Here is a 144,179-nt window from a genome sequence, read left to right on the forward strand (position 1 = left end):
CAAACGTAGAAACTAAAGTAGAATTAGGCCATTAGAGCTTCATTTCCTGTGGCAGGCACAAAGCCCTGATAAAACAACTTCTTTTATTTCTTTTTAGTTATTGTGTGGAGTTTTTTTTGTCAGGGCCAATAGTGCAATGGTGGGCACCCGTATTATAAAGGGTAGAGGCCTAAGGCCTACAACACATCCAATGGGCTTAGTGTAGCCCAGTGTGACCAGCCAGCATTAAAGGAGCTGGGAGCCTGCACACAAACTTTGCACAAGGGTTCATTAGGGCCACAAAAAATATTAAATGAGAGGCCCGGACAAATGATTCTATGGACAGGATGGACCATTGTATCCTTGAACTTAATTGATTGACAGCACTTTATTCAAACACCTTTTGGACTGGAATTATAAATTTTGGGTGAGACATTAAATTTACATCTTTTGGATAAGCCATTTCATAGAATCTACAGCACAAGCACAGGCTATTCGGCCCAACTGGTCTGTGCTAGGAGCTTCCTCCTACGCTGATTACCTCTTCCCACCCTGCCCTGATATCCTTCTATTCCCTTTTCCCTCATGTATGCATCAAGCTTCCCCTTAAATGCATCAGTGCAATCTGTTTCAACCACTCCATGTGGTAGCAAGTTCCACATTCTCGCCACTCTCTGCAGAAAGAAATTCCTCCTAAATTCTTTATTTGATCTGTTAGTAGCTATCTTATATTTATGCCCTCATGTTCTGCACTCACACACAAGTGGAAACATTTCTCCACATCTATCCTAACAAACCCCTTCATAATTTTAAAGTTCTCGGTCAGATCTTTTCCAGAGAAAAGAGCCCCAGCCTCCTTTAAAAATAACTGGTTCATTTGGAACATAAAAAGGGAAAGCCCTTCATATCATCATAGCCAGCACATGTACTTTTGAGATTAAAAATAAAATAATATAATTTATTGCCCCCATTGTGATCATGGTTCAACTTTATCTGAATAAGAAATGTTTAATTACCTACATCTGTCGTCAGTAAATGTATCCCTACTGATTTAAAGTGCTCAGGAGAAGAAATGAATAGACATATGTTAAACATGTGGGCGATAGGACCAAGATAATATTGCGCTAAACCCTAAAAAGGAAGCACAGCCACAACCTGTATCTGACAATTGAGCAGTTTCTGGTAGATTGAAGGTTATCAACCAATTCAAAATTAACACTGAACCCAAGGGACCAAAACAAAACTAATTAAAATGAACTTCAGAGCAAATCAACACTTGTGCAAAACAGTGCTCTCTGTTTAATCAGAAATATTTGATATATTATTGTAGCAAGCTGAGGACACTCAAAGGAGTGTCCTCAGATATTCTCATACTCAAGAGACTAACAGGGTTTATGAGGGTGGATATAAGTTATACATAATATGATATTAATAAAAAAGCAGAAATGGTCTATTGGGGTGCATATAGAGTGAAAGTTGAGTGGGTGCATGCTAGAAAAATAGGATTACAAGTATGACCTAAAAATCAAGGCCTGAAAGTGGATAAATAGTGCTGATGTTCTGCACTGCAGTCAGTGACACAGCAATACACTTGATTCTTGCTCTCATCTCAACATATTTTCCATCTTGCAGCTTGGGAAGAATTCCACAATTTAGTTTCCTGAAAAAGTGCTGTTGGTCATTTGGAATTATTTTCCCCTCTGGTTCCAGCTCAGGCAGAATCATCAGAATAAAAAAAGAATGGTGTTGTTTGGGTGATTTAAATGGAATTGGTTCTGTGTCATGTTGCTTCATAGCCTTCATACTGTTATAGCTGCCTCATTATCTAGTGACATTGTTTATCCATAATAAGATACTAGTGGATTATGGATTCAGCAATCCGAAGGGACCATCCCTCCGAGACACCCTGGTCCACTCTTCCATCACCCCCAACACCCGCTCTGCTCCCCACGCCACCTTCCTGTGCGAGCGCAGGAGATGCAACACCTGCCCTTTCACCTCCTCCCTTCCCACCGTCCAGCGCCCCAAACACTCCTTCCAGGTGAAACAGTGGTTTACTTGTACTTCTTTCAATTTAATATACTGTGTTTGCTGCTCACAATGCGGTCTCCTCTACACTGGGGGTCAAACGCAGATTGGGTGATCGCTTTGCTGAACACCTCCGCTCAGTCCACAAGCGTGACCCTGACCTGCCGGTCGCTTGCCATTTTAATTCCCTGTCCCACTCCCACTCTGACCTCACTGTCCTCAGCCTCTTACACTGTTCCAATGAAGCTCAACGGAAGTTCAAGGAACAGTAGCTCATCTTTCGTTTAGGCACTTTACAACCTTCTGGACTCAACATTGATTTCAATAACTTCAGACCATAACCATTGCTCCCATTTTTTCGGACAGCAAGTGCTGGTAATGGTTCAGCTGTTGCCATTCACAGCTACTCTAGATCGATCTTTTGTTTCTTGACTTATCCCATTACCACCCTCCTCGCCTTGCACCATCATCCCTTTTGCCATTTAATCAAGGCATATGGAATACTTTCCTTTATTAGCTGAGGCATAGAATATAAGAGCAAGGAGGTTATGCTGGAACTGTATAAAACACTAGTAAGGCCACAGCTAGAGTACTGCATACAGTTCTGGTCACCACATTACAGGAAAGATGTGATTGCACTAGAGAGGGTGCAGAGGAGATTTACGAGGATGTTGCCAGGACTGGAGAATTTTAGCTATGAGGAAAGATTGAATAGGCTGGGGTTGTTTTCCTTGGAATAGAGGAGGCTGAGGGGTGATTTAATTGAGGTGTACAAAATTATGAGAGGCCTAAATAGAGTGGATAGGAAGGACCTATTTCCCGTAGCAGAGAGGTCAATAACCAGGGGGCATAGATTTAAAGTGATTGGTAGAAGGATTAGAGGGGAGCTGAGGAAAAATGTTTTCACCCAGAGGATGGTGGGGGTCTGGAACTCACTGCATGAAAGGGTGGTAGAGGCAGAAACCCTCAACTCATTTAAAAAGTACCTGGATGTGCACTTGAAGTGCCGTAACCACTACGGACCAAGTGCTGGAAAGTGGGATTAGGCTGGGTGGCTCACTTTCGGCCAGCGCAGACACGATGGGCCAAATGGCCTCCTTCTGTGCTGTAATTTTTCTATGATTCTATGAATCACTCTTCTCCTCTACCCTATCACAGACCTTCCATTTGTTCTTTCCTTCCCTCCCCTTCCCCCATTCTCTGCCTCCATACTTGCTTAAAAACTTTAACTCTTTAACATCTTCCAGTTCTGACGAAAGGTCTTCGTCCTGAAACGTTAACTCTGTTTCTTTCTCCACAGATGCTACCTCACTTGCTGAGCTTTTCCAGCATTTTCTGTTTTTATTTCAGATTTCCAGCATCCGCAGTATTTTGCTTTTGATTGTTGAGAATGTTGACTCGTACATCAAGTTGCACCAGACCTGCCCCTGCTCTCCATTCAGAACGCGATTGGATGCTGCGAGGACATAACCTGTTGGAGCTGCTCGTTATTGATTGGGCTTGCTTCCTCCTGCTGGCCTGCAGTGGTTATTCTGGTTGGTCAAGCTGACCATGATGACAGCTCCCCTCTCCATCCAATGTTGCATGGTGCTGAAGTCTGGCGTTCACACCCATTTTAGCCGATCACCAATGAGCAGTAACCAAGGAAGTAAAGCACACACAATGATCAAAAAACACTCACACACTCTGTTTCTCGTCTTACCATTTTACCAATAAATGCTCAGGAAGGTTAAATTACACATGCATACTCCGTGCGAATATGAATATTGAGATCACATGCCCAATGACGATGACTATTACTCATTTTTTAATATATTAATTGAAAATGCAATCAGCGACATCTGGATTCCCAATTAGCCACATGTGGCTAATGGTTAACGCATTGGACAACACTGCTGTAAATCATGTATGGCACAATGTATTATTCTAATGCTAAAGTGCAGTTGTGTGTAAATTAGTCTTTTTAAGGTCACAAGGTGTAAGTGTTGTGCTTTACTGGGTGAATTGGAGGCTGATCATCAAGTCAGATAGCAATCAGACTGTCTTTCTCTTTTTAAGTGTTACTCATGAAGCCACTGATAAAGGTATTTTCTGCGGATAGGAAAATGTTTCTGTACATTTCAACTGAATGGCTTTGTTTATATTTTTTAAATACTTTTTTCGAGTGTGACTATAAATTTACTTTTGACGGTGTGGCTCCTGAATGTGAGACACGTCTCTTGACATTGCTCGTGGTGAATCAGAGGATATGCTGTTTTAAAACAGTAGAGATATGTTAAATATTTTGGATTTTCCTTAGTTATTCTCAGTTATTCTAGTTATTCCAGTGGTGCTGGTCACTCCCATAAGCGGCCTGTTTGTCTTATGCCCATGCTGTCCAATATCGAATTATATAATAGCCTAACCCAAGGGTGTAACTATAGGACCCGATTGTGATTTGAACTGAATATTGTGTCTTTTGCACGTGCCCTCATGTGCGCTTCTCCAATCTTGCCAAAGGTGGACTGAAACATTTGGTGAGATGAGGTCAGATACAAATCATTAAACTACTTTATTTCACAGAGTAACAGTTAAAGCAAATTCCATTTATTTCACTCAGCCTCTCTTTTTTTCTCAACAAATGGGAAAAAATAATGAACCACAAACCTTGTCCCTTTCATGCGCTGACCGACTTGTTTTTTTGGCACTACTGTTCTTTCTAGATTAATTCTAATTGCAAAAACTGACCTCTGCCATTTTAGCTTCCAGCTGTAGGCGTTAGGCCTAAACCTTGCACTCTCTTGTTTAAACCTTAACTGCCCATGTATCTTTTTTACTTCTCTGTGTTCCCAGCTAGGTGAAGGGCTGTGATACTGACTTCTTCCCCAGTCAGTGATTCATCAGTAGGCCTTTTAATAAAAAATGGTTATCTCACCTTCCCCTGCCCTCTCCTCAATCCCATATTGTGAGTTTGAAGAGAATATCTCTGCTGTTTTCAATCTGGGATCAGACAATTTACCCACCATCTATCAGTTGTGACATTGCACAAACTAGCTCATCTGGCTCTAATACATAACTTCAATGTCTTTAATCTGTGTCATTTTTAAAAGTCTATACAAATTCACTGTATTAAAACACAACACTTAAACAAAACTCAATCCCAAAATTATTTCTGTGAAGACATTAAATGATGAAAAATCCTGAAATATTTTCTGGATTGTTATCAACAAAGTGCAGTAGCAAAAGTATTAGATGAAGCAAATGTTATTTCCAGGAAGCTGTATAAAAGACTTTTAATAAATACTTGGTGAAAGGAATCACATATAAGCAGGAAGTAGTGTTAAACAAATGGTATATCGTAAATTTTGCATTCAATTGTTGGCCTCTCATTGAGAGGGGAAGCAGGAAAGAAGAAGGATGAAGGAAAAAGTAAAGAGAAGCAAAGTAGGGGATGATACAAAAAGAAATAAGTGTTTTGCCAGAAGTTTCGAAGTGCAGGCTTGAGGATTCATGCGGTGGGGAAAGAAAGTGACACAATGGGAAATTCAGGAATAATATTGCAGTTGAAAGCAGTGTTGTATAGAATGGGGATAAATTACAGGAAATTAATTTATTGAATAAAGTCAGCAATTTGTTGCAAAGTTATGGAAATTAAATTAATAAATACGTGGGCGTCATGAACAGAAAGGAGCCTTAAACAGAGTGGGGAGAAAGGGCAGGAAATAAATTAATTAAAGTCAACAATAGGGTGCAAAGTCAGGAAATGAATTAAAAAAACAATGTAGCATATTAATTAATTACATCAAGTCAGCAATTTGGCAGTAGCTCGGGGAAATAATGAAATAAATATGTGGGTTTCATGATGGAAAGCAGCCTTAGAAAGATGGGGAGAAATGGCAAGAAATCAATTATTTAAATACACTGAAACGAGAGAAATGAAGTAAATAAATATGCGGACGGCATGAATTGAAAGAGACCTTATGCAGATAAAGTCAGCAATGGGGCACAAAGTTGGGAAAATGAATCAAATAAAAATTGGCAGCAAAACAAATTATTGAATGAAGTCAGTAGTTTGGCATCAATTGGGGAAATTAATTAAATAAGTATGTAGTCCTCATGAAGTGAAGAACAGACCCACCAGAGGTGGAGGACAGTGATATACAGTCAGGAGGGAGTGGCCCTGGGAGTCCTCAACATTGACTCCGGACCCCATGAAGTCTCATGGCATCAGGTCAAACATGGCCAAGGAAATCTCCTGCTGATTACCACCTACCGGCCTCCCTCAGCTGATGAATCAGTCCTCCTCCATGTTGAACACCACTTGGAAGAAGCACTGAGAGTAGCAAGGGCACAGAATGTACTCTGGGTGGGGGACTTCAACTTCCATCACCAAGAGTGGCTCAGTAGCACCACTACTGACTGAGCTGGCTGAGTCCTAAAGGATATAGCTGCTAGACTGGGCCTGCGGCAGGTGATGAAAGAACCGACACAAGGGAAAAACTGACTTGACTTCGTCCTCGCCAAATCTACCTGTCGCAGATGAATCGGTCCATGACAGTAGTGGCAGGAGTGCCCAGGTATGTCCTGTCCACAAAAAGCAGGACAAATACAATCTGGCCAATTACCACCCCATCAGTCTACACTCAATCATCGGCAAAGTGATGGAAGGTGTCATCGACAGTGCTATCAAGCGGCACTTACTCACCAATAACCTGCTCACCGATGCTCAGTTTGGGTTCCGCCAGGACCACTCGGCTCCAGACCTCATTACAGCCTTGGTCCAAACACGGACAAAAGAGTTGAATTCCAGAGATGAGGCGAGAGTGACTGCCCTTGACATCAAGGAGCATTTGATCGAGTGTGGCATCAAGGAGTCCAAGCAAAATTTAAGTCAATGGGAATTAGAGGGAAAACTCTCCAGTGGCTGGAGTCATAACTATCACAAAGGAAGATGGTAGTGGTTGTTGGAGGCCAATCATTTCAGCCCCAGGACATTGCTGCAGGAGTTCCTCAGGGCAGTGTCCTAGGCCCAACCATCATCAGCTGCTTCATCAATGACCTTCCCTCCATCAAAAGGTCAGAAACGGGGATGTTTGCTGATGATTGCACAGTGTTCAGTTCCATTCACGACCCCTCAGATAATGCAGCAGTCCGTGCCCGCATGCAGCAAGACCTGGACAATATCCAGACTTGGGCTGATAAGTGGCAAATAATATTCGCGCCAGATAAGTGCCAGGCAATGACCATCTCCAACAAGAGAAAGTCTAACCACCTCCCCATGACATTCAACGGCATTATCATCGCCAAATCCCCCACCGTCAACATCCTGGGGGTCATCAATGACCAGAAACGTTGCTGGACCAGCCATATAAATACTGTGGCTACAAGAGCAGGTCAGAGGCTGGGTATTCTGCGGTAAGTGACTCACCTCCTGAATCCCCAAAGCTTTTCTACCATCCACAAGGAGTGCAATGGAATATTCTCCACTTGCCTGGAGGAGTTCAGCTCTAACAACACTCACGAAGCTTGACACCGTCCAGGACAAAGCAGCTCGCTTGATTGGCACCCCACCCACCACCCTAAACATTCACTCCCTCCACCACCGGCGCACCGTGGCTGCAGTGTGTGCCATCTAAGAACATAAGAACATAAGAAATAGGAGTAGGAGTAGGCCAATCGGCCCGTCGAGCCTGCTCCGCCATTCAATAAGATCATGGCTCATCTGATCCTAACCTCAAATCTAAATTCATGTCCAATTTCCTGCCCGCTCCCCGTAATCCCTAATTCCCTTTACTTCTAGGAAACTGTCTATTTCTGTTTTAAATTTAATTAATGATGTAGCTTCCACAGCTTCCTGGGGCAGCAAATTCCACAGACCTACTACCCTCTGAGTGAAGAAGTTTCTCCTCATCTCAGTTTTGAAAGAGCAGCCCCTTATTCTAAGATTATGCCCCCTCGTTCTAGTTTCACCCATCCTTGGGAACATCCTTACCGCATCCACCCGATCAAGCCCCTTCACAATCTTATGTGTTTCAATAAGATCGCCTCTCATTCTTCTGAACGCCAATGAGTAGAGTCCCAATCTACTCAACCTCTCCTCATATGTCCGCCCCCTCATCCCCGGGATTAACCGAGTGAACCTTCTTTGTACTGCCTCGAGAGCAGGTATGTCTTTTCTTAAGTATGGACACCAAAACTGTATGCAATATTCCAGGTGCGGTCTCACCAATACCTTATATAACTGCAGCAATACCTCCCTGTTTTTATATTCTATCCCCCTAGCAATAAAAGCCAACATTCCGTTGGCCTTCTTGATCACCTGCTGCACCTGCATACTAACTTTTTGATTTTCTTGCACTAGGACCCCCTTTGTACTGCAGTACTTTCCAGTTTCTTGCCATTAAGATAATAACTTGCTCTCTGATTTTTCCTGCCGAAGTGCATAACCTCACATTTTCCAATATTGTATTGCATCTGCCAAATCTCCGCCCACTCACCCAGCCTGTCTATATCCCCCTGTAGGTTTTTTATGTCCTCCTTACTCTCTACTTTCCCTCCCACCTTTGTATCATCTGCAAACTTTGATATGTTACACTCGGTCCCCTCCTCCAAATCGTTAATATAGATTGTAAAGAGTTGGGGACCCAGCACCGACCCCTGCGGAACACCACTGGCTACTGGTTGCCAGTCCGAGAATGAACCATTTATCCCAACTCTCTGCTTCCTGTTAGATAACCAATCCTCCACCCATGCCAGAATATTACCCCCAATCCAGTGATTCTTTATCTTGAGCAATAATCTTTTATGTGGCACTTTGTTGAATGCCTTCTGGAAGTCTAAATACACTCCGTCCACTGGTGCCCCTTTATCCACCCTGTACGTTATGTCCTCAAAGAACTCAAGCAAATTTGTCAGACATGACTTCCCCTTCGTAAAGCCATGCTGACTTTGTCCTATTAAATTATGTTTATCCAAATGTTCCACTACTGTCTCCTTAATAATAGACTCCAAACTTTTACCCACCACAGATGTTAGGCTAACTGGTCTATAATTTCCAGCCTTCTGCCTACTACCCTTTTTAAATAAGGGTGTTACATTAGCAGTTTTCCAATCTGCCGGGACCTTTGCCAAGTCCAGAGAATGTTGGAAAATTATTACCAAAGCATCCACAATCCCCACTGCCGCTTCCCTCAAGACCCTAGGATGTACGCCATCAGGTCCAGGGGATTTATCCACCTTGAGTCCCACTAATTTACTGAGTACCAATTCCTTAGTGATTTTAATCGTATTTAGCTCCTCCCCCCCTAGAGCCCCCTGTTTGTCCAGTGTTGGGATATTCTTAGTGTCCTCTACCGTAAAGACTGAAACAAAATATTTGTTCAGCATTTTTGCCATCTCCATGTTTCCCACCATTAATTTCCCAGTCTCATCCTCTAAGGGACCTACGTTTGCCTTAGCCACCCTTTTTCTTTTTATATAATGATAGAAACTCTTGCTATCTGTTTTTATATTTTTTGCCAATTTATTTTCATAATCTATCTTCCCTTTCTTAATAAATCCTTTAGTTACTTTTTGCTGTCTTTTGAAGACTTCCCAATCTTCTATCCTCCCACTAAATTTGGCTACCTTATATGTCCTTGTTTTTAGTCGGATACTATCCTTAATTTCTTTACTTAGCCACGGATGGCTGTCATTTCTTTTACACCCTTTTTTCCTCAGTGGAATATATATTTTTTGAAAGTTGTAAAATAACTCCTTAAATGAACACCACTGCTCATGTACCGTCTTACCCTTTAATCTATTTTCCCAGTCCACTTTAATCAATTCCGCTCTCATACCATCATAGTCTCCTTTACTCAAGCTCAGTACGCTTGTTTGAGAACCAACCTTCTCACCCTCTAATTGGATATGGAATGTAACCATGTTATGGTCACTCATTCCAAGGGGATCCTTAACTAGGACATTATTAATTAATCCTGGCTCATTACACAGGACCAGGTCCAAGGTTGCTTGTCCCCTTGTAGGATCAGTTAAATACTGCTCAAGAAATCCATCCCTAATACACTCAATAAACTCTTCCTCAAGGCTGCCCTGCCCAATTTGATTTGTCCAGTTAATATGATAGTTAAAATCCCCCATAATTATAGCTGTTCCCTTATTACATGCCCCGACTATTTCCTGATTAATACTTCTTCCAGCAGAGTTGCAACTATTAGGAGGCCTATATACTACGCCCACGAGTGTTTTTTTCCCCTTATTATTCCTTATCTCTACCCAAACAGTTTCATTATCTTGATCCTTTGTCCCAATATCATTTCTCTGTATTACAGTGATTCCTTCCTTTATTAACATAGCCACCCACCTCCCCTTCCTTCCCGCCTGTCCTTCCTGATTGTTAAATACCCTGGCATATTTAATTCCCAGTCGTTGTCACCCTGCAGCCATGTTTCTGTAATGGCCACAAGATCATACCCATACGTAGCTATTTGTGCCGTTAACTCGTCCATTTTGTTACGAATGCTACGTGCATTCAGATAAAGAACTTTCAAATATGTTTTGTGACACTTAGTTCCTGCTTTTTCCTTTTTTAACACTTTACCTTTTACTCCATACCTTCTGTCCCTTCCTGACACGCTTTCCTCTGTCTCCCTGCTCAGGTTCCCAACCCCCTGCCACAGCTTTGATGCTGGGTTAATCGCCTTACGCCTTCTAGTTTTTATTTTATCTGTCGTGTCTAAAGTACACTTTCTTTCCGCTGCTCTACGCTTTTCTCTTTCACTTGTTCCTGAACAACTGTTTGTACTATTTGTATTGTAGATTTCCCCTGGGTCTTCACCTCTCTTGCTGCTCTCAACTTTATTCCCTTCTGACTCCCCGCTCAGGTTCCCATCCCCCTGCCACTCTAGTTTAAACCTTCCCCAACAGCACTAGCAAACACCCCCATCTACAAGATGCACTGCAGCAACTCACCAAGGCTTTTTCGACAGCACTTCCCATACCCGCGACCTCTACCACCTAGAAGGACAAGGGCAGTAGGTGCAAAGGAACACCACCTCCTGCACATTCCCCTCCAAGTCGCACATGATCCTGACTTGGAAATATATCGCTGTTCCTTCATCGTCGCTGGGTCAAAATCCTGGAACTCCCTTCCTAACAGCACTGTGGGAGAACCTTCACCACACGGACTGCAGCGGTTCAAGAAGGCGATTCACCACCACCTTCTCAAGGGTAATTAGGGATGGGCAATAAATGCTGGCCTTGCCAGCGATGCCCGCATCCTATGAATGAACTAAAAAAAAGGTCTATGCCGGTGTTTATGCTCCACACGAACCTTCTCCCACCTTACTTCATCTAACCTCGTCATCATATCCTTCTATTCCTTTCTCCTTCATGTACTTAACTAGCTTCCCCTTAAATGCATATTGTGCTATTTGCTTCAACTACTCCATGTGGTAGCAAGTTCCACATTCAAACCACTTGTTTAGTGTTGTTTTCATGTTGCTGTTTTTCTCTTTGTCCCTTCTCTTCTTCTTTTATTTGTCTCTTTTTCTCCTCTTCTGATTCTCTCTTCAGCTCTTCTTTTTGTTTCTTTTTATCCACTTCTGCTTCTTTCCCTGCTGTTACCTCTTTGCTTCTTTCTGGGTGCCATTGCGTGGCATTGCGTGGTGTGGTGAACCCACTGAACGGTGCAGACTGCATTTTCCAGTGGTGCTTGTGGGGAAAGTGTGGCCTGCACTCATGCTTCCCTTCACCCACTGGCTTCCATTGCATACCCTACCCTTTGCCTTCTTACTATCCTCTCTCCTTCCTACCATCTCTTCACTCCCATCACTATCCTTACTCACTCCCATCACTACTCTTAACTCTTCCTCTCAGTACTACACTGGAGTGTCAGCTCAGATTATGAATCCTTTGATCCAAAGGCGAGAGCCAAAGTGACATTTCTACACCATTTTTTGGGGGAAGTAATTCTTCTAATCTCTAGACTGAATTGTGACAAGAGGATATCATGAAGCTGATCTTGTGTGGTGCTAAAATCATACTTATCTTATAAATCTTCTAATAAAACTAAGATAAAAATATAAACATTAATTCAGCAAATACAATATATGCTAAGGGACGAGCAGACCATGTCATCTAACATGACTGCAGCTAAACACTTTCAGCAGGCTGTTCCTGGCTCTTCTGCAAGGTTACAAATTAAAATTCTCTTATCACAGCAACACTGAGGTGATTTCAATTATTCATATTTGTTCAATCTATCGTTATAATCATCATGTGAAAAAGAACCTAAGGAAGCCTTTAAAGATGAAGACTCTGTGGGTACTTACTTTAATTGTCATGCTTACTTAGAAACCATGCCAACTTCTAGATTTAAAAAAATAATAATTTTCTTTAAATCAAAAATGCACTTGCAGGAATCCTCTGTGAAAGTCTGCATGACATTTCATTTCATTCAGCAAAGGGTAAAGTGAGTGTTTTGTGCTGCCGTAACCTGAGGTAATCTCTATCACTGATCCAATGAGAATGTAGAAGGTATGTGAACGTAGCAAAATAAGGGTTAAAAAAAAGACCATCAGGCTTATCAACCTGCTCCATCCAGACATAATGTAACTGATCCATCTCCTAACCACACAATCTCCTGGGAAAGGCAAAACAAAACTTGCAGCCAATTCAGGAAAAACTCTGGGAACTTCCTCTCCAACCTCCTAAGACAATCAAGCAAGGCTGCAAAAGATTATACTGGCCCGTAACTTCTCATTATCCCAGCTAACTAGCAACTTACCCTCTACCTAGAAATATCTCCTTCTGTCAGGAACATATCAAGTTCCCAGACTGTAGCAAATCCACGCCTACTGCATATTCGATAGTCTATTCCAGACTCCCTGTGGTGGGGGGCGGGGGGGGGGGGAGGATTCTTTCTGGCATTTAACCTTGCCCTTGGATTTTATAATGCATTTCCTCTAGTCCCAGCATCCTGATTCATCTCAAATGACCTATCCAACCTGATTGTATCCAATCCTTTCATCATTTCAAAAACCTCAATTATATCCCCTCTAAGCTTGTGTTTCTTGAAACTAAATAGCCATAATTCTTGCAGCCTACCCTGATAACTGAGCATCATAAGGCTAGGTATCATTCTGGTCACCCTTCTCTGTAATTTACCATAGACAAGCCATATGTAGAAACCAAAGCTGGACATAATACTCCAAGTGTGGGTGTACCAAAGCTTTGTATAGCCTAAGTATAATGTTTTTAGTTTTATACTGGATGGTCCTCACTATTCAACCTATATACACACTGTTTGTGCACTTTTCATGAGTCCCTAACTATTGCACCAAGGTCCGTCTCTTGATCCGTTACTTTTAACAGGTATATTGCATGTTATAAACAGGCCTAGAGTTTTCCAACTCCAAACGCTTCACACTGTATTTGTCCAAATTGAAAGACATTTGCCACACCCTAACTTATCTAGATCAACTTGCAATCTATTCGTTTGTTCTGAATTACTGAACCCTGTACAAACATTCGTGTCATCTGTGAATTTACAAATGTTTCCATTAATGCCTTCATCCAAATCATTAGTGAAAATGATAAACAGCAATGATTTGAACACAGAGCATTGTGGAACTCCAATTGTGACCAGGCCCCATACAGATTCACCACCATTAATGACTACCCTCTGCCTATGAGATTTCAATCATAGCATAATATGCTGTCACATAGGAGCCCACAAATTCCATGGAGCTGCTCATGCTCCATTGCCAGAAGTGCAGTAAACGGGGTTTCTGCCCGACTTCCGACAAAGTTACGCCGAGAAAATTCCAGAAGATCTGTGATATTTTATTAAAGACTTTTTTTTTGGAAATCAAGGTGTATATCATTAACAGGGCTGCCATCTTTCACTATTCCAATCACCTTCTCAAAGAACTCAATCAGTTTAGTAAAGCAGCAACTACCTTTTGTAAAGCCTAGCTGTTAATCCCTAATAACCACATAAACTCTCCAAGTGATCTTAAGTCACATCTAATACAATGCTTTTCAACAGTTTCCCTACAACTGATGTCAAACTAACAGGTCTATATTTCCCTGGGTCTGATTTCTTCCCCTTTATGTTAAACTTTGTGAGGTACAGGAACTGGGTGGTACATGGGGTTAGTTACTGGCATCACTGCTTAGAATTGGGCTTGAGTTTATTTCAGACTGAAGGGAAAACTGTCTTTTGCCTGTGAGTGCCTTTCTGGAATGAGTTTGGTTCTCCTCAGCTGAATTCCTAGTGGGCACAACACAAACCTATTCATAATTTGGCAGCAATTGTAACTAAATTGGTAACCTCAGTCTAAGAAGTCATAGTGGAGCTGATGTGGCAAATGAAAAAATATATACTATTATGGTACGGGATGCTCTTCTGAGAATGATGCTGGGCTACATTATTGCCCCAGATTGGAGAGGCAGCGTCTAACACAATTGGTAACCTCATTTAAAGCTGCCATAGAATTGGATGGTGTGGAACTGGAAAAATTCAACTGGTCACACCTGTGGGGACGGGTTTGAGATATGTTGTTAAGTAAGAATGGAGGGAGCATCGTTCTACATCTGGTTTATGTTATACCCAGCCTGGGAGTACTTGCACTGGAGAGCAAAAGTGGAAAAATATTTCATTCCCCAGCGCTGACTGCTCTCATTTTGATAAGTGCAGCAATTCATCACATCTAAAAAATAAAGCTTTGTGGGTCAATGTTGATCATAACTGTCCTGGTATTCTGTACATTGATCCATTAATTAAATTAGCTAATATTAGAAGGTACTGTTAGATAATATTAAAAGGCAATGTCAGTATTTCAAGGCAGCAGTTGAGCTCAAAGCTATCAAGGTTAGGTGTGACAGCGAATATAGTATGAGTGAAATGGATTGCAAACTAATTTAAATAGAATTGTCTTTATTTTTAAGAATGGAATATATAAAATAGACCATCTTTGTGAACAAAGTTGAGCGATTTTCACTTTTAATGAATGACTCTAGGAACCAACCATTATGCTTTGTCCATAACCCAACCTTGACCCCTCTGTCCTTTCAAACTACCGCCCCATCTCCAACCTCCCTTTCCTCTCCAAAGTCCTTGAACGTGTTGTTGCCTCCCTAATCCAAGCATCTTTCCCGCAACTCCATATTTGAATCCCTCCAATCATGTTTCTACCACTGCCGCAGTACTGAAACGGCCCTTATCAAAGTCACAAATGATATCCTATGTGACTGTGACCATGGTAAACTATCCCTCCTCATCCTTCTCGACCTGTCTGCAGCCTTTGACATGGTTGATCACACCATCCTCCTCCAAGGCCTCTCCTCCGTCGTCCAGCTGGGTGGGACTGCGCTCGCCTGGTTCCATTCTTATCTATCCAATCGTAGCCAGAGAATCATCTGCCAAGGCTTCTCTTCCCACTCCCGCAGCGTTACCTCTGGAGTCCCCCAAGGATTTACCGTTGGCCCCCTCCCATTTCTCATCTATATGCTGCCCCTCGGCGACATCATCCGAAAACACATCAGATTCCACATGTACGCTGATGACACCCAGCTTTACCTCACCACCACCTCTCTCGACCCCTCCACTGTCTCTCATTTGTCACACTGCTTGTCCGACTAAATGTGCAAAAATTTCCTCCAACTAAATACTGGGAAGACCGAAGCCGTTGTCTTTGGTCCCTGCCACAAACTCCGTTGTCTAGCCACTGATTCCATCCCTCTTCCGGATCACTGCCTGAGGCTGAACCAGACCATTCGCAACCTTAGCGTCCTATTTGACCCTGAGATGAGCTTCCGACCACATATCCGTTCCATCACCAAGCCCGTCTACCTATGTAACATTGCCCGTCTCTGCCTCTGCCTCAGCTTATCTGCTGCTGAAACCCCCATCCATGCCTTTGTTACCTCTAGACTTGACTATTCCAATGCTCTCCTGACTGGCCTCCCATCTTCCACCCATAAACTTGAGCTCATCCAAAACTCTGCTGCCTGTATCCTAACTCGCACCAAGTCCTGTTCTCCCATCACCCCTGTGTGCATAAGAACAAAAGAACATAAGAAATAGGAGCAGGAGAAGGCCATCCGGCCCCTCTAGCCTGCTCCGCCATTCAATAAGATCATGGCTGATCTTCAACCTCAACTCCACGTTCCTGCGTTCCTGCCCGATTCCCATATCCCTTGATTCCCTTAGAGTCCAAAAATCTATCTATCTCAGTCTTGAATATACTCAATGATTCAGCATCAACAGCCCTCTGGGGTAGAGAATTCCAAATGTTCACGACCCTCTGAGTGAAGAAATCCCTCCTCATCTCGGTCCTAAATGTCTGACCCCTTATCCTGAGACTATGTCCCCTAGTTCTAGACTCTCCAGCCATGGGAAACAACTTCTCAGCATCTACCCTGTCATGGCTTCTTAGAATCTTATATGTTTCAATGAGATCACCTCTCGTTCTTCTAAACTTCAGAGAGTATAGACCCATTCTACTCAATCTTTCCTCAAAGGACAACCTTCTCATCCCAGGGATCAATCTAGTGAACCTTCGTTGCACCGTCTCTAAGGCAAGTATATCCTTCCTTAGGTAAGATCAAAACTGCACACAGTACTCCAGCTGTGGTCTCACCAAAGCCCTGTACAATTTCAGCAAGACTTCCTCATACTCTTATACTCCAACCCCATTGCAATTAAGGCCAACATACCATTTGCCTTCCTAATTGCTTGCTGTACCTGTATGTTACATTGATCTACATTGGCTTCCGCTCCGGGAATGCCTCGATTTTAAAATTCTCATCCTTGCTTTCAAATCCCTCCATGGCCTCGTCCCTCCCTATCTTTGCAACTTCCACAGCCCTATAACACTCCTAGATCTCTGCGCTCCTCCAATTCTTGCCTCTTGTGCATCCCCGATTTTAATCGCTCCACCACCGTGCCTTCAGCTCCCTAGAACCTAAGCTCTAGAAACCTCTCTGCCTCTCTACCAGTCTCTTTTCCTTTAAGTCACTCCTTAAAACTTACCTCTTTGACCAAGCTTTTGGCCACCTGTCCTAATACTCCTTATGTGGCTTGGTGTCAAATTTTGTTTGATAACGGTCCTGTGAAGCGCCTTGGGACGTTTTACTACGTTAAAGGCGCCATATAAATGCAAGTTGTTGTTGTAGACGCTTCACGCCCCGTTACAGTTTTACGACGGCTGTTGTTTTGTTGTGATAAGTGGGGCGCTAGGACCTAACGTCAGAGAGCAGCGGCCGAGTCAGTGAGTGGGTCTGTTTGCATCTGCTGCTCAGATCAGAGAGGATACAAGCAGCACTGACAGCCTAGCATCATATACAATCTGCGGGCAAGTGGCAAACATACAAACAAATCCGCAGCCTGTGTTTTATGTTTGTTTCTATTAGCACAAGCATTTTTTTTTTACTTAACAAACAACAAAAAAAATACTTCAGAGCTTCGGACCATCTTCATCATTAAAAACCTCAAGAGTAAAACAATCCCTGGAACTAACGCAACTAAAGATGAGATATACTTGGGGAGATGCCTTTGGATAAGCCGCCCCGGGTGGCGTCTTCTGATCTCTGCTGGCTCAGATTGCTCCCGCAGCATGTGGAGGAAGAGGTGTCGGTGCGGACTGTACCGGCTGCACTTCGCCCTGGTGTGGCTGATGCTGGGCTTGCTGCTGCTCACCGTGACACTGCTGGAGCCGCCGGCTGGCCACTCCAGCAAGGACACAGCCGCTGGGATCGGCGGCCACATGCAAGAGGACAGCCGGGCCAACAGACACTTACCGCAGCAGCAACAGCAGCAGCACTTGCCCCTGGAACTCATGCCCTTCGACTCCTTCAGCGAGGATGAGTTCATTGTGGCGACAGAGAAAACCGCGAAGCCAAAGAAGAAGGAGAGGGGGAGGAGAAGCGCTTACAGACTGGTGAGAACAGGTAAAAGGACGGTGGTGTCGGCCGCTTGGTCCCCAGGGGGTCAGGACGGCAGGCTGGTCCTATTGGACCCACATGGGGAGGACAGGCAACTGGAGCGACACGGGCTGGAGAGGCGCGGTTTCAACGAGGTTGTCAGCGAGAGGATCTCTCTGCACCGGAGACTACCTGAGGTACGCGATCCTTTGTAAGTACAGGAGCACCGAACCTGCTTCTTCTTCTCCTCAAGTCTCCCCGGGGGTCCCTCCTCCCGTCCGCAACTCCCCTCACAGCTGAAGTCCAAATATGTGCTCATTTATGTATGTAATGGAGAAAGTCCAAATAGCCAACAATATATATATATATATATAGACAGATAAATAGATGTATATACAGATGTGCAGAGGATACAAGTACCAGTCTAACCCCATGGTTGAGCAACGCACAGTTTGAGTTGGGAAGCTCTTCCCAATCAGTGGGAGAACAGTTGTATTTTAGCGCTAAGTAATCCAACTATTGTTTTCGGCAAAAATGCATTTAAAGCAATTTAAATTTAGTGGCTGGCAAACAATTGATCCGCATCGGGATATTTTAATATTGCCCACAGTCATGTGAGATGGCTGTTATCTTTCTTCAGAGGTCTTTGTCTACGAGATTGAGGTGGGACATAGGATACTTTCTTAATAGTAGTAGCCACGGAGCTGGGGGAAACTTTTAGCTGTGCTGCAAAATGTAAATTTAAAAAAAAACTCAATTGCTTAGCAGGTAGTGCAGCATTCACTAGGAAACTGTGTCATATAGACCAGAATGATCATAGGTTCCATCCCTGATCAACGTTTCCAGGCTAGGAAGGAGGAAAATTAATCCAGATTTCAGTTCCCAATCACTATCCAATGACCCATGCTGGAAGTGTCTGCACGAGCAAGGGATGAGGAAAAGATTGGACTCAGTTGGGTTGGCTCCTTGGTGGAAGAACCTCATGGTAGAACACACCCTGACAATCAATGTCTAGATTTCCACGTGAAGGATGGCCACTTTGATGATGTAACAGAGGGCTGCCAGTCTCCATAAAACCATCTCTTGCATGAGTCACTACGTTCAGGAGAGGAGGGATTCAGGTGAGAATTGGAAGGGAAAAATAGAAAGTGAATTAAAAACAGGTTGGAGTAAAATGCTGATGCTGTACATGCCACGATCAAAGTCAAAGTTACATTTAGAGTGTTTAGATTTCATCACATAACTCATTTTGAATCTTTTTTAAAAAGCTTCCGTCACAGTAATAAAGATTTTCATGACCTTATAACTAAAAATAAAACTGGCACTTTGGGGAAACATTGATTGAAAATCCTTTCAACTGGAATTTAGGTAAAGTGGCTACAAAGAATAAATTGGTGGGTGTGGGGAAAGGAAGGGCTGAAAATCGATCCATTCATGACACTACTATAGCTGGCTATCAAATACATATTTCTTTTCATTCCTTGTGGTGAAAGGCCGCACAAGTGCTATAAACACATATGAAATGTTCCACATGATGTGCAACACATCCAAATTATTCACACTACAAATAAAAGCATAGTTGGCATCAACCACATTTCTTATTAAATCATAAATAAATATTGTTTTACAATAATTCTAACTTTTCATTCCAACATGATCTAACACCCATTCCTCTGTCTAGTCTTTTACAAATCATATCCTGCTTGAGGTCCAAGTTTTAGATGGAATTGTATTATTTGCATGGATTTTATCCTGATAAGATCATATCCCTGTTAAGCTCTGTTTTCCTGTGGTAAAATTGAGCTGATTTACTCATGACTGCACAATACTGTGCCTGGATGTAGCTTAGGTAGTCCAGTTTGCATAGGGTTTCAACTGAGGGGTAATTGAAATTATGCAAAGTGAGGAATGAGGAGTTAACCTTTCTAGGAATGCCAGAATTTTCCGTGACAACCCAAATGAATTAAATTCATTGTAGTCCTCCAAATTATAGAAGAAAATAATAGTCTGAGCAGATTTTTTTTGTCATTTTAGTTAAACTGTTGTTTCTTACCAGCTTGGAGACTCTTGAGTAGGACCTCCCTCCCCGTTAGGCCACCTTGGTGATATTACCAATGGGGAATGCTCTCATCTGTCCTGGAGTGGTTCCAATGCAAATAAGGTTGGGAGGGGCACAACTTTAGACTGGCCTGAGAACTGTTGAGCAACTGCCCAACCCAGTGAAACCATGTAATAGACTGAGAAATCTGCTTTCCCCAGCCTAGAGTGTGATTCCTGATGTCAAATGCCACCAGTACCAAGCAAATGCTGCTCTAACTGTTAATTTCTTCTATAAAATGAAAAATATTTGGAACATTATTCTCCATAGACTGTCTCTCCCTTCTAATTATTAAAATTGAAAGTATGCAATATATATTAGCTAGGTTTTCCTATTGGACGTGTTCACATTGTCACACTATGTAATGCTTAGGACTTTATATTAATTTTCTCTTTTAGCTTCAGTCATGGAATTTTCCTTTCTCTTTAACCACTTTGAACATTCTTTTGAAGCTAACCACCATTTTGGCAGTACTAAATTGTAACAGATACACAACTATCTATCACACTGGCACAATAAGATGGAAAAGTTCAAAAATCTGATTACTTTGGATACTAAAGGGTTAATGATTTGTTGCAAAATCTTCATGCTACAAAATCCTTGCTTAGTCACAGAGTCTGTCAAAAATCCATGTAACTTAAATAGTTCAGATACAACCTTAAAATTATCCATGACAATGATCAAAAGGAAATACAATACTCTGCTCTAGCACAGTTGTGCTCTGAGTTATCGAAGCTGTTCTCTTCCTCTATTGATGCTCCAAAGTCTACATAACATTCTCTGTAATATGATTACAGCCTCACAAAATCTATTAACTTTATGGTCACAGCCCCTACAGAGTAATGCAGTGGAACTATTTGTTCATGTCGTCACCATTTTCCAACAACCCAAATGAATTAAATGGAATTTGCAGACAGTAAATCAGGTTGGAACTGTTACGTGTGTTTTACCAGAAGGTTGAATGGGCTCACTGCTAAGCTGTTCCTGTCCATCTGTGCATCAATGTCTGCAATGGTTTTTAAGGATTTACAATTTATGTAAGGAATTGCATTGAAAACTAATGGTGGTATAATGGACAATAAAACGTCATTAATTTTAGCAGCTCCTAGTCGTCTAAAACATATCTAAAACTCAGAGTAACAGTGAATATTTATATAAAATAATACTGTAGAAATGGTGGGAGCAGTAGCAGCTGTTATATTATTTAAGTGGTTTATATCTGAGGTATCGAGCTGATATGAGGCCTGTAGACTGCAAGTGCAGTCAGGAGAGAAATAATTAAAAGTGAAATGGTATAAAAGTTAAAAGTAAGGGTACGTATAGTAAAGAAAGATTATTTTATATTGCAAAAGAAGACAAAAATAGTCAATGAAATTTACAGTCAAGCTTTGCTATCCAGTCCAGCTTGTTTTAACTATTCTAAAACTAATTCAACAGGTAGAGAACAAAAGGTCTATTTGTAGCTACTAATCACATATGGTTGCAATATCAGTACCTAGTCACTGACTTGTTGTGCTGTGTTGGTGTATGGTAATTGGGCAGAGCTATGTGTCTCATTACTTTGTATGTAGATGCCTGCAGCAGGAATACAATCAGAACCTGCCAACTGCCAGCATCATCATTTGTTTCCACAATGAAGCCTGGTCCACTCTTCTAAGGACAGTGAACAGCGTTATGGACACAGCCCCAAAGAAATTTCTCAAGGAGATCATCTTAGTGGATGACCTAAGTAACCAAGGTATATCTTTAATAGAAAAACACAATAAATCACAAAATTCTTGAGAGGGAAAAAGAGAGAGCTCATGAGGGGGAAAAATGAGCATTTATTATTTATAGAGAAATAAAGCTAGATAACATAGAGTCATAGAGTTATACAGCACGGATAGAGGCCCTTCGGCCCATCGTGTCCGCGCCGGCCATCAGCCCTGTCCACTCTAATCCCATATTCCAGCATTTGGTCCGTAGCCTTGTATGCTATGGCATTTCAAGTGCTCATCCAAATGCTTCTTGAATGTTGTGAGGGTTCCTGCCTCCACAACCCTTTCAGGCAGTGAGTTCCAGACTCCAACCACCCTCTGGGTGAAAAAGTTCTTTCTCAAATCCCCTCTAAACCTCCCGCCTTTTACCTTGAATCTATGTCCCCTTGTTATAGAACCCTCAACGAAGGGAAAAAGCTCCTTAGTATCCATCCTATCTGTGCCCCTCATAATTTTGTACACCTCAATCATGTCCCCCCTCAGCCTCCTCTGCTCCAAGGAAAACAAACCCAATCTTCCCAGTCTCTCTTCATAGCTGAAGCGCTCCAGCCCTGGTAACATCCTGGTGAATCTCCTCTGCACCCTCTCCAAAGCGATCACATCCTTCCTGTAGTGTGGCGACCAGAACTGCACACAGTACTCCAGCTGTGGCCTAACCAGTGTTTTATACAGCTCCATCATAACCTCCTTGCTCTTATATTCTATGCCTCGGCTAATAAAGGCAAGTATCCCATATGCCTTCTTTACCACCTTATCTACCTGTTCCGCCGCCTTCAGGGATCTGTGAACTTGCACACCAAGATCCCTCTGACCCTCTGTCTTGCCTAGGGTCCTCCCATTCATTGTGTATTCCCTTGCCTTGTTAGTCCCTCCAAAGTGCATCACCTCGCACTTTTCCGGGTTAAATTCCATTTGCCACTGTTCCGCCCATCTGACCAACCCATCTATATCGTCCTGCAGACTGAGGCTATCCTCCTCGCTATTTACCACCCTACCAATTTTTGTATCATCAGCGAACTTACTGATCATACCTTTTACATTCATATCCAAGTCATTAATGTAGACCACAAACAGCAAGGGACCCAGCACCGCACCCCACTGGCCACAGGCTTCCAGTCACAAAAACTGTATTTCATTTGAAAATGGGGAGGGGGGAGACAGGCTCAGTCAGTAGTGCCCTCACCTCCATTTGGCAAGAAAGTTGTTCATTTGAGCCTCAGTCAAATCTAGGTTGACATTCCAGTGCCATACGGAGCAGGGGGCATAGGCAGCAAATTTAAAGTTGTATTCCCTCCAAATGGTGTCCCCCATCCCCTGGTGTGCATTAACACATGTTTCCAGGGGGCTGAGGCCATTTCCCACTCCCCATAAAATTTTGAAATTTATTCTTAAAATGATGTAATCTGGTTACTCTTTGAACACTTTTTTTACTTCACCGTTGTTGGATTTTTAATTTTTTTAAAACTGTCAATTTATGTGAGATTGGTCACTACAGTACATTGAATCAGATTTTAAAATCTGAAGGCATTTTCATCAGCTGACTGAAAATGTGCTAGGACATAACATTTTATAGCCACAAATAGTTAATGTGAATTCAAGGACTGAGTTTAGTGTGCAATTCAAAAATTCAATAATAAATTACAGAAACTGAAGCTACAATTATTTTAACTACATACTTTAAGGACAAAACAAAAAAAAGCTTTTTCTGCTCCCTTTCATTTCCCCTCTCTTCTCGCCTCTCATCCCCTCATGAAATGAAGACTGTTTTATTGTGACTGAATGCATCCTTTGTTATTCAGCATCTCATGACCATTTGAATGTGTGGGTAGGTAGAAACAACCACACATCAGTCACAGGATAGCTGCATGCAGCTCAGGAGATGATGGTTGTTCACCCCTGCCATGAATCTTCAGTCCATATTATAGACTGGAATCATAGTCAGATTTTACTGAGGTCTGCTGGGACCAAACAAAAAAGAATTAAAACTCAAACTGTTCAAAAATGTACACGTTCATACAATGCAGGATACATAGTTGCAGCATGTGCAATCTGTAACTCCATGCCACACAGCCAGAAATTCAGAGAATCAGGTAAATCCACAAATCCTGTTTTAAAGGACTATCTTATTTTGAGAAAACACACTGAAATTCTGTAAGTCTCCCAAAGATCAATTGATAAAATATTTCAAAATTTACATGATAGCCTGAAGTCTTCCATATTTCACTTTTCATCATTTTGCTGCAAGAATTAGTAATATCACTATGCACAGCTGTGCTTGCAATCCTCCTGCCAACTTTTGGCAGGATCTTAAGAATCAGCGCCTTTCCCCCTGCAAAAAAAATACACAGTTACATACACCTGGCAACCTCCCCCACATACTGAGGCAGTAGTGCAATGTTACAGGTGTCATCCTTCAAATTAGCCATTAAACCAGGGTCCAGACTATCAGTTTAGGAGGGCATTTAGGATCCTATTGCATTATTCGAAGAAGAGTGGAAGTTCTTTTGCAATCTTGGCCAACATTCTCTCTTAACCAATAGCACCATAAAACAGATTGGTCATTTATTTAGTCAGACAGCATCTGTGGAGAGAGGAACAGAGTTAAAGTTTCAGGTCGATGATTCAGAACTGGTTTCTCTGTTTCTCTCTTCACAGTGTTTCCAGTATTTTCTGCTTTTCTTTTTTCAGATTTCCAGCATCCGCAGTATTTTGCTTTTTGTCATTTATTTCATGGCTGTTCTTGTGACATTTTTGGCACAGAATGGCTGCCGCATTTGCCTACATAGCTGCAGTCACTGCAAAATATGTCGAAAGTGCCTTGAAACATTTCAACATGAAAAGTTTCACATACATACAAGTATTATTTATTTATTTTATCCTTTTTGGGTAATTGGAAAAGAAAAGGGAACAGAAAATAAAGATAGTATGAAGCAAAACATTGAATTTGTGCTCAGCCAATTTTAGAAACAGTTGTTGTTAATAATGCTGTATCTATATTGAAAATCACACCGTAGAGTACATGAAAATCAAGCACAAACACATTTTTGGCAAAGTGCCAGTATAAACATAGTATTGCTGTGACCAGTCCTGTTATATGGAATTCTGTTAGCACTTAGTTTATTCCATTTTCACCTATTATATTACTTATAATGAGATTAAATTGCGTTTTACAAATGCACATTGTATTTATTTTTGAATAAATGATTTTAATCTCCTGGGTCTTATAATTGTAATATGAACCGGCTTGAATATGTGTAATGTGCCATAGAAGCAGCAAGCATAGGATCCTGCTGACCAAACTCTGCCATGTACTGTTCTGCCTTTGGAAAATTAAATACACATGCTGAGAGGCAATATTTTTGCTTTGTTTTGTTTCTAGAGAGTATGCTATTCTCCAATTTATTTTCCCTGTTTTCCTCTTTGGTTTGCTTGGGTCATGCACCTACTTCGGTTGACAGAGTGAGCTACCACATCCTAGGCTTCTGCCAGTATCACATCTCAGCCAACTGATAGGAGGCACACAAGAACAGCGCAGTGATAGCGCTCCCTCCAGTTTCCCTTCCTTACTATAGAAAGGCACCTGATTGCAGAAATAGGTCAACAAAGCCCATAACAAAGCAGATTGTATATGCTCTGTGGAAAGAATGAGTTTTTGGGAACAAATAGCCTTTTCTCACTCTTTGCTGTCTAACGTTCTGAACACATTCATGACTTCATTACGTGTCTGTTATTCAGTTGGGTCACTGATTGTGAATAAATCACTCCCATCCCAAATAAGTATAAATAACTCCATGTTTAACTCATTAGGGAGTATAAAGTCCAAGCCTGTATTCAGCAATGTTGCTGTCTTGCTGCTTTTAGCAGTTTTATCAGTAATGCTGAGTAAAACTGTGATTCATTTCTCCTTTTCACAGGACACCTGAAGGCAGCTTTGAGTGAGTATATTTCCAAGCTGGCAGGTGTGAAGTTAATTCGAAGCAATAAGAGATTGGGGGTGATCGGAGGTCGCATGCTTGGTGCAGCACGGGCAACAGGGGATGTCTTGGTTTTCATGGACTCACATTGCGAGTGCCACAAGGGCTGGCTTGAACCACTGTTGGATAGAATAGCCTATGACAGGTATGGTTGGAGAACTCTCATTTTCAATATCCAATGAAAAATGATATTTAAAGCTGAAGATAATGTTTTTTTAACAGGACTTGATAAATACCCAGTTGATGTAGGTGGTGCATTGGTTTATTTAGTCTCTATTCACCTGCTTTTACAGTAGGATGCATTTAATATTATTTAGTGTGGCACTGAGCCATTAGTTTCCAAGTCTGATCCTTAATCTGATTTTAGCTTTGTGGTGCTACAATTGGCCTCTGTGTCCCTGAGCTAAGGAGAGGAAAAAATCAAATGGGATTTCCACTCCTGACCACTGTCCAATGCACTCTGTGTGTATTTGCATGTCGGGTGAGGCAAAATTGTGCTCGTTTGAGATACCCCAAGGGGTAATTTAAATTTTCACCGCAATGGAATTAAATTCTACAGTGGGCGGGGGAATCCACTCTGCCAGTTCTCTGCCTAAGTGGTGAAGGTGAAAATAACCCCCCATTGTCTGCTAGGCTCACAGGGAATGGTCACTCGGATGAGGTATCACAGGGCCACAATTACCTGTGCAAACCTTTCTCAGCAAAAGTCACAGGGTAGGAATAAGAATTGGGGGAAAAATTTGTTACACCAGAAATAGCAACTTGGGGCAAAAATTCTGCTTCTGTGCTCCTGATGCCTGCTACGAGCACATATTGCAAAATGTTGCACTTCCTGCATGTGATTTTCCATCCATTACAATTAATGGACAGGAGGTCATGAGCTAGAAGTGCACAGTTTTGCAATATGTGTTCCTGTCATACGCATGAAAAGCAGAAGCTGAATTTTTTCTCCTAAAAGCCATCATTGCGTTAAGTAGAAAATATATTGCCCGTGATTGTCAGCTTATGGGAGTTCTTTATGAATGTAAAAATCCCAACACATCACACAAGTGCTACAAGCACAAGCCAGCTACTAGTGACAGTCTTTAGTATGAGTGAAAGGATACTGGGAACTCACTATCATGGGTGAGTTACTCAACTTAGTCTACAATCCACAGCTCTAGCTACAGTCCAAGCTTCAAGTTCATGTAAATACTGTGTCCACATTGGTGAACTGATACTTTCCATTCTTGCACACGTGAACTAACAGTTTGGCATTTTCACACTTGTGTGAACTGATATTTTTGGATTTTTACAATTGTGAAGTGACAATTTTATGAGTGGAATTCCTATTACACCCATAGATTATATATATTTATCTGTTCTATGTGCATTATACCCAGTGTTCAGGCTCCTTCTAGCTTTCCATTTTTTTCAGGGAATGAACTCTAATGATTTGGAATGTTACTGAACATTGGGCTATCCCAGGCAGTACATCCTTCAGATGTAAAATATCACATTCTTCAAGTACCAGCAGAAGCCACTTCCAGAGCTGACTAACTCTAAAGAATAAAAATAATAAAATCCAACAAATCTCTGCCCAAAAATTTGCACACCCTCCATAAAATAACTAGATGCTTTATGAAAGACATTATTATTACATTGTTCAGCATTTAGGACAAAATGCCAAGACCGTGAGCATGCTTTCTTTTCTTCATACAGTCCCCAAACTGTACGCTGCAGTATCCCATTAATGTAGTTCAATGAAATTTAACCGGATTTATGACATTGCACTGAAGGTAGAATTGACCCAGTTAATGTGCATCTGATGAAAGGCCTGTTTGTACTTTGTAAACCCTGGCGGTCACATTCATTTCAAATCATAATGGCTTGAACGGGACGTGATCCTCCCACCGGGATTACAGGGAAGACTGGCTTGAATCAATTCTTGTGCTGGGAGATACTATACTGAATAAAATTACCTGAACACCACAAGTGCTGTCCATAGGAGATTCCTATCAACAGTTTACTTTAATGGGTACAAATCTCCGGTTCACAGACAAAACCAATAGGAAGAGATGGGAGATTTTACTTAAATGCAAATAATTCCCCACCATTTACACTGAACCAGTAGCTGTGATTGTGCTGCAGATTCACAGGAAATGTAAATTTGCAACATATATATAAACACAGCATGAAAATAGTACAATAAACTGTTGAAAGCCAGCTCACCTGACAATACTGCAACAGATAGACAGTAACAGATGGTAATCACAGTCAGAAATGTCTACGGCCACAGGTGTAGGAATAAATTCCAGGGGGGGACAAAAAGCTGTTCTTAATGTAATACGGTGTTAGGAGGGGGAGTCACAACAACAAGCAGCTATTTGTTTACAGTCATTTAGGGTGAAATATCAACAGTACCTGAACTACTTTCAATTCCCTGTATGGCTAAACAGCCAGGACCACTTATCAGAACTGTTCAAATAACTATATGCCTCTCCAAAATTATCAAATATTATTATACTCTCTCTTTTAAGTAAATCGATAAATAACTTGCATACCTCATAACTGATCAAAGTTAAAGCCACAAAGATGATGAATTAGATTAATTATAAGTCACTATAATCTTTATAAACATTATGTATATGAGTAGCATGAGCTGGTAGACACCAAATCAAAAGTGACTTAAAAGTACCCGGTTCAGGATCTAATTTGTTTTCAAAACAGCAAAAAAAACCTTTTAATGAATAAATTGCCATTTACTGAAAACTTGTGTTCATCGGATCTTAGCTTATTTTAAAAGTAGTGGTTATGCTGATAACCTTCCTCGCAGCTCAACAATTCAGACGTACTTATGCATCCTGGTCTAGGGCTGAGGTATGCAAACTACAGCCCACGGGCCATATATAGCCCAGCCTACTCAGTTTATCTTGCATTTATATCTTTGTAAACTGGTCCTTCCTCTTTGAATTTCACAGAAGTGAAGGTTTGGAAAGGTACATTCTCAGCATTGTCCTCTCATTGATGGATATATCCTAACTATTAGTAGCCACAGTTAGAGATATGTTCAAATTAATAGGAACGTTATTTTAAGCTTTATATGTGGCCTGTGAGGCTCCATATTACAGACCTAAGTGGCCCATGGACATAAAGTGGACACTCCTGGTCTATGGAGCCCTTTTATTTTTTATCACGGGAAACTTTTACACAGCATATTGATCTGTGGTATAAATTATCATATTTATTTGAGGAGAGCAGCAGCTATTATTGGATTAAGGAATTATTCTTTACTTCAGATTGCCACTCAGAACTAAAAATGACACTGATTTCTGTACTTTCAGTGACCACTTGGTGAATCAGCTTTATGCTTAAATAAACTGAATGTGAATCTGTGCCTCTATCTGAGACAAAACATTGAGTCTATACACGATACTACACTGGAATGAAACAAACAGGTGGATATATTGAGGGGGAGGTTGTCAACTGCCAACCGCCCTTTTCTTGCCTGAAAAACAGGCGACTGGCAGAGGAATATTGGATGTGCACCTCGGACACCCCTTTGATGCCCAAAGCATGCCTAATTCAATTTTCAGGCGGCCTTTAAATGGGCGCCCAATACTCCCACCCAAAATAGGCCGTTTGTAGCACCCCTGATTACAATTTTCATGTACATATGGGCAGAGCTTGCGCCATGCACACTAGGCCCAGTCATACCAGACGTTGAGCGACCTATCCATTGATCCATAAAGGGACTACTGCAGGCTGCTAAGGAAAAGGTAAGTTTTTGGGTTTTTTTTACAGATTTTTGTAGGGCCAGGAAGAGTATTCATGCTCCTTTCCTGCTCGTCCTAGCCCTGCAAACATTTTCCGGTCCACTGCCATAAACACAAAGTCATGACTGAAGAAGAGGGCCTGTTTGGCCTGGATAAATACAGTTACAGAGTCATCCAGGTAAAGCTGTGTAATTAGATTCTATTTTAAGGGATGTGTTACCTTCATGCTTTAGCTCAACTTCCACAAGCAATCTCCAAAGACTAATTCAGGATTCAGGAAGACATTCTTCCTCCATCTGGCTTGATAGGAATTGCAGAGCTTCTGGCAGCTTTGGCGGACACCTGTTCAGTTCACTTGGTTTGTCTGTATTATTACAACATCCTGAGAGATCTCTGCACAGAGGACACAGCGTTTTACAACCGGTACTTTTGTCACGCAATCACTAACCTTCCGAGACTGCTTAAAAACGGATTCATTCTGAGAAAGTGGTGGCAGCAGCAGCACAGAATGATGAAAATATCACTTTAACCCGATTAATGCTAAATTCTGGGTAAGTGAAACTTAGGCTTTCAGATACAATTTGAAACAGACGTAAAAACAAACATTTCTAATCCAATAGGGACTTTGGGCTTGATTTTCAAAGAAGGTACAGCCATGTGCAACTATAAGCCTTGCCACTGACATTTTTGTAAGCTTGATAAATTCAGGAGACATTCCTAAGAGTTGGAAAGCAGCTAATATAACTCCATTATTCAAAACAGGATCTGGTAACCTGAAAACTATGGATTAGCAAGTTTACATCCGTTGTAGGGGAAATCTTTGAAACAATCTTGAGATCTGGTGGGTGAACATTTGGAAAAGCAGAATTTGTTAAAGAACGCTCAGCATAGATTCAGGAAAGGGAGATTGGCCTAGAAATCCATTGACGCCGCTCCCGTTTTACAGCTGTAAAATGGGCGCCTAAACATCCAATATGGCAGGCAGCGTGCGCGCTTGCATTCCACACCAGAAGTGCACTACCTGCCTTATTGGTAAAGGCTCCAGTATAGGCGTCCAGGACCCGCACCTGAAACAGGCCTTAAGCCCAAGCATTTGCACGATCACCAAGGGAAAGCACCAGTGTAAAAAATGCTTGAGGACCAATGCACTGAACACAGGTAGGGCAATAAATTGGGTTTACTTTACTAACATTTTGTCTCTCCCAATTTTGATTTCCGTGGAAATGAAATTCGGCAGAGATGTAAAACGGGCTGCCAATTCGCTATCGCCCGTTTTACACTAACGCACAAAGTCAAAATTATCCCCAATAACTCAGCTTCCAGTCTATTATCATATAGCAAGTAAAAGCCCAGCAAGAAACTCGTCAAAATCCAACCAAAAAACCTAATTGAAAAGTCTGTGTCCTTTTGACAGTTGCCTTTAATGCCTGGTGTTAATGTTTATGTGGGTGGAAGTAACCCTTGACATTAATTTGGCTTGAAGTTTGGGAAATACTTTGGGGCACCAAAAGTCCCTCATTTGTATGGACAGTACATGCGAAAGGAAGCTCATAGCTTTTATTTGTTGGATTTTTGCACATGAAAGAAAGCACTTGCAAATTATACAATTGTAAAGTCTAATCAGAAAGCCATGAATGACGGGGCAGTTTTCTAGTGGAGACCAGGCAAGATTACTGGACCCCCCAGTGAACACCCAGTTTCCTGGTTTCCACGTACCTGAATCATGCTGGTGGGGTTCAGTCTGATGACAGGAAAATTGACCGTTCTATTTGTGATATAACTGATGGCTCATCCTTTGACTCTTTCCATTTACTCAGGAGCTCCCCGAGACTCATTTTCTACACACTTCATTCTTCATCTGTAATCTCCTCCATTTATCATCCAATCCTATCTATTCTTTTGTTGATGATTCTATTCTATTCTATTCTATATTCTTCAGATCACACGCCCTCTGTGCTCCTAACCTCTAACCCCTTCACAGTGCAGTTGCTGAATCCTGATCTCCTCCATGCCTGTTGATAGGGCATTAAATATTTTATTTCTTTCAACTCTTCAAAAACAGTTCTTCCTGTTTCTCATAAGTCTATCCAATTTCCAATAACACAATAGTGAATAAATTTATTTAAAGCAAAGTATTGGAAATTTCCAAGACTTTGGGGATATCTGACAGTGAAGTTAATTAGCTCTTCACAGAGGTATAGACTTAAAAGTCAATTTAATTGTCATTAAAGTATTAATTGTCATTAAGGTAAACTAAAAGTATTTGGCCTCTGGTCTGACCAGCTGCTGTTTGAGATTGACAAACATTCCAGGTTGAAAAGTGTTAAAGGGCCATCCTTAGTTCTATTAAAGATGTGTGGTTTTTCTTAAATTCCTGTGTGTGGAATAAGTGGTTCATTGGCAGGACAAGTGGTTAATTTGAAAAGAACATTTGCTGCAGGTGCCACTTTCTTCATTTCAGTTACTTAAGGACAAATATAAAAATACATTCAAACTTTAATTTGCCCTTGAAACATTTGGTACAGAATTGCACACACACTTTGCAGAAAAAAGACCTTTTTTGTGCGTTTGCGCTATAATAAATAAACTGCGGCCCTGAAATTACACAGTGGGATTGCATTTAAGGGGTGAATTTATGAGTCTAAGCTACTGGTGGAAAATGATCAGATAATTGTGGACAATATCCATCCGAGTTTCTGATACGCGCTCTCAGTGGGTGAGGCACCCTGCTGGCAGTGTGGACTCGTAAAATTGTCCCTTTAATGTTCAGCTGAAATATTTTCCTGTGCTATTTTAGTGAAGTGGTTAACCCGTTTAAAATAAATGGGTTAACACCTCTGCTCGAGTAGCAGAGGGATACATTTTGGATGAACGTATTAAACGCTACACATATCTACTTTCACCCAGCATCCTTTCAAAACGCTGCCGCTTAAACCATGTATTTGTACTGAGAGTAAAATCATGCACACTTAGTTAATAATAACAGCATTAGAAGTACAGTTCTACTGCACCAATGTTACATTTTCCATTTCCCCCACCAGCTGTTCTTGTGCTTTGTGTGAGTGAGCTTGCCAATTCTTGTGCCAGTTTTGTGCCTGCTAGAAACTGGGTTGAAATTGTCCAAACTCATTTCACCCTTACAAAGAGAGGAGACTTTTATCCAATCCAGACTCAAAAAAAAATTCCAAACATACCTCCCTGAATCTGTATAACTTTACTGAGGCTGGCATTGCCAGAACAAATTCATCACGGATTGCTTGGAGCTCTTTAAGTGTAAGGGGAGATGGAGGATCTTTTACTCACCGATTTTCATCACAATGTTTACATATCCTGTACCAGAAGAAAGCATTTTTTATGTATTAGCCATTAAGCAGAATCTGGAAATATAAGTAATTGTTTGACTTCAGTACTGATGGTATGAGTCAAGAACTGGAGCACCTAGCTTGATTTGGGGGGGATGACTCCTGTCAATGACTCAATAGCTCATTTTAGAAATGCCTTTCTGGTGTAAGAGCTTAATGATTCACGTTATATCCCACATGGTGCAGCCACGACATTAACAATAATCCCACAAATCCTTTCCTTTATTACAAGATGGAGGTTCAGAAAACTATTTCCTACCTAACACTCCCTTCAACACTAATATAGCCCAAGGTGTCACATATTGCATCTGCATTTCTCTTACCAGTGACTGCAGTGCCACTCTTTACTGTGCCTGTACCAGGCTGAAATTAATGATCGTGCACCCATACAAACCACGCTCAAATAATTGCCACTGTGCTTGCCCTGATGCAGATTAAATCAAGGAGTTATCTCTTCAATAAGAAGTAGGTGGTGCTGGATGTCGCACAGATTCTGCTCAGTGCCTAGTTGCCGTTGGCTGTATAATATATTTATCTTTACTAGAATCAATCATAGAAAACTTACGGCACAGAAGGAGGCCATTCAGCCCATCGTGTACACGCCGGCCAAAAATGAGCCACTCAGCCTAATCCCACTTTCCAGCACTTGGTACGTAGCCTTGTAGGTCACGGCATTTCAGGTGCACATCCAGGTACTTTTTAAATGAGTTGAAGGTTTCTGCCTCTACCACCCTTTCAGACAGTGAGTTCCAGACCCCCACCACCCTCCGGGTGAAAACATTTTTCCTCAGCTCCCCTCTAATCCATCTACCAATCACTTCAAATCCATGCCCCCTGGTTATTGACCTCTCTGCTAATGGAACTAGGTCCTTCCTATCCACTCTATCTATGCCCCTCATAATTTTGTACACCTCAATTAAATCACCCCTCAGCCTCCTCTGTTCCAAAGAGAACAACCCCAGCCTATCTAACCTTTCCTTTTGGCTAAAATTCTCCAGTCCTGGCAACATCCTCGTAAATCTCCTCTGTACCCTCTCTAGGGCATTTACATCCTTCCTGTAATGTCGTGACCAGAACTGTACACAGTACTCAAGCTGTGGCCTAACTAGCGTTTTATACAGTTCCAGCATAACCTCCCTGCTCTTATATTCTATGCCTCAGCTAATAAAGGAAAGTATCCCATATGCTTTCTTAACCACCTTATCTACCTGTCCTGCTACCTTCAGGGATCTATGGACGTGCACTCCAAGGTCCCTCACTTCCTCTACACTTTTCAGTATCCACCCATTTACCGTGTACTCCCTTGCCTTGTTTGCCCTCCCCAAATGCATTATCTCACACTTCTCCAGATTGAATTCCATTTGCCACTTTTCTGTCCAACTGACCAGTCCATTGATATCTTCCTGCAGTCTACAGCTTTCTTCCTCACGATCAACCACACGGCCAATTTTTGTATCATCTGCAAACTTCTTAATCATGCCCCCTACATAATATATATCACAAAAAGCAAGGGACCTAGTACTGAGCCCTGCGGAACCTAATTGGAACCAGTCTTTCAGTCACAAAAACACCATCGACCTTTACCCTTTGCTTCCTGCCACTGAGCCAATTTTGGATCCAACTTGCCACCCTCCCTTGGATCCCATGGGCTTGTACTTTTTTGACCATTCTGCCACGTGGAACCTTGTCAAAAGCTTTGCTAAAATCCACGTAGACTACATCAAACGCACTACCCTCATCGACTCCTTTTTACCTCCTCAAAATATTCAATAAAGTTAGTCAGACACGACCTTCCCTTAACAAATCCATGCTGACTGTCCTTGATTACTCTGTGCCTTTCTAAGTGACGGTTCAGCCTGTCCCTCAGAATTGATTCCAATAATTTGCCCACCACCGAGGTTAGACTGATAGGCCTGTAATTACTCGATCTATCCCTCGCTCCCTTTTTAAACAGTGGTGCAACGTTAGCAGTCCTCCAATCCTCCAGCACCACTCCTGTATCCAGGGAGGATTGGAAAATGATGGTCAGATCCTCTGCTATTTTCTTCCTTGCTTCTTTTAACAGCCTGGGATACATTTCATCTGGGTCTGGCGATTTATCTACTTTCAAATCCCCTTAATACGTCCTCTCTCACTAAGTTTATCCCATCCAATATTTCACACTCCTCCTTAAATACAATGTGTCCATCGTCCCTCTCTTTTGTGAAGACAGATGCAAAGTATTCATTAAGAACCATACCAATATCTTCCGCCTCCACACATAGGTTAACTTTTTGGTCTCTAATAGGCTCTACTCTTTCCTTAGTTATCCTCTTGCTCTTTGTGTATTTATAAAACACTTTTGGGTTTTCCTTGATTTTACTTGCCAATATTTTTTCATGCCCTCTCTTTGCTTTCCTAATTTCCTTTTTAATTTCACCCCTGCACTTTTTGTACTCCTGTAGGCTTTCTGTAGAATTGAGCTTTCGGTGTCTGACATAAGCTTTCCTTTTCTGCCTTATCTTAACCTGTATGCTCCTTGACATCCAGTGGCCTCTAGATTTGGCAGCACCACCCTTTTTTCTTTGTGGGAACATATTTACTCTGCACCTCTTGAATGTTCCCCTTGAATGCCTCCCACTGCTCGCACACCAATTTACCTTCAAGTAGCTGTTTCCAGTGCACTTTCGCTAAATCACTTCTTAGCTTAGTAAAATTGGCCTTTCCCCAATTGAGAACTTGAACTCCTGTTCTATCTTTGACCTTTTCCATAACTATCCTAAAACTAACTGAATTATGATCACTACCATCATGATGCTCTCCCACTGATACTCCTTCCACCCGCACAGCCTCATTTCCTAAAACTAAATCCAGAACTGCCCCCTCTCTTGTTGGGCTTGCTATGTACTGGCTAAAAAAGTTCTCCTGAATGCAATTTAAGAATTTTGCGCATTCTATATCCTTCACACTGTTTGTGTCCCAGTTAATATTAGAGTAGTTGAAACCCCCTACTATTACTGCCCTACTGTTTTTGCAATTCTCAGAAATTTGCCTACATATTTGCTCTTCTATCTCCTTTCCTATTTCAATGTTTGGTTATGTAAAAAACACAGCAACGCTCTGAGAAGTGATGACCCTTCAGATCTTCGGTCAATAGTGATTTTATTCTGGTTATTATTAACCTGGAAGATTCAGTGCTTTGGGTTTGTTAGCATTTGTCTGTCACACTACAACACGCCATTAGATTACCTGAGAAGCCATTGAAAAATGGTGGTTTTGTGTTCAGAACACTAATAATGTAATAACAGTAATAATAACAGTAATAACGGCCCAGAATTTGCTGGAGCAGGGCATTTTGCAGTGAGCACCATGAGTTGAATTTTTTTCCACACCCTTCAGCTCCAATTAATTTTGCGCCACAAATTGCTGGAAGTATGAATTGATAACGGTGAGGTCAGTGAGGAATCTGGGACCTTGGTGAATGACGGGACAAATAATCTATCTCCTTAAACAATGAAATTTATGGATTTCAGTGGTTAGCAAAGTTCTTAATTGGCAACTTGGACATCTGATTATTTAAATGAAGTTTATTAAAATATCACCAAATTACATGCCTATGAAACATGACACATAAACATATAAATAAGACTGCCTCCTGCCCACGATTCAAATTGTTTTTTAATTCATGAAATCCAGGAACCAAAGGCAGCTGCTGCCTGCATGCAAAAGCTATCTATTTTATAGCAATTCATAACAAATCAAATTTGATGATCTTCCTCTCTGCTGGTCAGAAACATTTCTTGCTTTGCCAGCCAGTTACTAGCCTGAGTATTCTTAATCAGTGACATTCGCGTCCAGTAAAGCACGTTCCAATCTGTGCTTTCTTTGTTTCCTTTTAGTTCTATCATTTAGTTGTATACCCTAATGCATTTTTTTTTCTGTGTGATTTTGTTTGATAATGCTCCTGTGAAGCACCTTGGGACATTTTACTACGTTAAAGGTGCTATATAAATGCAAGTTAGAACGTAAGAACATAAGAAATTGGAGCAGGAGTAGGCCATCCAGCCCCTCGAGCCTGCTCCACCATTCAACAAGATCATGGCTGATCTTCTACCCCTACGCCATTTTCCTGCACCATCCACATATCCCTTGATGCCTTTAATATCTAGAAATCTATCACTGTTTTGAATGTACTCAATGACTGAGCCTCCAAAGCCCTCTGGGATAGAGAATTCCAAAGATTCATCACCCTCTGAGTGAAGAAACTTCTCCTCATCTCAGTCCTAAATGGCCTCCCTTTTATTCTGAGACTGTGACCCCTGGTTCTAGCCTCCCCAGCCAGGGGAAACATCCTCCATGCATCTACCCTGTCGAGTCCTATAAGAATTTTGTATGTTTCAATGAGGTCAACTCTCATTCTTCTAAACTCTAGAGAATACAGGCCTAGTCTACTCAATCTTTCCTCATACGACAATCTGGTGAAACAGTCTGGTGAACCTTTGTTGCACTCCCTCTATGGCAAGTATAGCCTTTCTTAGGTAAGGAGACCAAAATTGTACACAATACTCCCAGGTGCAGTCTTTTTTTTATTCGTTCATGGGATGTGGCGTCGCTGGCGAGGCCGGCATTTATTGCCTATCCCTAATTGCCCTTGAGAAGATGGTGGTGAGCCACCGCCTTGAACCGCTGCAGTCCGTGTGGTGACGGTTCTCCCACAGTGCTGTTAGGAAGGGAGTTCTAGGATTTTGACCCAGCGACGATGAAGGAATGGCAATATATTTCCAAGTCGGGATGGTGTGTGACTTGGAGGGGAATGTGCAGGTGTTATTGTTCCCATGTGCCGGCTGCTCTTGTCCTTCTAAGTGGTAGAGGTCGCGGGTTTGGGAGGTGCTGTCGAAGAAGTCCTGACGAGTTGCTGCAGTGCATCCTCTAGATGGTATACACTGCAGCCACGGTGCACTGGTGGTGGAGAGAGTGAATGTTTAGGGTGGTGGATGGGGTGCCAATCAAGCGGGCTGCTTTGTCCTGGATGGTGTTGAGCTTCTTGAGTGTTGTTGGAGCTGCACTCATCCAGGCAAGTGGAAAGTATTCCATCACACTCCTGACTTGTGCCTTGTAGATGGTGGAAAGGCTTTGGGGAGTCAGGAGGTGAGACACTCGCCGCAGAATACCCAGCCTCTGACCTGCTCTCGTAGCCACAGTATTTATATGGCTGGTCCAGTTAAGTTTCTGGTCAATGGTGACCCCCAGGATGTTGATGGTGGGGGATTCGGCGATGGTAATGCCATTGAATGTCAAGGGGAGGTGGTTAGACTCTCTCTTGTTGGAGATGGTCATTGCCTGGCACTTGTCTGGTGCGAATGTTACTTGCCACTTATCAGCCCAAGCCTGGATGTTGTCCAGGTCTTGCTGCATGCGGGCTCGGACTGCTTCATTATCTGAGGGGTTTCGAATGGAACTGAACACTGTGCAATCATCAGCGAACATCCCCATTTCTGACCTTATGATGGAGGGAAGGTCATTGATGAAGCAGCTGAAGATGGTTGGGCCTAGGACACTGTCTCACCAAGGCCCTATATAATTGCAGTAAGACATCTTTACTCCTGTACTCAAATCCTCTTGTAATAAAGGCCAACATACAATTTGCCTTTCTAATTGCTTGCTGCACCTGCATGTTAGCTTTTAGTGACTCATGTACAAGGACACCCAGGCTCCTTTGAACATCAACATTGCCCAATCTCTCACCATTTAAAAAACATTCTGCATGTCTGTTTTTCCTACCAAAGTGGATAACTTCACATTTTTCCACATTATATTCCATCTGCCATGTTCTTGCCCACTCGCTTAGCCTGTCTATATCCCCTTGAAGCTTCCTTGCATCCTCCTCATAACTCACATTCCCAGCTAGTTTTGTGTCATAAGCAAACTTGGAAATATTACATTTGATCCCCTCATCCAAATCATTGATATACATTGTGAATAGCTGGGGCCCAAACACCGATCCCTGCGGTACCCCACTAGTCACAGTCTGCCGACCTGAAAAAGACCTGTTTATTCCTACTCTCTGTTTCTGTCTGTTAACCAATTCTCAATCCATGCCAGTACATTACCCCCAATTCCACAGGCTCTAACTTGGTTCACCAACCTCCTGTGTGGGACCTTATCGAAAGCCTTCTGAAAATCCAAATACCCCACATCCACTGGTTCCCCCTTATCTATTCCACTAGTTATATCCTCAAAGAACTCCAATAGGTTTGTCAAACATGATTTCCCTTTCATAAATCCATGTTAACTGCCAAATCCTATTATTATTTTCTAAGTGTCTTGTTATCACATCCTTTATAATAGATTCTAGCATTTTCCCTACTACTGATGTCAGGCTAACAGGTCTGTAATTCCCTGCTTTCTCTCTCCCTCCTTTCTTAAATAGTGGGGTTGCATTTGCTACCCTCCAATCTGCAGGAACCATTCCAGAATCTATAGAATTTTGGAAGATGATAACCAATGCATCCACTATCTCTATAGCCACCTCTTTTGAAACCCTGGGATGTGGATCATCAGGTCCTTGGGATTTATCGATTTTCAGTCCCATTAGTTTCTCTAGTACTATTTTTTTTACGAATACTAATTTCTTTCAGTTCCCCATTCTCGCCAGGTTCTCTAGTATTTCTGGGAGGTTTTTTGTCTCTTCTTCTGTGAAGACAGATACAAAGTATTTGTTTAATTTCTGTTGTTGTTGTTGTTTTATAATTTCCCCATTTTAACTTGCATCTGGTTGCATGCTTCTGTGGCATGTGCAGAACAATTATCATTAATTGTTAACTGGTTTCAAAGTGGAATCCCATTGGAAACATAAATTACCCCATTAACAGGGTCCTTGAAATAACAGTCCTAATTCTCTGCGGCGAGTATAATTTATTTTCACAGCACAAATGCAACAAATTCTTGACACTCGTAGAGAGGTTGACAGTGAGCTCTGGTTTTCGTGAGACTAATGGCAGAGCAGCGCAAATCGTCGAGCCATTTGTGGCAATTCACAACTCACGGGGTATCTCTTCCTCGCCACAAATTACTGGTTTTTTTACGCATTAATAACGGCGTGCACCGTGAACTCGCTGTTATTTTTGCAGCAACTTCTGGGCCAATGTGTTTTTCATAATGTAATTGAATTTCTAAATGGAAAGTTGACAAAACTACCACTTTAAATGAAGATAAATAACTATTTTATTGCAATATGTGACTCAAGCTATATGCTTTATGTTTCATATTGCTTCCATAAAAGGTATCATACTACTTTAGTTTTCTATGATATTGTATCGCAAGCTAAAAAGTCTAAATATTTAGCAGGATGGAGGATTTAAAATAATTATGCTGTGCTTCAGAATTATAGAATCATAGAAAGCATGGAAGGAGGCCATTCGGCCCATTGAGTCCACGCCGGCTCTATGCAAGAGCAATTCAGCTAGTCCCACTCCCCTGCCCTTTCCCCGTAGCCCTGCAGATTTTTTCCTTTCAAGTACTTTTGAAGGCCATCATTGAATCTGCCTCCACCACCCCCTCGGGCAGTGCATTCCAAATCCTAACCATTCGCTGCGTAAAAAAGATTTTCCTCATGTCACCTTTGGTTCTTTTGCCAATCACCTTAAATCTATGTCCTCTGGCCCTTGACTCTTCCGCCAATGGGAACAGTTTCTCTCTGTCTACTCTGTCTAGACCCTTCATGATTTTGAATACCTCTATCAAATCTCCTCGTAACCGTCTCTGTTCCAAGGAGAACAACCCCAGCTTCTCTAGTCTATCCACGTAACTAAAGTCCCTCATCCCTGGAATCATTCTAGTAAATCTCTTCTGTACCCTCTCTAAGGCCTTCACATCTTTCCTGAAGTGCGGTGCCCAGAACTGGACACAATACTCCAGTTGTGGCCGAACCAGTGTTTTATAAAGGCTCATCATGACTTCCATACTTTTGTACTCAATGCCTCTATATGCTTTTTTAACTGCTTTCTTAACCTGCCCTGCCACCTTCAACAATTTGTGCATATATACCCCCAGATTTCTCTGTTCCTGTACCCCTTTTAGAGTTGTGTCCTCTAGTTTATATCGCCTCTCTTCGTTCTTCCTACCAAAATGTATCACTTCGCATTTTTCTGTGTTAAGTTTCATCTGCCACGTGTCCGCCCATGCCACCAGCCTGTCTATATCCTCTTGAAGTCTATTACTATCCTCTTCACTGTTTACTATCCTTCCAAGTTCTGTGTCATCTGCAGATTTGGAAATTGTGCCCTGTACACCCAAGTCCATGTCATTAATATATATCAAGAAAAGCAGTGGTCCTAATACCAACCCCTGGGGAACACCACTGTACACCTCCCTCCAGTCCAAAAAACAATTGTTCACCACTACTCTCTGTTTCAAATTTTAACTGCACACATCATGCAGACTAATGACTCTTAATTATGTTTTTATATGACTCAAAATATTTTTTGAACTTAAGCCAAACAGCAGGATAGGATACATCAAAGTGAAAAATATTAACAGCACAGCCTGTTTAATTACCACGAGGTTCAAGCCCTGAGCAGTGACTGAAGTCTTATGAAATTGTTCATAGTAGTATCATAATATGTTACAGCACAGAAGGAGGCCATTTGGCCCATCATGCCTGTGCCTGTGCCAGCTTTTTGGAAGAGCCATCCAATTAGTCCCACTCCCCTGCTCTTTCCCCGTAGCCCTCAAGTATTTCCCTTCAAGTATTTATCCAATTCCCTTCTGAAAGTTACTATTGAATCTACTTCCACCACCCTTTCAGGCAGTGCATTCCAGATCATAACAACTCTCTGCGTAAAAAATTGTTTCCTCATGTCGCCTCTGGCTCTTTTGCCAATCACCTTAAATCTGTGTCCTCTGTTTACCAACTCTTCTGCCACTGGAAGCAGTTTTTCCTTATTTGCTCTATCAAAACCATTCATTATTTTGAATACCTCTCTGCTCGAAGGAGACCAGCCCCAGCTTCTCCAGTCTCTCCACACAACTGAAGTCTCTCATCCCTGGTACCATTCTAGTAAATCTCTTCTTCATCCTCTCTAAGGCCTTGACATCCTTCCTAAAGTGTTGTGCCCAAAATTGGCCATAGTACTCCAGCTGGGGCCTAACCAGTGTTTTATAAAGGTTTAACATAACTTCCTTGCTTTTGTACTCTATGCCTCTATTAATAAAGCCCAGGATCCCATATGCTTTTTTAACAGCCTTCTCAACTTGTCCTGCCATCGTCAAAAGATTTGTGTACATGCAACCCCCAGTCTCTCTGTTCCTGTACCCCCTTTAAAATTGTACCATTTAATTTATATTGCCTCCCCTCATTCTTCCGACCAAAGTGCATCAATTCACACTTCTCTGCGTAAATTTAATCTGCCATATGTCTGCCCATTTCACCAGTCTGTCTATGTCCTCCTGAAGTCTGTTACTATCCTCCACATTGTTTACTACATTCCCGAGTTTGTGTCATCTGTAAACTTTGAAATTATACCCTGTATACCCAAGTAAAGGTCATTAATATATATCAAGAAGACCAATGGTCCTAACACTGACCCATGGGGAACACCATTGTATACTTCCCTCCAGTCTGAAAAACAACCATTCACCACTACTCTCTGCTTTCTGTACGGTAGCCAATTTTGTATCTACGCTGCCACTGTCCCTTTAAATCCATGGGCTTTAATTTTGCTTGCAAGTCTATTATGCCTTTTGAAAGTCCATATACACAACATCAACCGCACTACCCTCATCAACCCTCTCCGTTACTTCATTAAATATGTTATGTTGTGCCATAAGCATAAGGAATGTCCATTTGGATTAATTAGGTCGTTGTAGGAAGGGATGATGATGGTTTGTTCATCGTTGTCAATGATGACAATCTATGATTCATCTCCAATTAATACAGATTGTGGGTTCTCAAATGACTGTAAAGTCTGATTTTCACGAGTAATGTTTTCCCACACTTAGGACATCAGATGTCAGATTGACCTAAGGTCTGATCTTTCCTTGATTTCCTTCGGTCTCTCTTTCCTTCGGCTAACTGGATAAGACTCATTTCAAGCTTTGTCGTGCTATCGTGAATCATCTTTTGCCACTTTCTCCTTTCAGAAGCATCATGCTCCCAAGTTTCAGTTGAGTTGCCACATTTTTTTTAGATTGGTCTTTAGGCAATCCTTATATCTTTTGAACTGACCACTACAAAAGTATTTACCAAGCTTCAGCTCACTATAGAATCTCTTCTTGGGTAGTCTAGTATCAGGCATTGGGACTAAGTGACCAGCCCACCTTAGCTGCGCCTTTACTCTCATTGTTTCTATGCCTGACATATTTGCTCTTCTGAGGACCTCAGTGTGCAGAATCTTGGGTCACCATCGAATTTTCATGATCTTTCTGAGGCAACCTAGGTGGGAATGATTGAGTTTTCTGACGTGGTAAGCTATAAGTGGTCCAGCTATCGCACACATACAGTAAGGATGTTATAACTATTGCCTTGTAGGCCTTAGGTTTTGTTGCCTGTTTAATGCCTCTTTTATCCCATAACCTCACACGGAGCCTTCCACAAACTAACTACTCGCTTTAACAATCTGTGGTGCACTTCATCATTTAAAAGCCCATCACGTGACACATGCTGCCTCGGGAGGTGAACCAATCCACTATACACAGTGTGTGCCCTTAGTTGCTAATATTGGGTGGCACGTAAGGCTTTCCAGGGGCAGGCTGGTATATAACTTCCATCTTCTTCAGACTGATAGTGAGGACAAGGGGTAAATTTTAACGAAGAGCCAGGAAGAGGGCGGGGGTAATTCCTGACGGCAAACCCGAAAGTACGGGTTTACCAGACGTCCTTACGATTTTGACGTAAGGATGTCTTTCATTTTTTTTCTGTAGGTTTCCCGCCCGACAGGTCAGCCAGATTGACAGGTTGGCTGTCAGTCGGATGGGAGAGCTGCCAGGGAGCAGATGCCAGCAGGTAAGTCTTAGATCGGGGGTGGGGGGGGGGCGGGGGGCGCAGTCATTGCTTGGGGTGGCGGTGGTCGGGGGTCATCGGGGGGGGGCCAGTCATCGGGGGGTTTGGTCATGGGGGCTTTGTTCATCGGGGTGTTCGGGGGTCATCAGGAGAGTTCAGGGGTCATTGGGGGTCGATCAACGGGGGATCAGTCATCTCTTACTTGGCGTGAAGCAGAGGTCCCAGGTATCCCAGCCCCCTGTCAAAAACACCTGTCAAAATGGAGGCCCGCAGCCTCCTTAAAAGATTTTACTGGTCGACCCACCTCCATTAAAACCGGAAGTGGGTGGGCCAGAGGCAAGTTGGGGTCGGGTTTTAATTTTAAGATTTTTACCTTCCCACTCATCCCTAACCCACCCGCGCCTGGGGTTAAAATTTACCCCCAAATTTCTTATAAGCATCTGATAAATGGTCCATGATGACTTGAAGGTTCTCTTCTGTGTGGGCAACCAGGGTACGGTCATCTGCAAACAAGAACTCCTGAACAAGTTCTTCAGAGGTCTTAGTTTTCGACTGCAGTCGGTAGAGATTGTATAACTTGCCATCTGTTCTGTAGTGAATATACACTACTTTATCCAACTTCCTGAAGGCATAAGTATGCATAGAAGGTACTAAACAAGGTGAGAGCTGGATCACAATCCTGTTTGACTCCATTGGAGATAGAGAACGTTTTTTTTTATTCGTACATGGGATGTGGGCGTCGCTGGCAAGGACAGCATTTATTGCCCAAAACTAATTGCCCTTGAGAAGGTGGTGGTGAGCCGCCTTCTTGAACCGCTGCAGTCCATGTGGTGAAGGTTCTCCCACAGTGCTATTAAGTAGCGGGTTCCAGGATTTTGACCCAGTGACGATGAAGCAATGGCGGTATATTTCCAAGTTGGGATGGTGTGTGACTTGGAGGAGAACGTGCAGGGGTTTTGTTCCCATGTGCCTGCTGCCCTTGTCCTTCTAGATGGCAGAGGTCGCGGGTTTGGGAGGTGCTGTCGAAGAAGCCTTGGCGAGTTGCTGCAGTGCATCCTGTAGATGGTACACACTGCAGCCACGATGCGCCGGTGGTGAAGGGAGTGAATGTTTAGGGTGGTGGATGGAGTGCCAATCAAGCGGGCTGCTTTGTCCTGGATGGTGTTGAGCTTCTTGAGTGTTGTTGGAGCTGCACTCATCCAGGCAAGTGGAGAGTATTCCATCACACTCCTGACTTGTGCCTTGTACATGGTGGAAAAGCTTTGGGGAGTCAGGGGGTGAGTCACTCGCTGCAGAATACCCAACTTCTGACCTGTTCTTGTAGCCACAGTATTTATGTGGCTGGTCCAGTTATGTTTCTGGACAATGGTGACCCCCAGGATGTTGATGGTGGGGGATTCGGCAATGGTAATGCCGTTGAATGTCAAGGGGAGGTAGTTAGACTCTCTTGTTGGAGATGGTCATTGCCTGGCACTTGTCTGGCGTGAATGTTACTTGCCACTTATGAGCCCAAGCCTGGATGTTGTCCAGGTCTTGCTGCATGCGGGCACGGATTGCTTCATTATCTGAGGGGTTGCGATTGGAAATGAACACTGTGCAATCATCAGCGAACATCCCCACTTCTGACCTTATGATGGAGGGAAGGTCATTGATGAAGCAGCTGAAGATGGTTGGGCCGAGGACACTGCCCTGAGGAACTCCTGCAGCAATGTCCTGGGGCTGAGATGATTGGCGTCCAACAACCAGTACCATCTTCCTTTGTGCTAGGTATGACTCCAGCCACTGGAGAGTTTTCCCCCGATTCCCATTGACTTCAATTTTACTAGGGCTCCTTGGTGCCACACTCAGTCAAATGCTGCCTTGATGTCAAGGGCAGTAACTCTCACCGCACCTCTGGAATTCAGCTCTTTTGTCCATGTTTGGACCAAGGCTGTAATGAGGTCTGGAGCCGAGTGATCCTGGCAGAACCCATACTGAGCATTGGTGAGCAGGTTATTGGTGAGTCAGTGCCGCTTGATAGCACTGTCGACAACACCTTCCATCACTTTGCTGATAATTGAGAGTAGACTGATGGGGCGGTAATTGGCCGAATTGGATTTGTTCTGCTTTTTGTGTACAGGACAGAGCTGGGCAATTTTCCACATTGTCGGGTAGATGCCAGTGTTGTAGCTGTACTGGAACAGTTTGGCTAGAGGCGCGGCTAGTTCTGGAGCACAAGTCATCAGCACTACAGCTGGGATGTTGTCGGGGCCCATAGCCTTTGCTGTATCCAGTGCACTCAGCCGTTTCTTGATATCACGTGAAGTGAATCGAATTGGCTGAAGACTGGCTTCTGTGATGGTGGGGATATTGGGGGGAGGCTGAGATGGATCATTCACTCAGCACTTCCATGACTCTGGCCATCATGGAACTGACGGATCATCTGGATAAACTTTTCGGGACGGCCAAAGGAAGGGATAGCATGGATCTATTCTACAACCTGGGAGCAGAACATTTGGGTATATTGCAGCTGCATCATTCTACATAACATCATTAGCAAAGTTAATGATATCATCGATTGTATTTGTATTACTACTAATCACTAGTCATAACAATAACTTTAAAACTTGTTTTTGGTTGCTACACTTTTCATGGTATATGTACTTTAGAAAAACATCGTTTGCTCTGTAAATTGATTTTTGTGGTATTATAATACAGCATATACCTAATAAAGGAAGTCCCAGTAAAACATATTGGGTCGGAAATTGCTTTAAAAAGAATGGTGAGCTCAACAGTGCTCATCGTTGTTAGTGGCCATATGAAAGAGCACATGCACAGTCAAATGCCGAAATCTGGAACTTGCTCATCCTGGTTCAATGGCGATCTGACAGGTTCGCGTTAAAGGGATATCGCCAGCTGCAATCAACAGAATCAATGGACCAGTGCCAACTTGCTCTTCTACCCAGCTGAAAACTAATTAATATCGCCAAAAAACAGGTATGCTTAAATATACCAGGTCTAAACTAAGTTTTAACAGCGCAATAAGTCTTGATGACTGCCAAACAACTAAAAATTAACTTTTAAAAATGTGGAGTCTCATTACTCCTTATTTTAATAAGTTTTGGTCATTAAGAATGCTTTTTTAAATTAAAAATTTTAAAATAATTTTAAAATTTTTTTTCCTTTATTCGATATTTCTTACCCTCGCTTTTTATCGCTGTCTATAGCTGTTTTAACAAATGATTTTTTTGTTGTAGTTTTCACTTCCTGGTTTTTACGTTGCAGCCTGTACTTCAAGGTTTTGACTCTTCGCGGCTTTTCAATGATGCTGCAATCTGATTGGTCGAGGGAAGCGATCGATCCTCTTGCTTCTCCCAGGGGTCCTAGCTTTGCTGGAGCTAACGCTGGCCTCATCTCAGCTTCCTATTAGAGGAAATTCCCGCAGTAAGTTAGAGGGTGAGTATAAATCTATGGAGTGGCGAGCACCGTTCGTTCGCCGCTCGGAGCTATTTACGGGCCATTATTTTCCAGTAAAATCCTTGCTTCCTCTCACATGACATTGATATTAATGTACATTTGTCATAAATAATCTAAAACAAAATCTAGCCTGTTCATTGAACACTACTAAATGCTTTGTGGAACATGATACCTTCTGAGAAACTAAGACCTTGGCGTGCTCACCGATGCTCAGTTTGGATTCCTCCAGGACGACTCGATTCCAGACCTCATTACAGCCTTGGTCCAAACATGGGCATAAGAATTGAATTGCAGAGGTACTTGAGAGCCCTTGACATCAAAGTGGCATTCAACTAAGTGTGCAACAAAGTAAGATGATTGTGGTTGTTGCAAGCCAATCATCTCAGACCTAGGACATCGCTGCAGGAGTTCCTCAGGGCAACATCCTGGGCCCAGCTATCTTCAGCTGCTGCATTAATGACCTTCTTTCCATCATATGGTCAGAAGTGGGGCTGTTCGCTGATGATTGCACAGCCTTCAGCACCATTTGAAATTCCTCAGATAATGAAGTAGTCCGTGCCCGCATGCAGCAAGACTTGGACAACCAGGCTTGGGCTGATAAGTGGCAAGTAACATTCATGCCACACAAGTGCCAGGCAATGACCATCTCCAACAAGGGAGAGCCTAACCACCTGTTCTTGACATTCAATGGCATTACCATCACTGAGTCCCCCATCAACACCATTGACCAGAAATGCAATTGGACCAGCCATGTAAATGTCATGACTACTAGAGCAGATCACAGGCTGGGTATTCTGTGGTGAACAGCTCACCTCCTGACTTCCCAAAGCCTCTCTACCACCGACAAGGCTCAAGTCAGGAGTGTGATAGAATCGTCCACACTTGCCTGGACAGATGCAGCTGCAACAATACTCAAGAAACTCGACATCATCTACGACAAAGCTGTCTAGTTGGTCGTCAGCCCATCCACCATCTTAAACATCCACTCCCTCCATCACTGTTGCACCATTGCTGCAGTGTGTATTATCTACTGGATGCAATGCAGCAACTCACCAAGCCTTCTTCAGCAGCACCTCCCAAACCTGCAACCTCCAACCTAGAAGGACAAGGACAGCAGGTCATACACCATCCTGATTTGGACATAGATCATTGTTCTTTCATTGTCGCTGGTTGAAAATCCTGGAACTCCCTACCTAAGAGCATTGTAGGAGCACCTTCACCACACGGACCACTGCAGTTCAAATAGAAGGCCCACTGCCGCCTTCTCGAGAGCAACTAGGGATGGACAATAAATGCTAGCCTTGCCAGCGACGCATGCATCCTGAGAATGAATATTTAAAAATTGTAATGCTACAGAAGGGAAGTATTTAAGGATGTATAATGTAGGATATAGGGATAGGCAGGTATTCTGGAATTTTACTTGATTTACTTTTGGGTGAAGGAAGAACTTTGCCATAGGTGATTAAATAGGTTGAGAGAGTTCATGACAAAGTGTTGTGGAAAGGATGGACTTGATGGATCAAATGGCCTTTCCCCCGATCGTGCCTTTTTATGTTCTTATAGCTAATGATGAATGCACTGAACTCTGGTCTCTAATAAATTCATGACCTGAAGAGACAGCATTTTGAAGCAAAAGGCTTTCATATTAAGACATCCTGATGTTTACCATCAAGATTTTAGGTGTATAATGTAAAGATTTGCTCTGCAGAGGAGTTCCCAGTTAGAGCAACAGCAGCTATGACATTCACACATCCAGCAGTTGCCCAGTGCTCTTCTAATAGGAACATAGGAACAGGAGTAGGCCATTCAGCCCCTCGTGCCTGCTCTGCCATTTGATAAGATCATGGCTGATCTGTGATCTAACTCCATATACCTGCCTTTGGCCCATATCCCTTAATATCTTTGGTTGCCAAAAAGCTATCTATCTCACATTTAAATTTAGCAATTGAGCTAGTATCAATTGCTGTTTGCGGAAGAGAGTTCCAAACTTCTACAACCCTTTGTGTGTAGAAATGTTTTCTAATCTCACTCCTGAAAGGTTTGGCTCTAATTTTTAGACTGTGCCCCCTACTCCTAGAATCCCCAACCAGCGGAAATAGTTTCTCTCTATCCACCCTTTCTGTTCCCCTTAATATCTTATAAACTTTGATCAGATCACCCCATAACCTTCTAAACTCTAGAGAATACAACCCCAATTTGGTAATCTCTCCTCGTAACTTAATCCTTGAAGTCCGGGTATCATTCTAGTAAACCTACGCTGCACTCCCTCCAAGGCCAATATGTCCTTCCGAAGGTGCGGTGCCCAGAACTGCTCACAGTACTCCAGGTGTGGTCTAACCAGGGTTTTGTATAGCTGCAGCATAACTTCTGCCCCCTTGTACTCCAATCCACTAGATATAAAGGCCAGCATTCCATTTGCCTTCTTGATTATTTTCTGCACCTGTTCATGACACTTCAATGATCTATGTACCTGAACCCCTAAGTCCCTTTGGACATCCACTGTTTTTAACTTTTTACCATTTAGAAAGTACCCTGTTCTATCCTTTTTTGATCCAAAGTGGATGACCTCACATTTGTCTACATTGAATTCCATCTGCCACAGTTGTGCCCATTCACCTAATCTATCAATATCCCTTTGTAATTTTTTGTTTTCATCTACACTGCTTACATTGCCACCAATCTTTGTGTCATCGGCAAACTTAAATATGAGACTTTCTGTGCCTTCATCTAAGTCATTAATAAATATTGTGAATAATTGAGGCCCCAAGACAGATCCCTGCGGGACTCCACTAGTCACATCCTGCCAATGTGAGTACCTACCCATTATCCCTACTCTCTGTCACCTTTCGCTCAGCCAATTTCCTAACCAAGTCCGTACTTTTCCCTCTATTCCATGGGCTTCTATCTTAGCTAACAGTCTCTTATGTGGGACCTTATCAAATGCCTTCTGGAAGTCCATATAAATAAAATCCATTGACAGTCCCCTGTCCACTACTTTAGTCACCTCTTCAAAAAATTGTCAGGCACGACCTACCTTTCACAAATCCATGCTGGCTCTCCCTGATTAACTGAAAATTCTCGAGGTGTTCAGTCACCCTATCCTTAATTATAGACTCCAGCATTTTCCCCACAACAGATGTTAGGCTAATTGGTCTATAATTCCCCGGTTTCCCTCTCTCTTCTTTCTTAAAAAGCGGAGTGACATGTGCAATTTTCCAATCTAGAGGGACAGTTCCTGAATCTAGAGAACTTTGAAAGATTATAGTTAGGGCATCTGCAATGTGCTCACCTACTTCCTTTAAAACCCTGCAAACCTTAAACTGACTGCACCTGACTAATTATTTGAACCTTCAAATAATTACCCACAATCACTCTCCAAGTTATTTTTTAGATCATATGCATCATGTAAACCGTACTACTCAGGAGTCACATAATAAACTAGATAGTAGAAAATTCTACCACATGGACTGCACTCAGGATTCTCAAAGATGCATTTGGCTCTATAAGCAGTTTCGGGTGTTGTCATTTGTGCAATTATCCAAAACGAGCAGAGGTGACATCTAATTTGATGTAAACTGGGAAAAGTTGAATATATCAGTATTGCTTTTGGTCTGCAGGTACAGTTTACCACCAATATACATATCAGGAGATAAAAAACAGAGAATGCTGGAAATGCTCAGTAAGTCAGGCAGTATCTGAGGAGAAAGAAATAGAGTTAATGTTTCAGGTCGATGGCCGTTTATCAGAACCAACAAAAGGTCATCTACCTGAAACGTTAACTCTGTTCTTTCTCCACAGTTGCTGCCTGACTTACTGAGCATTTCCAGCATTCTCTGTTTTTATTTCAGATTTCCAGCATCTTCAGTATTTTGTTTTTGATTTACATACCTGGAGAGCTATTCTCACTGCCATCCAAATGTTATTTAAACTTTTAATATTACTAAATAGCCAGTAGGATCGCTGACTTTTTGCTAACACTAAAACGTTTATAAATGGCGTTGTAAAAGTCCCATCTGCCTCCTGGAAAATGTTTAAAATTTGGTTTCCACGGGTTGCAGTTGTACTACAGTGAATACATAGCCGCAGTAGTGTGAGATGACCACCTCCTGGTGATTTCACAGCACTTCCTAGAATTTGATGCATTGTCAGTTTGGCATATTCGTTCCTTATTTATATTGAGTCTTTCTATTAATGCAACAAGAAAAGCTCATTGCATTGACACAGAACTACTGTATAACTGACCCATAGAATTGGCCCAGTTCTGAGCAATTCCATTTGTAAATGACTTCAGAGCTTATCGTTGATAGTAAATGGCACATAATGACATAATTTGCTTAGTAGGAATACATGCCTCACCATAAACTGGCACATAACCAGCTTGTTAAAATAATTACAGATGTTTGCTCGCCAATTATATGACAGCACTACAATATAAAACATAGGTTAGTGCAAAACAGTCACCTATTAGGTGGAATAATTTGATCTTACCGCATTCTAACAGTAAGATGGAGTTGGCACTGACTTTCAAATTATCAAAGTAAAAAGCTCCCAATGGAATTTACAGTGGAAAATGTTACATATTCCTTGCATGTAGGTTTAATAGTTCATCACAAACATTGATATCCTTCAAATCTTTGTATTTTAGAGCCACTCAAACTTAATCTGCCCATCTTTTTCAAGATATATTTTAAAAGTACTTTTATTTTATTAAGATATTCTCATTTGATTTTTAACAGTTACATGGCAACAGATGAGTGCAACATTTTGCATTAATCAAAAAATGTAATGAAACTATGAAATGCCTTGCAAAATTGATGCAGATTGTTGGAGTTTAGCAGGGGTGGAGCTGGCTTTAGGCACCTGTAACAGCATAGCAGCCTGAGGTAAGGAGCCCCTAACTTGCCGCAATATGCTGTCAGCTGCAAAATGTGAACTTGAACTGATGGAGTTGAATGTTAAGTTTAGGAAGGTTCTGAACTTCACAAGTGACAGGTAGGTTTTGTTACAATTAAATGTGGTAATGATAGTAACAGTACACTTCCACTGAGTAACGTTCTTCAAAATTCATACAGTGATGTCTTTACTCCAATTTTATCAGATGAAAACCTGCAACAAAATGGCATGCAGAAGTGCAAATAAACTTTGGTTAGAGCAATCCCAAAGTCTGCCTGGCTAGAAAACAGAAATATAAATGTAAATATACACAATACAATGGAGGGTTTTGATGTTAATTATTTACATCACTGGGATTATAAGACAAACCTAAAATATCCATTTCCAGACATTTGATTTCTAGTAGGATAGTGGCTTACGGGATTGAAAGAATGAATAGTGAGAGAGGAATTTGACACAACATATCGCCAAAATTAATTTCTAGCCCAGAATTCTTTTTAACTGTGGAACTGGCCAAATGGACCTTAGTGGTTCCTGTGACTTTAGAACCTGGAGAAGTGTGAGAGAAACTTCATAGAGCTTTCATTTCTCAGAGCCTTACCTGCGCTGGTTGCCTTCCTCAGGAGTTTGAGTAAGTTGGGTAGACTGCAGGATAAAGCCAATTGTAAACGGTCTTAAGAGAGAACAGACTTGATGAATTGAAGAGCCTTTTCTCAATCCATACTTATACAAGCTTACAAACATATCCATTTGTAATGTATGTCTCACCGATTTTCCCAGGTAACTTATTCCACTTGACTGCACAGACTGTGAAATGGTCCTGCTTAAATTCTCTATTCACTTTTAATTTCATAATTTTAAAACTATGTTCTCTAGTAAGGCAAAAAAAGACTATCAGGCACATCAAACTCAGCCCATTCATCAGACAATGTAACCTCGCACACCACCCTTTAGCAATACTGTCTTCTGGGAAGCAAAAGAAAATCCGGGCTCTTATCTTTTTACCATCATATCTATAGTGGAGCCAATCCAAAGGCTTCATTGCAATAGTGAGAAAGTTTTCTAGCCTTGAAGACATTTTGAATAACTAATTATTGTGTGCCTTCAATGGGGCAAAAGTAGACCCTGGGCATTCACTGGACGTCTTGATCACTGGAGTGCGAAGGAAAATGAGAAACAGAGAATGTAGAAATTGAAGTGATTTTTTTTACATCGAATTACATCAAAACTACAGCACAGAAACAGGCCGTTTGGCCCATATGGTCTATCCCACAAAACTAGGTGAGAAAGTAAGCTGTGAGGAGGACACAGAGAGTCTGCAAAGGGATATAGACAGGTTAAGTGAGTGGGCAAGAAGGCGGCAGATGGAGTATAATGTGGGGAAATGTGAGTTTATTTACTTTGGTAGGAAGAATAGAAAAACAGAATATTTTTTAAATGGTGAGAAACTATTAAATGTTGGTGTCCATAGAGACTTGGGTGTCCTGGTACAAGCAACACAAAAAATTAGTATGCAGGTACAGCAGGCAATTAGGAAAGCAAATGGCATGGGGGTAATATTCTGGCATGGGTGGAGGATTGGTTATCTAACACGAAGCAGAGAGTTGGGATAAATGGTTCATTCTCGGACTGGCAACCAGTAGCCAGTGGTGTTCCGCAGGGGTCGGTGCTGGGTCCCCAACTCTTTACAATCCAAATTAACGATTTGGAGGAGGGGACCGAGTGTAACATATCAAAGTTTGCAGATGATACAAAGATGGGAGGGAAAGTAGAGCATGAGGAGGACATAAAAACATACAAGGGGATATAGACAGGCTGGGTGAATGGGCGGAGATTTGGCAGATGCAATACAATATTGGAAAATGTGAGGTTATGCACTTTGGCAGGAAAAATCGGAGAGCAAGTTATTATCTTAATGGCGAGAAACTGGAAAGTACTGCAGCACAAAGAGATCTGGGGATCCAGGTGCAAGAAAATCAAAAAGTTAGTATGCAGGTGCAGCAGGTGATCAAGAAGGCCCACGGAATGTTGGCTTTTATTGCTCGGGGGATAGAATATAAAAACAGGGAGGTATTGCTGCAGTTATATAAGGTATTGGTGAGACCGCACCTGGAATACTGCATACAGCTTTGGTGTCCATACTTAAGAAAAGACATACTTGCTCTCGAGGCAGTACAAAGAAGGTTCACTTGGTTAATCCTGGGGATGAGGGGGTGGACATATGAGGAGAGGTTGAGTAGATTGGGACTCTACTCATTGGAGTTCAGAAGAATGAGAGGCGATCTTATTGAAACATATAAGATTGTGAAGGGGCTTGATCGGGTGGATGCGGTAAGGATGTTCCCAAGGATGGGTGAAACTAGAACGAGGGGGCATAATCTTAGAATAAGGGGCTGCTCTTTCAAAACTGAGATGAGGAGAAACTTCTTCACTCAGAGGGTGGTAGGTCTGTGGAATTTGCTGCCCCAGGAAGCTGTGGAAGCGACATCATTAAATAAATTTAAAACAGAAATAGACAGTTTCCTAGAAGTAAAGGGAATTAGGGGTTACGGGGAGCGGGCAGGAAATTGGACATGAATTTAAATTTGAGGTGAGGATCAGATCAGCCATGATCTTATTGAATGGCAGAGCAGGCTCGAGGGGCCGATTGGCCTACTCCTGCTCCTATTTCTTATGTTCTTATGTTCTTATTAGGCCTTTATTGCAAGGGAGTTGGAGTATAAGAGTGAGGAGGTCTTGCTGCAATTATATAGGACTCTGGTGAGACCTCACCTGGAGTACTGCGTACAGTTTTGGTCTCCTTATCCAAGGAAGGATATACTTGCCTTAGAGGCGGTGCAGCAAAGGTTCACTAGATTAATTCCTGGGATGAGAGGGATGTCCTATGAGGCGAGGTTGAGTAGAATGGGCCTATCATCTCTGGAGTTTAGAAGAATAAGAGGTGATCTCATTGAAACATATATAATTCTCAGGGGGCTTGACAGGGTAGATGGTGAGAGGTTGTTTCCCCTGGCTGGAGAGTCTAGAACTAGGGGGCATAGTTGCAGGATAAGGGGTCGGCCATTTAAGATAGATGAGGAGGAATTTCTTCACTCAGAGGGTTGTGAATCTTTGGAATTCTCTACCCCAGAGAGCTGTGGATGCTGAGTCGTTGACTTTATTCAAGGCTGAGATAGATATATTTTTGGACTCTAGGGGAATCAAGGGATATGGGGATTGGGCAGGAAAGTGGAGTTGAGGTTGAAGATCAGCCATGATCTGATTGAATGGCGGAGCAGGCTCGAGGGGCCGTATGGCCTACACCTGTTCCTATTTCTTATGTTCTTATGCCAGACTTTATGCTCCACATAAGCCTCCTCCCCTGCTTACTTCATCTAACCCTATCAGCATACCCTTCTATTTCTTTTTCCCTTATGTGCTTATCTAGCTTCCCCTTAAGTGCATCAATGCTATTTGCCTCAACTACTACTTGTGCTAGTATGTTCCACATTCTTACCACTCTTTGGGTAAAGAAGTTTCTCCTGAATTCCCTAGTGGATTTATTGGCGACTATTTTATATTTATGACCTCTAGTTTTGGACTCCCCACAAGTGGAAACATTTTCTCCACGTCTACCCTATCAAACCCTTTCATTATCTTAAAGACCTCTATCCGGCCACCCCTCAGCCTTCTCTTTTATAGAGAGAAGAGCCCCAGCCTGTTCAGCCTTTCCTGATAAGTATATCCTCTCAGTTCTAGTATCATCCTTGTGAATCTTTTTTGCACCATCTCCAATGCATCTTTATCCTTTCTATAATATGAAGACCAGAACTGTGCACAATACTCCAAGTGTGGTCTAATCAAGGCTCTATACAAGTTTTAAATAACTTCTCTGCTTTTCAATTCTATCCCTCTAGAAATGAACCCCAGTGCTTGATTTGCCGTTTTTATGTCCTTAACAACATGCGTCGCTACTTTCAGTGATTTGTGTATCTGTACCCCTTTGCTCCTCTATCCCATTTAGACTCTTATTATCCAAGCAATATGTGGCCTCCTTATTCTTCCTACCAAAATACACTACCTCACACTTATCTGTATTGAAATTCATTTGCCAATTACATGTCCATTCTGGAAGTTTATTAATTTTGATACAAATGGGCCCTTGGGGTCATTTGCTATCATCAATTGACACTCATGTTTTTCTCCCCGATAAACTAAGTTGTCTGCTATCATAGTAGTGGTTTTTACCTCCTTTACGGTTATATTTCTCCCTTGCAGCAACAATGTCCATCTAGCGATTCTATTTTGGCTAACTGAACCATCCTTAATCCTTCCGTCTAACAGTAGCTGTACGGGGATGTGTTCTGTTAATATTGTAAGTGGGTTTAGTCCCACTATATAGGTAAAATGCTGCACTGCCCAAAAGACAGCTAGCAAGTGTTTTTCGCATACCATATACCCCTGCTCTACTGGTGAGAGCATACGTGAGGCGTACGCTACTGGTCGTAATTTCCCGTGTGTTTCCTGTAATAGAACTGCCGAAAGGGTGGTGTCTGTGGTAGCCACCTCCAATGAAAACGGCTCCGTTGGATTTGGGGTTTTCAGAGCAGGCGCGGCAGCTAGTGCTTGCTTTAGAGCGGTCATGGCCTGGGTGTGTTCTGTTTTCCACTCTCAGGCCACGTTCTTTTTTAATAGTTCCATCAGCGGGGCTGCTTTTGTGGCAAATCCATCAATGTGGTCCCTGCAATATCCCACCAAGCCCAAGAAGGACCTTAACCTTTTTACATCCCGCGGAACAGGGAGTCTGCCAACCGTCTCTACCCTTCGCTTGTCAATGTCCCATTGTCCCGGTGTCAGAATCATTCCCAAGTAAGTAACTTTTTGTTTCATGGTCTGCGCTTTTTTAGGGTTAATCTTTAATCCCAAGTCATGTAACAACTGCAGTAATTCACTTAGCAGTTGATAATGTTCCTTTTTGGTTTCAGTTTGTAGGAGTAAGTCGTCTACATACTGTACTAGACATTCAGGCCTTGAGAATCCTTTTAACCCTTCCCTCAGCCATTGGTGAAATATGGATGGGGAATTGTGAAATCCCTGCAGCAGGGCGGTCCATGTATATTGCTGTCCTTGGAAAGTAAATGCAAATTTATATTGACATTCTTTCCCCAGTGGAATAGACCAAAAACCGTTACTTATGTCCAAAACCGTAAACCACTGCGCATCCTCATTTTGTCGAACTACTGTCTCTGGGCTAGTTGCTACGGTAGGGGCTGTTAATGGGGTGACTTTATTTAATTCTCTGTAGTCTATCGTTAGTCGCCAGCTACCGTCGGGTTTCCTCACCGGCGAAATAGGTGCGTTATTAGTAGAAGCTATTGGTCTTAATATCCCTTGCTGCAGCAGACTCTGTATCACCTTCTCTATCTCTTCTTCTGCTTGTTTTGGGAAACCGTACTGCTTTTGTGGTTTGGGGTCTGGACCTTATATACACACACTCCCGGTTATTTTCCCACAATCATGTTTATGTCAGGCGAATACTATTGAGTTTTGTGCAATAATTTGTTGTACTTCACGATCGTCACTCATTTCTCCTGGTTTTATCCACATTTCCCCGATCGTGCATATCCTATCCTGATATTCCCCCACTGGGACGAGTGTGTGATTTATACTGCCCATGCCCAAAGGCATTTGCCAAATCATACAATTAACGGGGTCAAAGCAAAATCCCGCTTTGGCCATATAGTTTCTCCCTAATATATGTTCTTGTTCTCTGGGTAATTTGATAAGGACCACTGAATGCTCTATCACTATGCCTCCCACACCGACTTCCAACAGTACATATCCCACTTGTGAATGCCCTGTGAATCCGCTTAGAACAATGCAGTTTGGAATAAACTCAGTAGTTTCTGCATTCCCTGGCCAACAATGTCCTTTTGCATTTTGACACATTCTTCCTTTGTATTAACTATACGCCTCGATTTGGTGTTGGCTGCAAATTTTGAAATTGCACTTCCGATTTCTGAATCCAAATCATTGATGTAAATTATGAACAACAGTGGTCCCAGCAACGATCCCTGTGGAACATCACTTCCCACCTTTTGCCAGTCTGAGTGCGTACCCTTATCCCCTACTCTCTGTTTTCTGTTTAGTAGCCAACTTGCTATCCATTCTGCTATGGGTCCCCTGACTCCACATGCTCTGACCTCAGTCATGAATCTACAATGCGGTACCTTTTGTATTGAAGTATCACCCCACTGACAAAGAGTTCAAAAACTAGAGAACATAATTTAAGAATTAGGAAATTGGAAACGAATAGAGAATTTAAGCAGGACTATTTCACAGAAATGGTAGTAGCAAAGTAGAATAAGTTACCTGGGAAGGTCATTGAGACACACAGTAGAATTAGGTTCAAGAGAAAATGAAGCCAAGAGCAATGAAAAATGAGCAAGTTTGTGGGCTAAACAGTCTTTTCTGTTCCTAAAATTTCTCATATTGCAATGTAAAAACACTTTAGGGTGAAACTCCTCTCAATAGACTGACAGTCAATTACATGTGAATAAAAATCTTTGCCCCCTTTTTAACACACTGCAGGACCGTCCAGGTTTGCTCACTGTGCTTTCTGGAAGCTTGGGTACATTAGAATGTACTAAAAACAATCACAAAGCACTGCAAAAATGCTGCTCAACTGACCAAACAGTCACTTAACTGGATAAAAAGCGCGCGTTTTGGGCGTTCGATTTTGGATTGTGGACATTCAGTAACAAAGGGAGGAAAAGCACAAAAGAACAAAAAGTAACATTTAATACTTAAGATCTGCAGAAGATAGTAAACATCAAGAGGTCACAGTGAAGTGCTCTCGACAGAATGGAGAGCAAGCCACCAGTGAACGAAGAGTGGAAGGCTATCACACAGGAGGTCAATATTGCGTCATGTACCAGTAGCATCTGGAAGAAAATCTGGTAGAGGAGGTCAGCATTGAAGAAAAGTGTCAAGATAAGAAATAAGAATGAGTGTGAACAAGCATAGTGACTTTTGTCTGGCCTATATGTGACTCCAGACCCACAGCAATGTGGGTGATTCTTAATCGCCCTCTGCAATGGCCTAGCAAGCCACTCAGTTGTACAATCTCGCTACGAAAAGTCATAATAAGAATAAAACCGGACGGACCACCCGGCATCAGACCACTAGGCATCGGACACGAAAAAGGCAAACCAAGCCCAGTCAACCCTGCAAAGTCCTCCTCACTAACATCTGGGGACTTGTGCCAAAATTGGGAGAGCAGTCCCACGGGCTAGTCAAGCAACAGCCTGACATAGCCATACCAACGGAATCATGCCGTTCAGCCAACGTCCCAGACTATTCCATCACAGTCTCTGGGTATGTCCAGTCCCACCGGCTGGACAGACACACCAGAGGTGGCAGTACAGTGATATACAGTCAGGAGGGAGTGGCCCTGGGAGTCCTCAACATTGACTCTGGACCCCATGAAATCTCATGGCATCAAGTCAAACATGGGCAAGGAAACCTCCTGCTGATTACCACCTACCATCCTCCCTCAGCTGATGAATCAGTCCTCTTCCATGTTGAGCACCACTTGGAGGAAGCACTGAGAGTAGCAAGGGCACAGAATATATTCTGGGTGGGGGACTTCAATGTCCATCACCAAGAGTGGCTTGGTAGCACCACTACTGACCGAGCTGGCCGAGTCCTGAAGGACGCAGCTATCAGACAGGGCTTGCAGCAGGTGATGAGCGAACCAACACGAGGGAAAAACTTACTTGACTAAGTCCTCACTAATCTACCTGTCGCAGATGCATCTGTCCATGACAGTATTGGAAGGAGTGAACTCCGTACGGTCCTTGTGGAGATGAAGTCCCGTCTTCACACTGAGGACACCATCCAACCTGTTGTGTGGCACGTGCTAAATGGGATAGATTCAGAACAGATCTAGCAGCTCAAAACTGGGCATCCATGAGGCGCTGTGGGCCATCAGCAGCATCAGAATTGTATTCCAACACAATCTGTAACCTCATGGCCCGGCTTAGTCCTCACTCTACCATTACCAACAAGCCAGGGGATCAACCCTGGTTCAAGGAGGAGTGTAGAAGAGCATGACAGGAGCAGCACCAGGCGTACCTAAAAATGAGGTGCCAACCTGGCGAAGCTACAACTCAGGACTACATGCATGCTAAACAGCGGAAGCAACATGCTATAGACAGAGCTAAGCAATTCCACAACCATCAGATCAGATCGAAGCTCTGCAGTCCTGCCACAAACAGTCGTGAATAGTGGTGGACAATTAAACAACTAACGGGAGGAGGAGGCTCTGTAAACACCCCCATCCTCCATGATGGCAGAGTCCAGCATGTGAGTACAAAAGACAAGGCTGAAGCGTTTGCAACCATCTTCAGCCAGAAGCGCCGAGTAGATGATCCATCTCGGCCTCCTCCCGATATCCCCACCATCACAGAAGCCAGTCTTCGGCCAATTCGATTCACTCCACATGATATCAAGAAACAGCTGAGTGCACTGGATACAGCAAAGGCTATGGGCCCCGACAACATCCTGGCTGTAGTGCTGATGACTTGTGCTCCAGAACTAGCCGCGCCTCTAGCCAAGCTGTCCCAGTACAGCTACAACACTGGCATCTACCCGACAATGTGGAAAATTGCCCATGCATGACCTGTCCACGAAAATCAGGACAAATCCAATCTGGCCAATTACCGCCCCATCAGTCGACTCTCAATCATCAGCAAAGTGATGGAAGGTGTCGTCGACAGTGCTATCAAGAGGCACTTACTCACCAATAACCTGCTCACCGATGCTCAGTTTGGGTTCCGCCAGAACCACTCGGCTTCAGACCTCATTACAGCCTTGGTCCAAACATGGACAAAAGAGCTGAATTCCAGAGGTGAGGTGAGAGTGACTGCCCTTGACATCAAGGCAGCATTTAACCGTGTATGGCACCAAGAAGCCCTAGTAAAATTGAAGACAATGGGAATCAGGGGGAAAACTCTTCAGTGGCTGGATGCATATACCTAGCACAAAGGAAGATGGTAGCCGTTGTTGGAGGCCAATCACCTCAGCCCCAGGACATTGCTGCAGGAGTTCCTCAGGGCAGTGTCCTCGGCCCAACTATCTTCAGCTGCTTCATCAATGACCTTCCCTCCATCATAAGGTCAGAAATGGGGATATTCGCTGACGTTTGCACAGTGTTCAGTTCCATTCGCAACCCCTCAGATAATGAAGCAGTCTGTGCCCGCATGCAGCAAGACCTGGACAACATCCAGGCTTGGGCTGATAAGTGGCAAGTAACATTCGCACCAGACAAGTACCAGGCAATGACCATCTCCAATAAGAGAGAGTCTAACCACCTCCCCTTAACTTTCAACATCATTACCATCGCCGAATCCCCCACCATCAACATCCTGGGGTCACCATTGACCAGAAACTTAACTGGACCAGCCACATAAATACTATGGCTACAAGAGCAAGTCAGAGGCTGGGTATTCTGTGGCGAGTGACTCACCTCCTGACTCCCCAAAGCATTTCCACCATCTACAAGGGACAAGTCAGGAGTGTGATGAAATACTCTCCACTTGCCTGGATGAGTGCAGCTCCAACAACACTCAAGAAGCTCGATCCGATCCACCACCCTAAACATTCACTCCCTTCACCACCGGCGCACTGTGGCTGCGGTGTGTACCATTCACAGGATGCACTGCAGCAACTCGCCAAGGCTTCTTCGACAGCAGCTCCCAAACCTGCGATTTCTACCACCTAGAAGGACAAGGGCAGCAGGCACATGGGAACAACACCACCTGCACGTTCCCCTCCAAGTCACACACCATTCCGACTTGGAAATATATTGCCATTCCGTCAAAATCCTGGAACTCCCTATCTAACAGCACTGTGGGAGAACCTTCACCACAAGGACTGCAGCGGTTCAAGAAGGCGGCTCATCACCACCTTCTCAAGGGCAATTAGTAATGGGCAATAAATGCTGGCCTCGCCAGCGACGCCCACATCTCATGAACGAATAAAAAAAAATGTGTTGGTAGCCACTGATGCCAATCAAAGTAAGCTACAGATATAAGATGGGTTTGTTTGAATACTTTAGTATACGGAGTCCAAACTGATCCAGTAAACAACTGTAAATGTAACACAAAAGAAAGGATTGAAGCTGGTTGAAAAGTAGCAAAACTAGAGAGAAGCAAGAATGATGCAGCTGAGTGAAATTAAAGACTGACTGTAATTAATCACAGGCACAGAAGACAATTACAATAGACTCAGTTAACTCTCCAATATTCTCCCAAATTTTCTGTTCTGTATAAAGCCTTATCAAATGCTCAGAACATCCCAAGTGCTTACAATACTTATTTGCTCATTCAATTCACGTTTATCTTGTCCTTACAGGAAAAGAGCACTGCCACATTTCAGGATTTTTATCTTTTCCTCCATGGAAGGATCTTGGTGTAATTTATTGTTAAAAATGCTACTATTATGTTAAATATAGTTCTTAAAAAGTTAAATTCACTGAACTGCAGAGCTAGGAAATGTAAATTAGAACTCAAAGTGCCTGAACCAGAGTCCTTTAGGAACATAGTGTAAGTAAAATACTTTTACTGTTCGAGTCCTTAATCAAAAGGTCGCAAGTTGGTGCGTTCCAAAATATAATGCCTTTATTAAGAAGTTATAACAAGTAACAAAGAACTAAAATACAAGATACAATCAAAGATGCTGGTCACTTTGATACAACCTGACACAAAGTTGATCACTTTCCAAGGCTTCGAAGTGCACTTTCAATGGCCTTGATTACTTGGGCGGTCCAGTCCTGCCCCGAGAGTACTCTGAGAATCCTGTGGAAAAGCAGCCAACTTTATACAGGTTTTAAACAATTAGTTCTGTACGTGTCTCCCATCAATCATCCCCTCTGTCCCGTGAGGCTGCTATCAGTCTTCTCCCTTAAGAATGCAACATCTTGATACTAACAACTCCCTAATGATTAGTAGCTTTCAGGATGGTACTAACTCCATCTTTAAGGAAATCATAACAAGGCTAGGGATGACTCCCCTTCTAACTGATAAACATGGGTGACGCCCAAATGTTTAATTGACCAAGGAGGCCTTCTCTTTCACAAGGTCGTAAAAACAGCTTGTTTAGACAGACAGAAAGCCTTTGTTCACAGCAAAGCTGACATATTGGTTTTCCTTAACAAAGTTTACAATATTATAACGAAAGCTTGTATCGTGCTTTTCTTACACTTAGGAACAGGAGTAGGCCACTCATCCCGTCAAGTTTGTTCCGCCATTCAATTAGATCAAGGGTGATCTGTATCTTAACTCCATCTGCCCGCCTATTTCCATATCCCTCAATACCCTTGCCTACCAAAAATCTATCAATCTCAGTTTTTAAATTTTCAATTGACCTAGCCTCAACAGCTTTTTGAGGGAGAGAGTTCCAGATTTCCACTACCCTTTGTGTGAAGAAGTGCTTCCTGACATCACCCCTGAACGACCTAGCTCTAATTTTAAGGTTATGCCCCCTTGTTCTGGACTCCCCCACCAGAGGAAATAGTTTCTCTCTATCCTATCAAATCCTTTAATCATTTTAAACACCTCAATTATATCACCCCTTAATCTTCTATACTCAAGGAAATAACTTTTATAGATGAAAGATAGTTTAAGCATCCTAGTGAACATCCACACAGTTTTTGTTAGGATTTTAATTCATTTGAAGCCATTCTTTGTCATCAGCCAAGAATCCAATCTTCTGCTTTTATTTCCACGCCTACTGGTGAATCACTGAACAGGAAAAAAAAATCAAAGGTATAGTCCATCCACTTAGAATCATAGAATGGTTACAGCACAGAAGGCGGTCATTCGGCCCATCAATCCTGCACCGGCTCTCTGCAAGAGCAATCCAGCTAGTCCCACTCCCCCGCTCTTGCCCCGGAGCGCTGCAATTTTTTCTCCTTCAGGTACCCATCTAATTCCTTTTTGAAAGCCACAATTGACCCTGCTTTCACCATCCTTTTAGGCAGTGCCTTCCAGATCCTAACCACTAACTGCGTAAAAAGGTGTTTCCTCATGTTGCCTTTGGTTCTTTTGCCAATCACCTTAAACCTGTGTCCTCTGGTTCGCCAACCTTCTGCCAGTGGGAACAGTTTTTCTTTATTTACTTTGTCTAGACCTTTCATGATTTTGAACATCTCTATCAAATCTCCTCTCAATCTTCTCTGCTCTAAGGAAAACAATCCCAGCTTTTCCAGTCTATCCACGTAACTGAGGTCCCTCATCCCTGGAACCATTCTAGTAAACCTTTTCTGGACCCTCTCTAAGGCCTTCATAGCCTTCCTAAAGTGCAGTGTCCAGAATTGGACACAATACTCCAATTATGGCCGAACCAGTGTTTTATAAAAGTTCATCATAACATCCTTGCTTTTCTACTCTATGCCTCTATTTATAAAACCTAGGATCTCGTATGCTTTCTTAGCTGCTTTCTCAACCTGCCCTGCCACCTTCAATGAGCTGCGTACATATAGCCCCTGGTCTCTCTGTTCCTGCACCCACTTTAGAGTTGTACCCTTTAGTTTATATATTGCCTATCCTCGTTCTTCCTACCAAAATGTATCACTTCACACTTCTGAGTGTTAAATTTCATCTGCCACATGTCCGCCCATTCCACCAGCCTCTCTATGTCCTCTTGAAGTCTATCACTGTCCTCCTCACTGTGTACTATACTTCCAAGATTTGTGTCATCTGCAAATTTTGAAATTGTGCCCAAGTCCAAGTCTTTAATATATATCAAGAAAAGCAGTGGTCCTGATAGCAAACCGTGGGGAACACTACTGCATACATTCCTTCACTCCAAAAAACAACCGTTCACCACTACTCTCTGTTTCCTGTCACTTAGCCAATTTCGTATCCATGTTGCCACTGCCCCTTTTATTCCATGGGCTTCAATTTTATTGACAAGCCTATTATGTGGCACTTTATCAAACGCCTTTTGGAAGTCCATATATATAATATCAACCGCATTGCCCTCATCAACCCCCTCTGTTACCTCATCAAAAAACTCAAACAAGTTGGTCAAACATGATTTGCCTTTAACAAATCCGTGTTGGTTTTCCCTTATTGATGCACACTTGTCCAAGTGACTATTAATTTTGTCCTGGATTATCATTTCTAAAAGCTTCCCCACCACCGAGGTTAAACTGACTGGCCTGTAGTTGCTGGGTTTAACTTTACATCCTTTTTTGAACAAGGGTGTAACATTTGCAATTCTCCAATCCTCCGGCACCATTCCCATGTCTAAGGAGGATTGGAAGATTGTGGCCAGTACTTCCGCAATTTCCACCTTTACTTCCCTCAGCAACCTAGGATGCATCCCATCCAGACCTGGTTACATCTATTTTATGTACAACCAGCCTTTCTGGTACCTCCTCTTTATCAATTTTTATCCCATACAGTGTCTCAGCTACCTCTTTTATTGTGGCTTTGGCCGTATCTTCTTCCTTGGTAAAGACAGACATAAAGTATTCATTTAGTCCCTCTGCTATGTCCTCTGCCTCCATGCGTGGATCTCCTTTTTGGACTCTAATCGGCCCCACCCCTCATCTTACTACCCGTTTACTATTTATATGCCTATAGATCACTTTTGGATTCCCTTTTATGTAAGCTGCCAGTCTATTCTTATACTCTCTCTTTTCCCCTCTTATTTCCTTTTTTTACTTCCCCTTTAAACTTTCTATACTCAGCCTGGTTCTCACTTGTATTAGCAACCTGACATCTTTTTTTGCTTCATCTTACTCTCTATCTCTTTCGTCATCCAGGGAGGTCTGGGATCTTCTGGGATCAGAAGAAACAAAGAGGGAGAGAAAACCTATGTTGTTGTTCAGTCAGTCCAGTTAGGTCTGGCAAGTGAGGGAAATCCTGATTATCTTAAGCTCAGAACCAGAGGTCTGACCAGAAGAAGTTAAATTAGCCCCCTATCATGAGATAGTGTGATGTGATTATTATTTTTTTTCTTACTCACAAGGAGGGATTTGAAGTTAAGTGAAGTAAGTGAGATTTGATTATACCTGTCACTGGGGTAGATTTGGACTTTGTACAATAGTGTGAAACGTGTGATAGCAAATCGGCAGATCATTTTACATCACTCCCAATTTTTATTTCCATTGAAGTGTTTTTAGTCTGCCTATTGAAAGATTGGAGAAACGCATGTGAGGACACATATGAAAGACAAAATATCCAGTTTAGATCACAAGGGGTACTATTGTTAATCCCTCATTTTATGCTATCACTTAGCTAGATATTGGGCACTGTGGGTGCACTCCTGAATATCAGACACAGAGACCACTTATGGGAATGACCAAAGAAACAATCTGAGCAGACTCAAAATGTGTAACTATCATGTTCAACAGAAAGTGTAGAGTACAATGGGTAACAGGATTAAGGACCTCTTTGAAATCATTATCATGGAGTTTATCAGCTGGGAAGCTGTATACAGCATAAGTGACAGCAAGATGAGAGAAATAGTTTCCAGGTTTGTACAATTAAAATTACATACACAGTTGTTTCAGCAGTTGAAATGTGGCGACTGTGCTGTATCGTGAAATGTGCACAATACAGCAGACTGCAGAGCATCAACATGCCAAGTGTATTGACTTATGTGAACTCTTCTTCTTGTTACGATACATCAACATCGCAGGAACATCAACATGGGCCCTCTCACCATAGCATTCAGTGTAATTTTCACTTCAAACACAGAGATACACCTCACTGGTTTTGGTGATTTAGATTCACTTCTCACAGGTGTGGAAAGGGCAGCATGATGGGTGAATAAGGGCCAGCTGCTGAGTGGAGGGAAAAAGTGTGCCGGCCCTGCTGAGTCATTTTGAGATTCTGACCTCATGTGCTGCGAAATAAAGGATACTTCAACAACAACTTGCACTTATATAGCACTACTAATGTAATAAAACGTTCCAAGGCGCTTCACAGGAATATTATCAGGCAGAATTTGACACTGAGCCAAATGAGATATTAGAGTCATAGAGTCATACAGCACGGATAGAGGCCCTTCGGCCCATCGTGTCCGCGCCGGCCATCAAGCCCTGTCTACTCTAATCCCATATTCCAGCATTTGGTCCGTAGCCTTGTATGCTATGGCATTTCAAGTGCTCATCCAAATGCTTCTTGAATGTTGTGAGGGTTCCTGCCTCCGCAACCCTTTCAGGCAGTGAGTTCCAGACTCCAACCACCCTCTGGGTGAAAAAGTTCTTTCTCAAATCCCCTCTAAACCTCCCGCCTTTTACCTTGAATCTATGTCCCCTTGTTATAGAACCCTCAACTAAGGGAAAAAGCTCCTTAGTATCTATCCTATCTGTGCCCCTCATAATTTTGTACACCTCAATCATGTCCCCCCTCAGCCTCCTCTGCTCCAAGGAAAACAAACCCAATCTTCCCAGTCTCTCTTCATAGCTGAAGCGCTCCAGCCCTGGTAACATATTAGGACATGTGACCAAAAGTTTGGTCAAAGAGGTAGGATTTAAGGCATGTCTTAAAGGAGGAGAGATAGGTGGAGAGGCAGATAGGTTTAGGGAGGGAATTCCAGAGCATAGGGCCTAGACAGCCGCAAGCACGGCCGCCAATGGTAGGGCAAAGAAAATGGGATGCATAAGAGGCCAGAATTGAAGGAATGCAGAGTTCCCTGAGGGTTGTACGGCTGGGGGAGGTTACAGAGATAGGGAGAGGCGAGGCCATGGAGAGATTTGAACACAAGGATGAGAATTTTAAATTTGAAGCATTGCTGGACCGGGAGCCAATGGAGTCAGCAAACACAGGGTTGATAGGTTGGTGCGAGTTAGGATATGGGCAGCAGAGTTTTGGATGAGCTTAAGTTTCCAGAGGGTGGATGATGGGAGGCTGGCTAGGAGAGCATTGGAATAGTCAAGTCTGGAGGTAACAAAAGCATTGACTTCAGGAACAAAAATGGGTCCACCAATCACTATCTCCTTGCAAAGCACAATGTAAGCAACTGGTACACAGCTGGTTGTGCAGCAAAAGTCCTGAGCTCTGCAGGCTGTCATTGATCAGTGTGCAGCCTCTGCAGGGGAAGCTGCAACACACAGGTCATTCTCATTGAAACATACAAAATTCTTACAGGGCTCGATGGTAGATGCAAGGAGGATGTTTCCCCTGGCTGGGGAATCTAGAACCAGGGGTCACAGTCTCAGAATAAAGGGCAGGCCATTTAGGACTGAGATGAGGAGAAATTTCTTCACTCAGAGAGTGGTGAATCTTTGGAACTCTCTACCCCAGAGGGCTGTGGAGGCTCAATCATTGTGTACATTCAAAACAGAGATCGATTGATTTCTAGATATTAAAGGCATCACGGGATATGGGGATAGTGCAGGAAAATGGCGTTGAGGTAGAAGATCAGCCATGATCTCGTTGAATGGCAGAGCAGGTGCGAGGGGCCAGATGGCCTACTCCTGCTCCTATTTCTTATGTTCTTAGATGTTCAGCATCTAACATAAACGATCCAACTGATGCTGTTGTGGTATCGGGGTCCAAGATCCAAGACATGACAATGATCAGCTCCAGTACACAGGTTCCAGAGACTATAGCCTGCAGTTATTAACATGTAATGGTACACACAACTGGCAATTGTCCAGTCGGGAGCCGTGATTTTGTGAGTTATTGAACTTGCATGCTTCCTCCCTACTTAGCGCACTCCTCAAAATTACTGCAGAGCTTGTCACTAGGTGATAACCAATGTATACCTGCTCAGGGATACTACTTAAAGATAGAACCTGCAATATTGCTGTCTTCATGCAACATATATACAGGGCACTGATCTCGTCCATTTAAAGTGGGTGTTAATGGTTAACCGAGATCTCACATTTCATTCACCAAAACAGAAACAGAGTTAATTTGCTTTTGCTGGCAGATACTTCTCAGCTATGAGAATTAATTTGAGTGATGCCAACTTGATTTTATGGAGGAGAAGGAACAGGAACAAAGAAGGGTTGCCAGAGATGTCAGGTGGCATCAAAGGCATTCGATTTGCAGCCACCTATATGCTGCCCACCATTTCTATAGGCCTATGCATAGCTACCTGAAAAAGACTGAGGAGCCCTACATCAACATGTTCAGGTTCATCAGGAAGGCAGTTACAGACTGTGCCATCTACTTCAAGTATACCTGCAGCTAACTTCTACCGTAGCACGGCACTGCCAGTGGCAGTCAAGGTTACCAAGTTTCGGTAGATAGACAGTGACAGATATTAGCCCAACTGTAACCCATGCTGTCTGATAGTAAATAAATATGCATCATGCAGCTAGGTTGTGTTGCAAGGATTTGCTGTTTGAAGGTCCTTTAACTTTCAATTCTAAGTTGCAGTTTCTGTTTGTGCCCTGCTGCAGCAGTCTCATGCATGGGAAGCATTCAGTGAGCTGTTTATCTCATGGCAACACTGCACAGGATAGATTGTTTGAATGCTTTGATGGGGTAGTAGTGCATGAGTGATAGGCATCAGGGATCACTGTGGCATGCAAACTTGAGGCTGCTACTTGGTTAAAAAAAAGCTGTTCTATAGCCTTAACTTGGCAGCTTTCTTCAGGTCAGCCATCTCCTTGCAGATTCCCGGACCAGTGAGTTATGCAAGCAGCAAAATTTTACTGGGGCTCCCCCTGACATCATTGGGTGGGCAGAGCGGACACCCTGCCCTTCATGTCAAATAGTGGAGGAATTTTGGGTTTTCAAAAAACTTCCTTTTGAACTAATATGAGGAATATTTCCATTGATATGAATTAAGAGTTAAATCATAAACTTGGTGTATAATATCAAATTTAGCAAAGAGCGGAAATATTCTATTTATATAAGTAAAGGATAGATTGATTGCTTGTTTGTTGCAAGAAATTTTCCCAAGTAATTTGGATTGCGCTGGAAGATGAATTAGTCAAGTTCTGATAGTTGTTGCTGGCACTTCAGGAATGGCATATTTACTCCAGAAGACGCTTTCTACTTGGCTGATGAGGTGCTTCCTAAGTTGTCATGGATACCTCAAGAAACAGAAACAATGTTGATTGGATTCCATTACAGCCTTTAGTCTAAGTGGGCTATTCTTTGGTGGGAAGGTCAGACTTTATCCAACAGTAACATTCTGTAACCATGCACTTATTACATCTGCGCCACTTAAGTCACAACTGGAAGGCAGTATCCATAGGAACCAAAGATGCAAGGCCAGATGAAAAGATATGCTGGTTTCTTCAACTGATCTACATATAAATACTATAATTAAGTTGATTCATTTTCTCAGATAGAGACCTTCTCTGATAAGTAGAAGGTGGAAAAAACTCAAATATTTTCCAAATGTTACATCATTGACAGTTGCTATAATAACAGCACCAAATGAAGCTTTCATTTCAACTAAGATATGATACGGCTAATGGAGTGCACACTCAAAAGTAATAAAAAGCTCAGTTTCTGATGTGAACCACATCAGTGTGTCAATATTGTGTGCAGCAAAAGCTATTTCAGTCACTTTTGTCTTCCAAATATCAATATAATTCTTTTCATTGTGGCCTTAACTTCAGAAGTTGTTGCAAATTGTGACAAAAACTATGGGCACGATTTTAAAATGCCGACAGGATGGCAGCGCGGGGGGGGGGGGGGGGTGGAGGAATGGGTGAGTGGGTAACCCATAAAAATAATCTTACCGTTCCCCACGCGATCACAACTTAATTGATGGCCCTTAGCATTGTTTCCCGATTTGCCGTCTGAAAGCTGCGCAGCAGGCGGACTGCGCACCTGCAATGACCTGCTGTCAGCTGGAGTGTCTGGATTTAAAGGGCCATTCCACCAATGGCTTTTGCTGGAGCAAGGAGCAAGCACGCAGAATGGAGCAGCAGAGGGGCAAGGCAGCTCCAAGATTCAGTGATGCCTCACTTGAGGTGCTGCTGGCCAGGGTGAGGAGGAGGAAGGAACTATTTTATCCGGCGGACGGGAGGAAGTGGCCTGCCTCTATCACCAAGAAGGCCTGGCTCAAGGTGGCAGAGGAAGTCACCAGCAGGAGCAACATCTGCCGCACTTCAGTCCAATGCAGGAAGCGTTTCAATGACCTAACTAGGTCAGCAAAAGTGAGTACAATTACTGATTCTCCTGCATTCCGTGTTGCACATCACCACCCCACCCTCGCATCATTCTGCACTGCCAAGACTAATCCATCACATCACTCCTCACACCTACTTAAGGCTCATCGTCAACTTACCTTCACTTCCTGAGCAATTCCTCACCTCCCCATTTGTGAACCCACCACTACCACTCACCCCAATCCTGATCCTATGTGGTCTCTGACTGATAGTCACCCTCTGATGCACCTCTTTCACGGTCAGCCTCGCCCAAAGCAATGCATTAATTGGCTGACCACTTCACCCTCACTCACTCACACGTCGATACTTTCTCCCCTTCTAGGGGAAGAGAGCACAAAATGCACGGGAGAGGGCAAGGACTGGAGGGGGGCCACAACAAATAGTGGTCCTCACAGAGGCGGAGGAGGAGGCCCTGGAGATCTGCCGCACCCTTGAGTGCCTGTCCGTCGGGGACGCCAAGACTGGCATCCCACAAATGTCGAGTGACACAACTTTAACATTCATCACACACAACATGAATTGATGGCATGTTGAACACCTCAGTATGCTCATTGCAACATGACACATCTGTGATGATGCTTAATATCTCCTTCTGTTCTATTCCAGGGCCTTCAGCGACCGCAGTGGCGGGAGAGGGCGATTCCTCAAAGGAGCTCCCGGCCTCCGAGGGCACGCCGTCATATCTTAGTGAGCCATCCACCAGCGCAGATACTCACACCTCGGTGGTCCCTAGTAGTCAGTTAGTTGGGTTGGCACCTGGTGTGTCACTACACACAAGTGAGCACAAGCAGACATTGGTGGCAGGGGCAGCTGTGGAGACTCTGTGTCGCTGGACGCACTCCTCTCCAGGCTCTGCTCAGCTGGAGGTGGATGCTGAATCCCGGGGGCAACCCTTTGAAAGGAAAATGATCGAGGGACAGCAGCACATTTGTGAGGTACTAGAACAGGTGCCACGCGCACTCTCCACAATAGCGGCGAGGATGGAGGAGTCCATCTCCTGCATTAGTGGAATGGTGGCACACGTACGTGCGGGAATGTCTGAGATAGTCACGTAGGTAAGTGTGGGAATGTCTGCGATGGAAAGAAGACTAGCCTCCGTTGAGCTTCAAGCATTCCTCACAAGTGAGTCCATTCAGGTACTGACAACGACTGTGCAGACTCAGGGTGAACAACATTCTGCCACCGTAAACAGGCAGACAGAAACTATACAACTGGGCTTCCAAAGCATCACACATAGCCTTCAAATTGTTGTCCAGCAGGGTGGTAGGAGTGATGTGGGCCTGGCCCAAGAGAGGGATGATGGCAAAACAGGACATGGAAGTGGGGATGCCACTCAAAGCGCTCCCACGTCTCATCCGTTGCCCCTCCCTCAACCAGTACCCGCAATGCTGCCTCCTCTCCAGGTGGCCAAGTCTGCCTCTGCACAGGTGCAGGTGGAGCAGTCTTTGGAGGGGCCCTCACAGGCTCCAAAACCCAAAGGCCGTAGGCCCAAAGCATCTCAACGGTCAGGGCATGTACATGAGGAACCTGCCACTACCTCTGCTGCAGCCACAGAGAATGCACCACGTAGAAGTAGTCGGAAGCGAAAGGCTAATGATTTGTGATCATGAAGGGTATGCACAAGGGTGTCTGACAGACTGTCATGTTTTTCATTTATATTTGGTTTTTGTTAAATTCACATTAAATGTTAGCATTCTCACCACTAATGCCACGTCTTGCCCATTTTTTGATTCCCTTTTGTGATAGCGCCCTTTCATGTGTTTCATTGTGAACGGTGAGACTTGATGCCACCCAGTGGGTGCGTTTACAGTGGGTGTATGTGTGGTTGTAAGACTGTTTTGTGCAGTGGGGTGGGGGAGGGGTGCTGGTGTTGGCATTGCTCTTTCCAGGTGGTCTGAGGACTGGAGTATTCTCACTTTGCAGATGTCCTTATGAGAATCATTCAAATATTAGTGACTCCCTGGCCTCACGAGCAGCCAGGTGAGCCGCAGCTCTGCCGATGGGTTCCTCCTCGGTGGTCGCAAACGAGCTGTGCGTTGATGGAGTGATATCCCTTTGTGTTGGTGAATAGTCCTGGCTCGTGTGGAGGTGCTCGGATTGCTGCATGTGTGCAATCATTTGCATCCTGTACCCATGGGAAGCCAGCCACAAAGTGGAAACTCACTGCCCTCTCCGTCTGGCTGAGGTCGTCCATGGGGAAGTTGACATAGTGGGACGCCTGCGAAACAAACCATCAGTGACTTGTCTTATGCACTTGTGGGCAGACGACTGAGAGACCTCGGCAATGTCACCGGTGGCACTCTGAAATGATCTGGAGGTGAAGAAGTTGAAGCCAGTGGTCACTTTAACTGAAACGGGCAACGTGATGCCACCAGGCCCAACCAGGAGCAGCTCGGCATGAAGGAGGTTGCAGATGTCTGTGACCACCTGGCGACTCACTCTGAGCCTTCGTATGCACTGCTCCTCAGAGAGGTCCAGGAAGCTCAGCCTCGGTCTGTACATCCTCTCACGAGGGTAGTGCCTCCTGCGACGTCGGTCCCTCTGTATTTGCCCTCTCTGCTCTTGTGCAGGTCCCTGTGGCACACCTCTGTATTGTGGAGCTGCAAGTGGCAGAAATGCATGCTATGCCTGGTGAGGATGGTGATGTTCCTTCTCCTTGGATGTACTGGTGAATGCAGCCATTGCGTGCCCCATCCTGATGTTATCAGTATGAGGGGTCCAAAAGGTAGGTAAATATGTGTAAACAGAACAATTCTGAGTGTGAACCAAGAATTTTCAGTCTAAACACAAAAAACTCCCAGTCAAAAGTTTGTCTGAGAGAACTGAGTGCCTTGCTGCAATAACTCACCTTTTATCCCCATCTGTCAAACAGGGATTTAAATGGCCAAATGGCTGTCAGTTGCAATCCCCCGCCTAGTTTCACAAGGTGAGCTTCACACAGCATGGGAAAGACGTTGAGGCAGCGTTGAAATCACTTCCCAGCATGATTAACTGCATTAATGAAGATTTCAAGTAATTTAAGTAGTTTAATTCCTGGTTTAAATATTGTCCTGTTGGCTTTAATTGCCCCTACCCCCAACGCACCCGGACTTCAAAGTTAAAATCGTGCCCTATATGTTGGCAGGTTAGCAGGTTGTAAGTAATAGGGTGACGCAAGGATCGGTGCTTGGGCCTCAGCTATTTACAATATATATCAATGACTTAGATGAGGGGACCGAGTGTAATGTATCCAAGTTTGCTGATGATACAAAGGTAGGTGGGAAAGTGAGGAGGACACAAAGAGGCTGCAAAGGGATACAGACAGATTAAGTGAGTGGGCGAGAAGGTGGCAGATGGAGTATAATGTGGGGAAATGTGACATTATCCACTTTGGTAGGGAGAATAGAAAAGCAGAATATTTTTAAAAGGTGAGAGACTAAGAAATGTTGGTAGTCAGAGGAATTTGGGTGTCCTTGTACATGAATCACAGAAAGTTAAAATGCAGGTACAGCAAGCAATTAGGAAGGCAAATGGTATGTTAGCCTTTATTGCAAGAGTGATGTGGAGATGCCGGTGATGGACTGGGGTTGACAATTGTAAACAATTTTACAACACCAAGTTATAGTCCAGCAATTTTATTTTAAATTCACAAGCTTTCGGAGACTTCCTCCTTCCTCAAGAGGGTTGGAGTATAAGAGTAAGGAGGTCTTACTGCAATTATATAGGGCTCTGATGAGAGCACACCTAGAGTACTGTGTACAATTTTGGTCTCCTTACCTAAGGAAGGATATACTTGCCTTAGAGGGGGTGCAACAAAGGTTCACTAGATTGATTCCTGGGATGATGGGGTTGTCCTATGAGGAGAGATTGAGTAGAATGAACCTACAGTCTCTGGAGTTTAGAAGAATGAGAAGTGATCTCATTGAAACATATAAAATTCTTAGAGAGCTTGACAGGACAGATGCTGAGAGGCTGTTTTCCCTGGCAGGAGAGTTTAGAACCAGGAGTCAGCCATCAAGATGAGGAAAAATTGCTTCGCTCAGAGGGTTGTGAATCTTTGGAATTCTCTACCCCAGAGGGCTGTGGATGCTCAGTCATTGAGAATATTCAAGACTGAGATTGATAGATTTTTGGACACTAAGGGAATCAAGGGATATGGGGATAAGGCGGGAAAGTGGAGTTGAGGTAGAAGATCAGCCATGATCTTATTGAATTGCGGGGCAGGCTTGAGGGGCCGTATGGCCTACTCCTGCTCCTATTTCTTATGTACTTATGTTCTTATATCACCACAAATCAACCTACATCAGTATTTTTCATGATCAGATGTTAGGATAGAAAAGATTACGCTGATGTACAAACAGATTTGTAACTGTATTCCAATTTCATTCATAGGTATAATCTTTCCTGAAGGGCGAGAATTTGTTTTAAAATGAGCTAAGGTGCTTTACTGTTGCAAAATACAATGGAAGAACTAATTATTAATGGGAAAGAAATCAGGAACAAGATTTGTAGGTAATTTAGGGTGGTAGCAACAGAATTGTAATAATGGGAGACTTTAACTATCGTAAGGTAGATTAGGATGAGACAGACGTATGGTCACATTGAAGAGGACTTCTTTGAATGCATCCAGCACTGTTTCCTAATCAATTTGTTGTATGTCTAACAAAGAAAGATGCAGCACTAGAACTGGTTCTGGGCAATGAAGCAGGATAAATAAGCAACCTATTAATTTCATATTGAAACTAGAGCAAAAGAGGAGATGATAAAGGTGTTTTATTGGAAATTAGCGAATTTCAGTGGGATGAAAGAGAGCCTAGCCCAGCTAATTTGGGTGGAACAAAATGTCAGATTAAACAGCAGAACAGCAGTGGGAGATCTGCATCACCAAGGCACACTCAGATACAGCCTGCTCTCTGGCACTGTCTTGTGCTGGGATCTGGACATGTGGCAACAGGAGTGAAGTTGCAGGTTTGAGAGGAGCAGCCAGAGGCCCTGAGACCTGAAGAATTCCTGGTTGGGGAGGGGGGTGGGGGGGCAGTGGGGAGGAGGTAAAGGAAAATTTTCAGAAACTGGAAATACTTTTTTTTTGTTCAGCAATCTTTGGGCTACCCTGGGACCCCCTTCCCCTGGACCATCGGCATGCAGAGTGTCCTGACACTGGCTCCACTGGCAACTTTCTTCAGATGCTCCCCAATTGAGTACCCAAAGGGTGAAGTGAGAGTAATGCCAAGTTTGGAAAGTCCCTGAAATCCCAGGACAGCATGGTGGGGCAGAATCTTGATATAATTGATTACCACTGCCATTTCCTGTTTGCTTCACCTGGGAACTGAGCATTCCCTAGGCACAATGAAGAGGAAAATCTGCCTTCTATAGTGCAGAATACGAAAAGAAATTAGTGAACACTTAGAAAAGCATGGGGTAATCAATTAATTTATTTGAACTGTTTGAGGAAATCACAATGTGGTGGATGTTATATAAATCGATTTTTAGAAAGCAATAAGGTGGCAAAAAAAGATTTGTTATGAGAATTAAGGCACATGATATTAAAGGGAATGGAACCACATGGATCAGAGATGGCTAGGGGACAGAAAGCAAAGAGTAGGGGGTCAATGGATATGTTTCAGATTAGTGGGATATGGGTTGTGATGTGTCCCAGGGATCAATACTGGGATCTCTTTTGTTTTCCCTTTATATAAATGATTTGGAAATTGGCACAAGAGGAATAATATTGAAGTTACATTGAGTTATATCGAGTCTACAGCACAGAAACAGGCCATTCAGCTCAACAAGTCTATGCTGGAATTTATGCTCCACATGAGCCTTCTCCCTCCTTACTTCATCTACCCCTTTCAGCCTATCCTTCTATTCCGTTCTCCCTCATGTGCTTATCTAGCTTCTCCTTAAATGCATTTATGCTATTTGCCTCAACTACTCTTTGTGATAGCGCGTTCCACATTCTTACCACTCTTTGCATAAAGAAGTTTTTCCTGAATTCCCTATTGGATTTATTTATATTTATGGCCTCTAGTTTTGGACTCCCCCACATCTACCCTATCAAACTCTTCCATTATCTTAAAGACCTCTATCAGGTCACCCCTCAGCCTTCTCTTTTTCTAGAGAAAAGAACATCAGCCTGTTCAGCCTTTCCTAATAAATATATCCTCTCAGTTCTGGTATCATCCTTGTGAATCTTTTTTGCATCTTTTCCAATGCCTCTATATCCTTTTTATAATATGGAGACCAGAACTGTTCACAATACTCCAAGTGTGGTCTAACCAAGGTTCTATACAAGTTTAACATAACTCCTCTGCTTTTCAATTCTATCCCTCTAGAAATGAACCCCGGTGCTTGGTTTTCCTTTTTTATGGCCTTATTATCCTGCATCTCTACTTTTAGTGATTTGTGTATCTGTACCCCTAGATCCCTTTGCTCAACTGTTAAACTGCTAAATTGTTAGATTTGTAACAGAGTGGAGCAACAAGGAGATCAACAGGTGTAGATACATAGGGGTTGATTTTCCGAATATGCACTGTCAGCAGGGAACCTGCCAACCACCAGAGCAGCAGGTGAGGTTCACCGCTTAAAGTGTATACTCAGAAAATTACCCCCTTTCTCCCCCATAGATCTTTAAAAGTGAAGTGCAGGTAGAAAACACCACAAAAAGACAAATAGGATTTTAGGTTTAATACCTATGGACACTGAATATAAAACTAAGGAAGTGACATAGAATTTGTACAAGACATTAGTTAGGCCACAGCTGCAGTACTGCATGCAGTTCTGAGCACTTTATTATAAGAGCTATGGAAAAATTAGAGTTAAGATTCATTGGAACGACATCAGGAGTAAGAGGTCATGGTTATGAAGAATGGCTCAAAAATTGTTTTTTTTTAAATTACTGGAATAGAAAAAAATAAACAGGGGAATCTAATAGAGGCATTAAAAATTACTAAATATTTTGCAAGAGGAAATACTGAAAGATTGTTGACTGGTTGTTGATTCGTTAACAATGGTGTAGAATCCAGATTATCACTAAAAGAATGAAGCAGGAAGTTTGAAGATTTCTTCTGACATAGAGAGTTATTAGTACATGGAATGAGTTTTTCATAAATGGCTCTTGAAGCAAAGACTACAACATTGTTTAAAAAAGTCAGATAAATGTTTGAAAGTGAAGAATAGGAAATGATGTGGGAAAAGGGCAGGGAAATTGCCTCGTTTTGTGCTGTAATTTTAATGATTCTTTAAGACTGAATTAAGTGCATACAATTGCTCCATCAGTAGAAAGCTGTTATTGTACTGAAAGTACAACTTTAGGACCTGAATGTATACCATGCAATGTTCACTATATTCTGTTGATTTTCATAATATGTGAATTGAGAACAAACCTTCCATTTAAATTTGGAGCTCCAAGTATGAGTTGTTGAAGTCCTGATGTTGTCATATTCCATACAAATAATTTTATGAGTTCACACTCCTGGTGCAAAGCTTCATAAAGTTAAAACTAAAGCATGGAAAATCTGGTGGGGCCCGCTGACCTTCATGCCCATATTCCCACTATGCATTTCCCAAAATGTGTTGCCGTGTGCAAGTTCATAAAATTACTCCTAAAAATCTAATGCTATCTACCCATTTTACTCATTGGTGCTAAAATCCTCAGAAAATTAATATTAAAGATATTTCTCAGGATAAGGGTCTTCCGCAAAAAAAAAGACAATGAATATACTATTTCATTTTTATTTTGAAGAGCAGAAATGGGTTTTCAAGCAGCCTCACATATACGGTAATGATATACTCAAGAAGGAAACTAAACCTCACATTCAGTACAAAAATATTGTTAATAAGTCTAAAAACAACAAAAATGAATATCAGTGTTTTATTCATTGAAAAAAGACACAAAAGGAAAACTATAATCAAAATTTCCTTATGTTCTTTATCTAAAATGTTCTTATTTTACTATCTCAATTGCGAAAGAGTGAACTGACAAAAACAGTTTGATTATCAACTAAGCTTTTGTATTCTGCCTTTGTGGCTTTAACATTTTCATTTTCGATTTTAAGCTTGAACTTGAAATGTTTATTATTAGAGATATTCTGGGGTGGGGAGTGTTGGGACAGAGAGTAACTCCCTATCCCCAGGCAAGACAATTCAGAGTCCTAGACATTTGTTACATTATTACGGTTACCAGTCCCTCTCAGATATCTTTTTTGTCCCGTTCTTCAAGCCCTGACTCCACAATGGCTGTTAACTAGTTTATTCCTGTAGAATACTGAACATTTTTTAATTGGGTAAGGATGACCACTTGTGTCACTTGTGGCGATTAAAGATAGCACATCGATCCAAAGGATGCCTCGAGGCAGTTCAATTGACCTGCTTCCCTCAACTGCTCAGAATAATTGTAAACAATTTTACAACACCAAGTTATAGTCCAACAAATTTATTTTAAATTAAATTCCACAAGCTTTCGGAGGCTTCCTCCTTCGTCAGGCAGATGGTGGAAATGATATTTGTTTGATATTTGTTTGATGGTGGAAATGATAAATATCATTTCCACCATCCGCCCGACGAAGGAGGAAGCCTCCGAAAGCTTGTGGAATTTAATTTAAAATAAATTTGTTGGACGATAACTTGGTGTTGTAAAATTGTTTACAATTGTCAACCCCAGTCCATCACCGGCATCTCCACATCATGGCTGCTCAGAATAGCACAGGCTGAATAGATAATTGAGGCCAGCAAGCTAACCGAAGGACAGTCTCATCCTTAGGATTGATTTCCTTATCCGTAACTCCCCCATATAGCGTTATGACAATGCTTACTTAATTTAGTAATGCTCCAGAGGAGTAAATGTTTCTATTATTGTTATTTGATTAGAGTCTCTGCTACTGTTTGAGCCACTTGTGTTTCTGATACTTTGCAGCTTCCAAAATAGTTGTGTGTGCTCAAACAATAGTGGAGAGTTCTTCATTGGCACTCATGGGAATAATTGGTTGATACCTCGTCATGGCCATGAAGATATTCTCAATCATGGCTGACTGATTAGATCACCGATTGAATACTGATTGTTGACAAATACTAGAAAACTTTAGATGTTTCGCATTTGTTAATGCTTCTTACTGAAGTGAAATGCAAGCTGAAAGCAATGCTGATAAATTTAGGGAGGCGTAGTTAAGATCAGTTCTTATAAAATGAAATTGCATTGAAGAGAAAGTGAAGATAGGTTTTATACCCCTTTTTTTTCCATTACAGAACTCGTGTTGTTTCTCCTGTAATAGATGTTATTGACTGGAAGACATTTCAGTATTATCACTCAGTTGATCCACAGCGAGGAGTTTTCAACTGGAAGCTGGACTTTCATTGGGAACCAATACCAGAGTATGAGCAGAAATGGCGGAAGTCTCCCATCAGCCCTATACAGTAGGTGATAGGACAAGTGTCCACTTAAATGTCTGTTTGATTATATTTGAAACCCATAAGGCAAAAAAATACACTGAAGGAAGTATTTAGTTGAGATGGACAGTCGCTAATACAGCTGAAAAACAAAGGGCATAAGTGGAAAAGTAGTATAAAAATTAAGTGCTGAAAATTAGGCGCTATGGCTGGCTTCAGAGAGGGAAATATCAGCTGGGTTCCTGCTCCCATTTTGCAGGACTATGGGGAAAGAGCAGGGGAATTGGATAGACTAATTGGATAGCTCTTTCAAAGAGATGGCACAGGCAGAATGGGCCGAATGGCCTCCTCCCATGCTGTACCTACTATGATAAAGATTGATCTCACCCTTTTAGAGTGTTGAGCACTAGAAATTAATTTTGTAAAAATAAGAATGAATAATAAATCATTGCTATAAATAACAAATAAGTCACAGTCACTGATTAAGGGAGATGTTGACCATGTTACACCACTAGTTATGACATGTTCTCTATTCATAACATATCTTCAACTGAAAATATTTTTGATGGGAATAGACAAGGAGAATTTAGAAATCAAAGTTTTCGGTTATGAGAAGAGACTCATATCATTGAACTTAATCTCATTATGGAAAAGAAGATTGAGAGGATATGTGGTCCTGATCTTTGAAATACTCAACAATAGCGATAATACAGATCTAAGCAGGATATTTTACTTCAACTCTGTTAAAAACTAAAGGATACAAGCACAACATGGTCAAAGCTCAAATTAAGAGTTTAGCGGACCGAAGTTCCTCAGGATCCGGTGGTCACGCCAGGATGGCGTCGTCTGATGCCCTCCAGATCTGACCTTGCCGGAGTTTGCAGGGTCAGCGGGAGAGCATCTCATTAGGATGGGGCAGGCAGCTACAAGCATCATTATGGGCGCACCGCCTTTCCCACATTTGTCTTGTAGGGGGTTGCCGGAGAGTTTATAGTCGGAAACTTCTGGAAACAACACAACCGGGCCTCCACCATGCTGCTGGAATTATGGCCGAAGACCAATGAGGAATTTTGGCCCCTGGATTTTTTTGTTCCTCCAGAGCTAAGTAGCCATGTAGGATAGACTCCCATCAATATATTTAAATCTGTATCTGTTGTTCTAAATAGAAAGTAGCATGCAAAACAAAATTAACTTATTAGGAGTCTATCAAATGTTTATTCCTTAAATAAGGGACCATAACCTCGGAGTAATAGTAAGTGTACCACAAATAAACATTTTATAGACTGCTAAACTAGTTAAGACTGTTTCCATACAGCTCCTACTGAATCCACAGCACCAAACAGCCCTTACTTTTCCTCCAATTAGCAATTCCCCTCTGGCCGTTAGGATAACTTTTGTGGGAAGTGTAAAAATTTATACTGCTGCAATAAGGATACTGTTCTAAAACTGGGGCTAAGGCACATTAAGAGGACAGAGTAAAGGGAGAGTTGCTCTGAATCAGGCTGTGTTGTATCTGGATTAATGCTGAAACGGGACAACGAATATTTAAATAGGCAACATTGACCTCCTACAGGTTGATGAGCCCAAAATTCACCTGAGAAATGTAAAGGAAAGTCATCTCTGGAAGTCTCTTTTATTCATTGCCTTAATTCAGCGTGACTCCACTGTTCTTGTTTCAGGAGTCCGGCAGTATCTGGAGGAGTGCTGGGGATAAATCGGCATTACTTCCAAAATATCGGTGCATATGATCCTGGAATGCTGATGTGGGGAACAGAAAATGTGGAATTGTCTCTCAGGGTAAGGTTCCAACTATGTCAGATCCCTCAAATCCGACTGATACTCGGTCCCTACATCTAAGTTATTAATATAGATTATAAATAGCTGAGGCCCAAACACCGATCCTTGCGACACCCCATTAGTTACAGCCTGCCCACCTGAGAATGACCCGTTTATCCCTACTTTCTTTTCTGTCCTTTAACCAATCTTCTATCCATGCTAATATATTACCCCAACCCCATGAGTCCTTACCTTGTGTAACAATCTTTTATGTGGCACCTTATTGAATGCCTTTTGAAAATCTAAATATACTACATCCACTGGTTTCCCTTTATCTACCCTGCTAGTTACATTCTCAAAAAACTCTTAGTAAATTTGTCAAACACGATTCCCCTTTCATAAAACCATGTTGACTCTGCCTAATCATATTATGATGTTCTAAGTGCCCTGTTACCACTTCCTTAATAATGGATTCCAGCATTTTCCCGACCACCGATATCAGGCTAACTGGCCTGTAATTCCCTGTTTTCTCTCTCCCTCCCTTCTTGAATAGCGGAGTAACATTTGCTACCTTCCAGTCCACTGGGACCGTTCCAGAATCTATAGAATTTTGGAAGATCATAACCAATGCATCCACTATCTCTGCAGCTACCTCTTTTAGAACCCTAGGACGTAGGCCATCAGATCCAGGGGATTTATCGGCATTTAGTCCCATTAGTTTGTCCAGTATTTTTTCTCTAGTGACATTGTTTTATGTTCCTTACTCTCATTTACCCTTTGGTTCCCCACTATTTCTGGTATGCTTGTTGTATCTTCTACTGTAAAGACAGATACAAAATATTTGTTTAACGCATCTGCCATTTCCTGACTTCCTCTTTACAATTTCTCTGTCTCAGACTCTAAGGGACCAATGTTTACTTTTGCTACTGAATATGGAAATGAGGCCCAGAGAGATTTTAACTCCCGAGTTGAACATGGGAATTTGTTGCTCATCCCGGCCCCCGCATAAACTGATCCTGTCCTACACTAAAAACGAAGCAAAGGAATCAGCATCCACGTGTACTGACAAAACACAGCTGTACCTTTCCACCACCTCTCTCGGTCCTCCATTGCCTCTGTGCTGTCAGACTGCTTGTCTGACATCCAGTCCTGAATGAGCCGTAATTTCCTCCAGTTAAACATTGGGAAGACCAAAGCCATTGTCTTAGGCCTCAACCACTGCCACTGCCACTGATTCAATCACCCTCCCTGTCCACTGTCTCAGCTTGAACCAGACTGTTCACAACCTTGGCATCGTATGCCACCCCCAGTTTCGGATCCCATATCTTCTCCATCACCAAGAAAGCCTACTTCCACCTCCATAACCTCACCTGCTCTGCCCCAGCCTCAGCATATCTGCTACTGAAACCCTGTCCCATGTCTTTGTCACCTCCAGCCTTGATTATTCCAATGCCCTCCTGGCCAGTCTTCAATCCTTCATGCTCTGTAATCTTCAGCTCATCCAAAACTCTGCTATCCCATATCAAGCCCCGCTCATCCATCGCCCCAGTTCTTGGTGGACCAGAAGTCAATGTAGGTCAACAACAAAATTCTCATCCCTTCTTGACCTCACCCATTCCTTATTTCTGTAATCTCCTTCAGCCCTACACCAAACCGCCCCCCCCCCCAAACTCTCCATTCCTCCCACTCTGGTGCCTTGTGCAGCCCTCCTTCCCTTCGCCCTACCATTGGCAGCTGGAACTCATTCCCTAAACCCCTCCGTCTCTCCACCTCCCTCTCCTCCTATAAGACCGTCCTTAACACTAACTTCTTTGACCAAGCTTTTGGTCACTCTCCCCCAACTTTCTTTTTCTTGGCTTGGTGTCAATTTTTGTCTGATTAACCTCTGCGAAGTATTTTCAGACATTTTTCCAGGTTAAAAGTGTTATACAAATGCATGTTGTTGCAAAGAGCTTTCCCTTCAAAATATAGTTGAAAATTCTGTTTGTGTGTAATGCTCATATACTATTATATCAAATTATATTTTATATTTCACCAACATTGAATTATTTGGCGTTGCATTCCACAAGCACATGGTGTAACACTAGCCTGTTATTCATGAGGTAAATACAAACACTAATTACTTTCCTACATAGCGAATTAAATCAGATTATTTGTTGACTTTTCAGCTTTTGACAACATTGACACAGATTTATTGCCATCAGCTTTAATTAACAGTACGTAAGCTCCAAGAATTCTTTTGTTAAAAGCATCTGATCATTTGTAGAACATCTGCCATCATATATCATTAGATATCACATTACCTGCTAGGCTTTATTGCTTCATTTCCAAGGGCAATTAAATTATAGGATGAAACTAGCAAAAATGACCTGAAAGAGAAAAATTCAACTAATAAACCACTCATCTGAAAAATGTGATTGACTGAGAAAGTTCAATTGGACTGCTTTGCTGCAGGCAATATGTGCTGTAATTTGCCAATTTGCAGTTTGCAAGCCTACACTGGTCTAATGGTGTTTTATTTAGCTGAATCAGTTTTATGGCAGCTGACCCAATATTTATGTGCTTCCTTCAAGTGATTTGATTAATGAAATCAAACTTATTTAACTCTTTTAAGACTGCAGTTGATTTCTGGCCCAATATCCAAAAATGTATGGGTGAATTTTTTATATGAAAAATAAATCTTCCTAAGTTGTGCAACAACTTTGTTCTAGTTTATAATAATTAGGATTGGAAATATGTACATCAAATATTTTACAGCATAAAGGGTGCCTGTTTTGAAAAGTGTAAAGGTTTTACTTTAAGGGATGACCAAATGGAGAAGATGAGATGCAGCACAAGAAGCATCACGACTGTGGATGCCTTACCTACATATATATAGCACATCACTTTTGGCTCAAAAATCTGTGGGCCAGCGAACCTGGCTTAAATTCAGGGATTGACTCAATGGTGACCTCCAGTACTGATCCTGTCAAAGTTTGAGGGGTTACCCCATTTAAATAATTCAGGCAGTATATGTACTTGGGGTGTATCTTGAGTGTCTGCCTGCCTGAGAAGGCCAGAAATTCTGGCGTGGGTACCTCTTCTGGGTGAGGCGGTGCAGACAGCCTTCCCGGAAAGATGGGTACTGGCCATAACCAGGCCTGACCCCCAGGTGCGCCCTACTTCTGTCGGATGGTGAGCTAGTACACCAGCTTTCACTTGGCATACTGGACACCCCCCGCAACCCCGCTGTTCCTACAGGTCAGGGATATGGAATATTCCAGCCATGCTCCTCTGATGCAAGAGACTATATTTGGAGTGGACGGAGGTTCTACCCAGAAATTGAGAGTAGGCTGAAACCTGATGTATCCGGGTGCCAGCCAGTTTCTAGCCCTTCCACTACACTCTCATCAGACTTATGGTGGGAGTGCACAGGAAGGGCTGTAGATTTTCAGGTCCTGTGAAAGTTATGGAATGCTTTTGGTATTTTGAGTACTCAGTATCACCACTGAGCACTTCCAGATCAGATACTGTATGGTTAGATGCAGAGTGAAGTTCCCATTGCTCTGTCCCAACAAAATGCCTTTCACTTCAGAAATACACCCTGTAAAACATCAACATGAAATTTATGTTTTCCATGTTAAGGGAACTTTGGGTTGCCAACTTTGGGTGCACTTATGTGACGTTTCATCACATGACCTCCTGTCTCCAATCACCCCACCCCCAAACAAACTCCACGATCAAGAGTTGCACCCGACCCCACAGAGGCCCAGGTCCCAATGCAGAGGCAGGGTATGATGGTGGGGGCAGGAAGAGTTGGCGCCAGAAGCTGTTGTGTGGGAACCAGGAGGCCCACGAGCAGGCAGAGAAAGTCCACAGCAAACCAAGAGCAGCGGTAACACACGGTGAGGTGTGGATGTAGACAGATTACTTTCGACACCCGGAGGACTAGAAGAACCAGTATGAGAGTTGGGATTCCAGCTGGAGAGTGCTATTTTTAATATGTCACAGCATATTCTCACCCTCTGCAAATCTGGGACTGCAAGCAATGATATTGTCAGGAGAGTTTTAGGCAACAGCTTCAAAGTGGAACAAATTATTAGATTACACAGCACACTTATCACCCAGCCTCAGAATCTCACATAAACCTTCAGGAAAGTGTTTTATTTAATCTTTCATATTTTAAATACGCCGATTACAGCTGAAAGGCAGGCATACTGCCAATTCCATATGATTTTTCTCCCGGTTCGCTTACAGCCATCAGAGAGAGAGTAAAAACGTTCATGCCGTCAGTCTGGGCTGGATTCAAGATTAGATTGCAGAGGTGAAAGGACAATATGCTAACCATGGCATATATATTTTTTATAGAAATGAAAAATCCACATAGAAATCTGAGTTGCTCAATAATAAATTCTTAACAATAAAAACTGTGGCATATTAGAAACCTTTCTATGAATCCCATTATCATAGAATCATAGGTTACAGCACGGAAGGAGGCCATTCGGCCCATCGAGTCCGTGCCGGCTCTATGCAAGAGCAATCCAGCTAGTCCCACTCCCCCGCTCTATCCCCGTAGCCCTGCAAATTTTTTCCTTTCAAGTACTTATCCAGTTCCCTTTTGAAGGCCATGATTGAATTTGCCTCCACCACCCCCTCGGGCAGCGCATTCCAGATCCTAACCACTCGCTGTGTATAGAATCATAGAATCATAGAAGTTACAACATGGAAACAGGCCCTTTGGCCCAACATGTCCATGTCGCCCAGTTTATACCACTAAGCTAGTCCCAATTTCCTGCACTTGGCCCATATCCCTCTATACCCATCTTACCCATGTAACTGTCCAAATGCTTTTTAAAAGACAAAATTGTACCCGCCTCTACTACTGCCTCTGGCAGCTCGTTCCAGACACTCACCACCCTTTGAGTGAAAAAATTGCCCCTCTGGACCCTTTTGTATCTCTCCCCTCTCACCTTAAATCTATGCCCCCTCATTATAGGCTCCCCTACCTTTGGGAAAAGATTTTGACTATCTACCTTATCTATGCCCCTCATTATTTTATAGACTTCTATAAGATCACCCCTTAACCTCCTACTCTCCAGGGAAAAAAGTCCCAGTCTGTCTAACCTCTCCCTATAAGTCAAACCATCAATTCTCGGTAGCATCCTAGTAGATCTTTTCTGCACTCTTTCTAGTTTAATAATATCCTTTCTATAATAGGGTGACCAGAACTGTACACAGTACTCCAAGTGTGGCCTCACCAATGCCCTGTACAACTTCAACAAGACATCCCAACTCCTGCATTCAATGTTCTGACCAATGAAACCAAGCATGCCGAATGCCTTCTTCACCACCCTATCCACCTGTGACTCCACTTTCAAGGAGCTATGAACCTGTACTCCTAGATCTCTTTGTTCTATAACTCTCCCCAACGCCCTACCATTAACGGAGTAGGTCCTGGCCCGATTCGATCTACCAAAATGCACCACCTCACATTTATCTAAATTAAACTCCATCTGCCATTCATCGGCCCACTGGCCCAATTTATCAAGATCCCGTTGCAATCCTAGATAACCTTCTTCACTGTCCACAATGCCACCAATCTTGGTGTCATCTGCAAACTTACTAACCATGCCTCCTAAATTCTCATCCAAATCATTAATATAAATAACAAATAACAGCGGACCCAGCACCGATCCCTGAGGCACACCGCTGGACACAGGCATCCAGTTTGAAAAACAACCCTCTACAACCACCCTCTGTCTTCTGTCGTCAAGCCAATTTTGTATCCAATTGGCTACCTCACCTTGGATCCCATGAGATTTAACCTTATGCAACAACCTACCATGCGGTACCTTGTCAAAGGCTTTGCTGAAGTCCATGTAGACCACGTCCACCGCACAGCCCTCATCTATCTTCTTGGTTACCCCTTCAAAAAACTCAATCAAATTCGTGAGACATGATTTTCCTCTCACAAAACCATGCTGACTGTTCCTAATTAGTCCCTGCCTCTCCAAATGCCTGTAGATCCTGTCCCTCAGAATACCCTCTAACAACTTACCCACTACAGCTGTCAGGCTCACCGGTCTGTAGTTCCCAGGCTTTTCCCTGCCGCCCTTCTTAAACAAAGGCACAACATTTGCTACCCTCCAATCTTCAGGCACCTCACCTGTAGCTGTCGATGATTCAAATATCTCTGCTAGGGGACCCGCAATTTCCTCCCTAACCTCCCATAACGTCCTGGGATACATTTCATGAGGTCCCGGAGATTTATCTACCTTGATGCGCGTTAAGACTTCCAGCACCTCCCTCTCTGTAAGATGTACACTCCTCAAGACATCACTATTTATTTCCCCAAGTTCCCTAACATCCATACCTTTCTCAACCGTAAATACCGATGTGAAATATTCATTCAGGATCTCACCCATCTCTTGTGGTTCCGCACATAGATGACCTTGTTGATCCTTAAGAGGCCCTACTCTCTCCCTAGTTACTCTTTTGCCCTTTATGTATTTGTAGAAGCTCTTTGGATTCTCCTTTGCCTTATCTGCCAAAGCAATCTCATGTCCCCTTTTTGCCCTCCTGATTTCTCTCTTAACTCTACTCCGGCAATCTCTATACTCTTCAAGGGATCCACTTGATCCCAGCTGCCTATGCATGTCATATGCCTCCTTCTTCTTTTTGACTAGGGCCTCAATCTCCCGAGTCATCCAAGGTTCCCTACTTCTACCAGCCTTGCCCTTCACTTTATAAGGAATGTGCTTACCCTGAACCCTGGTTAACACACTTTTGAAAGCCTCCCACTTACCAGACGTCCCTTTGCCTGCCAACAGACTCTCCCAATCAACTTCTGAAAGTTCCTGTCTAATACCATCAAAATTGGCCTTTCCCCAATTTAGAATTTTAACTTTTGGGCCAGACCTATCCTTCTCCATAGCTATCATAAAACTAATGGAATTATGATCACTGGTCCCAAAGTGATCCCTCACTAACACTTCTGTCACCTGCCCTTCCTTATTTCCCAAGAGGAGGTCAAGTTTTGCCCCCTCTCTAATCGGGCCATCCACATACTGAATGAGAAATTCCTCCTGAATACACTCAACAAATTTCTCTCCATCCAAGCCCCTAATGCTATGGCTGTCCCAGTCAATGTTGGGAAAGTTAAAGTCCCCTACTATTACCACCCTATTTTTCTTGCAGCTGTCTGTAATCTCCTTACATATTTGCTCCTCAATTTCCCGTTGACTATTTGGGGGTCTGTAGTATAATCCTATCAAAGTGATCTCTCCCTTCTTATTTTTCAGTTCTACCCATATAGACTCAGTGGGCGAACCCTCGGATATATCCCCTCTCACTACTGCCGTGATGTTCTCCCTAATCAAGAACGCAACTCCCCCTCCTCTCTTACCTCCTGCTCTATCTTTCCTATAGCATCTGTACCCTGGAACATTGAGCTGCCAGTCCTGCCCCTCCCTTAGCCATGTTTCAGTAATAGCTATAACATCCCAGTCCCATGTACCCATCCATGCCCTGAGTTCATCTGCCTTGCCCATCAGACTTCTTGCATTGAAATAAATGCAGTTTAATCTAGACTTCCCTTGGTCTTTGCCCTGCTTTCTCAGACCATCTGTCCGGTCATGTTCTGTACATTCTCCCTTACTGCCTTTTGTTTCTGTCACCACTTTATTTCCCACTGACTTCCTGCATCGGTTCCCATCCCCCTGCCACATTAGTTTAAACCCTCCCCAACAGCACTAGCAAACACTCCCCCTAGGACATTGGTTCCAGTCCCGCCCAGATGCAGACCGTCCAATTTGTACTGGTCCCACCTCCCCCAGAACCGGTTCCAATGTCCCAGGAATTTGAATCCCTCCCTCTTGCACCATCTCTCAAGCCACGTATTCATCCTAGCTATCCTGTCATTCCTACTCTGACTAGCCCGTGGCACTGGTAGCAATCCTGAGATTACTACCCTTGAGGTCCTACTCTTTAGTTTAACTCCTAATTCCCTAAATTCAGCTTGTAGGACCTCATCCTGTTTTTTACCTATATCGTTGGTGCCTATATGCACCACGACAACTGGCTGTTCACCCTCCCCCTCCAGAATGTCCTGCAGCCGCTCCGAGACATCCTTGATCCTTGCACCAGGGAGGCAACATACCATCCTGGAGTCTCGGTTGCGTCCGCAGAAACGCCTGTCTATTCCCCTTACAATCGAGTCCCCTATCACTATAGCTCTGCCACTCTTTTTCTTGCCCTCCTGTGCAGCAGAGCCAGCCACGGTGCCATGAACCTGGCCACTGCCACCTTCCCCTGGTGAGCCATCTCCCCCAACAGTATCCAAAACGGTATACCTGTTTTGGAGGGAGATGACCGCAGGGGACCCCTGCACTGCCTTCCTACTCTTCCTCTGTCTGTTGGTCACCCATTCACTATCTCCCTCAGTAATTTTTATCTGCGGTGTGACCAACTCACTGAACGTGCTATCCACGACTTTCTCAGCATCGCGGATGCTCCAAAGTGAGTCCATCCGCAGCTCCAGAGCCGTCAAGCGGTCAAACAGTAGCTGCAGCTGGACACACTTCCCGCAGGTGAAGGAATCAGGGATACAGGAAGGATCCCTGAATTCCCACATCCCACAAGAGGAACATGACACGGCTCTGGGATCTCCTGCCATGACTTAACCCTTAAGTTAGCTTAACAACAACTACAATGTCAAGAGAAAAAAAAAGGAAAGAAAAACTACTTACCACTCCCTTTAAGGAGTTTACTCCTTTAAATTGTTCTTAATTTAGAGAATGTTAACTACACTAGGGACCTTGATTCACTAAAAAATAAACGCTACTTCCTATAAGACCTGCAGACCTTCCCTTTCTTTTTACTTTAGTTACTGTAGATAAGCAGAAATACTCACCTGAACCTACTCACCAATCAGGTGCCTCCCCTGTGTCGCATCCCGATCTGATTCCTGACGTCACTTCGAACTCGGTCGCAGCTCCGCTCGGCTCGGCTCCTCTCAGCTGTTCTCAGCGCTCTGAAATCCCGCCTTTTATCGGACGCTCCCTCCGCTCGGCTCGGCTCCTCTCAGCTGTTCTCAGCGCTCTGAAATCCCGCCTTTTATCGGACACTCCCTCCGCTCGGCTCGGCTCCACTCAGCTGTTCTCAGCGCTCTGAAATCCCGCCTTTTATCGGACGCTCCCTCCGCTCGGCTCGGCTCCACTCAGCTGTTCTCAGCGCTCTGAAATCCCGCCTTTTATCGGACGCTCCCTCCGCTCGGCTCGGCTCCTCATGTCACCTTTGGTTCTTTTGCCAATCACCTTAAATCTATGTCCTCTGGTCCTTGACTCTTCCGCCAATGGGAACAGTTTCTCTCCATCTACTCTGTCTAGACCCTTCATGATTTTGAATACCTCTATCAAATCTCCTTGCAGCCGTCTCTGTTCCAAGGAGAACAACCCCAGCTTCTCCAGTCTATCCACGTAACTAAAGTCCCTCATCCCTGGAATCATTCTAGTAAATCTCTTCTGCACCCTCTCTAATTCCTTCACATCTTTCCTAAAGTTCGATGCCCAGAACTGGACACAATACTCCAAGTTGTGGCCGAACCAGTGTTTTATAGAGGTTCATCATGACTTCCATACTTTTGTACTGTTATGCCTCTGTTTATAAAGCCCAGGATCCCGTATGTTTTAACCACTTTCTCAACCTGCCCTGCCACCTTCAGCCATTAGACAGTAAATCCTGGAGTAAATACTTCCTGTAGTTTGTCATTGCAGATTGAGTATGTAGAAAGTTTGTGTATAGCATATTGATGTATGCCTCTACATTGAAGGTTTCTAAGTGTTGCTACATGGATTATCATGTGTGCAAATTATCAGTGATCTTCATACACTTCATCTTCATCTTTGCCTATCTGACTTAGTGGCCATGATCTTCATCTTTACCTATCTGACTTAGTGGCCAAGGCACCAATAAACATTTTTGCTTATACTTCTGGCAGCAACTGAAATATCTCAAAACGATTCCAATTTAGCTAGTGGCAAAGGCATTGGCTGATCTCCTTATAGTCCTTTCTTGCTCAAGTTGATAGGAAGAAGTTGTGACTAAATAAAACTTGGTTGATTTGACGTCTTCGTACATGCCAATCTAGAAAAATTGCAAAAACTGACCAATAGCTTCAAAAGATGACATGGCCCCCCAAAACCCAACAAGTGCTCTGATTATAAGATTATGACATGTGAAAACGGAAATAAGTAATTACACGGACTTTATAACTTAAGCAGTCAGTATACACCACATTTCTTCACTCGTATTGGAGTAAAAAAAACAGAAGCACATGGAAGCTTGAAGAAAGGAGAAAATATAATATTGAAGACACAAAATTTCTGGTGATTTCTGGGGGGAGGGCATCCATCGCATCCCCAAGTTACCTCAGCGGTCAACCAAATTCAACCCCCAACCCAGACCACAGAAGCACTCTATTTCCTGTAGACTGAATTCTACCCCATCCAGCAAACCCCCTCCCCCCCACACTTTTACAGAGACACTCTTTCTTCCTCTGGGGGTGAAATTGGAGATGGGTAGGGGCATAAATCAGACGGCACCTCTTCAGTCACCTGTTAGACCCTCGCCCGATATTTAGTTCCATTGACTTCAATAGAACTGATTATCGGCCTTATGGTAAAACAGCCGGCAAAAGCAATTCCACCTGTTTTGCATCCTCGCCCATGTCCCACTTCATCCCCTCTCAGTTTGTATTGATACTCTTCTCCCCTTCCAACCCACTTCATGTTCTAACTCCCATTTGTTCTCCTCCCATTCACGCTGGCACTTTGCTTCCTCCCCTCAGTTCAAACTGGCACTCATCTCTCTTCAAGCCCCCCCAGATAAAACTTTCCCCTCCCCAATTCAATCTGGCACTCCCCCCCCACCCCTCCCCTCCCAAGTAATGTGGGCACTCTTCAATCTTTTTCTCAGTTAATGCTGACACTGTCCTTTCCCACTGTCTGTTATTGCTGGCACTCTTATTCCTCCCAGTTTCTCTCCACTTCCTTCGCTAAAGCATTGCTCCCATACTCTGCCCCTTTTTTCTCCTCTTCATTGCCATCCATTCCTCGCTTTCCCTTCCCCTTCATTGCTATTCATTTCTCCCACCCTTTCTCCCCTCAGCGCATACTGTAGGCGTGAAATCCCGTTCTTGCGAGAATTCCCACCTACAGTGCATAGGAGCCGGAATCATTTCCATTGGTGACAAAAAGCAACAGGAGTCAAGGAGGTGCCCCAATGGGCGAGGGGCCTGGTCCTCACTGATTTTTGCCAACAAATGCTGATACATGGACTGAGCCCCAAAACGCTGAAGATTGTGGCTCTGAGGAAAGGAAATTTCTGCAAATTATACCAGCGTTTTAACGGAGTCCACAAAAAAGAATCAGGAGAAAATACTGTACAATACTGCAAGCGCTTTGTCAGACTTTTAAAAATTAAACTCACTCTTTCAAGTATTGATTTTACAAACTGGCAGAATTGATTTAATTCTACAATATAAGCATTTTCTAAGCCTTGTTTCCAGGCTAGATTCCAGGATCTGTCCTTACCTAATTCCTGCTTCAGGATATGAGCCTCCTGAGCTGCAGAAATCCATCTCAGTTCATTTTTATCAAAACTGATAAAATCTTTGTTGTCAAACATAACTTTATGTATCCAGTTGTGATGCCATATTCATTTATCTCACAGCCAGAGATCACTTGAGTAAAGTGAACACCTGAAAATAATAAATCACTGATCTGTATTTCCTTTCCACCAGCACAGACTGAATCTCAGTTTTTTGCTTATGTATTTTAATTAAAAAGGTGTCAGGGCTAAATTGGTTGCATTGGGTATTTTGTACTTCCATTTATTTCCTGGGGACTCCTATGTACATTCTTCTGTTATTAAATTATTTCCTCTGGTCATTCTGTGTTAGTGGCATCATGAACATAGTGGGATGATTCCTTGGAGAAGATTTTGACTTTGTGCGATAGTATAAAACAGGCAATAGCAAATCGGCAGCATATTTTACATCTCTCCCGATTTTTATTTCAATTGACTTCAATGGAAGTAAAAATCGGGAGAGATGTAAAACAGACTGAATCTCAGTTTTTTGCTTATGTATTTTAATTAAAAAGGTGTCAGGGCTAAATTGGTTGCATTGGGTATTTTGTACTTCCATTTATTTCCTGGGGACTCCTATGTACATTCTTCTGTTATTAAATTATTTCCTCTGGTCATTCTGTGTTAGTGGCATCATGAACATAGTGGGATGATTCCTTGGAGAAGATTTTGACTTTGTGCGATAGTATAAAACAGGCAATAGCAAATCGGCAGCATATTTTACATCTCTCCCGATTTTTATTTCAATTGACTTCAATGGAAGTAAAAATCGGGAGAGATGTAAAACAGGCTGCCGTTCGCTATCACCCGTTTTACACTATCGCAAAAAGTCAAAATCTACCCCCTTATGTTCACTAATTCTGCTGAAATCATAAAAGCATTCTGAATTAAGTGTGTCCTTAACTAGTTTCATAGAGATGTTTAAAATGTTGAAGAGTTTTAATAGGGTGAATAGGGAAAGACTATTTCCTTTGGTTGGGGATAAATGACAAAAGGTCAGCAATTTAAAACTGCCACTGAGAGTGTGGAGAGAGGTAAGGAGAAATTCTTTACTCAGATGGTTGCTGAAACATGGGATATATTGCCACAGGGAGAAATTGAGGTAGAGACTAGGAAAAATTGGTAAATATTTGAAGTAGAGGAAGATACTGGGCTTTGGGGAGAGCATGAGGCAGCGGGATTAGTTTTGAATTGCTCTAGGAAAAAGCTGTAACGGATACAAATGGCCTTCTGCTCTACTGTGAACATCCATGATTCAGCGCAAACCCATTAACCGATATAGCACATGGAGGAAGTTAATACGGATTTAACCTGACATACTATCCAATCAACAGTAAATGCACTGAAATAATTAGATTATTTAATATAAGGATATATGTAATAAATAGAATACTATGTGCATAGCTTAGATTAAAATATAAATTAAGCTCAACTCTTCATTTTTTTTCTATCTGCTGCCCTGTATTCAGTTATGACTACGTCACAGGTTTCTGCTGTAAAACTTGAAATTACAGCAACATTGGATAAAAGTTCCCCCATCTCCTCCTGCTCCTTTCTCCCAAGCCAATGGACTATGTACTACATAGATTTGCTCAAGTCATTAGCCAGTGTCCAGGTTTTTCTTCCTCTTCCCCGCCCTTCCCTTATTCTCCATATAGCAGCATGGCTCCACAGGCAGTAGCAGCCACTTGGTACTTTGCCCAGTAAAGTTTAGCAGGTTATTTTACTATAGAGAGCATCACAGACAAGCCCAAATGTGTGCTTACCACATATTCATACACAGCTTTCCATCAGGAGTTAGTAGGTCATATTCAGGAGTGGAAATCATGATTGATATTTTTTCCGTTCCTTACCCCAGAAACACTGGTACACACCAGCACCCAACTGTGAATGTTAAACTTAACACGGACCAGCAATTGAACCTGGGACCATTTTGGCCTGTGTGACTGGCAGTGAATTTACCCATTGGGCATAAAGGGACCTCAGCAAATGTGCAGTATGCTACAGTGACCCTAACATATTGTGGTGACACTCGCAAATTAGACTGATTCACCTAATGACTTAATTAATCTGTTCATTGTGAATTGAGACTGGTTGAATCCAGGCTCTGATAGGCCCACATTTCATCATTTTGAAGGAGATGAATATTTGGCATAAATTTTGAAAACAGAAATCTTTTAGTGGATTTTACTGGCACTGTATTTAAAATAACTAACAGAAGTATGACAGATGTGTCAGCATCACATTAGATTCAATTTCTGATCTCTTCGATGATTCAGTTCTGAGTGGAGGCTGATTGAACTGAGTTGGATTTAATTACAGTGGAATCTCCCAAACTGCACCTTGCGTGCATATGCCTAATTGGGACATTGTCATGATTTCAATATGTTAGTCTGGAAAGGTGTTTTTATCTTTTAATCAGTACTCTGCTCTGTGTTTCAGATGATTCCATTCCTCAGTAAACAAATGGATTAAATTTCAGGCCCTTAGAAAGAAAAAAACCTGCATGCAAACTTCAGTGCCTTTCAGTTATTGCTGGTACCAGCATTATATTACCATCCACATATCTGCAGTGGTAAGGTGACTGGGAGCTAACAGTTTGCTATTGTGATGTGAACTGGTGCCTTACATACTCAACAAAGAAGTCATTTTACTGAAAGTACTCCTGTTTCCACTTAACTGAATATTAAGGACTAATTCTATTAATTAAATAAAGTAGCAAACCTTCCTTTTTCACAATGGATCTGTTCATTTTTGTTATTGGAATGCAGTCAGCTCTAAATTCCTGATAAGCGAATGATTTTTGTTCACTTTGTGATATACTTTCTCATGCCAGTGAGTGTTTCTCTTAATTTACTGTTAAATACAAGATGAAGCTAGAATTTTCTTTTCATATAACATGTGTGATCTGGGAATTGTGGAGTTATTTTTCATCTCTCTGTACATTTGAAGCATAAATTTGTTTGAAAATTATAGGGTGGATTGTCCAAGGCCTCGTTTGGCATGAACACCTATTGGAAAATTGTAAGCACACTACCCTGTTGCTCGTGGACATTAGTGAAAATTGTTTTGGAATGCTTTGCCGTATACTGTATTGTTTGCTTATTAGAAGACAGAAAACAGGCATACGTACAAACAAGCAGACATTTTTTCTTATTAGTACAGATACGTACGTAAATAGATATATAGAAAATTGCTGCTTTGGGCCCAGTGGCATTGCTCAAACAAATTGAGTACTTCATGGCATATGACATTGTTTGTATATACTCCATCCTTATCTTTGGTTCCAGTTTCCCACTCAGCAGATTGATCCAAACATTTAAATTGTGCCTAATAATAGCTCAATTCATAATTATCTCTTTGTCTATGCCCTGTTTTGCCAAGTGGCAAAACATGGGGATCTAGGTAATCTCTTTCTTTTGGATGAAATTCATTTATGGCATCTCATCATTGTCCGTTTGCATTCTCATCGGTGGTGTGATCCCAGAGATTGACCTGTGAGTGAGCCATTTTGTTTCTTCATCAGTCCAGTGAGACCGAGCTGACAGCAACTGCAGAAGGAGGAAAGGATGCACTCAGCAGGCACTCAGTCTAACCCAACCTAGCCCAGCACACTCATCACACCAATACTACGCCAACAGAATACTCCTTATAAACTAAACCCCACATCCGATAGCTCAGTGCGTACTGCATCATGTGGTATGGTACTGAGCCATGAAGACCCAGGAAGTCCTAGGTTTGATCCCTGTTCTGTGCTAAGTTAGCTGAGCTGTTGCTGGATGTTCTAGAATTAAACTTGGTGCTGCTGGGAGATATTGGACATGGAGCATTCAAGCCAATCTTTACGAACAGAAGTTCTGGCATGGTGAGGTGAATGACTCCTCTTGGTGAAAACAAAGGAGCAAAATTTCAAAGCAAGAAAGACGGTAAGGGTGAAATTTGTCTTGGGCAATAGTGCAAAATGGACGATAGCAGCCCAATTGAAAAGGAAACTTGGCAGAGTCTAAAATGGGCAGAGTGTAAAACAGGCGGCCAATTCACTCTAATAATATCATTATTAGAGCAGAAGCATAGCTGCAGCAAGCAGGCAAGTGCTGCAGAGTTAATTGCATGAGGGTCTGTATTTACCTTTAAAGTACAAGGCCTTGCTCTCTTTGCCTGACATAGAACTCATCTTGTACAATAAGTGTCAGATCTAGGGACCACTAGGTACATTGTGAACACAGCTTCCAAGTACAGGATATAAAGCCAAATTATGCAAAATACACTGTGCTTCTTAAAGGCCCAATAAAGGTTTTGACTCTGCAGCAAGTCACTTCCAGACCAAAAGGTTTTGCTCAAGATACTGAAGCAAATTTTGTGGTTTTCTTTTGGTCAGGAATACTAAACATACTGAACCAATGCAATCCTTATGGAATGCATGCGGCTCCAAACATATTAAGAGTATGTCCAATTACTTCAAAATACAAGGTGGGCCATTAGCAGCAAAATGGGTTAAGATCCAAACAAATTTATCAAAATCTTTTGTGATCCAATAACATCATGTTTATTTTAGATGGTATTCCTTCTTCCAGGTCTGGCTCTGTGGTGGTTCAGTGGAGGTCCTGCCCTGCTCGAGGGTTGGTCATGTGTACTGGAAAAATGACCCGTACTCCTTACCAGATGAAGAGATTGTGATGAAAAACAAAATCCGTGTTGCTGAGGTTTGGCTGGATTCCTTCAAGGAGATCTTCTACAAGCGAGACACACCTGCATATTTGCTCAGTAAGGTCAGGGAGTAATTCTTACATTGCTCAGTTAAAAACAGGTGATTTAATATTTCCCAGAAGGACAGACGCGTGGGCTTAGAAATTGTCCGTGCAGCACTTGATATTTCTGGACCATGGTCTACAAATGTAAGGAATCTTACAACACCAGGTTATAGTCCAACAAATTTATTTTAAAATCACAAGCTTTCGGAGATTATCTCCTTCGTCAGATGATTGAATGAAAAGGTTCTCAAATCGCATATCTTATACGATGTTGGGACAGCATCACACCAATCAAAAGGTGTCGTTGTTATTCAAACAGGCCAGTCACGGAGAACAGCACGTCCCAGTACACTCGATATACATTGTGTCTTTTACACAGGCAGGCAGAAAGAAACTTAAAATGGCAGAGAGAGAGAGAGAGAGAATTTTAAAAAACATATAAATTTTTTCCCCCTTTTTGCTGGTGGGGTTACGTGTAGCGTGACATGAACCCAAGATCCCGGTTGAGGCCGTCCTCACGGGTGCGGAACTTGGCTATCAACTTCTGCTCGACGATTTTGCGTTGTCGTGTGTCTCGAAGGCCGCCTTGGAGAACGCTTACCCGAAGATCGGTGGCTGAATGTCCTTGACTGCTATTTTTTTCCTTAGCAGTCAAGGACATTCAGCCACCGATCTTCGGGTAAGCGTTCTCCAAGGCGGCCTTCGAGACACACGACAACGCAAAATCGTCGAGCAGAAGTTGATAGCCAAGTTCCGCACCCATGAGGACGGCCTCAACCGGGATCTTGGGTTCATGTCAGGCTACACGTAACCCCACCAGCAAAAAGGGGGAAAAAATTTATATGTTTTTTAAAATTCTCTCTCTCTCTCTCTCTGCCATTTTAAGTTTCTTTCTGCCTGCCTGTGTAAAAGACACAATGTATATCGAGTGTACTGGGACGTGCTGTTCTCCGTGACTGGCCTGTTTGAATAACAACGACACCTTTTGATTGGTGTGATGCTGTCCCAACATCGTATAAGATATGCGATTTGAGAACCTTTTCATTCAATCATCTGACGAAGGAGATAATCTCCGAAAGCTTGTGATTTTAAAATAAATTTGTTGGACTATAACCTGGTGTTGTAAGATTCCTTACATTTGTCCACCCCAGTCCATCACCGGCATCTCCACATCATGGTCTACAAGCAGCTGTGACAGGGTTCTTTGATTTTCTCAAATAAAAATATACCATTAAATTAAAAAAGTCATATTTTAGCCACATATAAAAGAGTATATTAATGAATAATAACTCATCCATTAAAAAGATGAGCTAAAACTCAGCACTGAATCTGATGAAAAAGACTTCCAGTACCAGGCAATTGAAATAATTCAGACACTGATTTTAAACTAAAGCCTGATGGATACTGAGTGATTACGCAAAGATTAATAAATATTTAGTGTGGCTATTAATTCACTTATGCGCTTGTGTCAAATCCTTCTTTCTGCTATTTTAAAGGATGTATCAGCCCATTCATTTTTAAATGGCCATGCCTTTAGTTGCCTAGGCCCCACACTCTTGAAATCCGCCCTTAAACCCCTCCGCCTCTCCACCACCCTTTCATTTGTTAAGACCCACCTTAAAACCCACCTCTTTAACCAAACTTTTGGTCACTCCTCCTAATATCTCCTTCTTTGGCTTGGCACACATTCTTTGATTAGGTCTCTGTGAAGCACTTTGGGATGTTTTGTTATGTTAAAGATACAATATAAATGCAAGCTGTTGTTGTTGTTGAATGATTTCTGGTTTCAGTCAGAAGCAGATTCTTGCTGTGTGATTTTCATGAACGTATGATACCTGGAGCTAAATTTATTTCTCTTATAGGGGACACAATTGTACCCCCATCTCAAAGACTGAAAAACAATACAATTAAACCTTTAGTGGATTTTAATTTGTTTATTGCATTTCCATTTCAAATGTGCCTAGCGTTAGAGCTTCGAAATACCCTAAATGTTAGAAATTGCTGATGTCGATGTTATTGTAAGAGTGCCCAATGTGCACCTACCAAATTCCTCTCAATGGAAGCATTAACCCTTTAAAAATAAATTCAGAGAAGATCATGTAGGATTTGTATAGTTATCCTGGGCTGACTGACAGTAAGCTTTGTTGCCACTATTTACAAACTTTTCTGCACTTGAACTATTAAATCTACATTGGAGTTAAATATATTTTATGAAGGATATTTGATGGCTGCCAATATATAGCATCTGGGAAACTCAAGAGCTGAATAGATTGCTTATATTCAGGTTTATCTGGATAAAAACATCACTGCTTTGGTTGCTAGGATGTATGTGTTTTGATTTTATGCCCATCTGGCCCAGCACCATATGATAGAGCTGTCACTAAGTAGTCAAGCAGTTCATAATAGTTTCTGTAATCTTCTCAGGCATCTTGTAAACTAAAAGCTTTGAACATTTATGGTCCATTGCCTACCAACCATTTCTAAACTGAGTGTGGTGCTTAAAGTATAGCTAGGCTATTTTTATGCTAGCTTAAATCATACTCAGGTAAAAATTTAAAACTTCTTGAAATTTTATTGAATTGGTGATGAAACAAGAGTAACGCAAACTAGAGTAACGCAATATTGTGAAAAATGAAAACTCAACATCATCCTATTCACACTAATGTGGACAAAGTGTTTTGCTTTGATCCTGTTGGAGATTATAGTCTATACAATAGTAACAGGCAAACATGAGGAAAGTATAGGAATGTGATTTATGACAAAAAATTGTGAGATAGAGTGCAAGCTCATCCAAATGTAAGGACTCATTAGGAGTGAGATTTATCAAAATAGATTAATTTTTAAACCAAAATGAGTGAGTTTCATTCCAAATGAATGGCATTTGACAGTCTGATAATACAGGTACGATAGCATAGTAGTTATGTTACTGGACTAGTAATCCAGAGGCCTGAACTAATAATCCGGAGTCATGAGTTCAAATCCCACCACGGCAGCTGGGGAATTTAAATTCAATTAATTAAATAAAATCTGGAATTTAAAAAAAGCTAGGATCAGTAATGGTGGCCATGAAACGACCGGATTGTCGTAAAAACCCATCTGATTCACTAATGTCCTTTAGGGAAGGAAACCTGCTGTCCTTACCCGGTCTGGCCTATAGGTGAATCCAGATTCTGAATCGCCTTCTGAAATGGCTTAGCAAGCCACTCAGTTCTACAATCTCGCTACAAGAAGTCATATAACAATAAAACCGGACGGACCACCCGACATCGGACAACTAGGCACCGGATGCGACAAGGGCAAACCAAGCCTAGTCGACCCTGCAAAGTCCTCCTCACTAACATCTGGGGACGTGCCATAATTGGGAGAGCTGTCTACAGACTGGACAAGCAACAGAATCATACCTTTCAGCCAACGTCCCAGACTCTTCCATCACCATCCCTGGATATGTTCTGTCCCACTGGCAGGACAGACCCACCAGAGGTGGCGGTACAGTGATATACAGTCAGGAGGGAGTGGCCCTGGGAGTCCTCAACATGGACTCCGGACCCCATGAAATCTTCATGGCATCAGGTCAAACATGGGCAAAGAAACCTTCTGCTGATTACAATCTACCGCCCTCCCTCAGCTGATGAATCAGTCCTCCTCCATGTTGAGCACCACTTCGACGAAGCACTGAGGGTAGCAAGGGCACAGAACGTACTCTGGATGGGGCACTTCAATGTCCACCACCAAAAGTGGCTCGGTAGCACCACTACTGACCGAGCTGGCCAAGTCCTGACGGAAATAGCTGCCAGACTGGGCCTGCGGCAGGTGGTGAGTGAACCAACACGAGGGAAAAACCTACTTGACCTCGTCCTCACCAATCTACCTATCGCAGATGCATCTGTCCACGACAGTATTGGAAGGAGTGACCACCGCACAGTCCTTGTGGAGACGAAGTACACCATCCAATGTGTTGAGTGGCACTACCACTGTGCTAAATGGGATAGATTCAGAACAGATCCAGCAGTTCAAAACTGGGCATCCATGAAGCGTTGTAGGCTATTAGCAGCAGCAGAATTGTATTCCAGCACAATCTGTAACCTCATGGCCCAGCATATTCCTTACTCTACCATTACCAACAAGCCAGGGGATCAACCCTAGTTCAATGAGGAGTGTAGAAGAGCATGCCAGGAGCAGCACCAGGCGTACCTAAAAATGAGGAGCCAATTTGGTAAAGCTACAACACAGGACTACATGCATACTAAACAGCAGAAGCAACATGCTATAGACAGAGCTAAGCAATTCCTCAACCAACGGATCAGATCAAAGCTCTGCAGTCCTGCCACATCCAGTCATGAATGGTGGTGGACAATTAAACAACTAACGGGAGGAGGAGGTTCCGTGAACATCCCCATCCTCAATGATGGCAGAGTCCAGCACGTGAGTGCAAAAGACAAGGCTGAAGCGTTTGCAACCATCTTCAGCCAGAAGTGCTGAGTGGATGATCCATCTCGGCCTCCTCCAGATATCCCCACCATCACAGAAGCCAGTCTTCAGCCAATTCGATTCACTCCACATGATATCAAGAAACGGCTGAGTGCACTGGATACAGCAAAGGCTATGAGCCCCGACAACATCCTGTAGTGCTGAAGTCTTGTGCTCCAGAACTAGCCACGCCTCTAGCCAAACAGTTCCAATACAGCTACAACACTGGACATCTACCCGACAATGTGGAAAATTGTCCAGGTATGTCCTGTTCACAAATGCAGGACAAATCCAATCCAGCCAATTACCGCCCCATCAGTCTACACTCAATCATCAGCAAAGTGAGGGAAGGTATCGTCGACAGTGCTATCATGCGGCATTTACTCATCAATGCTCAGTTTGGGTTCCGCCAAGACCACTCGGCTTAAGACCTCATTACAGCCTTGATCCAAACATGGACAAAAGAGCTGAATTCCAGAGGTGAGGTGAGAGTGACTGCCCTTGACATCAAGGCAGCATTTGACCGAGTGAGGCACCAAGGAACCCTAGTAAAATTGAAGTCAATGGCAATCAGGGGGGAAACTCTCCAGTGGCTGGAGTCATACCTAGCACAAAGGAAGATGGTAGTGGTCGTTGGAGGCCAATCATCTCAGCCCCAGGACATTGCTGCAGGAGTTCCTCAGGGCAGTGTCCTAGCATCTTCAGCTGCTTCATCAATGACCTGCCCTCCATCATAAGGTCAGAAATGGGGATGTTCGCTGATGATTGCACAGTGTTCCGTTCCATTCGCAACCCCTCAGATAATGAAGCAGTCCATGCCCGCATGCAGCAAGACCTGGACAACATCCAGGCTTGGGCTCATAAGTGGCAAGTAACATTCGCACCAGACAAGTGCCAGGCAATGACTGTCTCCAACAAGAGAGAGTCTAACCACCTCCCCATGACATTCAATGGCATTACCATCGCCGAATCCCCCACCATCAACATCCTGGGGGTCTCCATTGACCAGAAACCTAACTGGACCAGCCATATAAATACTGTGGCTACAAGAGCAGGTCAGAGGCTGGGTGAATGCAGCTCCAACAACACTCAAGAAGCTCGACACCATCCAGGACAAAGCAGCCCACTTGATTGACACCCCATCCACCACCCTAAATATTCACTCCCTTCACACCAGCGCGCTGTGGCTGCAGTATGTACTATCCACAGGCTGCACTGCAGCAACTCGCCAAGGCTTCTTCGACAGCACCTCCCAAACCCGCGACTTCTACCACCTAGAAGGACAACAGCACCTGCATGTTCCCCTCCTAGTCACACACCATCCCGAATTGGAAATATATCACCGTTCCTTCATCGTCGCTGGGTCAAAATCCTGGAACTCCCTACCTAACAGCACTGTGGGAGAACCTTCACCACACGGACTGCAGCGGTTCAAGAAGGCGGCTCACCACCACCTTCTCAAGGGCAATTAGGGATGGGCAATAAATGCTGGCCTTGCCAGCGCCGCCCACATTCCATCAACGAATAAAAAAAAATGATAGGACTGACCCCTGTGTCTGTTTTAAACCTCTTGAAAGTACAGGGCTATGAGTATAGACTGTAGGGCTGAATTAATTTTGCTTGGATTTTCCTTGGACTTTTCCTCAATTCTTCACAGTTTGTTGTAATTCTTACTGAAGCCAGGAGTTTAATTTTCATACTTAGCCTTTTGTTTGTGCAAATGGAGGGCTAAGTCAGAGTCATGCTCTTTAACACTTCATATTTCACTGCTTGTGTGAGATGGACTCATGCGTTTCTAGTGCCAAAGTGTGACTAGAGACACCCAATGATCCCCAAAATCATATAGCCAGCTCACGCAAATGCAAATGATGTGATTATGGCTTTCAGCGTAATTTACATAATTAAGTTATGTGTAGAGGCGGAAGATGTGGGTATGGTTCTTAATGAATACTTTGCATCTGTCTTCACAAAAGAGAGAGACGATGCGGACGTTGTTATTAAGGAGGAGGAGTGTGAAATATTGGATAGGATAAACATAGTGAAAGAGGAAGTATTAAGGGGATTAGCATCTTTGCAAGTAAATAAATCACCAGGCCAGGATGAAATGTATCCCAGGCTGTTAAAAGAAGCAAGGGAGGAAATAGTGGATGCTCTGACCATCATTTTCCAATCCGCCCTGGATACAGGCGTGGTGCCCGAGGATTAGAGGACTGCTAACGTTGTACCATTGTTTAAAAAGGGAGAGAGGGACAGACTGAGTAATTACAGGCCAGTCAGTCTAACCTCAGTGGTGGGCAAATTATTGGAATCAATTCTTAGGGACAGGATAAACAGTCACTTAGAAAGGCACGGATTAATCAAGGACAGTCAGCATGGGTTTGTTAAGGGAAGGTCGTGTCTGACTAACCTGATGGAATTTTTTGAGGAGGTAATAAGGAGGGTCAACGAGGGTAGTGCATTTGATGTAATCTACATGGATTTTAAAGCAAGGCTTTTGACAAGGTCCCACATGGCAGACTGGTCAAAAAATTACAAGCCCGTGGGATCCAAGGGAAAGTGGCAAGTTGGATCCAAAATTGGCTCAGTGGCAGGAAGCAAAGGGTAACGGTCGACGAGTGTTTTTGTGACTGGAAGGATGTTTCCAGTGGGGTTCCACAGGGCTCAGTATTAGGTCCCTTGCTTTTTGTGGTATATATTAACGATTTGGACTTAAATGTAGGGGGCGTGTTTAAGAAGTTTGCGGATGATACAAGAATTGGCCATGTGGTTAATAGTGAGGAGGAAAGCTGTAAACTGCAGGAACATGTCAGATAGGCAGAAAAGTGGCAAATGGAATTCAATCCAGAGAAGTGTGAGGTAATGCATTTGGGGAGGGCAAACAAGGCAAGGGAATACATAATAAATGGGAGAATACTGAGAGGCGTAGAGGAAGTGAGGGACCTTGGAGTATATGTCCATAGATCCCTGAAGATAGCAGGACAGGTAGATAAGGTGGTTAAGAAGGCCTACGAGATACTTTCCTTTATTAGCCGAGGCATAGAATATAAAAGTAGGGAGGTTATGCGAGAACTGTATAAAACACTAGTTAGGCACAGCTTGAGTATTGCCTACAGTTCTGGTCACCACATTACAGGAAGGATGTGATTGCACTAGAGAGGATACAGAGGAGATTTACGAGGATGTTGCCAGGACTGGAGAATTTTAGCTATGAGGAAAGATTGGACAGGCTGGGGTTGTTTTCTTTGGAACAGAGGAGGCTGAGGGGTGATTTAATTGAGGTGTACAAAATTATGAAGGGCCTAGATAGAGTGGATAGGAAGGACCTATTTCCCTTATCAGAGAGGTCAATAACCAAGGGACATAGATTTAAAGTGATTGGTAGAAGGATTACAGGAGAGCTGAGGACATTTTTTTTCATCCAGAGGATGGTGGGGGTCTGGAACCTCACTACCTGAAAGGGTGGTAGCGGCAGAAACCCTCTTCACATTTAAAAATTACTTGGATATGCACTTGAAGTGCCATAACCTACAAGGCTACGGACCAAGTGCTGGTAAGTGGGATTAGGGTGGGTGGCTCATTTTCGGCCTGCATAAATACAATGGGCTGAATGGCCCCCTTCTGTGCTGTAAATTTTCTACGAATCTAAGTTCTGTGTTTGTAAAACCATGAGCTCACTGTTCGCAATTTTCCTATATGTGCTGACAGCCTGCAAGATTCCTTGCTGCCAGAACATACTTGGAAAATTGCTTCGGTTTTTTTGAGTCAGCCAGGTACCGGACATATGCAGAAACCCGTTGGCATGTTTTAAGATTTTCCAAATCAAGCTATTCAGAAATCTATGCAGATAGAGTTTCTATTTATCCAATATGGACTGGACAGTCTCCCCCCATAGTGACACACCCCACTTTCTTAAGTCCAAAGATCTTTGGAACAGTTTGGCATGAGCCAAGGTTCAGCCACTCTCAAGGCTGCTAGAGTTTAACCAGTTAAATCCATGCAGCTTACCAGCACAGAGTCTGTCCAACCAGGGTCACCCTACCCATTAGGGTATTAGTGTACAAGGTTATCTGGAGCTAACTGAACTGGAGTGAGGGAGCACGGAGTAGCAGCTATCGACAGAGTCTGGTTTCGACAGTCTACAATTGGGAATTTGGTGAGTGAGGGAATTTTTAAGGGTTGATCTTTATCTAAAATTTGACTAAGTTTGTCATCAAGCACTTAACTTAAATTTAATCTTAACTTGCAGTTTTCAGTTAGTGGTAAACAAGCAGCCTTTTTATTTGGGGGGGGGGGGGGCTTTAGGCCCCCCTTTTATAAGAAGGGGGGGTTAGGGTGAACAAGCAGCCTGAAAAGTGGCAATTGGTCACCTAGTTAATTAGGTGACTGGTTAGAACTGGTAATCTACTGTCAGCTGGGGCTGATTCAGGTGATTGGCATTCTAGCTAGCATAAATTCAGAAGGGTTATGCTAAGATATGGAGTAGCAGCTATTGATGGAGTCTGGTTTTGTTAGAGTCTATAAATTGGGAATTTGGTGAGTGAGGAGATCCAGTGCAGTAAAGGGTGAGGTGCGTTTGTTTAGACAGCAGAGTGGAGTGTACTGAGAGTGGGTCATAGCAGCAGCAGCAGCAGCAACAACAAAAGAAAACTGTTGAGTATCTCTTCTGTTTTCTTCTTTCTTAGGACTGTGGGCTAAGTAACTTATAGCATAAAACTAATTTTTTTTTTAAAAAAAACAAAACTAAACTTAATTTAGTTATAGCAAGTAGTGTTTTTTTAGTGACTCAAGGTCCCTAGAGTAGTTAACATTCTCTAAATTAAGAGTAATTTGAAGGAGTAAACTCCTTAAAGGGAGTAACTAATTAGCTTAATCTAAGGCAAGTCATGGCAGCAGAGCTTGCACCTGTGATATGCTCCTCTTGTGCTATGTGGGAAGTCAAAGGGCGGTAGAAGTTTGGAACTCTCTTCTGCAAATGGCAATTGATACTAGCTCAATTGCTAAATTTAAATCTGAGATAGATAGCTTTTTGGCAACCAAAGGTATTAAGGGATAAGGGCCAAAGGCAGGTATATGGAGTTAGATCACAGATCAGCCATGATCTTATCAAATGGCGGAGCAGGCATGAGTGGCTGAGTGGCCTACTCCTGTTCCTATGTTCATGGATACTATTGGTGACCATGTGTGCAGGAAGTGTCCAGCTGCAGCTACTAGCTAACTGCATTTTGGAGCTGGAGCTGCGGGTGGATTCACTGTGGAGCATCTGCGATGCTGAGATTATCGTGGATAGCACGTTCAGTGAGGTGATCACACTGCAGGTAAAGATTACGCAGGCAGAAAGGAACTGGGTGACCACCAGGCAGAGTAAAAGGACTAGGCAGGGAGAGCAAGAGTCCCCTGGGGCCATCTCCCTCTCAAACAGATATTCTGCTTTGGATATTGTTGGGGGAGATGACTTATCAGGGGAATGCAGCAAGATCCAAAACCGTGGCACCATGAGTGACTCAGCTACACAGGCGGGGAGGAAAAAGAATGGAAGAGTAATAGTGATCGGGGATTCCATCGTAAGGGGAACAGATAGGCGTTCCTGCGGCCGCAGACGTGACTCCAGGATGGTATGTTGCCTCCCTGGTGCTAGGGTCAAGGATGTCATGGAGCGGCTGCAGGACATTCTGAAGGGGGAGGGTGAACAGCCAGAGGTCGTGGTCCATATTGGTGCCAATGACCGGTAAAAAACAGATGACGTCCTGCAAGCAGAATATAGGGAGTTAGGAAATAAATTAAAAAGCAGGACCTCTAAGGTAGTAATCTCTGGATTACTCCCAGCGCCACGTGCTAAAAGAGCAGAAATAGGAGAATAAACCAGATGAATGCGTGGCTTGATAGATGGTGTAGAAAGGAGGGGTTTAAATTCCTGAAGGATTGGGACCGATTCTGGGAAAGGCGGGACCTGTACAAGCTGAACGGGTTGCACCCAAGCAGAACCAGGACCAATATCCTCTCGGGGGCATTTGCTAGTTTTATTGGGGAGGGTTTAAACTAGACTGACAGGGGGATGGGAACCAAAGGGCAGGTACAGATAGGACAAATTCAGACCAGGAAACGGGAAGTAGAAAAGCAGTTGATAGTAGAGGCAGGGACCCTCAACTTTTTAAAAAGTACCTGAACTTGCACCTAAAGTGCTGTAAGCTGTAGGGCTACAGACTGGGTGCTGGAAGGTGGGATTAGAATGGGCACCTGGTTGTTCTTTGAGCCGGCGTGGACACGATGGGCTGAATGTCCCCCTTCTGTGCTGTATCTTTTCTACAGTTCTAACTGAAAAAGGTCCCAACCTCCAGTCACTGGTCTCCTGCCTCTGGTCCCATGACCAGACAGTTTGGCTTGTTAAATCATCAAAAGTGCACTAGAGTTCTGTGGATGTGTGGTGCTCAGGTATCAGATTACCAAGTTGCTACAGAGCTTCCAAACTCCCATCATCAAGGGTACCATCTTAATGCCATCTGAACCCCAAAGAGTCCTGCATACCTCATTCCCAAGGAGGATAGTTATTAGTGGGTCATTAGGCAACCATTTTGAGTTCTCAGCAGGCAACAGAAGCTCCTCTTGACGGGCATGGTGAGCATAAAATGTGAGTGGGTCGCCACCATTCTTCTGACCACAGCATAGACACATCCCTTATCTCTCTGAATGGTTGGAGGTACAGAGCTTCAGCAGCAGCCACTCATAAGTGGCAAGTAACATTCGCACCAGACAAGTGCCAGGCCATGACTATCTCCAACAAGAGAGAGTCTAACCACCTCCCCATGACATTCAATGGCATTACCATTGCCGAATCCCCCACCATCAACATCCTGGGGTCTCCATTGACCAGAAACCTAACTGGACCAGCCATATAAATACTGTGGCTACAAGAGCAGGTCAGAGGCTGGGTGAATGCAGCTCCAACAACACTCAAGAAGCTTGACACCATCCAGGACAAAGCAGCCTGCTTGATTGACAAGGCTGCTTGTTTACCATATATATATCTTCAGAGATATAGCTTATGATCTCAATCACTGATCTCAACTACATTAGCAGTTACTCTGTATCTGGTTGAAAGCTGCTTAGCATTCACTTAACACCAAATGCAAATAAGAAAATATTTTCTTCACCCTACCATTGTCTTCTGACTCTTAATGATCTGCCTCAATAATTGCCTATATGGTATTTTGTAATGTTTTACTCTGGTAGATTTCCAAGTTTTTTTATCTGTTGCAAATCATCCTTTATGAAACCCTCATACAGCCCTGGTGTAAAGGGGTAGCAACTTCATGAAAATTTTTTTTTAGGAAAACTTTTTTTTCAGGCAGCAGAAGGACCAGAACAGCTGTGCTACGTTTTCATTATGGCACCATCTGGCACAACATGTATAGCCATGCATTTTAACACAACTTGCACCTCTTCTGTGTTGTGTTTTTAAATAAACAAAATAAGCTTGCTGATGACTTTTTCATGTAGTCTAGAAAAAAAAAGTCTAAATGAAAAACTGACTTCGTCATCCAGTTTAAGATTATCTGATCATAGTCTTTTTTTGTCTAGCAATTCCTAAGGTCCACCTAATTCGCCTTCTATCATCCAGCTAGTCGCATGATACAATAATATGGAGTTGTTGACTAATTGTGGCAATCAATCTCCCATCGATTAGTCTACAACAGACCCAGACATGAGGCAAGGAAAACCCCCAGTAGTGGAAAGCTTTGGGAACCATAGGTCTAAAGTCACCTGTTCCTTCCAAGTCTGCTACACTTACCATATGTCAGGTCACAAAGTACTCATATAGTGTATCCCAAAGTATTATTTCTGAAAGAAATCTAACTACATTACTAACTTACAAAAATCTTAAACATTGCTAGATACGTTTCTTAAATTAAAGACAGAAAAAAGCTGGAAATGCATAGCCGTGTAATCAGCATCTGAAAGTAAAGGAAAGGTTAATGTTTCATGTGAAACAATTCAGCTAAATTCAGGTATCTATTTCCCCCTGTTTTTGGTAGGCTGAGGTGCCTGACTGTATGGAGCGACTGCAGCTACGGAAGAGGCTAAGCTGTAAGAATTTTCATTGGTTTTTAACTAACATCTACCCAGAGCTCTATGTGCCCGAGGACAATGCAGGATATTCTGGGGAGGCAAGACAAAGGTTTTTGGTATTTTATCTAACTTTCTATTTGCTATTCTTATTATTGAAATAAATTAGTAGTGGCAAGTCTTCTAAATGATTTTCAATTGGGCAAATCTGTCAACTATAATTAGTTCCTTTGCCGGAAACAGAACTTTTTTTTGTATATAACAGGCATTTTTTAATAACAGTTTGTTATAAGAAGCTTCATTGAATCTTGTTTCAATTCTTTCGGAGGATCTTGGATGTCACAGTTCATGGAAGAAAACTGATTTAATTCTAGATTTAACGTGCAGTTATTTTATACGAAAATATTAAATGTACTGAATATTTCATTAATTGTTTACTCCAAATTGACTGCAACTCTTAGTTGTCCTATTTTAAACAGTGCAAAATGCATTGAGCAGCAGAAATGAAGCAAGAATACTGACTATAAATGTCCTCATTCTATGCACTTCCTTTTAATTCCAGCTCTACAACATTGGCACAGGCTATTGTGCGGATTATGATACCAAATGGAGCACAGGTGGATACCCTGTTGCGCTTGCTCCATGCCGTGGCAATGGGAATCAGGTAATGTCTGAAGTTCCATGTGTTTCACTGCTAAACATTTGGTGCCTATAAAACTTGCTATTGCTTTATATGAACAACAAACTAATGTATTGCTGTCATGCATTAAAACATTGGGTCCAATTATCCTGTCTACGTATAATTGAATAATTATTTTAATAGCGACCTCGCTTTGGTGCAATTAGCACAAACTTGGCTTTTCCACAGTCGGTTATACACAGCCATAATGCATTACTACGCAGTGCAGTTATGTTAACAAACCTATTCTTATTCTTTTTTCACACAGCACTTTGAATATAACAGTGTAAAAGAAATCCGGTTTGGTGCCATTGTGCAATTTTGCATTGATGTCAGAAATGAACAGGTCATATTGCAGAATTGTACCAAAGAGAACAGGATGGACTCACAACAGCAATGGGATGTACAGAAGGTTTGTCAGTCACCACAATTTAGTTGGCATATATGAATGACTATTTGGACTATATGCAAGTATAGTATACTCCTCTGAATTCAAAGTTACTTAATTCAAATTATCTGATAATTTCAATTTTTTGCACTAACTTCCCACTTTACTATGTTATTTATGTTGCTTAATTCAAATTAATAAATAATTATTTTTTTTAATTCAAAGTTGTTTTTTGTGCTTATCAGGAGTAGACTGCATTACAATTTATATGCGTGTTTGCGTTTAAATTGCTGGCTAAAAGTTTAATTCTGCTTTTGCTTTTAAAATACAAGAGGATGTTAAACTAGACTTTGTTACAAACTGCATGTTGAACATGTGGATCTGAAGACAATACTGAATATATATTGCTAGTACATATAGAAAATATTGCACTGGTAGTGGTACGTTGTTGGGTTCATTAAACACACGTGAATTATAATGTATTTTTTTTAAATGAAGTAAATTTAGTAATGTACAGTGAAACCTGTACAATCTGACACCTCCAAAAAATGGACACCTGCAAAAATCAGACACTCATTGAGAGTCCCAAATAATTTACATTGTAAAATATACAAGCTGCACCTTGAAACAAGGGACACTCTCAAATTACGAACTATGGTAAGCTGTCAATGCACCAAGTCCATTTACAACTTGAAACACAGGACACACAGGTAAGTGCAAGGCAGCAACGGGTGAAAAAAAAATGGCTTTTGTATAATGGGGATCTCTTTACCTCGCATCCATAGTGGCAGAGAAACCGCTCTATCTCTGGAATTAAATACTTGCATAGCTCTATCACAGGGATAGAGCTGTTTCTCTGCTACCATGGATGGTGGGTAAAGGAATCCCCCGTCACATAAGCCAGGAACTACACTGGGCAACATCAAGGCCTAGATTTTGACTTGGAGCTGCGGAGAGAGCAAGGGGTGGGGTGGGGATAGGATTTCCGGATGGGAAACCGGGAAGTATGGGTTTGCCAGACTTCCTGCAGAATTTAACTGAAGGACATCTCTTAAATTTTCTCAGCAGATTTCCCGCGCAACAGCCAGCCAGATTTTTTTTATTCGTTCATGGGATGTGGGCGTCGCTGGCAAGGCTGGCATTTATTGCCCTTGAGAAGGTGGTGGTGAGCTGCCTTCTTGAACCGCTGCAGTCCGTGTGGTGACGGTTCTCCCACAGTGCTGTTAGGAAGGGAGTTCCAGGATTTTGACCCAGCGACGATGAAGGAACGATGATCTATTTCCAAGTCGGGATGGTGTGTGACTTGGAGGGGAACGTGCAGGTGGTGGTGTTCCCATGTGCCTGCTGCTCTTGTCCTTCCAGGTGGTAGAGGTCACGGGTTTGGGAGCTGCTGTCGAAGAAGCCTTGGTGAGTTGCTGCAGTGCATCCTGTGGATGGTACACACTGCAGCCACCGTGCGCCGGTGGTGAAGGGAGTGAATATTTAGGGTGGTGGATGGGGTGCCAATCAAGCGGGCTGCTTTAACTTGGATGATGTCGAGCTTCTTGAGTGTTGTTGGAGCTGCACTCATCCAAGCAAGTGGAAAGTATTCCATCACACTCCTGACTTGTGCCTTGTAGATGGTGGAAAGGCTTTGGGGAGTCAGGAGGTGAGTCACTCGCCTCAGAATACCCAGCCTCCGACCTGCTCTTGTAGCCACAGTATTTATATGGCTGGTCCTGTTAAGTTTCTGGTCAATGGTGACCCCCAGGATGTTGATGGTGGGGGATTCGACGATGGTAATGCCGTTGAATGTCAAGGGGAGGTGGTTAGACTCTCTCTTGTTGGAGATGGTCATTGACTGGCACTTGTCTTGTGTGAATGTTACTTGCCACTTATCAGCCCAAGCCTGGATGTTGTCCAGGTCTTGCTGCATACGGGCACGGACTGCTTCATTATCTGAGGGGTTGCGAATGGAACGGAACACTGTGCAATCATCAGCAAACATCCCCATTTCTGACCTTATGATGGAGGGAAGGACATTGATAAAGCAGCTGAAGATGGTTGGGCCTAGGACACTGCCCTGAGGAACTCCTGCAGCAATGCCCTGGGGCTGAGATGATTGTCCTCCAACAACCACTACCATCTTCCTTTGTGCTAGGTATGACTCCAGCCACTGGAGAGTTTTCCCCCGATTCCCATTGACTTCAATTTTACTAGGGCTCCTTGGTGCCACACTCGGTCAAATGCTGCCTTGATGTCAAGGGCAGCCACTCTCACCTCACCTCTGGAATTCAGCTCTTTTGATCATGTTTGGACCAAGGCTGTAGTGAGGTCTGGAGCCGAGTGGTCCTGGCGGAACCCAAACTGAGCATTGGTGAGCAGGTTATTGGTGAGTAAGTGCCGCTTGATCGCACTGTTGATGACACCTTCCATCACTTTGCTGATGATTGAGAGCAGACTGATGGGGTGTTAATTGGCCGGATTGGATTTGTCCTGCTTTTTGTGGACAGGACATACCTGGGCAATTTTCCACATTGTTGGGTAGATGCCAGTGTTGTAGCTGTACTGGAACAGCTTGGCTAGAGGCACAGCTAGTTCTGGAGCACAAGTCTTCAGCACTACAGCTGGGATGTTGTCGGGGCCCATAGCCTTTGCTGTATCCAGTGCACTCAGCCATTTCTTGATATCATGTGGAGTGAATCGAATTGGCCGAAGACTGGCTTCTGTGACGGTGGGGGTATCGGGAGGAGGCCGAGATGGATCATCCACTCGGCACTTCTGACTGTAGATGGTTGCAAACGCTTCAGCCTTGTCTTTTGCACTCACGTGCTGGACTCCGCCATCATTGAGGATGGGGATGTTTGCAGAGCCTCCTCCTCCCGTTAGTTGTTTAATTATCCACCACCATTCACGACTGGATGTGGCAGGACTGCAGAGCTTTGATCTGATCCGTTGGTTGTGGAATCGCTTAGCTCTGTCTATAGCATGTTGCTTCTACTGTTTAGCACGCATGTAGTCCTGAGTTGTTGCTTCACCAGGTTGGCACCTCATTTTTAGGTACGCCTGGTGCTGCTCCTGGCATGCTCTTCTACACTCCTCATTGAACCAGGGTTGATCCCCTGGCTTGTTGGTAATGGTAGAGTGAGGAATATGCCGGGCCACGAGGTTACAGATTGTGCTGGAATACAATTCTGCTGCTGATGGCCCACAATGCCTCATGGATGCCCAGTTTTGAGCTGCTAGATCTGTTCTGAATCTATCCCATTTAGCATGGTGGTAGTGCCACACAACACATTGGATGGTGTCCTCAGTGCGAAGACAGGACTTCATCTCCACGAGGACTGTGCGGTGGTCACTCCTACCAATACTGTCATGGACAGATGCATTTGCGACAGGTAGATTGGTGAGGACGAGGTCAAGTAGGTTTTTCCCTCGTGTTGGTTCACTCACCACCTGCCGCAGGCTGGCTGCGTGTCTGGTGGGAAAGCAGCCAGGGAGCAGATGCCAGGAAAGTCTGACGTAGTGGGGGCGCAGGGAGGAGGGTCATCGGAGGGGGATTAGGGCCGGACATCGGTGGGGAGGGGGTGGGTCGGTCATCGCAGAGGGTTGGGGCTGGACGACGTCATTGGGGTGGGCAGGGTTGGTCAGCGCGAGGAGGGGGTTGGGGCCGGACATCCGCGGGGAGGGAGTGGGTCGGTCATCACGGTGGGGAGGGCGGGGGGGGCAGGGAGGTTGGTCATCGCAGAGGGTTGGGGCCAGACATCTGGGGGGTGGGGTGGGGGAGGGTCGGAGATCGTTGGGGGACGTGGCTAGATTTGGAGGGGGGGGAGGAGAAAGAGAGTCAGAGACAGAGAGGGTTCGGACATCAATGGGGGGCCGTGGGTCAGACATTGGTGGTGGGGGGGGGCTGTGGATAGATCTGGCAGCATGCAATCGGGGGAGGGGAGTGATGCCCTGAAATCGAGGGGTACTCAACTGCTTGGGGAGAAGACGACTGGGGAATGGGGGCTTGGGGAGAGAGATGTGGGCTTCGGGGAGATATAGAGAATGGTTTCCCCTCTTCCCCGCCCACTATTTCCCCTCTTTGCCTGCTCACGAGTGGTCTCCTGGTCTCCTGGTCTGGTTCATGGAATTTCTCACACAACAGGGATCTCCTAGGCCCTCTGCCCCGACAACAGCCACCTTGCCCTGTACAGGCTGTCAACGTAGCAGATCCCAGGATAAGGATATCCCTTCCTCAATGGAAAAGTATCCTGGTTCGGCAATGAACTGGGAAACCCAACTAACAGAAATTGAACTGAAATCACATCCTGCTGGCACGGCTCCAGAATTAGGCATGATCCCAGGTGAGGGCGAAAAAAGAGGGAATGCTGCAGGAGATACAGCCAATCCCAGGATATTTGGCTCATCCTGTTTACCAAACATACAATGACCATTTTGAAAATAAGGACACCTGATGCAAGTCCCCTAGATGTCCCTAATTTACAGGTTTCACTGTACCTCTAGAAATGCAGTGGTTATTATAAAGATGCGGGGATTGAAATTGGACATGGGCAAGGATGCAAGCCAGGCAGCATCGCATTGGTCGCCTGTCAGATGCTCCGAACGGTATTCCGTTCCATTGATTTCGATAAAATTGAATTATCGGGCGGGCCGTATGAGTGGCGACTGATGCGATTTATTTTGTCTGTTTTGCGTCCCTGCCCACATCCAATTTCACCCTGTTAATTTGTAATGTGTAAATATCCTTCAAAATTAGATTCTTACCTTCACATTTTTGTTAGAGTAGGAAATCATGGACAAGGAGTCAGTTATCACAGTTCCCTTAACAATGTTAGTCAGCTGTTGAGTATGGTGGAAGAGTGCAGGGTGCAATAGGAAGTGAGTATATTTGTACACGTGTAATGTCGGGATAGAATTTCCATGGGGGTTTCTTCCCCCATGGGTACTACTTGTACCTCAGCAGAAGATCGGCAGAAACCCCAGAAAAATAGCCGTTTATGCTGTTTCTCCAGTGTTTCCACTGATCTTGCACCGAAGGAGAACCCCACAGAAATTCTACCTCATCTGTTCTCGCCTTACTATCACCCCCTTATCCATTCACTCCCAAAGGTCATTACTTACGCTGGAGTAAACAAAATGAGTTTTGTGAACATACATGCAGAACACCAATATTTTATAAGTAATACTTCGACTGAGATTGCATAAAAATTGTGGTTCATGACATTTACTCAAACCTCAGTCAGTTATTTTGGCTCAGTCCTTCTTCCCTTCTCCATCTAATTTTGAGGATGTAAAACTTATTACACCCAAGATATTTCCAAGCCCTGTTTTTCTAATTTATTCACTAGTTAAGAGACACTAGCCTGGATTTTTCACTGTGTTCTGCCCGACTTTTGGATGATAATCAGGCAAGTGGAAAATGGGTGCCCGTCCTGCCAGAATTCTACTTACTATGCACCCAACAGTTTTCAATGAGTGGGAAAAGCAGTCGTGATAGTGACTGCCTCCAACAATTTAAATATTAATTTGGGGGCATGTTGGTCCTGTCCACCATTTTCCCCCATTCTGGCACACTGGATGTCAAATGTTAATTATGCCCATATGGCATAGGCATCCAGAGGTTGTTACGTAGTGTACTGGAGACCATGAAAAAGACACAGTAATAAGATAAGGGTATTTCAGCCATTTCTTAACCATAATGGACAGAAAATCTAGGGTTGAGGCTGTGCAATTTTCCAAACTGCACTCCTAGCAGAATAGGCTCCACACAGGAAGCACAGAAGCAGACACTTAACTTATCTTATAAACTTACCCTGATGTTAGTTCTCTGGTCCCTCAACCTTATGTGCTTGTTTTTAATTGGTCACTCCAAGGAAAAGAAAAAAGTAATTGCGAAAGTATTGGTGGAATGACCTGTAATCTGTTTTAAAAACAAAAAATGGTTAGATGGCTGAGATGTTCTTCACATCAGACAATGGGAAGAAGAATAAATTAAATAAGAGAAACAAAGCGTCTGAATAGCTGAGGCAGTGGGAGATAAATCAGGTATGGATTTTAAACAGAAGTTCGCAAATCGGGCAGAATCTGACTGTCTGAACAGATGAAAAGCAGGCCCACACCAAGGGTGTATACACCTCCGCCAGCACAGTGTGTTGACAAAGTATCTCCACCCCAAGTGTCAACCTGTCTCTCCTCACCTTTCCCTCAGAATAGTACCTCATCGTCTGAGCACTCTGGCCTTAACACTGACTTTAATAACTACACACCTTAACTATAAACTCCACTTGACAAGACGTTCTGGTGATGTTGGATAGGTCTGTATTTCAGCTATTCAATGCTTTGTTTCTCTTACTTCATTTATGCTTCTTCACATCACCTGATGTAAAGATCATCTCATCCATCTAACCATCTCCTGCTTTTCTGTGAGCTGATTACGGGTTATTCTACTGTTTTTTTTTTTGCCACCCTCCTTTGTTCTGATTCTATTTAAATACTTGTTCATTTTTATTTTTCAATTCTGATGAGTTGTCTGTTCTCTCCACAGGTGATATCTTTAGAACTAGTGTGAGGACTGGTCATTTTGACGACGGCATTTAGGACTGGTCTGTTCAGGATTGTAAACAATTTTACAACACCAAGTTATAGTCCAGCAATTTTATTTTAAATTCACAAGCTTTCGGAGATTTTCTCCTTCCTCAGGCAAATGTTTGCCTGAGGAAGGAGAAAATCTCCGAAAGCTTGTGAATTTAAAATAAAATTGCTGGACTATAACTTGGTGTTGTAAAATTGTTTACAATTGTCAACCCCAGTCCATCACCGGCATCTCCACATCATGACTGTTCAGGATTGGCATGTTTATGAGTAATATATTTAGGGCTGGTTGGCCTGAAATTCTGTGAGGTTCTCCATGTCCAATTGTTACTCTGGCAGGAGACCAGCACAATCCCCAGGTAAATGGTGTAAACAGACGTTTTCAGCCATTTAAGGCAATTTACCTGGGAGAGACCAAGAGACTCCCTGCAGAATTTCAGTCATATTTAGGACTGGTCTGTTTAGGACAGGTTTATTTATAACTAGTCTCTTTGGGATTGGAGTATTAGTCTTTGTAAGTTGCAACTATTTCTTGGTTTTTTTTTGGTGACAAAAGCTTTTATGTAAATAAGTATGTGTATATATATAATGAAGATGGCGTGTGGAATGTTTAGAGACCCCACACCACTGGTGGAAAATCACGGTTGCTTTGGCCATGATTTCTTGTCCGTAGATGTTAATGAGCAGAATCCTGTGAGCAAAGTACCCACAATTTTCTGATAATCCACCCGCTGCGTGTGAGGCCCCCCCTAGTGGGGCAGGTTCTCAAAAGGTTTTGCCCAGATTTTCCAGAAAGCAATCCTGACTAAATGTAGCAAAAAAACTTCAAAAGAAAAAAGACCCAGCAAAGTAAATCATTTATTTTACATTTGCTCCATTCACACTTCCAGAGAGTCAACGGCTGCGAGAAAAAAAATCAGCCAATTAAATAACACTGACTAAAGGAGGCTGTTTGCAAATGTATAGCTCCTGTAGAGAAATAAAAGGAGAAAAATCAGAGTGTACAGCATACTTTTAAAAGAAAATAACTGATCTTGTGTCAGATTCGTGACTTTCCTAACAGCTATGTACCAGGAACACATGCATCTTGTGCTACAAAGTTCTAAGTAGATACTCTGCTTTTCCTTTGCAGAGTGGACAAATTATCCACATCTTTTCTGGAAAGTGCATTGAGGCAATAGAGAATGGAACAAGCAAAGACTTGTTTCTGAGACCGTGCAACAAATACATCACCCAGCAGTTGTGGCGATTCGAGCAACTGATAGTGATGAACGAGCGATGAGTTGTCTACGACCCTACTGCGTGACGGCTGCAGCTCATCTGCTTCTGTCTAGTCAGAAGCAGTCGAGCATTTCAAGGATGTACAGAACTCAGACTGCTGACAACAAAGTGTGCCTTGTACTTCTGTAGTATTGAAGGATATCCTCACAATAGAATGGAAGCAAACTTTAAATATTTCCAAGGCCATGTTTGAACAGGACGGGAAAAGATAAACAATGTGGGTTACATTATATGGCATGATTGATCACTCTAAACTCCAGTTGTAACAAGGACCATCAGAGGCAGTATCTATTGACCAATCCTGCATTTGTGGGATTTTCAATTTCTATATCAGTTTCCATTTTTGTTGGACAACACATCGTGTACTTTAATGCTTGAACAAATAAATCTGTACAACATTCTTGTCAAGTTGTCCCATTTTTCCCATTGTGTTGAATATTGCAAAGGTATCAATTTTTTTCTTTACTAGCCAGTAAATCAAAATAAGTGTCCAGTCAGTGCATCAACCTACATGAACTTGTCATCTTACTTATACAAACTTGATATCAAGCACTGCATTGAAGGAAAACTATGTGAAAGGACATTTGATGAGTTATTTGAACGAGCAGTTAAGGAAACACTGGGGTAGAAACTGCAGAGCAACGGCCTGCCGATGCGAACTGAGTGCAGGGAACAATTCCTGTGCTGAAACACAGGGCCCAAGGCCTGATTGAAATGGGGCCTCATTTAAGTTATTGTTTAATATTTTAAAATTATGCTTAATATTTTTGTCTGTTATTTTAATATTGTTTAATATTTTAAAATTATGTTTAATGTTTGTGACCAATGTCATAGGAGACCAACTAATAAAATTATAAAGTCAGAATGAGATGTACAGTAGGTCTATGTTTGTGAGGAAGGGATAATTTAACCATTATGAAGTCCAGTTACCGCTGAGCCTGATTGAATGAAATAATCAGCCTTCATTTACCACAAATGTGGGATATATACTTTGTTCCATCTAATTTTCAGTCATATATAATAAGAAATATTCCTACTAGAACCAGCTAGTACTTAAACAAGCTTTTATGCTCATAAGTTCAACTAGAGTGATTTCTTCCAGAGGCACGGAATAAGAATAACTTAAATTCCGCCCTCCCCATTTACCACTGAATTTAATTAAGACCAGGGTAATTTAGCTCAAATCTGTTAACATGCTTCCTTGTCACTGCTATCTGAACATTATTTTTTAATCAAAAAACTGGTGTTGGGATTTCACTGACACTATATGATATGTTTAATATGTTATTTTGTAAGAAACAGACTTAAAGTACTTCTGGCTGTTGAATGTTTTTACATTGTTCAGTATCTTTATCATTTTTGCTTGTATTCTTCTATACATGTTTATACTGGCAGAGTGCAGACTGTAGGGAATATAAGTGGTAAGGGGAAAGAAGTGGCCCATTTCCTGCTTCACTTGGAGCTTTTTATTTTTTTCCACGATCAAATCCCTCAGATATTTGAACTAACATTTCCTATGCCTCATGAGTCAATATAATACTACACTTGGATATACATCAGATAACTCACTCAAACAAGTCAGATTCACGAACAGGAAAGGAAACAGCCACTGAGATCTGCAAATATTTCAGCAGCTCCGAGCTTCTGTAAAACTTTGCTAATTTTACTGTTACTTAGGATAATGAGAATTAGTCTCTATAATTATACATTAATCCCATTATTATCCTCACAATGAGGTTTGTAATGTAAGTACTGTAATGATGGAGTAAAAACATTTATAGGCATTCCCTTACTTTGCAAAGCATCAGTGTTTCATATCAGAGTATTAGCATTTATGGTCAATCCTTCAACAATTAGTATCAGACAAGGTATCAATTAGGCTGTACCATCTAAAACCAGACTGGAGCAATCAGTTAGTGTGAAAGATGATGTTTGTAAGCTGGCAGCAGATGCTAAAGTTGTTTTAAACCTTAATCTATTCCTTTATCATTCAGTCTTGGTGTTCAATTAACTGTAAAAGAAGTTCAGCCTAAGAATAATAAATATACCATCAGCTGAAGCCTGAACCTTAGCCCTATGCAGTATCTTCATTTTCTAGTGCTGGGACGAAACTACTATTTTATCTTAGAATTTCTTTGTTGTACTTAAACTTACCTTAACATTTTTGTTTTGCCACAGTAACTTGGTCCTATTACACACCTGTGTTGATGTATCATAAAAAAGTTACACATGCGCACTACAGCTCCAAGTGCCTTTGCCAAAATTTTGCTCAGATTAAAATAACAGATGCTTTAAACATCTGGAATCCAGAAATGTAAAGAGGAAGTTACACCAGCAGTCTCTGAGAGGGTTGTCATACATTATTCCAAATGGCTTTCCAATTTTAAACCAGTTATGACATGATGTTACAGAGAGACACACCAGAACCAGAGACCAGGAAAAGGCAGATACTGGGGGACATGAGAGCTGGCAAATCTATAATAAGACAGTAATTATTCATTGAAGGAGTTATGTCAGAGAGGGGGCAAGTACTGAGTGGGTTGCCTCAGGGCTTGATGTTGAGGCCACTATTGTTTCTAATTTACATAAATAACCTGAATTCAGCAACTCATTGCAAAGTAATCAAAATTGTGACCAAAATAGAAGAAGCGATAGAATCAGCAGAGAAGGCAGCTTAGAAATTATAGAATGAGTTGGACAAAATATGCAAGTGAGCAGAACAATGGCAGATGAAATTTAATGCAGACAAGTGTAAAGTACTGCACATAGGAAGGAAAATTAGACAATTTCATGAATAGTGTTGTAAAGCTAAGAGTGAAACCAAAAGAGACCTAGGAGTTTTAGTAGATTTGACGCTAAACATATCCAACCAATGCAAAGCAGCAATCAACAAATTGAACTACATAGCCAAAACAGTAGAATGCAAGTTAGAGGAGGTAATGATCAAACTGTATAGCGCTCTGGTCAGACCACAACTTAAATATTGCGTAGTTATGGTTGCCAAAAATTAAGGGAGACATTTATACTGAACGCAGTGCACAGAGAAGCCACAAGGCTGATTTCCAGTTCTAGAGGCTGAATTATCAGGAAAACTTGGAGAAGCATAGCTTTCTCGGCTTAGAAGAGAGGCATCTGAGTGATGATTTTATAAGAGATGTATAAGGTTGTTAAGGGAATAAAAAAAGATTAATCTGGAATTATATTACTTTAAACTGTGGAAGAAGAACTAGGGGATTCAAACCAGTAAAAGGTGACTTTAGGACAGATATCAGGAAATTCTTCTTCACATAAAGGATGATCAATGTGTGGAATAAACTTCCAGATAGAATAGTGGAGCCAAGCACATAGGAACAGGAGTAGGCCGTTCAGTGAGATCATGGCTGATCTGTATCGTAACTCCAATTCCCCAGCTTGGCTCCATATCCCTTAATACCCTTGACTAGCAAAAATCTATCGATCTCAGATTTAAAATTATTAATTGAGCTAGCACCTCCTGTTTTTTGTGGTGAGAGTTCCATACTTTTACTACCCTTTTACATAAGAAATAGGAGCAGGAGTAGGCCAATCGCCCCTTCGAGCCTGCTCCGCCATTTAATAAGATCATGGCTGATCTGATCCTAACCTCAAATCTAAATTCATGTCCAATTTCCTGCCCGCTCCCCGTAACCCCTAATTCCCTTTACTTCTAGGAAACTGTCTATTTCTGCTTTGAATTTATTCAATGATGTAGCTTCCACAGCTTCCTGGGGCAGCAAATTCCACAGACCGACCACCCTCTGAGTGAAGAAGTTTCCCCTCATCTCAGTTTTGAAGGAGAAGCCCCTTATTCTAAGATTATGCCCCCTAGTTCTAGTTTCACCCATCCTTGGGAACATCCTCACCGCATCCACCCGATCAAGCCCCTTCACAATCTTATATGTTTCAATAAGATTGCCTCTCATTCTTCTGAACTCCAATGAGTAGAGTCCCAATCTACTCAACCTCTCATATGTCCGCCCCCTCATCCCCGGGATTAACCGAGTGAACCTTCTTTGTACAGCCTCGAGAGCAAGTATGTCTTTTCTTAAGTATGGAGACCAAAACTGTATGCAGTATTCCAGGTGCGGTCTCACCAATACCCTATATAACTGCAGCAATACCTCCCTGTTTTCATATTCTATCCCCCAAGCAATAAAAGCCAACATTCCATTGACCTTTCTTGATCACCTGCTGCACCTGCATACTAACTTTTTGATTTTCTTGCACTAGGACCCCCAGATCCCTTTGTACTGCAGTACTTTGCAGTCTCTTGCCATCAAGATAATAACTTGCTCTCTGGTTTTTCCTGCCAAAGTGCATAACCTCACATTTTCCAATATTGTATTGCATCTGCCAAATCTCCGCCCACTCACCCAGCCTGTCTATGTCCCCTTGTAGGTTTTTTATGTCCTCCTCACTCTCTACTTTCCCTCCCATCTTTGTATCATCTGCAAACTTTGATATGTTACACTCGGTCCCCTCCTCCAAATCGTTAATATAGATTGTAAAGAGTTGGGGACCCAGCACCGACCCCTGCGGAACACCACTGGCCACTGGCTGCCAGTCCGAGAATGAACCATTTATCCCGACTCTCTGCTTCCTGTTAGATAACCAATCCTCCACCCATGCCAGAATATTAACCCCAATCCAGTGATTCTTTATCTTGAGCAATAATCTTTTATGTGGCACCTTGTCGAATGCCTTCTGGAAGTCTAAATACACTACGTCCACTGGTTCCCCTTTATCCACCCTGTACGTTATGTTCTCAAAGAACTCAAGCAAATTTGTCAGACATGACTTCCCCTTCGTAAAGCCATGCTGACTTTGTCCTATTAAATTATGTTTATCCAAATGTTCTGCTACTGTCTCCTTAATAATAGACTCCAAAATTTTACCCACCACAGATGTTAGGCTAACTGGTCTATAATTTCCAGCCTTCTGCCTACTACCCTTTTTAAATAAGGGTGTTACATTAGCAGTTTTCCAATCTGCCGGGACCTTTGCCGAGTCCAGAGAATTTTGGAAAATTATTACCAAAGCATCCACAATCCCCACTGCCACTTTCCTCAAGACCCGAGGATGTAAGCCATCGGGTCCAGGGGATTTGTCCGCCTTGAGTCCCATTAATTTACTAAATACCAATTTCTTAGTGATTTTAATCGTATTAGCTCCTCCCCCCCTAGAGCCCCCTGTTTGTCCAGTGTTGGGATATTCTTAGTGTCCTTTGTATCCCTCTTTTGTCATCTGTCACATGTTGAAAAACCTTTCAAAGCACCCTCCCCCTTTAATGTGAGTCATATCACATGATGGCCAGAATGTATATTTGAGTGAGGTTCCTTCTTGCCAAACCTCCAGACTTGACATAATAGCCATCTTGATGGTTTAACTGTTAATCATCATGCCTTAACATTACAAAAGGAACAGGACGACCTAGACTATCCCAGATAATTCATGCGACACTACTTGGGTGGTTGTATTATTCTCGCCACTACCTGATGCTCGCATCTCACATGGGAAGTAGCCAACATGTCTGCTAGTTGCTACTTCCATTGTCCTGACTAATCTCCAATATTAGCATATCCTAATCAGACAATGGCCTAGAGATATGATGGGGACACCTGACACCGAAGCAAGTTCTAACACTTTTGCATGAAGAAGTGTTTCCTAATTTCTCTCCTGAATGGTCTGGCTCTGATTTCAAGGTTATGTCCCCTTGTCCTAGACTCCACCACCAGTGGAAAAAGTTTCTCTCTACCCTATCAATTCCTTTTAAAATCCTAAAAACCTCAATCAAATCCCCTGGAATCATTTAAGCAACAACTGAATGCTACAATGAGGTGAAGTTACGTTTTCTCTGGATGGATGAATTAAGTGGGCCAAGTTGCCATCCTCATCCATAATTATTTTGTAAGGAATCTTACAACACCAGGTTATAGTCCAACAGTTTTATTTGAAAATCACAAGCTTTCGGAGGCTTTCTCCTTCGTCAGGTGAGTGTGGGATTCCATGGAAGGTACTGCATATATAATCAGAGAACAATGCCTGGTGATTACAGATAATCTTTCCAACTGCCCGTTGTCAAGGCAATCAAAAGAGTCGAATAGTGTTCAGACATACAGGACTACTGAATATACAAACTGTCAGAACCCAAAGACAGAGAGAGAGAAAGAGAGAAACATCCGAAAAGGAAGAGAAAGAGAGAGAATGATCAGTTGTATTAAAAACAGATAACTCTTTTTTCGCTGGTGGGGTTACGTGTAGCGTGACATGAACCCAAGATCCCGGTTGAGGCCGTCCTCATGGGTGCAGAACTTGGCTATCAATTTCTGCTCTACGATTTTGAGCCATTTCACCAGTCTATGTCCTCCTTAAGTCTGTTACTATTGTTCACATTGTTTACTACATTCCCGAGTTTCGTGTCATCTGCAAACTTTGAAATTATACCCTGTATACCCAAGTCCAGGTCATTAATATATATCAAGAAGACCAATGGTCCTAATACCAACCCCCGGGGAACACCACTGTATACTTCCCTCCAGTCTGAAAAATAACTTCACCACTACTCTGCTTTCTGTCCCATAGTCAATTTTGTATCCACGCTGCCACTGAATCTTTAATCCCATGGGCTTTAATTTTGCTTACAAGTCTATTATGTGGTACTTTATCAAATGCCTTTTGAAAGTCCATATACACATCAACCATTCTGGGAGGTGCTTGCCTGGATCCGAGCCCCTAAAGCTTGAAGGCCAGAAGACACAGTTTGTTCAATCTACCCTACAATGGCTGCAGTCTGTGCATACAAGGAGAATATACTGATTGCACCTTTGTGGTGGGTGATGATGCTCGCAGATGCACTTGAAACTGCCAAGCAGTCCTGGGCACATTGCACTGTCGAGAAGCCTTCCCTTATGATGACAGTGGTCTTCTCCCATTTGGCTCTCATACTCTGTGCTTCACTTCATGCAATGTCGTCATCTGCACATTTCCCCCAGATGAATTTCTCTCTGTGCTGGTGAATGGGAGGGACAGAGCAAATGCTGGTGTGGCATGCAGAGGGGACTGGCAGATCTTCCTCTTCTCCTGCAGTTTTTGTCACGCTTCAACTAAGAGGAGGATGAGAGGTTATAATGGGTATTGGACAAATGAGATGTCATGTGTTGCAGAAGAAAGAGTAATGAGTTTGTTGTCAGGAAGGTTGGCTATAGTCCTGCAGCAGGAGATGGAAAATCAACAGACTGCCAAGCCAAACCTACAGCCAGCACATGTCCCCTGACTTCTCTGTCCCTGATGACCTCTGCTGTGTGCCTCCCCAGGATTTCTATTTCCTACTCACAAGGGGGTCAGGAATATGTTGGGGGTGCTACCCCATGGTCTGTCTCTCGCAGGCATTATGTACCATCCTCTCCTGTAAGCCGAATGCAGACCATGGTCGTAAGTTTGGCACAAAGACTATGTAACCAAGATGTCATGTAAGAACTTGAAGAAAAATGCCATGGTCAGCAAACCCATAAACCTTACAGGGCATACTACCTGCAAAAGGACCAGATGAATCCATAACCCCATCATCTTAATTTCTCAGCAAAGAACTGGAAGGATTATCTGTCCACATTTAGGTGATTATCAGATGCCTAAATTCGCCTCACACACATTAAACAGTACTAGTTAAAATTATGAAAGGATGGGATAAGGTGGATAGAAGCAGACCGTTTCCAGTTGCTAAGGGGTCTAGAACAAGGGGCCATAGGTACAAGATTAAATGTAAGGGATTCAGAACAGAGGGCAGGAGAAACGTCTTTATACAGAGAATTGTGAGGCTGTAGAATTCACTTCCAGGGATAACAGTTGAGACAGAATCTGTGTCAACATTCAAGATTAGATTGGTTCGGTGGATGAAGGAAAAAGGGTTGAAAGGATAGGAGAAAAGAGTGGATAAATATGATTAGAACTGTTTGGCCCAAACAGTAGGTGTTGGTCTTCCACGTGAGCAAACGGTCTGTTTCTATGTTGAAACTCATAAGGAGCCAGAATGCTTTATAATTATGGATAATCAAGCCACTACTGGTGTCTAGGCAGCCTCTGGGATCTTCCCAAGGGATTCAATTAAACTATCAAAAGTTCCATTGAGATTTTATAAAAATGTACTAAGCAAATGTCCCAGGATGGCCTCGGAACTCCCCACGTATACCCCCTTGATGTAGTTGGTAGGGTGGAAGACTCATTTGTTTACCCCCACTGGAATTTACAGCATCATTTTACACCAGAATCCTAGCAGAACTAGGTTCTGCTCCAAATTCGAGCCTCTGTTGGGGGTTCTGCCTGCTCCCCATCATCTGGAATTTTAACACCATAGAGCTTAAACATTGCATAATCGGGAACTATCTTTCTGATTAGCATAATAGATTAATACAGTGGGTTTACGTATGGGATCTAGGTTAAACTCCAGCCACCACTGATAAGAAATTATAAGCCACAACTTTCTTCCTAAGTGAAATGGGTTGGATGGTTGCCCTTTGTTCACCTACAGTTCAGCACTCACTCAGAAACCAAAAAGATGGCTGGTACAAAAAATGGAAATGTTAGACTGGTACAGCAGTGGGAATGATCTTTTGCGGTTGGAGTCGAGCAGAGGCAGCTTCACTCTACATCTGACCAGCACTTTCCATAACACTGAGTGCAAATACATTCACTTCCATAGCCGTAATAGCCCTCGCATTAATGAGTGTAATTCATATGCGAAAGTGTACGCATATATACAAGAAAAAATTCTTCCTGCTGTTCTGAGTAACAATTCTTCCTATTCTCCTGCACTTCATTGGGACATCCTGATGTTCTGAAAGGCACTATATAAATTCAAGTTCTTTCTTTTCAGTGTTTGATGTATTGGTCTATCATGAGAACACATAATTCTTCACCTCAAGCCTTACGAAAAATGAGATTGTAGACCAAAGTATCATCTCTACTACTAAATGACGTAATATGCCTTTATTAGCCATTCTTGAATGTTTCCTTCAATTAACGTGACATCACCATTTTCAAGAATTCTCAGACAGGGTCAAACTATGGAACAGAACAGTAAAGGAAAAATATGTGATTGCATATGATATCCGCTGCCGCATTAACTAGTATGACGTGGTTATACTTGTTACAATTCCTTGCACATGCATGATCTGTGAAACAATATTACATGGAGTCAACAATTATGACATTGTGACCAGAGATGCACAAACACTTGGTAAAATTGTTCTGCAATCAGATTTCTTATAATAAAATGCCCCTTGAAACTCAATTTCATCATATTATTAGAGTACAGTGACATCTAGTGACTATAGATACAATAGCAATGCACCAAAATACATTTCGCATGCTACATGGTAAACATTACATACATTAGGGCAAATAATGGAGGTTCCACTGTACAACATTTCTGATACAAGGAAACATTTGAAACTTATTTGGAATACGTATGTTGAATGAACTTTATTGGACAATTTTGCAATGCTCCTCTTCGAGGATGGAGCCCCATTTGATGGTAGTGTAGATTGGAGATTCAGGCATGGAGGTCGACATGCCACCAGAAAATTGGAAGCACCACGAATCAGGGCTACTAACCTCCATGCCCAATTCTCCGATCTTGTATTCCTATTAATGAAGGCACCATGCCTTCATTAATAGGTACGGTAGCATAGTGGTTATGTTACTGGGCTAGTAATCCAGAGGCCTGGACTAAAATCCAGAGTCATGAGTTCAAATCCCGCTGGCGAATTTAAATTCAATTAATTAATTAAATTCAATTAATTAAATAAAAAAATCTGGAATTAAAATACTAGTATCAGTAATGATGGCCATGAAACTACTGGATTGTCGTAAAAACCCATCTGGTTCACTAATGTCCTTTAGGGAAGGAAGCTTGCCGCCCTTACCCGGTCTGGCCTATATGTGACTCCAGACCCACAGCAATGTGGTTGATTCTTAATTGCCCTCTGAAATGGCCGAGCAAGCCACTCAGTTGCAAAATCTCGCTACGAAAAGTCATAATAAGAATAAAACCGGACGGACCACCCGGCATCGGACCACTAGGCACCGGACACGACAACGGCAAAACACCAAGCCCAGTCGACCCTGCAAGGTCCTCCTTACTAACATCTGGGGACTTGTGCCACAATTGGGAGAGCTGTCCCACAGACTAGTCAAGCAACAGCCTGACATAGCCATACTCACAGAATCATATCTTTCAGCCAACGTCCCAGACTCTTCCATCACCATCCCTGGGTATGTCCTGTCCCACCGGCAGGACAGACCCACCAGAGGTGGCGGTACAGTGATATACAGTCAGGAGGGAGTGGCCCTGGGAGTCCTCAACATTGACTCTGGACCCCATGAAATCTCATGGCATCAGGTCAAACATGGGCAAGGAAACCTCCTGCTGATTACCACCTACCGCCCTCCCTCAGCTAATGAATCAGTCGTCCTCCATGTTGAACACCACTTGGAGGAAGCACTGAGGGTAGCAAGGGCACAAAATGTACTCTGGGTGGGGGACTTCAATGTCCATCACCAAGAGTGGCTCGGTAGCACCACGACTGACCGAGCTGGCCGAGTCCTGAAGGACATAGCTGCCAGACTGGGCCTGCGGCAGGTGGTGAGCGAACCAACACGAGGGAAAAACTTACTTGACCTCGTCCTCACCAATCTACCTGTCGCAAATGCATCTGTCCATGACAGTATTGGTAGGAGTGACCACCGCACAGTCCTCGTGGAGATGAAATCCCGTCTTCGCACTGAGGACATCATCCAACGTGTTGTGTGGCACTACCACCGTGCTAAATGGGATAGATTCAGAACAGATCGAGCAGCTCAAAACTGGGCATCCATGAGGCGCTGTGGGCCATCAGCAGCAGCAGAATTGTATTCCAGCACAATCTGTAACCTCATGGCCCGGCATATTCCTCACTCTACCATTACCAACAAGCCAGGGGATCAACCCTGGTTCAATGAGGAGTGTAGAACAGGATGCCAGGAGCAGCACCAGGCGTACCTAAAAATGAGGTGCCAACCTGGTGAAGCTACAACTCAGGACTACATGCATGCTAAACAGCGGAAGCAACATGCTATAGACAGAGCTAAGCGATTCCACAACCAATGGATCAGATCAAAGCTCTGCAGTCCTGCCACATCCAGTCGTGAATGGTGGTGGACAATTAAACAACTAACGGGAGGAGGAGGCTCTGCAAACATCCCCATTCTCAATGATGGCGGAGTCCAGCACGTGAGTGCAAAAGACAAGGCTGAAGCGTTTGCAACCATCTTCAGCCAGAAGTGCCGAGTGGATAATCCATCTCAGCCTCCTCCCGATATCCCCACCATCACGGAAGCCAGTCTTCGGCCAATTCGATTCACTCCACGTGATATCAAGAAATGGCTGAGTGCACTGGATACAGCAAAGGCTATGGGCCCTGACAACATCCCAGCTGTAGTGCTGAAGACTTGTGCTCCAGAACTAGCTGCGCCTCTAGCCAAGCTGTTCCAGTACAGCTACAACACTGGCATCCACCCGACAATGTGGAAAATTGCCCAGGTATGTCCTGTCCACAAAAAGCAGGACAAATCCAATCCGGCCAATTACCGCCCCATCAGTCTACTCTCAATCATCAGCAAAGTGATGGAAGGTGTCGTCGACAGTGCTATCAAGCGGCACTTACTCACCAATAACCTGCTCACCGATGCTCAGTTTGGGTTCCGCCAGGACCACTCGGCTCCAGACCTCATTACAGCGTTGGTCCAAACATGGACAAAAGAGCTGAATTCCAGAGGTGAGGTGAGAGTGACTGCCTTTGACATCAAGGCAGCATTTGACCGAGTGTGGCACCAAGGAGCCCTAGTAAAATTGAAGTCAATGGGAATCAGGGGGAAAACTCTCCAGTGGCTGGAGTCATACCTGGCACAAAGGAAGATGGTAGTGGTTGTTGGAGGCCAATCATCTCAGCCCCAGGGCATTGCTAAAGGAGTTCCTCAGGGCAGTGTCCTAGGCCCAACCATCTTCAGCTGCTTCATCAATGACCTTCCCTCCATCATAAGGTCAGAAATGGGGATGTTCGCTGATGACTGCACAATGTTCAGTTCCATTCGCAACCGCTCAGATAATGAAGCAGTCCGAGCCTGCATGGAGCAAGACCTGGACAACATCCAGGCTTGGGCTGATAAGTGGCAAGTAACATTCGCGCCAGATAAGTGCCAGGCAATGACCATCTCCAACAAGAGAGAGTCTAACCACCTCCCCTTGACATTCAACGGCATTACCATCGTCGAATCCCCCACCATCAACATCCTGGGGGTCACCATTGACCAGAAACTTAACTGGACCAGCCATATAAATACTGTGGCTACGAGAGCAGGTCAGAGGCTGGGTATTCTGCGGCGAGTGACTCACCTCCTGACTCCCCAAAGCCTTTCCACCATCTACAAGGCACAAGTCAGGAGTGTGATGGAATACTCTCCACTTGTCTGGATGAGTGCAGCTCCAACAACACTCAAGAAGCTCGACACCATCCAAGATAAAGCAGCCCGCTTGATTGGCACCCCATCCACCACCCTAAACATTCACTCCCTTCACCACCGGCGCACTGTGGCTGCAGTGTGCACCATCCACAGAATGCACTGCAGCAACTCGCCAAGGCTTCTTCGACAGCACCTCCCAAACCCGCGACCTCTACCACCTAGAAGGACAAGGGCAGCAGGCGCATGGGAACAACACCACCTGCACGTTCCCCTCCAAGTCACACACCATCCCGACTTGGAAATATATCGCCGTTCCTTCATTGTCGCTGGGTCAAAATCCTGGAACTCCCTTCCTAACAGCACTGTGGGAGAACCGTCACCACACGGACTGCAGCGGTTCAAGAAGGCGGCTCACCACCACCTTCTCGAGGGCAATTAGGGATGGGCAATAAATGCCGGCCTTGCCAGCGACGCCCACATCCCGTGAACGAATAAAAAAAAATGCATTGCAAAATTTGCTCTGTATACTTAACACACATTCCAAATGTTTCTTTGTATCTGAAACATTATGTGATGGAATCTTATCTGCCTATCCACCAGAATATTCATAGGACAAAGTCTTGTGTAAGACGTCGCCTTAATGTACAGGCTGCTAACATCAATCTCCTCCTGTCTGACATAAATGAACTTCAGTGTGAAAGGAAATAAACCAACATATACCAGTACTGATATCTCTGATCTTCATGACCACAAAACCTCAACAATATGTTTAAAAAGTCTTTGTAAACAAGTGGTTTTGCAGGGAGTTGCTGCCGTTCTAGAGTTCTTCAGCCAGGAATAATCTGCTCTGTAGAGTTGGCTGAAAGTCCAGTGCTGTCTGCTGCATAAATTCATGCTGTAGGACAGGGTGTCCGAGCTTTGTCTTTGTGGACCACAGGTGTGAATAGCTTTATGAAAATTAATTCTCAGGATGTGGATGTTATTGGCAAGGCTGGCATTTATTACCTGTTGCAAGCTGCCTTGAGAAACTGGTGGTAGGCCTTCTTTTTGAACTGCTGCACAGTGGTTTGATACAACTGAATGGCTCACTTCAGAGGGCAGTTAAAAGTCAACCACATTCATGTGGGACTGGTATCAATATAGGCTAGACCAGGCAAGGACATCAGGTTTCCTCCCTAAAGGACATCAGTGAACCAGATGTTCTTTTTTTAATTCATTCATGGCATATGGGTGTCGCTGGCAAGGCCAGCATTTATTGCCCATCCCTAATTGCCCTTGAGAAGGTGGTGATGAGCTGCCTCCTTCAACCGCTGCAGTCTGTGAAGTGAAGGTACTCCCACAGTGCTGTTAAGTAGGGAGTTCCAAGATTTTGACCCAGCGACAATGAAGGAACAGCGATATATTTCCAAGTCAGGATGGTGTGTAACTTGGAGGGAATGTGCAGGTGGTGTTTTTCCCATGTGCCTGCTGTCCTTGTCCTTCTAGGTGGTAGAGGTTACAGATTTGGGAGGTGCTGTCGAAGAAGCCTTGGTGAGTTGCTGCAGTGCATCTTGTAGATGGTACACACTGCAGCCACGGAACGCCAGTGGTGGAGGGAGAGAATGTTTAAGGATAGGGTGCCAATCAAGCGGGCTGCTTTGTTCTGGATGGTGTCAAGCTCCTTGAGTGTTGTTGAAGCTGCTCTCAGCCAGGCAAGTGGAGAGTACTCCCATCACAGTCCTGACTTGTGCCTTGTAGATGGTGGAAAGGCTTTGGGGAGTCAGGAGGTGAGTCACTTGTCGCAGAATACCCAGCCTCTGACCTGCTCGTGTAGCCACAGTATTTATGTGGCTGGTCCAGTTAAGTTTCTGGTCAATGGTGACCCCCAGGATGTTGATGGTAATGTTGATGAATGTCAAGGGGAGGTGGTTAGACTCTCTCTTGTTGGAGATGGTCATTGACTGGCACTTGTCTTGTGTGAATGTTACTTGCCACTTATCAGCCCAAGCCTGGATGTTGTCCAGGTCTTGCTGCATACGGGCACGGACTGCTTCATTATCTGAGGGGTTGCGAATGGAACGGAACACTGTGCAATCATCAGCGAACATCCAATTTCTGACCTTATGATGGAGGGAAGGTCATTGATGAAGCAGCTGAAGATGGTTGGGCCAAGGACACTGCCCTGAGGAACTCCTGCAGCAATGTCTTGGGGCTGAGATAACTGGCCTCCAATAACCATTACCATCTTCCTTTGTGCTAGGTATGATTCCAGCCACTGAAGAGTTTTCCCTGATTCCCATTGATTTCAATTTTTCTAGGGCTCCTTGGTGCCACACTCAGTTAAATGCTGTTTTGATGTCAAGGGCAGTCACTCTCACCTCACCTCTGGAATTCAGCTTTTGTCCATGTTTGGATCAAGGCTGTAATGAGGTCCGGAGCCAAGTGATCCTGGTGGAACCCAAACTGAAAATCAGTGAGGTTATTGATGAGTAAGTGCTGCTTGATAGCACTGTAGACGTCACAGTCCTTCACTTTGCTGATGAGAGTAGACTGATGGGGCGGTAATTGGCTGGATTGGATTTGTCGTGCTTTTTGTGGACAGGACATACCTGGGCAATTTTCCACATTGTTGAGTAGATGTCAGTGCTGTAGCTGTACTGGAGCAGCTTGGCTAGAGGCGCTGCTATTTCTTGAGCACAAGACTTCAGCACCACAGCCGGGATATTGTCGGGGCCCGTAGCCTTTACTCTATCCAGTGCACTCAGCCATTTCTTGGTTTCACGTGAAGTAAATCAAATTGGCTGAAGACTGGCTTCTGTGATGGTGGGGATATCGGGAGGCCGAGATGGGTCATCCACTCGGCACTTCTGGCTGAAGATGGTTGCAAACGCTTCAGCCTTGTTTTCACGTGCTGAACTCTGCCATCATTGAGGATGGGGATGTTCACAGAACCTCCTCCTCCCGTTAGTTGTATAATTGTCCACCGCCATTCACGGCTGGATGTGGCAGGACTGCAGAGCTTTGATCAGATTTATTGGTCGTGGGATTGCTTATCTCTGTCTATAGCGTGTTGCTTCCGCTATTTAGCATACATGTAGTCCTGAGTTGTAGCTTCACCAGGTTGGCACCTCATTTTTAGGTACGTCTGGTGCTGCTTCTGGCGTGCTCTTCTGCACTCCTCATTGAACCAGTGTTGATCCCCTGGCTGGTTGGTAATGGTACAGTGAGGAATATATCAGGCCAGGAGGTTACAGATTGTGCTGGAATAACAATTTTGCTGCTGCTGATGGCCCACAGCGCCTTATGGATGCCCAGTTTTGAGCTGCTAGATCGTTTCTGAATCTATCCCATTTAGCACGGTGGTAGTGCCACACAACACGTTGGATGATGTCCTCAGTGTGAAGATGGGACTTCATTTCCACAAGGACTGTGCAGTGGTCAATCCTACCAATACTGTCATAGATACATGTATCTGCGACAGGTAGATTGGTGAGGACGAAGTCAAGTAGGTTGTTCCCCTTGTTTTGGTTCTTTCACCACCTGCCGCAGGCCCGGTCTGGCAGCTATGTCCTTCAGGACTCGACCAGCTCGGTCAGTAGTGGTGCTACCGAGCCACTCTTGGTGATGGACATTGAAGTCTCCCACCCAGAGTACATTCTGTGCCCTTGCTACCCTCAGTGCTTCCTCCAAGTGATGCTCAACATGGAGGAGGACTGATTCATCAACTGAGGGAAGGCTGTAGGTGGTAATCAGCAGGAGGTTTCCTTGCCCATGTTTGACCTGATGCCATGAGACCTCATGGGGTCCAGGGTCAATGTTGAGGACTCCCAGGGCCACTCCCTCCTGACTGTATACCACTGTGCCGCCACCTCTGGTGGGTCTGTCCTGCTGGTGGGACAGAACATACCCAGGGATGGTGATGGAGGAGTCTGGGACATTTGCTGAAAGGAATGATTCTGTGAGTATGGCTATGTCAAGATATTGCTTGACTAGTCTGTGGGACATCACTCCCAATTTTGGCACATGTCCCCAGATGTTAGTGAGGAGGACGTTGCAGGGTCGACTGGGCTTGGTTTGCCTTTGCCTTTGTCGTGTCTGGTGCCTAGTGGTCAGATGCCAGGTGGTCCGTCTGGTTTTATTCTTATTATGACTTTTTTTTTTAAGTGGGATTGTACAACTGGGTGGCTTGCTGGTCCATTTCAGAGGGCAATTCAGAATCAACCACATTGCTGTGGGTCTGGCGTCACATATAGGCCAGACTGGGTAAGGACGGCAGGTTTCCTTCACTAAAGGACATTAGTGAACCAAATAGGTTTTTACGACAATCCAGTAGTTTCATGGTCACCATTACTGATACTAGCTTTTTATTCCAGATTTTATTTAATTAACTGAATTCAAATTCCCCAGCTGCCATGGCGGGATTTGAACTCATGTCTCCGGATTAGTCCAGACCTCTGGATTACTAGTCCAGTAACATAATCCAACAATTACGACAATCCAACAGCTTCATGGTCACTTTTACTGATACCAGCTTTTAATTTCCAAATTTTTGTTTAAAACTGAATTCAAGTTGTCAAACTGGGATTGGAACTCAGACTCTGGATTACTAGTCCAATAACATAACCACTACACTACCATATTCTCATATCATACCACTACCGTTCAGGGACAACATATAAAGTTTAAATCTACATTGTTATTAATTTACATAGATCCCACGTTGTTCATACTAGTCATCTTATTGCTCTGATTTAACATTTATCCACCAATCAAGGCACAGAGATAAGCTGAGGCCTATCTAAGCCTTTATCAGTGTTGTCCAATTGAAATCGCTGACTAGCCACAAACGTAGCTATGGCAACACCACTTTAGCCACATGGACTAATTCTAGTAGAAAACTCCTTACATACCCTCACACAGCAACAGGCAAATGTACTTCACATGGATATTTACTTAACATCTACCAACATTCAGTGCAAAACTTTGCAGTCGTTCTTTCACCAAAGTTTGGAATTCTTGCATGAATTTATCAGACACAGCACATCTTAGTGCAGCTTCTAGTAGTTGCTAGCAGTAATTTATCTTCATCAGAGTGATTGCTGAGAATGTTGAGACACACAAGGCCTGACCCTACTCTCCATCCTAAACGTGGTTAGATGCAGCTTTTCCTTTGCCATGAAGCGTCCTGTTGGAGCTGCTTTTTGTTGGTTGGACTTGCTTTCTTCCGCTGGCCTGGCAGCGGTTATTCTAATTGGTTGAGCTGACCATGATGATAGCTCCACTCTCCATACGTTACTGGTGTTTCCATGGTGCTGGAGTCCAGCGTTTTCACCCATCTTACACACCATTTTAGCAGATAAACAATAAGCAGTAACCAAGGAAGTAAAACACACACACAGATCAAAAAACACTCCACTTTATATCTTACCAACAAACGCACAAAAAGGTTAAAGTACACATGGATATGCCATGTGAATTAGTACTGAGATAAAATGCCCAAACATATCTATTACTCATTTTTTATTTACTAATCAAAAATGCAATTAGCCACATGACTCTCTCCTTCATCCCTGTGTGGTCCTACTCTAACCTTTTATTTTTTTATCTGCTATAAAAGCCCTATTTCCTTTTATATTATCTATTAGTCTCTTTTGATATTCCCTTTTAGCCCTTCTAATCTTCCTTTTCATCTCCCGACTACACTTTATATATTGCACATAATTATCTTTAGTATTGTTAGCTCTAACTTGATCCTATCCCTCCCTTTTAAGTTTCAGTTGTGTTAATCTCTTTATTTATCTATAGAACTCTATTCTTTGATGCGACCCTTTTTGTCTAATAGAAATATATTTACTTTGTACTCTATTCAAGGATTTCCCACCATTAATTTGTTGACCAGTTTGCTAATTTTTCTGCCCAGTTAATTATCTCACTGATAATTTGCCTTTTTTCCAGTCCACCCCCCTCATTATCCACTCTTCCTTGTCCTTTTCTGTTCCAACATTGAATCTAACTGTGTTGTGGTCACTATTTCTGAATTGTTCTCTTACTCACATAAGTTATTTGTCCTATTTTGTTTCCCTGAACCAAATCAAGCAGTGCTTCTTTCCCTTGTTGGACTAGAACCATACCAATCTAGGAAGCAGTCCTGGATACATTCTAAAAAACATTCCGCACTTTGATCACATGTATTACTTTTATTGCAGACTATCTTGAGATAGTTAAAATTATTCAATATTATTGCCGTGCTGTTCTTACATATCTCTGAACTGTTTACCGATCTACATCTCTATCTCATCTCCACTGTTCGATGGCCTGTAATGCACAACCAAGAATTGTGCACTTCCCTTCCTATTTCTTAATTCTATACATTCAGATTCTCTGTCTTAATGCAACCACCTAGTGCAGTGATAGAATGCTTCACCAATATTGCCACCCACCCCCTTTTCTTATCTCCCTCAATCTCCTGAAAATGTTGTAACCAGGAATATTAAGTTCCCAGTTCTATCCAAACTTAAGCCACATCTCCGTTGTAGCTATCATATCCCTGCAGATTGTAATTATTAGAATCCGTATAACAATCTATATTGTGAAATATATTAGCAGAGGGCTACCATCTTTCTTATTAAATGTTGCCATCTTGTGGCAGTGAGAAAGAAGTACATATTAAATGTTATTAGAGCAAAGGGATCAAAATAAAGTAACTACTTCCTGTCATATTGTGGGAAGGAGGGTTTATAGTGCAAAGGCACAGAAGGAAATCAATATGCCATTAAGTTTCTACTATTGAGTTGGATTGGGAGAAAAGATGAACCTCAGGTAAAATTATTACAAGTTCCACAAGTTCCTATTAATGAATTATGATTCACATGTATTGATATTTGAAAACACTGTACCCCCTTCCATGCAGACTGCACATTTTTCTCCTGTACTTCCCCTGTATTCCTGTATAGACACTTGCCAAGAACAAAATGTAGAAATAATGCAAGAACTTCTATGCTTTTCTGTCTGCATCCGTGAATATATATATTCCTAGGTTTAAAAAACTATATCAATATTTATAGCTTAACTGCTCTTTTCTAAAAGCCATTTTCTCTTATTTTTTAATCTAATTCTGTTTTTCTCTTTGTGGGTTATATGTTGCTCTTTGTTTTTAAAAAAAGGATTAATAAATCTTTGTAGAGTTATTTACAACCTAATGATGCTCGGGTACAATTTTAGAACTGGCAATTTCACAAATAAAATTTATTTTTGTGAAATAAAATAAGGGTACGGTAGCATAGTAGTTATGTTACTGGACTAGTAATCCAGAGTCATGAGTTCAAATCCCGCCATGGCAGCTGGGAAACTTTAAATTCAATTAATTAAATAAAATCTGGAATAAAAAAAACTAGCATCAGTAATGGTGGCCATGAAACTACCAGATTGTCGTAAAAACCCATCTGGGGTTCACTAATGTCCTTTAGTGAAGGAAACCTGCAGTCATTACCCGGTCTGGCCTATATGTGATCCAGACTCCAGACCCACAGCAATGTGGTTGATTCTTAATCACCCTCTGAAATTGTACCCACTCAGTTGTACAATCCTGCTATAGAAAGTCACAATAAGAATAAAACTGGACGGACCACCCATCATCGGACCACTAGGCACCGGACACAACAAAGGCAAATCAAGCCCAGTCGTCCCTCCTCACTAATATCTGGGGATATAAAAAGAAAATTAGCAAAAATGTCAACAACAAAAAATTCCGCCATTCACAATGCATCTGTAATACTGATCTTTTATACTCTCCTAAGAGCCAGATTCCTGTGAATGCTCGAGTTCATATTTGGTATTGGTTTCATGGTTTAAGATATCTCACCCTCTTCCACAGAATAGGAGGGATTTATGCTGATCGATTCAGTTGATATTAAAGTTGTGTTGGGGGTGGGGGGGGAGGAAAAGAGAAGAAGAAAGAGTGGTATAGATTATAAAGACTATTAATCTAGAAGTCAACTTGTGAAATGTGGCCAAATAAAGAAATATGCATATCCCAAGCCCCTAACAGAAAAGCACCCATTTTATTGATCCAGCATTTTCTGCTTTTATTGCTTAAGCTTTGCACTATCACAGACAAGTCTCAAGCCTATTCTGGCAGAAGGGGTATTATGACTTCACATTTTTTTCAGTCTTGGCTCCAGGACTAAATACAGCCAGTATGGTATATGTTTGTTGTACTAATTCATTAATAAACTTATCTATTTCCTTCACTGCTGTATGTTGCAACCCTTAGTTTAATTCAAAAGATCTGTTCCCTAAATTTTCTGAGAGACGTTCTAGATGGAATTTTCTCCCATGGACAATAAATAAACAGAAAATGCCAGCATATATTGACAATCACTGAGATAGGCGTCAAAGTATGTAACAATCACCAGTGCCCTGCCACCTACTCACATGATTATTCCCCTATGTTACTGTTACATGTGGTGGAGCTAGCAATCTGTAGGATAAAGGGCAAAATATAACATTCACTGTGTCCTGAGTCCTGGTTCACATCAGAAATGTCAGAATTTTACTTTATACAAGCAAGCCAGCCAATGAATCATCTAGCTGCTATTGTCCCTGGTAAGTTACAAATATTGCAGTTTCTGATCCCGACACATGGAGGTCGATTTATCTCCGCCCGCCCGCAACCTGACAGAAACCGGGCAAGGGGCAGTTAAAACGGGAAACTTACCCATTCCGCTCCTGCCCAGATCTGGCCCACTGTAATTTTAAATTGCAGGCGGCAGTGACATCTGCTGAAAGCCGATGAGGTCCTTCTTTAAATCTGCAGATTGCACTCCGATATAGTCATCAGGGTCTAACTGCTATTTTTACCTGAGGCCTGAGTGGGGGAGGAATGGTGGCTTCCCCACTAGCCCAAAGCCGTCGGGAGCTGCACTGAGGGCCTGAAGAGCTGAAGTAAACATAATTTTTTTAAATTTATTTGAAATTTCCTTATGGGCCAGGAAGAGTAGGAGCGCTCTTAGGAATATAGGAACAGGAGTAGGCCATTCAGCCCCTCGTGCCTGCTCCGCCATTTGATAAGATCATGGCTGATCTGTGATCTAACTCCATATACCTGCCTTTGGCCCATATCCCTTAATACCTTTGGTTGCCAAAAAGCTATCTATCTCTGATTTAAATTTAGCAATTGAGCTAGTATCAACTGCCGTTTGCGGAAGAGAGTTCCAAACTTCTACAACCCTTTGTGTGTAGAAATGTTTTCTAATCTCACTCCTGAAAGGTCTGGCTCTAATTTTTAGACTGTGCCACTCCTAAAATCCCCAACCAGCGGAAATAATTTCTCTCTATCCACCCTATCTGTTCCCCTTAATATCTTATAAACTTTGATCAGATCACCCCATAACCTTCTAAACTCTAGAGAATACAACCCCAATTTGTGTAATCTCTCCTCGTAACTTAACCCTTGAAGTCCGGGTATCATTCTAGTAAACCTACGCTGCACTCCCTCCAAGGCCAATATGTCCTTCCGAAGGTGCGGTGCCCAGAACTGCTCACAGTACTCCAGGTGCGGTCTAACCAGGGTTTTGTATAGCTGCAGCATGACTTCTGCCCCCTTGTACTCTAGTCCTCTAGATATAAAGGCCAGCATTCCATTAGCCTTATTGATTATTTTCTGCACCTGTTCATGACACTTCAATGATCTATGTACCTGAACCCCTAAGTCCCTTTGGACATCCACTGTTTTTAACTTTTTACCATTTAGAAAGTACCCTGTTCTATCCTTTTTTGATCCAAAGTGGATGACCTCACATTTGTCTACATTGAATTCCATTTGCCACAGTTTTGCCCATTCACCTAATCTATCAATATCACTTTGTAATTTTATGTTTTCATCTACACTGCTTATAATGCCACCATTCTTTGTGTCATCGGCAAACTTAGATATGAGACTTTCTATGCCTTCATCTGTCGTTAATAAATATTGTGAATAATTGGGGCCCCAAGACAGATCCCTGCGGGACTCCACTAGTCACATCCTGCCAATGTGAGTACCTTCTTGCACAAGGAAACCTTGGGCCTCCCCTTGCGTAAGCTTCCCCGGCCACGATTCCCTTGCTGAGCCTCTCCGATCCACTTGCTTTGCGCCGGGGACTGTTTCCACGGGTCCCTGCGGTGGCCTCTGAGCTGCCCGATTTTAACGGTCAGGCAACAGCTTCCTGCTGACTTCCCGGCCGTTTCGGTCAAGAAGTCGGCAAGTGGCATGCTAATGAAGTCCGGCCATTAATTTCGATGGAGCCTCCCTACTCCCAAAGAGCCGGCTGCTCGCTAGGCCACGTTCCTGCCTGGGAGTAAAAACAGACACTGGTCTCAGGTTAAAGAACCTCTGTGCTAGTGTATGCCAATCCTACTTTTTTTTGTTTGGGAGGAGAAATATCCAGAGAAGTCATACATGATTTTCATCACAAAGGTATCACTCATCCTATAGTGTGCTGAAAAGTCAATGCTGGGGTTAGACTGTGGTTTACCCTAGAATTGACAAATCAGCTGATTTTGCCAGCTTAAGAGTTTTGCACACCACAGCTGTTCTCAGTAGTGCTGTTAATGTCTGATTAAAACAGGAGTTGGCAAGTACATTCATAGGTAAGATAATGATCCATTTCACCATAATTTAGTTTGTAACCAATGCTATGAGATTTTCTAAACCTAGACAGATAGTGCCTTTTTAACTACTTTGGTAGACAGCATTTCATGCAAATTTCCTTGTAATCATTGTCTTCTAGTGATCAAATTTTTGGCGATGATATTGCAAATGTTATTCTGAAAAACCACGGTCTGTTTCTGGAATACATAGATATCTGATGATTCTGTGATAAATACTAACACTTAATCAGACAAACTAAGCACAATAGCCCAGAAAATTACTGCTGGTGATGTTAGTGTACAAATGCTTAAAGCAGAACAATCTAGTCTGCTTTTTAGTGGACGTGTTAAGCCATTTAACACAAACTGGCTAATGCCTACATTAAAATAACTGACTGAGGAACATCATGTGAACACTCAAGCCTTCATCTGTTAATATCGGCAGCAGTAATTTCTATGTTAATTTTAGCTTTGTTTGGATGTTTAGATATTTGTCGCAGGCTCAACATTACAGACCACTCCCATAAGTACGCTCTCACTCCCCATGACCTGGACTGTGCCTTTACCTAGCCAATATCTAGGTCAGCTGTAGCAAGCCCAGAAGGCAAACAGAGAATCCTTGTCACAGTATTTCAGCAACTGGTTCTTTCACATGTCCTTGTGTGATTTTCCTTGGCATTGCAAGGTGGCACTGGACCATAGCTTTGGCTATAAACTGAACAGATTTATCACCAGCAAATCGATAGGTGAACAGAAACAATGTCATACTACAG

The 144,179-nt window shown here is 42.9% G+C and overlaps 1 protein-coding gene across 4 annotated transcripts; it reads left to right on the forward strand.

Moving 5' to 3' along the window:
- Nucleotides 1-17,336: 17,336 nt before the first annotated feature.
- Nucleotides 17,337-120,688, forward strand: LOC137342183 (polypeptide N-acetylgalactosaminyltransferase 15-like). Of its 4 annotated transcripts, none has more exons than XM_068005949.1 (10): nt 17,337-18,124; nt 21,583-21,749; nt 25,683-25,887; nt 80,541-80,708; nt 82,361-82,478; nt 98,657-98,851; nt 111,331-111,480; nt 111,924-112,025; nt 112,309-112,452; nt 113,494-113,752. In XM_068005949.1, exons 1-10 carry the CDS (start codon nt 17,607-17,609, stop codon nt 113,581-113,583), a joined length of 1,857 nt encoding a protein of 618 aa, XP_067862050.1. In that variant the 5' UTR covers nt 17,337-17,606; the 3' UTR covers nt 113,584-113,752. The 4 variants fall into 4 exon arrangements, with proteins under 4 accessions (XP_067862050.1, XP_067862060.1, XP_067862043.1 ...); XM_068005942.1 differs by lacking the exon at nt 113,494-113,752 and adding an exon at nt 120,137-120,688 and having other exon boundaries at nt 17,342-18,124; nt 111,331-111,462; XM_068005935.1 differs by lacking the exon at nt 113,494-113,752 and adding an exon at nt 120,137-120,688 and having other exon boundaries at nt 17,343-18,124.
- Nucleotides 120,689-144,179: the final 23,491 nt, after the last annotated feature.

Source organism: Heptranchias perlo, chromosome 2, assembly GCF_035084215.1.
Source record: "Heptranchias perlo isolate sHepPer1 chromosome 2, sHepPer1.hap1, whole genome shotgun sequence".
Lineage (NCBI taxonomy): Eukaryota > Metazoa > Chordata > Chondrichthyes > Hexanchiformes > Hexanchidae > Heptranchias > Heptranchias perlo.

Excerpts from the sequence above, each read along its gene's own strand:
- LOC137342183 (XM_068005935.1), top strand. The coding sequence starts at position 17,607 with ATGTGGAGGAAGAGGTGTCGGTGCGGACTGTACCGGCTGCACTTCGCC. Across the intron at positions 111,481-111,923 it reads AGGCAAGACAAAGGTTTTTG|CTCTACAACATTGGCACAGG; the intron begins GTATTTTATCTA and ends TTTTAATTCCAG. Across the intron at positions 112,026-112,308 it reads GCCGTGGCAATGGGAATCAG|CACTTTGAATATAACAGTGT; the intron begins GTAATGTCTGAA and ends TTTTTCACACAG.